Here is a 144,179-nt window from a genome sequence, read left to right on the forward strand (position 1 = left end):
GCGGTCCAGTTAAGTAGGGAGGCCTGCATACTACCCCGATCTCTGGGGAGAACCAATGAAGAGTGGGGAAATGTTCAAGATGAAAATGGAGGGCTGAGACAGATGAAATGCTGGGTAGCCCAGAAGTGGAAGCCGGGCAAACAAGAGAGAGAGAGTCTGGACACTGAGATGAAAAGTGTCTTACACCAGTGGGATAAGCTGGAGGTGCGAGAATTGGTGCTATATCGCAAGAGGCAACAGCTGAAAGATACTGAAGTAAGGTGGCAGGTGATCATCCCAGGAGGAATGGCCCAAGAAGTGGCTAAAGATGCCCACGAATTCGGAGCCCACTTCAGGTCCACAAAGACTTACCAGTGGTTACAGTGGCACGTGTACTGCCCCCGGTTGGAATCCGTGTTAGAAGAGGTTTGCCGGCAATGTCGGTTATGCGACCTCATTAAGAGTACTGAACAAAGGGCACCCATCCAGACCATACATACTAAGTAACTGCTAGAAGTCTTGATGATCGACTACTCCTCGTGGGACACTCAGCCCGGGGTCCACAGTACTGTTTGGTGATGACCGACCATTTCTCCAAGTTCGCGGTAGTCACTCCGACTAGAGATCAGACTGCCGAGTCAGCGGCACGGGCCATCTATTAAGACTTCATCAGAGTGTATGGGTGCCCAAACCGCATCCACTCTGACCAAGGTGCATGTTTCCAAGGCAAGGTGATGAAAGAACTGTATCGTTTGCATGACATTGAGCGGTCCTGGACCACCCTTTACCATCCTCAAGGCAACGGAGCATGTGAACGCTTCAACCGAACCTTACTTCAAATGCTGAGGATGTTGTAGGAGGACATGAAGACATGCTGGCCAGATTTCCTGCCAGAGTTGGTCTGGACCTACAACAATCGGGTCAATTCCACCACGGGTTACACCCCCTATCTGCTGCTGTTTGGAAGAGCTGGAAGAGAGATCATAGAATTGAAGTTGGAACAGCCAGAGGAGCTGATGGAGCAAAGCATCACTTCATGGATGAAAGAACATCGGAAACGACTGCAAACAATTCGGCGGTTGGTGAGTCAGCAGCTACAGGACAAAGAACATACAGGCCGTAAACCGATTCAAGAGATACTGCTCCAGCTCAGGGACCGAGTATTAGTCAGGGAGAAACGCCCCAAGGGTAAACTAAGCGAGAGATGGGAAGTACAGCCTTACAAAGTCATCGAGCGAGTGTATGCTGACGGTCCGGTCTACAAGGTGCAGGTTGAGAGTGGGGCGTCCGTTCCTAGAGTGCTCTGCAGAAGCATGCTGCGGCCATGCCGGTCTGAGGCCCATTCTGTACCATTGCTGCCTGAAGGTGCTGCCCCACTTCCTCAAACTGTCTTGCCTGCTAATGAAATCAATGATGAATGGTGGATTGGCCCTGACACCATGGGGGGTCCTCAGGCGCACAGAGAAGGTAATCTTCTGGATGTACCACTACCGCCATGTGACAAAGAATCCCGAAAAGAACCTACTACAACTCCTGCAGCAAGTGTTCCTCTGGAAGATAGTCAAGAGCTCCGGAGATCCCAGAGATCTACTGCAGGGGTTCCACCAGTCCGATACGTAGAACAGTGTTCTCTGTCTGTTTTACTGATTTTGTTGCCTCCTCTATAGGTGCTGTTCCCGCTTTGCAAGTTTCTTCATTTCACTGCAACCTTGATGCTGTGATGGCCGAGGATGACCATCTTTAAGTAGGGAGGCATGTAAGGGGCTGACATTGCTATGGACAGCAGAGACACGCTGCCCCTTTAAGAGACAACACCCCCTTGGCTGATGCGATGGTACATTCGATTCTACCCTTCAAAAGACTGCTTTGGTTTGCTCTTCCAGCTATGGAGAGGGGAGGGGCTGTTTTCCCAGTGAGTGTTTGGAGCTGGGAGTCTGCAGGAGACTGACGTGAGGAGAAAAATGTGCAGCTTAGAACTGACTGAACTTGTGGGAAAGTGCATACCCTTCTGGGGATAACAAAGGTGGTTTTCCTGTGTTACTGCGAGGAGCCACGAAGATCTACAAGGAAGGAATTCAGAAGAGGGAGTTCACCATTTCTAGGAACAGGCTCTGAATCTTCACACAAGGACAAGACCACATTGCACAGAGCTTCCAGGGAGGACATCGCATCATCTTGCAGAGAACTGCTGGGGCCCCCAGGAAGGCACTGAGACACCAACTTTACTGTGAGTGTTAACCCCGTGTGCGCACATGTTTAGGGCTTAGGATAGGCTGCAATAGACAGAGCATGGTAGCCGTGCGGCCGAAGTAGCAGCAGCCAGATAAGCTATAGTTAGAGTAGCAGCATACTGTGCTTTACTGTATTGTTTTGCCTTTTGAAAGAATACACTGATCTGTAATAGTTGGTGCACCGTGCCATTTGTATGGCCCAGCTAGAGAATATCATTTTTGTAAATTGTTTTATGTCATTGCATACCCCTGTTTACACTTTCCTAACACTGCATTCCTTGCCTGTAAATAAATTAACCCTTTGTTGTTTGCACCTCATCTTGTGTACCGTAGTCTCCCTGCATTGTGGTGGTCCCCCGGCCATCGCTTCAGATAGATAAATAGAGAGATGATAGATAGATAATAGATAGATAGATAATAGATAGATAATAGACAGATAATAAATAAATGATTGAAAGATAAATAGATAGATAGATAAAAGATAGATATATAGATAATATATAATAGATAATAAATATATAATAGATAGATAGATAGATAGATAGATAGTGTAGGGATTCGACTCGCTCAGGTGCAGCGGGAGACAGTCAAGAGGCAGGTTCCTTTAAAGTTCATGCGGCTTATTACATCATAAACCCATCCAGCAGCAAGTAACAAAGAAAATAGCCTTCAGCTCAAAAGGGAAATCACAAAGTTCCGTTTCTTCAGGCTCATTCCTGGAGCCTCGGCACACACTGGAGGCTTGTCCCTCCTTGTATACAGCTGCCAGGTTCAGGAGCAGGCCACATTATAAGGGTGTAGCCACACCCACAAACCCAGCAGCTGACTGGTCACTTGACTGTGACCTCACCGCAGGTCCTTGCAAAACAATAATGATAATAATAATATCTGTTATGCCTTATATTATGGAGACATGCCATCTATGAGACACATATCTCCCATCGATTATACGACCCTAAGCCCTGCCACATACCTCCCCCCTCTGCCTAAAGCCGTGGGGCTTGGCACTTTCACCTACCAGGCAAGGGATTCTGGAGAGTGCATCGGCATTTCCATGTAGCTTCCCGACCCTATGCTCTACATGGAAGTTGAAGTCTTGTAGGGCTAAGAACCAGCGGGTGACCCTAGCATTCTTACCTTTTGTTTCCCTCATCCATCTGAGTGGGGCATGGTCGGATATTAATCTAAACTTCCGTCCCACCAGGTAGTACCGCAATGTATCCACTGCCCATTTTGGGGCCAAACACTCCTCTACAACTGAGTAATTTTTCTCACAAGAAGTCAACTTCCTACTTAAGTAGAGAACAGGATGCTCCTCCCTACGTATCTCTTGGGAAATGACTGCTCCTACCCCGACATCTGAGGCATCTGTCTGGAGGACAAATTCACGTTTAAAGTCTGGGGCCACCAAAACGGGTTGCTTACAAAGAGCTCATTTCATTTCTTGGAAGGCTGACTCTGCCTCTTCAGACCATCTGACCATCACTGACTTTGTCCCCTTAAGCAGATCAGTTAGAGGTGCAGCTATTGTGGCGAAGTTTGGGATGAACCTTCTGTAGTATCCCACAATCCCCAGGAAAGCTTTAACTTGCTTCTTTGACAGAGGTCTCGGCCATGTTTGAATTGCCTCCACTTTATTGATTTGGGGTTTGGTCTCGCCATGCCCCACTACATATCCGAGGTACTTGGCTTCCTCCTTACCCAAGGCACACTTTTTTGGGCTTATTGTAAACCCCGCCTCCCTTAGAGCGTCAAACACTGCTTGGACCTTTTCCAGGTGAGAATCCCAGTCTGGGGTAAAGATGACGATATCATCCAGGTACGTGGCAGCGTATAGCTTATGAGATGCAAGGATTCTATCCATAGCCCTCTGGAAGGTTGCCGGAGCTCCCTGCAGGCCAAACGGCATCGGGACATACTGGAAGCACCCGTCTGGTGTGGAGAATGCTGTCTTCTCCTTGGCTTCCTGAGCCATGGGGATCTGCCAGTATCCCTTTGTCAGATCCAAGGTGGCTATGTACCTGGCAGGTCCAAGTTTCTCAATGAGCTCATCAACGGGTGGCATGGGATAAGCGTCTTACTTGGAGACCTCATTCAGCATCCGGTAATCGTTGCAGAACCTCCATTCACCATCAGGTTTTGGGAAAAGGACAATTGGGCTCTTGGATTCCTCAAAGACCCCGAGCTTCAACATACACTGCACCTCCTTGGAGATTACCTCTCGCCGGGCCTCAGGAATACGATACGGTTTCACATTCACCCGCACATGTGGCTCCGTCAGAACTTCATGCTCCACCACCTTCATGCACTCCGGCAATTCTGAAAACAGGTCCCTGTTTTTCTGGAGTAACTGCCGGCACTGCTGTTTCTGGGCCTTTCTGGGTTGGTGGATCTTGTAGTTTACATCTCCCAGCTTTTCCACCACCTCATACGGCCCTTGCCACTTGGCCAAGAACTTACCCTCCACCGTCGGGATTAGCACAAGAACTCGGTCTCCCGGATTGAACTGCCTCACTCTGGCTGACCGGTTGTAGACCCTGGCCTGAGCCTCTTGTGCCTGGCGGAGATGTTCTTTAACAATGGGCATCACTTTCGCAACCCTCTGTTGCATCAGTGCCACATGCTCAATGGCGCTTCTGTGGGGCGTGACTTCGGCTTCCCAGGTTTCCTTGGCTATATCTAGGAGACCTCGCGGATGTCGGCAGTTCAGAAGCTCGAAGGGCGAGAACCCCGTGGAGGCCTGGGGGACTTCACGGATAGAAAACAGCAAATATGTTAAGAGACAATCCCAGTCTCTATCATCTTTCGCTATGACTTTTCTCAGCATGCTCTTCAGAGTCTTGTTAAACCTCTCAACAAGGCCATCTGCCTGCGGATGGTACACTGAAGTCCTCAACTGGGAGATTTGCAAGACTCTGCACAATTCCCTCATCACCTTGCTCATAAAAGGTGTCCCCTGGTTGGTCAGGATCTCCTTCGGCAAACCCGTCCGGGAAAACACATGGACCAGCTCGCGGACTATACTCTTCGCGGAGGAGTTTCTCGGGGGAATGGCCTCTGGGTAGCGTGTGGCATAGTCCAGGATGACTAATATACTAATATATACTGATGGCCCCAAGCTGATTTAATTAAAGGACCGACCAAGTCCATGGCAATTCTCTCGAATGGCACCTCAATAATGAGCAGAAAATGAGATGTGGGGGGCAGTTAACTGACATGTCGGGCAGGACCTGCAATAGTTTGCTATTTCCCGGTGACACCCAGGCCAATAGAACCTCTGTACAATCCGTTCCTGTGTTTTTTCCACCCCAAGGTGTCCCCCAAGATGTGTGAATGGGCCATGTCCAACACTTTCCGTCTATAGGGGCCTGGTACTATTAACTGCTCTTAAACCTCCTCCCTTATTTCCGTGACCCGGTATAACAATTCCCCACTCAACATAAAATAGGGAAACCTTGTGTCTGCTCCCAGCTCTTGTGCAACCCCATTAATGACTGTGGCATTGTTAAAGGCTTCCCTCAGCGTGGGGTCCCTATGTTGGGCAGTCCCAAAATTCTTCCCGGCCACCCCTAACTCCGGAATGTCAGATACAGGGGAACCTTCCTCCTCATCCCCAACAAGGACACATAAAGGAAACCCGTCTGCCTCTGATGGTGCTGATACCTTAATAGGGTTCCCTGCTCTGGCTAGCAATCTCAGAACCCTTCTCCCATAGATCCCAAAACAGACAGAAATCGCGGGCTATAATTATCGGATGCAACAAGTCCCGAATGACGCCAACTTCATGGGACTCAGTGCCATGCGCCGTTTCAATGTTCACCCTGGCCATAGGGTAGTCTTTTGCATCGCCATGTATGCACCGAACGCCAACCCTTTTACCCGGGAGTAGGTTGAGAGGAAAACTGGCCCTTACAAGGGTCACCAAGCTCCCGGAGTCCAGAAGCGCTATTGCTGCTTGACCGATCACCTTCACGGGACATGCTTGTGTCCCTTCGTTAGGTGGCGAGTTCACACTGCAAGCATAGTATGAACTATGGTATAACCATAGTATGAACTATGGCGTCCCATGCTGCAGTCCATCTGCTTGGTGGTCTGGGGACAACGGGCAGCTATATGTCCTGGCCCGTGGCACTTCCAGCAAATAATATCACCCGTGGGGACCTTGGGCACCGCCTCCCCCGCCCCTTTTGGCCTTGGACACGCCACCCCTTTTTGGGACTCCGCCCCCTGCTGGCACCCACAATACGGAATGGGCTGCTTCCCCAAGGAACATTCCATCCCCTGGTATCTCTCGATCAGCCCAAACAGTTCATCGGCATTTTGGGGATCACCGTGGGCAACCCAAGTCTGTAGGGGTCTCAGCATGGAATGCACAAACCGATCCATCACCACTCACTCTACCATCTGCGCAGATGTAGAAGACTCGGGCTGCAGTCATTTCTGGACCAGGTGCAACAGGTCGAACATTTGGGAGCGAGGTGGTTTGTCCCGGTGATAGGCCCAGCGGTGAACTCGCTGTGCCCTAACAGTCATTGTCACCCCCAAACGTGCGAGAATCTCAGCTTTTAGTTTGGGATACTCCTTGGCATCTTGCAAAGTCAAATCAAAGTACGCCTTCTGGGGCTCCCCCGTCAGGTATGGGCCTAGTACCTCTGCCCACTGCTCTGGCTGAAGTTTTTCCCTCTCAGCCACCCTCTCAAATACTGTCAGGAAGGCCTCAACATCATCCTCAGGGGTCATTTTTTGCAATGTGCGTCTTACCGTCTTCCTGACATGGGTGTCATCAGCCGAACCTGGATTTGGGGCGCTCGTCCTGCCCTCCTGTATGGCGGTTGCCAGAAGCTGCATCTGCTGCCTTTGCTCCTGCTGGCTCTGCTGAAACTGCTGCCGTTGCTCCTGCTGGCTCTGCTGGATCTGTTATAACAACAGCCTGTTGGTCTCCTGTTGTTGTGACTGTGCCTGGACCATGTGTTTCAGCAGGTCCTCCATTTTTCCAGGCAATGCTTGCTGGCTTGTTGCAAACTTGACCCAGGACATGCAGCAACAGTCTCACAGATCTACTGGGACCGCTGCCCGCATTCTCCACCAATTGTAAGGATTCTACTCGCTCAGGTGCAGCGGGAGACAGTCAAGAGGCGGGTTCCTTTAAAGTTCATGCAGTTTATTACATCATAAACCCATCCAGCAGCAAGTAACAAAGAAAATAGCCTTCAGCTCAAAAGGGAAAACACAAAGGTCAGTATCTTCAGGCTCTTTCCTGGAGCCTCGGCACCCACAGGAGGCTTGTCCCTCCTTGTATACAGCTGCCAGGTTCAGGAGCAGGCCACATTAAAAGGGTGTAGCCACACCCACGAACCCAGCAGCTGACTGGTCACGTGACTGTAACCTCACCACAGGTCCTTGCAAAACAATAATAATAATATCTGTTATGCCTTATATTATGGAGACAAGCCATCTATGAGACACATATCTCCCATCGATTATACGACCCTCAGGCCTGCCACAATAGATAATAAATATGTAATAGATACATAGATAGATAGATAGATAGATAATAATTATACAATAGATAGATAGATAATGTATAGATAGATAGATCCATAGATAGATAAAAGATAGATAGACAGACAGACAGACAGACAGACGGATAGATAGATAGATAGATAGATAGATAGATACATAGACAGACTGTTTGATTCATCAAACAGGACAAATAATGGAAATGTATCTACTGGTCCCAGCTGTCATGATCCAGGGTGGATCTGACAGATTAAATGCACAAGTAACCTTTTTTTTCCTGTGAGCTGTTTTGCTCAGGGTTGGTTTTCTCCCCGGTGGACAGTATGGTCATTGCACTTGTGCTTAGAGATAGTTTTACCCCGGTGGCCAGTATGGTCATTGCACTGGTGTTTTTAGAGATAGTTGGCCCCCGGTGGTGGTTAGAGTAATTGCACGGGAATCACTAACAGGTGTGTTTGCTCTATAAAGGTGTGTCAGTAGTGCTCACTCACGTTGGTGATATTATTGTTGGGCTTTCCAACCATCCTGGGTGAAGGAAGGAGCTGGATGGGGAGCTGGAGGAGAGTCCAGGGTGGCTCATTCAGAGTCCTGGAGTGGCAGCCAAGGTGTTAGCAAGGAGTTTGTGTAAAGCATGGTGGAGTGGCAGCTATGGTGTCAGTGAAGAATTCCTGCAAAGCTTGGTGGAGTGGCAGCTATGGTGTAGAGCTGCACTCAGTTTGCTGGACTCTGTTACTGAGAGCTGCACTCAGTTTGCTGGACTCGATTGCTGGACAGCTGCACTCAGGTGCTGGACTCTGTTGCTCCAAGGCGCCACTCAGTGCTGGACACTGTTGCTGTAAAGCTGCACCCAGGTGATGGACACGGTGGAGGAAGATGCACTCAGGTGTTGGTCTCTGTTGCCAGGAGCAAGTGCATCAGAGCAAAGCTAAGTGTTTCCCTGTTTGTCACTTTTCCTCATGTTAGTGTTAGTGCAGCGGTGAGGCCAGTGCCTGCACCACCCAGCTCCCTAGCAAGGGATAGGTGTAGGGTGTGCCAGGGCTACAGGTTCCTGAGCGGCGCCCAGTGCGGAACCGTTATAGGGAACGTTAGGAGTGTTAGTGACACTAACTCAAGGGAGTGCAGGAGGTCTCCACGTTCCCCATTCCCTATCGCAGGGCCCACCATTGTAAATGTTTCCATATCCCCCTTTGTCTTTTTGTATTAGTTACCGGCCTGCGGGCCGCGTCACGCTGGACAATTACATGTGCCTTGCCTTGTTGTATTAGTTACCGGCCTGCTGGCCTTGTCACACAGGACGGGGCACGTGACACCAGCACTGTAAGTCGTCCCCATTTGTTAACATCCTCCCCATGATTTAGCAGTGGATGACAGATCTGCTTTAAAATTCTACTCAATATTAGAGGAAACATTGTTATTAGGGAGAAAGCGTGCAGCTTTGCTCTGAGGACCTTACCCTTGCAATGTATTGTTAACTTTAATTTCATCTCATTTTCCATCTTTCCATTTGTTCCAGTCTCCACTATGGATTTTTTTGTTGAAAATTGAGGCTACAAAGATTAGGTTCTATGTGACTATGATTTATATGGTTTCTCCATTTCACAATCCATGGTTGTTATAAGCTTATTGTTAATAACAATGAGACCTTATTCTGTCTGAGTTAGAGGGTCCGGTGTGGTGTTTGCGCTGACTGTGAAGTATAAAAGGTCCTTTCTTCCACAAAATTACTCTATTACTAATCACGATGTAATAAAAAAAAACTGCCAAAAAGCTATTTTCCAGTGTTGATCAGTGTTATATGATCTGAAGAAAATGAAAAGCTTAAACAACTAGAAAGAGAATGGTTAATAAGTTGGACTTTCTGCAGGAGCTCGAGTAAGAACCTTTGCATCTCCTATAATGAACAACTTACCTAATGTTAACCCTGTATAGATGCTTCTTTTGGTCCCAGTTCTGGGAATTTTGTAGCAGTCTCATTAGTGAACTGGAGAAAATGTCACCCTATTAATATGTACAAGATATTAAAGAAAAGCTCACTTGAGGACTGAGGATTTGACACTGTTTCATGTTCTTGTAGTCCAAGTTCCTTATAGAAGACTTAACACTTTCAAAAAAAGAAGAAAATTTAGCTAAAATCTTTGTAAAAATGCCTGAGCTCCTCTGATTCTGCTGCTTTTTTAATTTTTGCACTGTCGCTCCATTGAAGAGATATTCACATATTTATTTTAAAGCGCAGTATGTGAAATCTCTTCTAGTAGATCATCTTGGAATTTCTTCACAGTCGTCTCTTGGAGCCAAGAGGTAAGGGAGCAGCGAGCTCCTGAAAAATTGAAGATGATACAACCCCTCCAAAGGTTGTCCTTCAATTACAACTTACGGATGGGTGAAAGACTGCTGATTACTGGGGAGTGCACTGTCAGTGCAATAAATGGTCGCAAAAATAGAGGTACTATCTCTACCATTTAAATGGAGCAGTGGTCTAACATTCATTGTCTTTGGGACTGAAGAAGTTAGCGAAGCATTGAACTTCCTTGTTTGAGACTTAGATTTTGAAAAGATTTTCACTGCATATGCTTAACCATCGATCCATTTCAACAGGGGAATCAGGCTTGGTTCCCAATGTGGTAGATATGAGTCCACCACACTCAGCACAGAGCAGTGAGCACACCTATTGAATTAATTACTTTTGAGCTTGTACAAGGCTGTGTGCATGGATCTGATTCACAAGTTGCATGCCTCAGATCAGTGTTTTCAGCAATCAATGGGGTATTAGCAATGATACGCCACAGAACCAAAATTGTTGAACAATATCAACATTCTCAAAGTTACAAGTCCATCTCAAGAGATCTTGATATTATATTCCTTTGTCCATGGTGGGCAACATAATCAAAACGTTTACAACCTATTGTACTGTAGCTAATCACTCTGGACGTGGATGGCATGGCAAAATCAATGAAAGATTGCAAAGCAGGATAATCCGGATGATGGTTAAGCAGCCCCAATCAAGATACAAAGAAATTCAAGGTGTCCTGAAGGTCACTCTGCCAGGAAGAATCCATTGCTCCAAAAGAAACATTAAAAAGTCAGATTAATGTTTGCAAATGCACACAGGAACAAAGACTTTAATTTTTGGAGACATGCCCAGTGGTCTGATGAAATTAAAATTGAATTTTTTGGGCAAAATGACAATTGTTACGTTTGGAGGAAAAAGGGAGTAACTTGGAGCCTAAGAACACCATCCCAACTGTGAAACATGGGGGTGGCAGCACCATGTTGTGGGGTTGTTTTGCTGCAGGAGGGACTGGAGCACTTCACAAAATATGAGAAAAGAAGACTATGTCACAATACTGAAGCAACATCTCAAGACATCAGCCAGGAAGTTAAAGCTTTGGCAGAATTAGGTCTTCCAAATGGACAATGACCTAAAGCATACTGCCAAATTGGTAACAAAATCAATGTTTTGGAGTGGCTATCACTAAGCCCTGATCTCAATCCTATTGAAAATGTATGGGCAAAGTTGAAAAGGCCGGTGCGAGCAAGGCGACCTACAAACCTGGATCAGTTGCACTAGTTTTGTCAGGAGGAAAGGGCCCAAATTCTGACCAACTATTGTGAGAAGCGTCTGGAAGGAGATCCCAAACGTGTGACCCAAGTCATTCAGTTTAAGGGCAATGGTGCCAAACATTAATGAAATGTATGTTAACTTTTGACATTGGAGTAAGTAATTAAAATGCCTTACCACATTCTCTCTCTCTCTTATTATTGTGGCATTTGGCAAATATTAATAATTATGGTAATCCTATTTGACCTAAAACGGGAAGGGATTATTCTGACTTCATGTCAGATATTGAGAAGAACATGCAGATGTGTCTTTGTATATAGTGTATGTGTAGGTACGTGTGCCAACTGAGGGTTGTCCCTTTTTCACTGCAAACAGACTTGAGACAGAAACTGATGTGAGTTCCACAGGTCCTCTTTATTGACCGTCCTCTCGATGACCGCAGCACCACACAGCAACTTCTACACACAGGTCTGGGTACCCTTCACTTTTCCTTTTCTTCTACAGTGACATCCCTTGTATTTCTTTCACTGTGGCTGCCATTAGGCCCACCGCCACAGTGCTTCCCCTGTCCGAGTCTGTCCGTCTGGTACCCCCGGGCTTCCTCTGTCCTGCGGCTCTCCTGTCAGGTCCATCACAGCCTGACCGTCTCTCTCCTCAGTCCTTACCGGAGCTTCTTCTCTGTCCATCTCTTCCTCCTGTCTTCTCTTCTCTTGAGCTCCTCTCCCTGGACTGGCTTCTTCTGGAACTCTCTGCAACTCTTTATTCCCCTCCCCGGGAATTCCCCTCTAGATCTCCTGTAACTCCGCCCCCCATGACTCTGCGGTTTCGTAGCCTTAAGCTGTTGGTAAGCCCTTTCCTCACAGCTCCCTGCCTCCATCTTGTGGCCAAACTACAGTACTACACCGTCTTCTTTTCCTGCTGTCCTTGGTCTCCCCCTAGTGACCGAACCCAGTATCTTACCATCCTCTACTGTCTCCACTGTCTCCCCACACACAGATACAGCAGTCCACGTCAAGCACTTTTATGGCACAGTTTACATTTACCTTCCTGCTGCACACAGGTCCATAGGTCAGTCCACTTCCCCTACATATGGAAACTTCTGGTTTCAACTGTCTAGTGTATGAACCTGCCCTATAACATTCTTGATGTTAGTGAGTCATTCTTCAAATTTGTAATCTCAACTTTATAGGAAAATATCACACTCACAGAATTACAAATGAAGTAGGGTAAGAATATCCGTTATCGCAAGTCTGCTTTTTATAGTTCCATGTACGACCTTCTGCTTGTCATGTGCAGGAAGCCTTTCATTGCTCTTCACATGACTGAGCAATGAGTATTTACACAAGACCCTCGTCTCGATTCTTCCTTGGTTTTATTGCATTACTTGTATCTTCAAGAGAAAATTTTAATTAAAATATGTGAGTAGCATTCCCCAAGGAGGAATAATTATTCGGATTTTCAGCGATTGTAGCCATTTTTTCTGATTTCGTTTAACCTGAAATTAATAGTTTTGTCATGCTCCATCTTTGTGTCATCTCGGTGACTGTGACTCACCTCTAATATCACTGTTTGACATTCGGAGACTTTCTTGAGAGAAAGGAAATCATTCAGAAATGAGGTGCACAAAGGTTATTAAATTGACAGTTAAAAATTCCAGCACTGTCCACGTTCTCTTTACCCCTAATTAAATGTCAAGAGATGTTGTATAGAATTTTTCTAGTAAGGGTATGGTATGTATAATTAACACTTGAGGGTTAATATGACAACCATCACAGAAGACGAGTTCATTGGGTTTTTCAATTCTTTTTCCGATATAAGGTACTTTATCCTGCTTTAGGTTATCGTGTCCACTGTTAAGTTATTACCTTCTTGGCAGCCCTTCTAATTGAGTGAAGTAGGTGAAGTGGTGTTTTAATGGCACTCTTAGGGCACAAAATGGATAACTTGGGTTTTAGAGATTTTTTCAATATTGGAGTGGTCCAAAATACAAAATAATTTTCATTCTAAATGCCTATTTATTTAATGCCATAATCTAAACTATTTATAATATGCTTTAATGAAAAATTCCCTATTCTATCCCAACTACACTGTCTAACTACTTTTCTTCTTTTTTCCTACTTACTTTTTGATAGTGCTTCTTTTGAGTATCCCCAGTGCATGGTGGGATACTCAAATGAAGCATCATCAAGAGACAGAGGCCGTGGTCACTCCTGCAGCCTCTGCACCCTGCCTTAATGAAGCCTCATCGGTGTTCTTCATTTTAGAGACTAGGCTAGTCCCTATTCTATCACTGTGCAATATCAGTGCACATTGTCAGAATACCTAACGTGAAGAGATCAGTGTCGCTTTTGTAAGTGATGTCGCTGGTCTTTGCAAGCTGGATATTTGTCTTTCAATGTGCACTGACAGTGCACTCGTTGCAGGCTCATTACTACTGATCTGAATCAGTGAGAGAGCACACTGTCATTTTGAACATAGTACATTGATAGAGCAAGGGCTGTCCCAGCCTCTCAATGATGATGCTTCTATTCACAGTGGGGGGCAGGGGATGTGTCAGTGACCGCAACTTCTGCCCCATGATGACACTTTGTTTCAGTATCCCAGCATGCACTGGGATTCTCAAGCAAAGCGGTATCAAAAAGTAAGTAGAAATAAAAAAGAAAAGTAGTTAGGTAGTGTAGCTAGGGAAGGATAGAAAATTTTTTATTAAAGTATATTAGAAAATAGATCAGATTATGGCATTAAGTATATATGGATTTAGGATGAAAATTAATTTTTATTTCAGACCACCCTTTAAAGGAGACAGCCCTTTCTCAATCCTTATGTTTCCCACCAGTAAAATAATAACACCTTTACTTACCTCCAGTGCCGATGCCGGTGCCGTTCTAGCGGTTTTGGCATTGGCTCTCAAGACAAAGCAATATTTGCAGCCAATCAGCAGTGGCTACACTCTTCCCACCTTTGGACAAATCACATAGATCTGGAGGAAGTGAAATCTGCTGCTAGAATTGGGTTAGGTGAGCCCGGAAGAGATGAACATTTTTTACTTCTAGTCAATGCTTGTTGAAAGTCTAAATCTTTTGGCTTTAAAGACAACGTAATATCTCTGGCAATTAGTAAAGTAGTTGCAATAAATAATGACTCATTAGCTTATGCAGAAAAAAAAATTCCGGATTACATCACGTTGAATGTAGCAGCCTAATTAAGTAATTGATTAATTCAGCACTCCAGCTACATTTGGCTTTACTTGGATTGCGCTAATACTGGTTACAAAGTGTCATATTGTTCCCTGCTAACGATAAAGTGATTCATTCTATGTCCCTACTGGTAAGTGATAGAAAATATAAATTTAGATTTGTCTATTGATTAGAAGAGATACGAGAGGATTGTCTAACACCTTTTGTGCCTTCAAGCCCAAGCTTCCAATAGATGACATCAGAAAGTCACACTGTGTTGCCATGTTAACAGGCATATGGCAATACTATTACTAGATGGAGTGTCTGGCTGCCATGGCAACCTGGGCGACAATCCTCACGGTCGGTCGGAATAAAGCAGGCAAGGGCTTGCTTACCCTTTCCTGGATGCTGCCACTGTCTCCATGTTTGGTCTTTTGACTTTTCACCTTCTGTTTAACTCTCTTATTTGACCCCAGACTTGAACTTTTGACTCTAGCTTTGCACCTCAACTTAGCCAACATAGAGCCACTTGCAGTCCCAGGGTATCCAGGTCTTAGGATACAATTGTTTAATGCCCATGAGCCATGGTAGCTAATTTCCTACTTTATATAATAATTTTGTCATAGCAAATCAAATTTATCACAATTTTTACTTTCTTCTGCATACTTACAACTTCAATTTTTGGGGAACTGTCTCTCCAGAGATGAGCTTTGTCTGGAGTCATATTGGAAATACTCCATGAGAAAATCTGAAAATGAGTCCTATACTGCAATAAAACTATCACTCTGGTATAACTTATTGAAGGTAGCTGTTAAACACCAGACCCAGGTATCCCGGTCACTGCTTCCTTTCCTTGGGTCTGTTGCCCTCTTTTGTGCTCCACACCGGGCTATGTTTAGGGTGACGGGCTGTGCCTTGGGGGTGATACTCTTCTGGTCTCGGCAGATGTGGAGTCCCTTTATACCAACATCAAACATAGTGATGGCCTAGTCTATGTTCAGGATTAAGGGACCTCCTGCTGAGACTACTTGAGTTCACCCTCACTCACAACTTCTTTGTATTTAAGGGGTCCTTCTACCTGCAGCTCCAGGGGACCGCGATGGGAGCGGCCTATGCGCCCTCCTATGCGGGTCTTTTCCTGGGGCTGTGGGAGAGGGACCTCTTTATGTCAGACGAGGGTCTTTCAATGTGCCGTGTCCCCTTTTGGACACGGTACATTGATGACATTTTCTTCGTCTTGCATGGCACGCCCGTCGACCTTGAACAACTTATTACTCTCTTGAATGGCAACGATCAGAACATCCACTTAACATTCTCCTACAGTGGGGAATCTCTTGATTTTTTAGATGTCACTATTAAGAGGGACCATGCTGGGGTCCTACAGACGGACATTTTCAGGAAAGCTACCGCCACTAACTCTCTGTTACATGCCAGTTCTAGTCACCCTAAACATATCATCCGTGCCGTTCCTGTGGGGCAGTTCCTGCGACTTCGTAGGATCTGCTCCACGGATGATGATTTTTTTCGGCAAGCTGAAATCTTGCGGCAACGATTTCTGGCACGTGGCTACAGCCACAGGTCCATCAAACGGGCCTTTAATAGGGCTAAGTATGCTTCCCGTCATGATCTTTTATATCGTCCAGAGTCCGTCCAGCATCAAAAAACAGACGGAGCTATTAGGTTTGTTACTACGTTTAGTTCTAGGTCTAACCAGGTACGTATGGCACTACAGAGAGCTTGGCCTATTCTTCGGGTTGACCCTGTAATTAACCAGTTTTTATCACAAAGACCATCTATGTCATTCAGGCGCTCTAAGAATCTTAGAGATTATCTGGTTTCTAGTCATTACATTGCTCGTAGACCATTGACCTTTCTTGATAATTTTGTTCCTGGTAGTGGCTGTGTCCCATGTGGTGGCTGTGTGGCATGTCCCAACATTGTACGCAGTAATTCCTTCTGTGACTCTAGTGGGACCAACACTTATGATATTCGTCAAAGAATAACTTGTACCACTAGATATGTCATTTACCATGCCACCTGTCCCTGTGGCCTGATTTATATTGGTCTTACAACACGCCAGCTTAAAGTGAGAGTGAGGGAACATGTATTGGGGATTCAAGCGGCACGTACACATGAGGACCCTGCCACTCTTAGAACTATACCACGTAATTTTTTAGATCATCATGACTGTGATGCTAATTTGTTGAAGGTCAAAGGGATCGATGCACTTAAAATCGATATCCGTGGCGGGGGCCTATCTAAGAGACTTAGCCAACTTGAAACCAGGTGGATCTGGCAACTCAAGACTGTTCATCCACATGGCCTCAATGAAAGTCTTTCATTCGCCCCTTTCCTTTAATCCAGTTATATGACATTGGTTGTGTTTTTAGCACGTCTTTTTAATTTGTTTTTATTCTTTTTATAGTGACCTTGTGTTGTTGCTGTTTTCTGGCTCTTCATGTGAATGAATACTCCGGCTTCCATGATTCGGGGATATGGCGCTTTAGGACTTTTTCGTATACTTCACTTTCCTTTTCTTTACATTGATGTCGGACTACCTCTATCTGTTGGCTCTACACTTGGGCCATCAAATATGTTCCTTAATGTGGTTTTGTTATCTTATATACTCCTTTCTTTATATGTCTATGTGTAGTTTGGATCCAATATTGATATGCTGATAGGTTGACATATTCTTTATACCTATTTGTGTATATTTGCTACCCATTTCTATTGATCATGTATGCACATCTATATTATTTCTCTTTTTTTCCTTTTCTCCTTCCTTTTTCTTTTGTCTTTGTTCTTTTTTCTTGTCCCCGGTACCTTTTGTTGTTTATGTTTATCTCACTTTTTCTTCTCTCTTTTTTTCTTTTCTTTATTCCCTTCCCTCTTTATCTTTGGTTTACATCCCTTCCCTGTTCTGAGATGGCCCCGTGTACTGCTCTCTATGTGTGGGGCAGACACTGATTCTATTCTTGCCCTTCCTGCGCGCCCCTCTCAATGATGGCCGCGGTAACTTCCGCCTGTATTGCGCATGCGCTGATGACGCCACGGATCGCGTGACATCCCCTCCCCTTTCCTTTCCCCTTTCCAAGATGGCCGCGCTTATTTTTGCACACATTGCGCATGTGCCGATGACGTCATGGACCGCGTGACTTCTCCCCTCCTCCCTCCCGCCCACCGTCTGACGTCTGACACCACGGGGCCCCGTGATTTGTCAGCGTCAGCGGTGATGGCCATGCTGGGATGGATGGGCGTTTCTTGTGGCCCTGGGCGCGATTGGCTTCCCCCTTTCTACTTCCCCTATATAATGGGCCATTATCAGTATCAACACATGCCCCCTGAGGAAGGCACAATTGCCGAAACACGCGTTGGGGTACGGCCGTGGTCCCTCTGGTTGCTCCTGCATTGTGTAAGTGTTCCTCTACATTATTGCTCTACTCTATTTTACTTTGCTAGGAACTGTCTCCTTCACTTTATGGTTATGTCTTTGAGAGAGCACCATCTATGTTTAGATATATGAGGTACCTTAAGATAATTATGTACTGTCATGAACACCATGTTTTTCGGAGCAATCATTGTCACCCGGTCTGTTTTTTTCATGCCAATGTCACTTTTTAGTCATGTTTTGCTGTTTTCATCCTCTAATAAAATTTATTTTGCACTTTATCATGTGGCATTTGAACTTTTTCACTGCTTTTTCGAATAGTTGTTGCACCTTATATGCAGTGTGTTCTGCACTGTCCATTCGTGTGCTGGAATCTTGGTTGTGATCACCAGCACATCTAGATTATCATGATTTTGACAAATCACTCCAGCACATTTTGCTGTCTTTTGCTCTTATGTATAGCTAAGCTGTAAGCACACAGTATGGCAAGAGAAATTAGAGGGTGGGATTGATGGTAGTGCTCAACTGGGGTGTTTGTATTTGGACAAAACACCTTAGAATTGAGGACAATTGGTTTTTTTTACCTTGAAAAAGGCACCAATATGGCACCAAAATCCATTGATAAAAACCTTCATTTTATACCATCGAGGTTCCTTCATTTCCGCAAGCGCAGCCAAGGTACCGTGATTTCTCCACTAAAGTGAAAAGACATGTATGACATTCTGACTATCTCGGTCTCTTTCACTATCAGTTAAATCTATTTAATTCTCTTTTCCTTACACACTAATCTTCATTATTAGTTTGTAATAACACACACTTTCAGTAATCTATTCAGTGTTTAATGGTTTTCTAATATTATCTCTAATGCTAAGCTGTGAGTTGTGTCATCTTCTCATTATCCAGATTCGTCATAAAATGGCTTCTGAATTTCCTGCTTTTTGCTTTTATACAGACTATGATAATTCCTCCTGACTGGCTGTGCTTTATTATCTTATGTGATGGCTGCAAGGCATTATCAGGATGCCTGCTGAGCAGCACCGAAGGGCAAGTGATTCTTCTCTGGCTTATGCAATTTTCTATAAAAAGTAAAATGGTGATGGCAGTTTTATGTGATTCGCGTGAAGCAAACTGCATGTCATTAGAATTGGCGAGTTTCAGCAAATTTCTCAAAATTCAATAGGTTCTATTTTGCACAGGTGCAAAACCAGGAATTTAAAGCTGTGGGAGATGATTTGCATATTCCTGGTGCATTCTGGGAAGAGTGAAGAGTCGCCATGAATCTGAGGATCTTTGGGGGTAGCTGGGTCGTCTTTACGGTGGTTCCACAGAAATTTGTTTTGTTCATTGTGGAGAAGGCGATTAATCATATGGTGTGCTGCAATGTATGCTATATGTTTACAGACTTGCCAGAGGAAAAGACAAACTTTATGTGTCAGAAATGCAAGCTTGTGACTCTGTTAGATGAAAAGGTGCAAAGTCTTCACGAGAGAATAGCTACACTGAAGCTTTTCAAAGAAGATGAGGATTTCCTTGACAGAGCAGCTGTTGTGAGCTCATCTGTTCATTCACCTTTTGTGTCCGAGGATCTCCCTCTTCTGGTGAAGGAAGGTAGTGAGGCTGATTTGGATGAAAGAATCCAAACACCTGATCAGGTGGATTGTGACTGGGTAACACGAACTTCAGACTGGATATAAGGCAGCCGACGCCCTTCTGAGTGGCTGGTGATTTCTCTGCTGGATTCTTGGAGACCAGTCGATTCCTGCTTCCCAAAGATAAGTTTTTGCTCTGCTATTGAACTTATTAGTTTTGGTTTTGTTTACCTTGTTTTGGAGTTCAGCCATCCCCGGCTGGGGTGTGCTGGATTCTTATTCCTTGATCAGTGTTCTCTTTTGCTCTGCTTTCAGAATATTCTGAGTGCTGATATAGGGTTTGAAGTCTAGTGACTTCAGGGTCCTTTTTGCTTGTCAGTTGTGTTGGTAATATTTTTAGCAGGGTTTTCTCGGATTGCAGACAGCAGCTTTTCTGTCCTGTCCTTTTTAGTTAGCTTGGGCCCCATCGTTTGCTCATCCTATCTTTCCATCTGTGTTAGTGTTTTCATCTTGCTTCACCGTCATTATATGTTGGGGGCTGCCTATTGCTTTGGGGTCTGCTCTGGGGCAGTCAGCTATTCCCTTTTCTCTCATTAGGCTTATTTAGATCTCTGGCTGTGGCAAGGTGTCTAGGATCACCGTAGGAACACTCCACGGCTACTGCTAGTTGTGTGATAGGATTAGGGGTCTACAATCCGCTTGTCTCCAACCTCTCTGATTTTCTGGGCTGAGCTTGCATCTTTGTTTTTTCCTCCTCGGTGACTCAATCAGAACAGAATCACCAGCCATACCGCAGATTCTAGGGTACTCAACAGCAGGAAAGAATTGTAAAAAAATAAAAAGAAAAGAAAAAAGGGTCGGAATTTTTTTTTTGTGTGTGTATATTTTTTCCTCTTTTTCTCTGAGGCCGTAGGAGGAATATTTTTTTTCTGATGGAGTTTAAGCAATTGTCTGATCGTGTGGAGCAGCTTGCTGCTGAAGTGCGAGGAATTTCCACCTATCTTGCTCATTCACACACTGCTGAATCAAAAATCCCCACTCCTGATGTGTTTTTTGGGGATCGGTCTAAATTTTTGAATTTTAAGAATAATTGTAAATTATTTCTTGCCTCGAAGCCTAATTCATCGGGGAACTCTGCGCAGCAGGTTAAAATTGTCATCTGCTTGCTGCGCGGCGATCTCTAGGATTGGGCGCTTTCTTTAGTACTAGATGATCCTATTCTAACAAATGTGGATGCATTTTTTCAGGCCTTGGGGTTGTTGTATGAGGAACCTAATGCGATTGATCAAGCTGAAAAGACCCTGTTGGCATTGAGCCAGGGTCAAGATTCTTCAGAACTGTAATGTCAAAAATTCTGAAAGTGGGCGGTCCTCACCACTTGGAATGATGGTGCCTTGGCAGCTCTCTTTCGGAAGGGTTTGTCAGAAACCGTAAAAGATACTATGGTGGGATTTCCTGTTCCCTCTGGTCTTGATGATTCTATGTCATTAGCCATTCAGGTTGATCGGCGTTTACGTGAACGTAAAATTACACGGGAAATACTGCCACCTGTTGAACAAATGTCTGAACCTATGCAATAGATAGAGTTTTGTCTAGGGCGCAACGTCAGGAGTTTAGAAGACGTAATAAGCTGTGTTTTTTCTGTGGAGATGCCTCTCATGTTATTTCTGTCTGCGCTAAATGGGAGAAACGTTTTGCACGCACATTTGCTGTAGGTGGTGTACAACCTAAGTTTCTTCTGGCAATTACTCTGATCTGCTCCCTGTCCACATTTTCCGCTAAAGCCTTTATGGATTCAGGAGCGGCCTTGAACCTAATGGATTTGGAGTTTGCTAAACGTTGTAGTTTCCCTATGACACCCCTGCGGACGCCTATTCCTTTTGAGGGGTATTGATGCTACTCCATTGGCGAAGAATAAACCTCAGTTTTGGACCCAGGTGGTAATGCGGGTCGCCCCAGACCATCAAGAAAATTGCAGATTTTTGGTGTTGCATAATTTGCATGATACCATCGTTCTGGGGTTCCCCTGGTTGCAAATCCATAATCCAGTTTTGGATTGGAAATCTGTGTCTGTGGTGAGTTGGGGTTGTCGGTGTGCTCTTAGTAACACTCCTGTTTTCTCCACCTCTCCCCAGTCACATGAGGTTCCTGACTATTTGGCTGATTTTTATGATGTGTGTAGTAAGAGTAAGTCTGCGTCTTTGCCTCCTCATAGGAGTTATGACTGTGCAATTGAGCTGAGTCCGGGGTGTAAATTTCCCAAGGGTCGACTTTTTAATTTATCTGTACCCGAACATGAGGCTATGCATTCTTATATTAAGGAGTCGTTGGAGAAGGGTCATATTAGACCATCCTCTTCACCCTTGGGTGCTGGTTTTTTTTGTGGCCAAGAAGGATGGTTCATTAACCCCTTCACCCCCAAGGGTGGTTTGCACGTTCATGACCGGGCCAATTTTTACAATTCTGACCACTGTACCTTTATGAGGTCATAACTCTGGAACGCTTCTATGGATCCCGGTGATTCTGACATTGTTTTCTCGTGACATATTGTACTTCATGTTAGTGGTAAAATTTCATTCAAATAACTTGCGTTTATTTGTGAAAAAAATGGAAATTTGGCAAAAATTTTGAAAATTTTGCAATTTTCCAACTTTGAATTTTTATGCCCTTAAATCACAGAGATACGGCACACAAAAAACTTGATAGCTAACATTTCCCACATGTTTACTTTACATCAGCACAATTTTGGAACCAAAATTTTTTTTTTGTTAGGAAGTTATAAGGGTTAAAAGTTGACCAGCGATTTCTCATTTTTACAACACCATTTTATTTTTAGGACCACATCACATTTGAAGCCACTTTGAGGGGTCTATATGATAGAAAATACCCAAAAGTGACAACATTCTAAAAACTGCACCCCTTAAGGTGCTCAAAACCACATTCAAGAAGTTTATTAACCCTTTAGGTGCGTCACAGGAATTTTTTTGAATATTTAAAAAAAAATGAACATCCAACTTTTTTTCACAAAAAAAATACTTCAGGTTCAATTTTTTTTATTTTACCAAGGGTAACAGGAGAAATTGGACTGCAAAAGTTATTGTGCAATTTGTCCTGAGTATGCTGATACCTGATTTGTGGGGGGGAACGACTGTTTCGGCGCATGGCAGAGCTCAGAATGGAAGGAGCGCCGTTTGACTTTTTCAATGCAAAATTGGCTGGAATTCAGATCGGACGCCATGTCACGTTTGGAGAGTCCCTGATGTACCTAAACAGTGGAAACCCCCTACAAGTGACCCCATTTTGGAAACTAGACCCCCCAAGGAACTTATCTAGATATGTGGTGAGAACTTTGAACCCACAAGGGCTTTACAGAAGTTTATAACGTACAGCGGTACAATTAAAAAATCATATTTTTTCCACAAAAATTATCTTTTCACCCCAATTTTTATTTTCCCAAGGGTAACAGAACCCTAAAAGTTATTGTGCAATTTGTCCTGAGTATGCTGATACCCCACATGTGGGGGTAAACCACTATTTGGGCGCATGGCAGAGCTCGGAAGGGAAGCAGTGCCATTTGACGTTTTTGGCTGGAATTGAGATCGGACATAATGTCGCGATTGGAAAACCCCTGATGAACCAAAACAGTGGAAACACCCCACAAATGACACCATTTTGTAAACTAGACCCCCCCCAAGGAACTTATCTAGATGTGTGGTGAGCACTTTGAACCCCCCCAGTGCTTCACAGGAGTTTATAACGCCCGGGCGTGAAAATTAAAAATTTGTATTTTTTCCACAAACATGATCTTTTAGTCACCATTTTTTTTATTTTCCCAAGGGTAACAGGAGAAATTGGACCCCAAAAGTTGTTGTCCAATTTGTCCTGAGTATGCTGATACCCGATATGTGGGAGAAAACTACTGTATGGGCACACGTCAGGGATCGGAAGGGAAGTAGTGACGTTTTGGAATACAGACATTGATGGAATGGTCTGCGGGTGTCATGTTGCCTTTGGAGAGCCCCTAATGTACCTAAACAGTGGAAACCCCCCACAAATGACCCCATTTTGAAAACTAGACCCCCTAAGGAACTTATCTAGATGTGAGGTGAGCACTTTGAACCCCCAAGGGCTTCACAGAAGTTTATAATGCCAGGGCATGAAAATAAAAAAATCGTATTTTTTCCACAAACATGATCAATTATTCCCCAATTTTTTCATTTTCCCAAGGGTAACAGGAGAAATTGAACCCCAAAAGTTGTTGTCCAATTTGTCCTGAGTAAGCTGACACCCCATATGTGGGAGAAAACTACTGTATGGACACACGTCAGGGCTCGGAAGGGAAGTAGTGACGTTTTGGAATGCAGAAATTGATGGAATGGTCTGCGGGTGTCATGTTGCCTTTGGAGAGCCCCTAATGTACCTAAACAGTGGAAACCCCCACAAATGACCCCATTTTGAAAACTAGACCCCCTAAGGAACTTATCTAGATGTGAGGTGAGCACTTTGAACCCCCAAGGGCTTCACAGAAGTTTATAATGCCAGGGCATGAAAATAAAAAAATCGTATTTTTTCCACAAACATGATCAATTAGTCCCCAATTTTTTCATTTTCCCAAGGGTAACAGGAGAAATTGGACCGCAAAAGTTGTTGTCCAATTTGTCATGAGTACGCTGACACCCCATATGTGGGAGAAAACTACTGTATGGACACACGTCGGGGCTCGGAAGGGAAGCAGTGCCATTTTGGAATGCAGACTTTGATGGAATGGTCTGCGGGTGTCATGTGCGTTTGGAGAGCCCCTGATGTACCTAAACTATTGAAACTCCCAACAAGTGACCCCATTTTGGACACTAGACCCCCCACGGAACTTATCTAGATGTGTGGTGAGCACTTTGAACCCCCAAGTGCTTCACAGAAGTTTATAACGCTCGGACGTGAAAATAAAAAAATCATTTTTTCCACAAAAATGATATTTTTGCCCCCAATTTTTTATTTTCCTAAGGGTAACAGGAGAAATTGGACCCCAAAAATTGTTTTGCAATTTGTCCTGAGTAGGCTGATACCCTACATGTGGGGGTAAAACACTGTTTGGGCGCATGGCAGAGCTTGGAAGGGAAGGAGCACCATTTGACTTTTTCAACTCAGAATTGGCTGGAATTGAGATCAGACGCAATGTTGCATTTGGAGAGCCCCTGATGTGCCCAAACAGTGGAAACCCCCAATTCTAACTCCAACCCGAACCCCAACACACCCGTTACCCTAATCTCAGCCCTAACCCTAGCCCTAACCCAAGCCCTAACCCTAGCCCTAACCCTAACCCTAGCCCTAACCCTAACCCTAACCATAGCCCTAACCCTAGCCCTAACCCTAGCCCTAACGGAAAAATGGAAATAAATACATTTTTTTAATTTTATTATTTTTCCCTAACTAAGGGGGTGATAACGGGGGTTTGATTTACTATTTATGGCGGTTTTTATTTTTGGCAGCTGTTGCATGCTAAAAGACGCTTTTTATTGTAAAAATAGTTTTTGCATCACCAAATATTGAGAGCTATAATTTTTCCGTATTTTGACCCACCGAGTCATGTGAGATCTTATTTTTTGCGGGACGAGTTGACGTTTTTATTGGTACCATTTTCGGGCACGTGACATTTTTTGATCGCTTTTTCTTTCGATTTTTGGGACACAGAATGAACAAAAACCAGCGTTTCATGAATTTCTTTCGGGGGAGTGTGTTTACACCGTTCCGCGTACGGTAAAATTGATAAAGTGGTTTTATTCTTCGGGTCAGTACGGTTACAGCGATACCTCATTTCGGTCGATTTTTTATGTTTTGTCGGTTTTATGCAATGAAAACTATTTTATATAAAAAATAATTATTTTTGCATCGCTTTATTCTGCGAGCTATAACTTTTTTATTTTTTCGCTGATGATGCTGTGTGGCAGCTCGTTTTTTGCGGGACAAGATGACATTTTCAGCGGTACCATGGATTTTTATATGCGTCTTTTTGATCGCGCTTTATTACACTTTTTGTTTGGCGGTATGATAATAAATCATTATTTTTTGCTTCGTTTTTTATTTTTATTTTTTAAGGGGTTCGCTAAAGGGGTTAACTAATGGGACAGTTTTATAGGGCGGGTCGTTACGGACGCGGCGATACCTAATATGTGTACTTTTATTGTTTTGGTTTTTTTTTTAGTTTCAAAAAATGAATTTATTGGGGAATATTTTTTTTTTTTTACTAATTTATTTGGCGATTTTTTTAAAATTATTTTTACACATTTTTTTATTTTTTTTTTACTTTATTACATAGTCCCAGGTGGGACATCACTGTCCTGTGACAGATCGCTGATCTGTCACATCACAGATCACTGTGACAGATCAGCAATCTGTCACAGGCATTGAGGAAGACTTCCTCTTGCCTGTGCTTTGCAGGCACTGAGGAAGCCAGCTTCCTCCAGGCCCCCGAAGGCCCCCGTCGCCATCTTGGATTCGGGGGCCTGGAGGAAAGGAGTCCCCCGCAGCAGCGCTGCACATTGCGCTGCCGTGGGGGGCTCAGGGAAGCACGGAGGGAGCCCCCTCCCTGCCGATGCTTCCCTTTAACTCCCGGTGTGCAAGGGGTTAACGTGTCGGGGGCGGTCCGTGACCGCCCCTGACACATAGTGCCGGGTGTCAGCTGACACATGGCCGTGATCAGCGGCGCTCACCACTTGGGCGCCGCTGATTGCGGTAGACGTACTATCCCGTCCATGGGCATAGGGGCCCGGGTCCCATGGACGGGATAGTACGTCGGATGTCAGGAAGGGGTTAAGGTCCTGTATTGACTATCGCTCCCTTAACAAAATTACTGTTAAATATCAGTATCTGTTACCCTTGATTTCTGACCTATTTTCTAGAGTTGAAGGTGCTTGCTGGTTTACCAAGCTTGACCTCAGGGGGGCGTATAATCTTATTCGCATTAAGCATGGGGATGAATGGAAGACAGCGTTTAATACTCCGGAGGGACATTTTGAGTACCTGGTGATGCCTTTTGGGCTCACTAACGCCCCTTCTGTCTTCCAGTGCTTCATGAATGATATTTTCCGGCACTTTGTGGATAAGTTTCTGATCATCTATTTGGATGATATTTTGATCTTTTCCAGGGATTGGGACTCTCATGTGGAACATGTTCGGACTGTGTTCCGGATTTTGAGGGAAAACTCCCTGTATGTTAAGGGATCGAAATGTCTTTTTGGTGTACAGAGGATTTCATTTTTGGGATTTATTTTGTCTCCGTCAACTATTGAAATGGACTCGGCCAAGGTACAGGCCATTTATGATTGGGTTCAGCCCACTTCTTTGAAGGCTCTCCAGAAGTTTTTGGGGTTTGCTAATTTTTATCGTAAGTTTATAGCCAATTTTTCTGTTATTGCCAAACCATTGACTGATTTGACTAAGAAGGGCGCTGATTTGCTGAATTGGTCTCCAGAGGCTGTTTCTTCTTTTCAGGAGCTGAAGCGGAGGTTCACTTCTTCTCCAGTTTTGCGACAACCCGATGTCTCACTTCCATTTCAGGTGGAGGTGGATGCTTCAGAGACTGGTGCAGGAGCTGTTTTGTCCCAAAAGGATCCTGTAACATCTAAAATGAACCCCTGTGCCTTCTTTTCCTGAAAGTTCTCTCCTTCGGAATGCAACTATGATGTGGGGAATCGAGAACTGTTGACCATGAAGTGGGCATTTGAGGAGTGGAGACATTGGCTGGAGGGAGCTAGACATCAAGTTGTGGTCCTCACTGACCACAAGAATTTGATCTACCTAGAGTCGGCTAAATGCTTGAATCTGAGACAGGCCAGGTGGGCCTTGTTTTTCACGCGTTTTGATTTTGTGGTCTCCTTTCTTCTGGGCACTAAGAACATTAAGGCTGATGCCCTCTCTAGGAGTTTTTTGGCTGATTCTCCTATTGTGACCAAGCCTGCTACCATCTTAGGTGAGGGGTGGTTCTTTCTGCCATCTCGCCCGATTTGAGACGTGCTCTGGAGAAGTTTCAGGAGGATAAGCCTGAGCGTTGTCCCAGTGGTAGGTTGTATGTTCCTGACCAGTGGAGGAGGAAAGTGATGTCTGAGGTTCATTGCTTCGCGTTGGCTGGTCATCCAGGTATTTTTGGTACTAGAGATTTGGTGAGTCGGTCTTTTTGGTGGCCTGCCTTGTCTCATGATGTCCGAAATTTTGTGCAGTCCTGTGGGACTTGCTCCCGATCTAAGCCTTGTTCTCGTTCTAGTGGGTTGTTGATGCCCTTGCCGATGCCCAGGAGGCCATGGACCCATATTTCAATGGATTTTATTTCTGATCTGCCTGTCTCTCAGAGGATGACTGTTATCTGGGTGATTTGTGATAGATTCTCTAAGATGGTCCATCTTGTACCACTCCCTAAGTTGCCATCTTCCTCAGAGTTGGTGCCCTTGTTTTTGCAACAGGTGGTTCACTTACACGGGATTCCTGAGAACATCGTATCGGACAGAGGAGTTCAGTTTGTCTCTAGATTCTGGAGGACCTTTTGTTCCAAGTTGGGAATTCAGTTGTCCTTCTCCTCTGCATTTCACCCTCAGACCAATGGGCAGACGGAGAGAACAAACCAGACTTTGGAGGCTTATTTGAGATGTTTTATATCTGTTGATCAGGATGATTGGGTCTCATTTTTACCCTTGGCCGAATTTGCTTTAAATAATAGAGCTAGTTCTGCCACTTTGATGTCACCCTTTTTCTGTAACTTTGGGTGTCATCCTCTATTTTCTTCAGGGCAGGTGGAGTCTTTTGCCTGTCCAGGGGTTGACACTGTGGTGGAAAGAATGCAGCAGATTTGGGACCAAGTGGTGGATAAGTTGTCTCTTTCCCAGGAAAAGGCCCAGCGGTTTTCTAACCGGCATAGGACCATTGATCCCCGGTTTAAGGTGGGTGATATGGTCTGGTTGTCATCAAAGAATATCTCTATGAAGGTGGCTTCTCCAAAGTTTAAACCTAGATTTACTGGACCTTACAAGATTTTGGAGATTATTAATCTGGTCTCTTTTCGGTTGGCTCTTCCTGTCACATTTAAGATTCATAATCTGTTTCATAAGTCCTTGTTGAAGAGGTTTGTTGAACCAGTGGTTCCTATGGTGGCACCTCCTGATCCTGTGTTGGTTGAAGGTAACATGGAATATGAGGTAGAGAAGATACTGGATTCCCGTCTGGCTAGACGGAGACTCCAGTATTTGGTTAAGTGGAAGGGTTATGGTCAGGAGGATAATTCCTGGGTCTCTGTTGCTGATATTCATGCTGAAAGATTGGTGTGTGCTTTTCATCGGGCTCATCCTGATCGGCCTGGTGGCTTGGATGAGGGTTCGGTGACCCCTCCTTAAGGGGGAGGTACTGTTGTGAGCTCATCTGTTCATTCACCTTTTGTGTCTGAGCATCTCCCTCTTCTGGTGAAGGAAGGTAGTGAGGCTGTTTTGGATGAAGGAAACCAAACACCTGATCAGGTAGATTGTGACTGGGTAACAGGAACTTCAGACTGGATATAAGGCAGCTGACGCCCTTCTGAGTGGCTGGTAATTTCTCTGCTGGATTCTTGGAGACCAGTCTGATTCCTGCTTCCCAAAGATAAGTTTTTGCTCTGCTATTGAACTTATTAGTTTTGGTTTTGTTTACCTTGTTTTGGAGTTCAGCCATCCCCGGCCGGGAGTGTGCTGGATTCTTATTCCTTGATCAGTGTTCTCTTTTGCTCTGCTTTCAGAATATTCTGAGTGCTGATATAGGGTTTGAAGTCTAGTGACTTCAGGGTCCTTTTTGCTTATCAGTTGTGTTGGTAATATTTTTAGCAGGGTTTTCTCGGATTGCAGACAGCAGCTTTTCTGTCCTGTCCTTTTTAGTTAGCTTGGGCCACATCGTTTGCTCATCCTATCTTTCTATCTGTGTTAGTGTTTTCATCTTGCTTCACCGTCATTATATGTTGGGGGCTGCCTATTGCTTTGGGGTCTGCTCTGGGGCAGTCAGTTTTTCCCTTTTCTCTCTTTAGGCTTATTTAGATCTCCGGCTAGGATCACCGTAGGAACACTCCACAGCTACTGCTATTTGTGTGATAGGATTAGGGGTCTGCAATCCACTTGTTTCCAACCTCTCTGATTTTCTGGGCTGAGCTTGCATTTTTGTTTTTTCCTCCTCGGTGACTCAATCATAACAGCAGCAGAATCTCTTCAGAATGTTCCAAGAGAAGAACTTTCCAGTGTTTCTGAAGAAGATAATGACAGAGTAGAAAAATCTATTCAGAATGTTCGAAGAGAATCGCCTTTCAATGAAGGTGAAGAAAGTTGGAAGCATGTGACCCAAAGAAGCAGGAGAATGAGGAGGCAGTCAGCACCCATACTGCTGAATAACCACTACCAGGCTCTCATTCAGGCAGGACAACTATGAAGATGTACATCAAAAAAGTGCTTTGCCCACAAAGAACACCCCAGTAAGAAATCAGAAGCCTCTTGAAGGGAGAAAAAGAAGAGCTGTGGTGAAGAAGAAAAGGAGAGTGGTGGTCGTGGGGGATTCCCTACTCAGAGGAACGGAAGCCACTATCTGCCGATAGGACATCACTTCACGAAAAGTGTGCTACCTTCCAGGTACCCAAATCAAAGATGTGTCTGATAGGGTATCAAGACTCTTCGGTGCTAAAGATGACTACCCATGCCTATTAATTCACATAGGAACAAATGACATAGCAAGAAAGGACCTGGAAACTATAGGCAGAGACTTTGAAGACCTAGGCTGGAAAGTGAAGGAACTTGGAGCACAGGTTATCTTCTCATCCATCCTTCCAGTGGATGGACATGGACCAAGGAGATTGAACAGGATTCTACAGGTGAACCTTACCTGTCTCTGTCACATCTGACTTCTTAAGGCACCGGTGCCTCTCTGGCACTTCTTTGCTGGTCCTCTCATTTCTTTTCGATGGTGCTTCCAAGCTTTGACTCATGTTCTCACTTCATGTTAGAAGTAGAGTTGAGCGACTTTTGGTTTTTTAGGGTCGCGTTTCGTTTCGTGAAACCCGACTTTTCCAAAATTAGGTCGAGCAAGATCGTCCGATTATAGGGAAAAGTCGGGGTCGTCCCGAAACACGAAACCCAATGTAAGTCAATGGGGAATAAAAGTCGGCAGTGAGAGGAGGACAGGAAACACACCTAGAGTGCCCATTTGAATGCCAAAAGCATCAATTCTTCTTACTTAAGCTTGTCAACCTTAATTAACTTCATAATACAAGTTACGCACTGAAAAATGGGGGTTATTTGGCTAAAGTTGTGGGGGGGGGAGGGCTGGCTGCAGGTTTTCATGTGCCCTGGGCGAAAGAGCGCCCCTTTAACACATACCACAACTCATCATGCTCCGAAACGGCAGATAAATAGCGGTATAGTACAATGAAAAATACCTCACTTTTTACATCTCATGACGAGGCCCATCTATTTCTCCATACAGAATCATTGGTCCCATATAATGTTTGAAACAGTATATGATGAGCTCCACATAATGCTACAGTATATGTTGGTCCCCATGGATGAAGCTCCACTGTCTTATGGGCCCAAATAATGCTCCAAACATAATGGGCCCCATTTCTAATGCTCTAGTGTATAATGGGCCCTGTAAATGCTGCTCCAGTGTCTGATGTCCACCTCTGGAATGTTCCAGTGTATGATGGGCCCCATCTATCATTCTCCAGAGTATAGTGCTCCCCAAAAATTGCTGTCCCAACATTGAAAACAATCAAATAAGTCTCCTCGCTAGGGAATCCCTGTACTTATCTGGACAGGTGCTGTAGCTTGCTTAACAGCTCGCCAGCCGTTCTCACGCCCAGTATGGATTGCACGTGATTGCACAAAGGTTAGAAAGGGTACCGTATCCCTGGATAACATGTATGGATAGCATACACATTCAAAATATATGTCTCAGGAGGCAGGCTCAGACGGTGTTAGGCCCAGTATGGATTGCACGTGATTGCACAAAGGTTAGAAAGGGTACCGTATCCCCGGATAACATGTATGGATAGCGTACACATTCAAAATATATGTCTCAGGAGGCAGGCTCAGATGGTGTTAGGCCCAGTATGGATTGCACGTGATTGCACAAAGGTTAGAAAGGGTACCGTATCCCTGGATAACATGTATGGATAGCGTACACATTCAAAATATATGTCTCAGGAGGCAGGCTCAGACGGTGTCAGGCACAGTATGGATTGCACGTGATTGCACAAAGGTTAGAAAGGGTACCGTATCCCCGGATAACATGTATGGATAGCGTACACATTCAAAATATATGTCTCAGGAGGCAGGCTCAGACGGTGTTAGGCCCAGTATGGATTGCACGTGATTGCACAAAGGTTAGAAAGGGTACCGTATCCCCGGATAACATGTATGGATAGCGTACACATTCAAAATCTATGTCTCAGGAGGCAGGCTCAGACGGTGTTAGGCCCAGTATGGATTGCACGTCATTGCACAAAGGTTAGAAAGGGTACCGTATCCCTGGATAACATGTATGGATAGCGTACACATTCAAAATATATGTCTCAGGAGGCAGGCTCAGACGGTGTCAGGCCCAGTATGGATTGCACGTGATTGCACAAAGGTTAGAAAGGGTACCGTATCCCTGGATAACATGTATGGATAGCGTACACATTCAAAATATATGTCTCAGGAGGCAGGCTCAGACGGTGTCAGGCACAGTATGGATTGCACGTGATTGCACAAAGGTTAGAAAGGGTACCGTATCCCCGGATAACATGTATGGATAGCGTACACATTCAAAATATATGTCTCAGGAGGCAGGCTCAGACGGTGTTAGGCCCAGTATGGATTGCACGTGATTGCACAAAGGTTAGAAAGGGTACCGTATCCCCGGATAACATGTATGGATAGCGTACACATTCAAAATATATGTCTCAGGAGGCAGGCTCAGACGGTGTTAGGCCCAGTATGGATTGCACGTGATTGCACAAAGGTTAGAAAGGGTACCGTATCCCTGGATAACAAGTATGGATAGCGTACACATTCAAAATATATGTCTCAGGAGGCAGGCTCAGACGGTGTCAGGCCCAGTATGGATTGCACGTGATTGCACAAAGGTTAGAAAGGGTACCGTATCCCTGGATAACATGTATGGATAGCGTACACATTCAAAATATATGTCTCAGGAGGCAGGCTCAGACGGTGTCAGGCACAGTATGGATTGCACGTGATTGCACAAAGGTTAGAAAGGGTACCGTATCCCCGGATAACATGTATGGATAGCATACACATTCAAAATATATGTCTCAGGAGGCAGGCTCAGACGGTGTCAGGCACAGTAGGGATTTGACGGCCCAGATTACACAGCGGAGGAGCAGGGAGAGGTAAAGATTGCAAATGCTGGGGCCCTGCCCAAGCAAGGGGGGCCCACTCGTGGGCGTCGGTACTGGCACTGGGCCCCTCATAGTACAGCGGTGTGTCTGACGGCGGGTGTGCACCACCACCGTCAGAGACACTTGATTGCACTATGAGGGACCCTGTGCCAGTGCCCGCGCCCAAGAGTCGGCCTACCCACCTGTCCAGGGCAACGGTACTCGCACGGTGTCGTGCGGTAGGTGGTGATCCCGGCCATGGGGGGGGAGGCAGCACAGTTAGGGAGTTTTAGAAAGTGGCATATGTTGATGTTGGACATTCAGCTGATGCAAAAGGCGAAATAGGTGAAGTACCAGGAAGAGGTGGACCAAAGCAAGCCATTTTTCTGTCACACTATGTGTCATCAGGGGAAGGTGGGACAAAATCCTTGGAAACCCATGCGTGGTTCATTTTAATGAAGGTTAGATCATCCACATTTTGGGTTGACAGACGGGTCCTTTTTTCTGTCAGGATTGATCCAGCTGCACTGAAGACTCTTTCCGATAGCACACTTGCAGCTGGGCAAGCGGGCTCCTGTAAGGCATATTGTGCCAATTCAGGCCAGGTGTCCAGTTTAGCGGCCCAATAGTCAAAGGGGAATGACCTGTGTGGGAGAACATTGATATGGGAGGAAAAGTAGTTTGTAACCATAGTTGACAACTGCTGTCTCCTGTCACTTTCCATCGATGCAGTATTACCAGTTGTGTGAGCGGTATTTGAAAAATCAGTCCACAACATTGTCATGAAACCCCTGTCTCCAACGCCACTTCTGCTGTGTGCACCACAAACACCTCTGCCAAGCTGCCCACGGCCCGTAGGGCTCGTGTGAGAACCATCACCGCTGCTGTGTGCTGGGAATGCCTCAAGCAACCGATTTACCAGAGTTGCTTGTTTATTAGCCAATATTAGGTCAAGGTTCTCCTGTGGCATGATGTTTTGTAATTTGCCTTTATAGCGTGGATCCAGGATGCTGGCCAACCAGTAGTCGTCATCGTTCATCATTTTGGCAATGCGGGGGTCCCTTTTTAGGATCCGCAAGGCATAATCTGACATGTGGGCCAATGTTCCCGGTGTCAATGATGCACTGCGAGTGCTGGGTGGAGGAGCACTTTCTGGCAAATCCACATCCCTCCAGTCACGCACAAACCCTGTACCAGACCTTGCCACGCCAACATTTTCACTTGCCCCACGAGATGCATCCTCCTCCCCTAAGTAATCATCCCCATCATCATCCTCCTCCTCCTCTTCTTCCTCCACCTCGTCCAGGAGAGGTCCCTGAGCAGACAATGGCTGAATGTCATCAAGGATTCCCTCCTCCTCTTCCTCCTCATCAACATTGGCTGCAGACGCCTGTGTCATGTCGGACACTGTTCACACCAGGGTGTCCGGCAGACAGCGGTAATACCCTGTTGGGTATTCTGTTCCAGTCGGGATAGGGTTAACCAGGTTGTCATGCTGGCTGAGGGCTGGGCCACGCCCTTGGTCTTTAAATAGTTCGTCCTGACTATGGGCGTCGCCGACTATAGCTTTAGCCTAGTGCTAACAATACCGGTCAGCAGTGGTGGTGTTGGAGCGTCTGATATCTCGTGCAGTATATCCCTCAGTGGTTCTTTCTCCAATCTGTTATATATATATTTGGTTGCCCTTGCACATTATTGTATTCCCTTGTGTATTAACTGTGTGGTGTTTCTTTTACCCCTGTCCATACGTATTTGTGGGGTCTGGTGTCTGGTCCCCTCACTGGGTGGAGGGTGGTGGGTTCAGCTTAGGGCTGGACAGGAGACAGGGACAGGGTGGAGGCTCAGGCAGGCACACCTTCAGTGTAAACCCTGGGTAGAGGGACAGACAGGGTTCCCCTAGTCTGAGGGACATCGCAGGGGTCCCGGGGTTTTTGCCTAAAGTAACCTAGGCATACCATGACATTATAGTCGGCCCAAATAATAAAGTGAGAGAAAAAAAAAAAAAAAAGGTATAGATAGGGAATATAGGGGTTGCTTACTATGGATCCTATACTTTCCCTAACCAAGCAGCTGGAGGCTCTATCCATACAGGTCACTGAACTCAGGGGGGCGGTCCAGCAACAAGGCCTGTCAGCTCCTGCAGTACCTGCTGAGGCTGCAGCCAGGGCAGCTGAGCCCAAGTTTCCCCTTCCTGAACGATTTGCTGGTGATCGTGGTAAGTTCACGGTGTTTCGTGAATCATGCAAATTATATTTCCATATGCGTCCACATTCCTCAGGTAATGAGGCTCAACGCGTGGGCTTGGTGATTTCTTTGCTGAGTGGTGATCCACAGGCTTGGGCCTTTTCACTCCCTTCAGACTCACAGGCATTTGAATCTGTAGATTTTTTTTTCTCTGCTCTGGGTTTGATCTATGACGATCCGGATAGATTAAACTTAGCAGAGTCTAAGATACGCTCACTGCTACAGGGTGATCGACCAGCTGAGGATTACTGCACGGAATTCCGGCGCTGGGCGATGGACACGCAGTGGAATGACCCTGCGCTTAGAAGTCAATTTTTGCATGGGGTTTCTGGAAGGGTTAAACAGACTCTCCTAATGTACGAGACTCCCGCCTCTCTGGAGGCTGCGATGGCACTTGTAGTACGCATAGACCGACGTCTCCGTCAGGGGGCGCTGGTTTCGTTGCCTCCGGGAGGTGGGGGAGTGGTCGGTGAGGTTGCCGCGGGTGAATCTGTGGAACCCATGCAGATCGCTGGTATAGCACAGTCACCGAGTAACAAGCCTAAACGTCCTTGGCACAGAAGGCAGGGGCTCTGTTTTTTTTGTGGCAAAGGAGGACATTTTATTAACGCTTGCCCCCTGGTACCTAAGAAGGGCGCGCCGGCGGAAAACTGATAGGCTCAGAGGGTTTGGAGGAGTCTAGTCTGAGCCTTTGTGTATCCTCCGTCATGGTTTCCCAGTGTATGCTCCCTGCTAGGGTGGTACTTGGGGGGCAAATGCTCTCTATTACAGTATTTATTGATAGTGGCTCAGCTGCCAATCTCATTGATGAGAGGTTCGCGCATACAGCGGGATTTCCGGTGGAGAAATTGCCGAACCCCATCCGGGTGGTTACCATCAATGCTTCCCCGTTGTCTCAAGGGGAGATCACAGAGTGTGTGTTGGATATACAACTCCACATCGGAGTATTACACTCAGAGCGGGTAACTTGTAAGGTGCTTAGTAACTTACCGGCTCAGATGGTTCTGGGCTTTCCATGGTTGTCAATGCATAATCCTGTTATTGATTGGAAGACCCAGGACATAATTCAGTGGAGCAGGGAGTGTCAGGAGAGGTGCCTGGCTACATGTATTTCCGCTTTGACCCCCAGTATCCCGGAGCCGTTGCTGGATTATGCGGATGTATTTTCTGAGAAGGGTTGTTCGGAACTACCACCGCATCGCCCCTATGACTGTGCTATTAGGTTGAAACCAGGGGCCAAGTTACCTAAAGCTAGAATGTTTAATATCTCAGGTCCCGAGAGGCTAGCTCTCAAGGAATATATTGCGGATAGCCTGAGCAAGGGTCATATTAGACCTTCCTCTTCTCCTCTGGCTGCTGGCTTCTTCTTTGTTAAAAAGAAGGATGGCGGTTTACGCCCGTGTCTGGATTTCAGAGAACTCAACCAGATTACGGTCCGTGACCCTTACCCTATGCCACTTATACCCGATTTATTCAACCAAGTGGTTGGTGCCAGGTGGTTCTCCAAACTGGACCTCAGGGGGGCGTACAATCTTATAAGAGTCCGTCAGGGGGATGAGTGGAAGACAGCCTTCAATACCCCTGAGGGTCACTTTGAGAGTTTGGTAATGCCGTTTGGGTTGACTATGGCACCGGCGGTCTTTCAACACTTCATTAATGATGTCTTCTCTCAGTTGTTGGGGAGGTTTGTTATAATTTATCTTGACGACATCCTCATTTTCTCTCGCGACCATGATACACATATAGAGCATGTTAGACAGGTTCTGCAGTTGCTCAGAGAGAACAGGCTCTATGTCAAGCTTGAAAAATGTGTGTTTTTCGTACAGGAGCTACCGTTCTTGGGTTATATAATCTCCGCCTCAGGTTTTAAGATGGACACCGCAAAGGTGCAGGCAGTACTACATTGGGATCGGCCTGATAATCTTAAGGCGCTTCAGCGATTTCTTGGCTTCTCCAATTACTATAGGAAATTTATTAAGAACTTCTCTATGATTGCCAAACCACTGACTGACATGACTAAGAAGGGTACCGACTTTTCTGACTGGTCTGAGCCTGCGGTACAGGCGTTTGAATTCCTCAAGAATAGTTTTGCCTCAGCGCCCATTCTGGTGCAGCCCGATGTCTCCTTACCGTTTGTCGTGGAGGTGGATGCGTCGGAGGTTGGAGTGGGGGCTGTACTGTCTCAGGGCCCTTCTTGGGCCAAGTTGCATCCGTGTGCCTTCTTCTCCAAGAAGCTGTCGCCTGCGGAGCGTAATTATGATATTGGCAACAGGGAACTATTGGCCATCAAATTGGCATTTGAGGAGTGGCGACACTTCTTGGAGGGTGCTGTTCATCAGATTACTGTGATAACCGACCATAAGAATTTGCTTTATTTAGAATCTGCTAAGCGCCTGTCCTCTAGACAGGCTCGCTGGGCATTATTCTTCACCCGGTTCAACTTCATTGTTACCTATCGACCTGGGTCGAAGAATGTTAAGGCAGACGCTTTATCCAGGTGTTTTCCTGGGGGAGAGTTATGTGAAGAGCCGGTGCCTATTCTCCAAAAGGGTGTGGTGGTATCTGCCATCACGACAGAGATTGAGGCAGAGATTGCCGAGGCTCAGGAGGTGGTACCGCCGGGGTTACCTGCTAATAAATCTTTTGTGCCGCTACATCTACGCTCTAGAGTGTTGGGCGAACATCACGACACGGTACTGGCAGGTCATCCAGGGGTTAAGAGCACTCTGGAATTGGTATCGCGTCGTTTTTGGTGGCCTAAAATCCGGCAGGATGTGGCCTCATATGTGGCTGCCTGTACCACGTGCGCACGGGCCAAGACTCCTCGTTCCCGTCCCGCTGGTAGCTTGCAGCCTCTTGGGGTGCCCAGTAAGCCATGGACTGAGATTTCCATGGATTTTATTACTGACTTGCCCGCCTCGGCAGGGAACTCGGTCATTTTGGTAATTGTTGATAGGTTCTCCAAAATGTCACATTTCGTTGCTTTACCGTCTTTGCCCAATGCTAAGACTCTTGCTCAGATATTTATTTGCGAGGTGGTCAGACTACATGGTGTCCCGTCTGACATTGTGTCTGATCGAGGTACGCAGTTTGTGGCAAAGTTTTGGAGAGCTTTTTGTTCTCGCCTTGGAATCAAATTATCTCATTCATCGGCTTTCCACCCTCAGTCGAATGGACAGACTGAGCGGATGAACCAAAACCTGGAGCAATACTTGCGCTGCTTTATTCCCGACAATCAGGAAGAGTGGTCAGCGTTTCTTCCTCTGGCAGAATTCGCAATAAACAACCATTGCCAGGAATCGTCTGGGGAATCTCCTTTTTTTTGTGTGTATGGTCAACATCCTCAATTTTGCACCTTGCGTCAGGGGTGCTCAGTTGGCGTCCCTGAAGAGGACCAGTTGGGAGCTCAATTGTCGTCTGTTTGGAGGAGAGTCAAGCAGCGCTTGTTGAAGGTGGGTTCCAGGTACAAACGGGTGGCTGACTGCAGACGTGTGCCAGGTCCGGACCTGTGTGTGGGTGATTGGGTGTGGTTATCTACTAGGAACATTAAGCTCAAGATACCGTCACTTAAGTTGGGTCCCAGGTTCATTGGCCCATTTAGAATCTACGCAGTGATCAACCCAGTGGCATTTCGTTTGGAGTTGCCGGCTGTGTATAAGATTCATAATGTATTTCACAAAGCATTGCTAAAGAGGTCGTGGGTTTGGTGGATGGTTCCCCCGGGCCACCACCTCCCGTCTTGGTGGATGGCGCATTGGAATTTGAGGTGTCCAAAGTGGTGGACTCTAGGGTTGTGCGTCGCACTCTACAGTACCTGGTCCACTGGCGTGGCTATGGTCCTGAGGAGAGGACATGGGTGCCGGCCTCTGACATTCATGCTGATCGACTGGTTACTATGTTCCATCGTCGCCATCCGGACAAGCCAGGTCCTCGACATGGTGAGGTTCCGGAGGTCCCTCGTAGAATGCGGGGTACTGTCATGTCGGACACTGTTCACACCAGGGTGTCCGGCAGACAGCGGTAATACCCTGTTGGGTATTCTGTTCCAGTCGGGATAGGGTTAACCAGGTTGTCATGCTGGCTGAGGGCTGGGCCACGCCCTTGGTCTTTAAATAGTTCGTCCTGACTATGGGTGTCGCCGACTATAGCTTTAGCCTAGTGCTAGCAATACCGGTCAGCAGTGGTGGTGTTGGAGCGTCTGATATCTGGTGCAGTATATCCCTCAGTGGTTCTTTCTCCAATCTGTTATATATATATATTTGGTTGCCCTTGCACATTATTGTATTCCCTTGTGTATTAACTGTGTGGTGTTTCTTTTACCCCTGTCCATACGTATTTGTGGGGTCTGGTGTCTGGTCCCCTCACTGGGTGGAGGGTGGTGGGTTCAGCTTAGGGCTGGACAGGAGACAGGGACAGGGTGGAGGCTCAGGCAGGCACACCTTCAGTGTAAACCCTGGGTAGAGGGACAGACAGGGTTCCCCTAGTCTGAGGGACATCGCAGGGGTCCCGGGGTTTTTGCCTAAAGTAACCTAGGCATACCATGACATTCTGCTCCTTAAGGTGCGTCAAAGTTTGCATGAGCAGACGCATAAGTGGGATGCTCATGCTTAGGATGGCGTCGTCTGCGCTTACCAGCCGTGTGCATTCCTCAAAACACTGAAGGACTTTACAAAGGTCTTTCAGCTTCGACCACTGCACGCCTGTCAACTCCATGTCTGCTCTCAAAGTGCCTGGCCGTGTATCCTCCCACAAATGCATTATGGCCTGCCTCTGCTCGCACAGCCGCTCCACCATGTGCAGGGTGGAGTTCCACCTTGTTGCAATGTCGATAATGAGGCGGTGGTTGGGAAGGTGGAGCAATCGCTGCAGCTTCTGCATACGAACGGATTGTACAAGCGACCGGCGGATGTGCGCGCACAGTCTTCGCACCTTCTGGAGCAGGGCTGTTAACTCCGGATAATTTTTGAGGAAGCACTGCACCACCAGGTTCAAGGTGTGAGCCAAGCAAGGTATGTGGCTGAGTTTTGAAAGGGCTATGGCTGCCACAAAATTACGGCCGTTATCACTAACTACCTTGCCTGCCTCAAGATGTACACTGCCCAGCCATGACTCAGTTTGTCGCTTCAAGTACTCGGCCAGCACCTCGGCGGTGTGTCTGTCGCCCAAACACATCATCTGCAACACAGCCTGCTGACGCTTTCCACTAGCTGCTCGATAGGGGGACACATCGTGTGCAACAGTGGCAGCTGCAGATGGAGTGCTCGTACGACTGCGCACTGTGGACGAGCTTTCGCTTCTGGAGGAGGAGGAGGAGGAGGAGGAGGAGGAGGGTCGAACGCCTACAGCCAACTGTTTCCTATACCGTGGGCTAGGCAGCACTGTCCCACCACCGCTGTCCCCTGTGGACCCTGCATCCACCACATTAACCCAGTGCGCAGTGATGGACACGTAACGGCCCTGGCCATGCCGATTGGACCATGCATCAGTTGTGAGGTGCACCTTTCCGCTCACTGACTGCTTGAGTGCATGGACAATGCGGTCTTTCACATGATGGTGGAGGGCTGGGATGGCTTTGCGAGAGAAGAATTGGCGACTGAGTAGGTCATAGCGTGGTACTGCATAGGCCATGAGTTCGCGGAAAGCTGTGCTTTCCACCAACCGAAAGGGCATCATCTCAAACGAGATTAGTTTGGCAATGTGGGCGTTCAAACCCAGTGTACGCGGACGAGAGACTGAGTACTTTCTTGACCTACTCATAGTGTCTGGGAGGGTGAGCTGGACTTGAGAGCTGCATATGGTGGAAGTAGCGGTGGACAGGGCGGACTGAGAGAGGGTTGATGATGGTGATGGAGTTGGTGTTCTTTCTGATGGCCTAGAATCAGTCTTTCGGTGATATAACAGTGGGATTCCCTGACTGCTGTGGTCTTGCAACGACACCTCAACATTTGCTGCTGTGCTAACCGGTGGGCTTACAGTGGGGGAAACAATGTAGCGTTGCTGACTACCTTCGTTGTGATCAGTTGCACATGTGGCACTTGAGGTTTGGTGTTGTGTCCACGCTTGCAAGTGCATGCTGGTTAAATATCTAAGCATGCAACTGGTATTCAAATTTTTCAGATTTTTCCCTCGGCTAAAGGTCTTTGCGCACTTCTTACAGATAACCTTGGCCTGATCATGAGGATTTTGTTCAAAAAAGTGCCACACTGCACTCTTCCTACTTTGGCAGACATTTTGCGGCCTAGCACGCTGTGATCTTTTGACCCTCTGGACAAGCTGTCCAGCAACTCTTTTGATGTTTGGAACCTGTCTTTGGAGTGCTCCGGGCCTGCCAGATAACAGCTGTTGCGATGTCGATGTCTGCTGTGGATGCTCCTCATCTGAGCTATTGGAAGCAGCACCCTCTTCCCCCAATGGATGCCAATCTGGGTCAACAACTGGGTCATCCATCACCTCCTCTTCTATGTCATGTGCACCTTTCTCTGTGTCACCATGTATGGTGGTATAGTGTGCGGGAAGGGGCACCTGAGTCTCATCAGGGTCAAAATCTGGCTCTGTACACTGCGAGGACAATGTAGTGCTCTGAGTGAATGTACCAGCAGAATCATCCATCAGCGGCTGTGCATCAGTGCACTCCATGTCAGATTCATCTTGGCCTGGGTAATTCACCATTTCACTTGATAATCCAGGCATGGTATGTGAAAACAGCTCCATGGAGTAATCAGTAGTATGGCCTGCGTCATCCTTCAATCTTGGTTGGGGTGAAGGACACAAGGAAAGGTGTGGTTCATGAACATGAGCCTCCAATGATGACTCAGTGCTTTTACTTTTTACAACTGAAGAAGAGGAGGCGACAGAGCTGGAGGCTGAGTCAGCAATGTAAGACAAAACTTTTTCCTGATGCTCTGCCTTTAAAAGCGGTTTGCCAACTCCTAGAAAACTAAGCGTTCGAGGCCTTATGTAGCCAGACGATGACGCAGGGTCAGCACCTCCTGCATTCGGTCCTATTTTGCTCTTGCCACTACCATCAGATCCACCACCAACACCATCATTACCAGCTGCCAACCCCCACCCAATTCCACGGCCTCTTCCACCAGCCTTCCTCATTTTTGGTAGAAATGTAGACAAAATCCAACAAACTATATAGTAATGTAAAACAAGGTACAAGGTGTCTATAGGACAGGGGAGATTTAGAATTTCTGCAAACACTTGTGGACAGTGGACACTTTTGGATTGTGTGAGGCCCACTGATATCTGAGCGCTATGTGACAGGCTCGATGGCACAGCTGCCTGTGACCAAAGTGACGAGAGGATAATGGAGATTTTGAATCTCTGCGCACACTTTTGGACACTGGACACTTGTGGATTGTGTGAGGCCCACTGATATCTGAGCGCTATGTGACACGCTCGATGGCACAGCTGCCTGTGACCAAAGTGACGAGAGGATAATGGAGATTTTGAATCTCTGCGCACACTTTTGGACACTGGACACTTGTGGATTGTGTGAGGCCCACTGATATCTGAGCGCTATGTGACACGCTCGATGGCACAGCTGCCTGTGACCAAAGTGACGAGAGGATAATGGAGATTTTGAATCTCTGCGCACACTTTTGGACACTGGACACTTGTGGATTGTGTGAGGCCCACTGATATCTGAGCGCTATGTGACACGCTCGATGGCACAGCTGCCTGTGACCAAAGTGACGAGAGGATAATGGAGATTTTGAATCTCTGCGCACACTTTTGGACACTGGACACTTGTGGATTGTGTGAGGCCCACTGATATCTGAGCGCTATGTGACACGCTCGATGGCACAGCTGCCTGTGACCAAAGTGACGAGAGGATAATGGAGATTTTGAATCTCTGCGCACACTTTTGGACACTGGACACTTGTGGATTGTGTGAGGCCCACTGATATCTGAGCGCTATGTGACACGCTCGATGGCACAGCTGCCTGTGACCAAAGTGACGAGAGGATAATGGAGATTTTGAATCTCTGCGCACACTTTTGGACACTGGACACTTGTGGATTGTGTGAGGCCCACTGATATCTGAGCGCTATGTGACACGCTCGATGGCACAGCTGCCTGTGACCAAAGTGACGAGAGGATAATGGAGATTTTGAATCTCTGCGCACACTTTTGGACACTGGACACTTGTGGATTGTGTGAGGCCCACTGATATCTGAGCGCTATGTGACACGCTCGATGACACAGCTGCCTGTGACCAAAGTGACGAGAGGATAATGGAGATTTTGAATCTCTGCGCACACTTTTGGACACTGGACACTTGTGGATTGTGTGAGGCCCACTGATATCTGAGCGCTATGTGACACGCTCGATGGCACAGCTGCCTGTGACCGAAGTGAGGAGAGGATAATGGAGATTTTGAATCTCTGCGCACACTTTTGGACACTGGACACTTGTGGATTGTGTGAGGCCCACTGATATCTGAGCGCTATGTGACAGGCTCGATGGCACAGCTGCCTGTGACCAAAGTGACGAGAGGATAATGGAGATTTTGAATCTCTGCGCACACTTTTGGACACTGGACACTTGTGGATTGTGTGAGGCCCACTGATATCTGAGCGCTATGTGACACGCTCGATGGCACAGCTGCCTGTGACCAAAGTGACGAGAGGATAATGGAGATTTTGAATCTCTGCGCACACTTTTGGACACTGGACACTTGTGGATTGTGTGAGGCCCACTGATATCTGAGCGCTATGTGACACGCTCGATGGCACAGCTGCCTGTGACCAAAGTGACGAGAGGATAATGGAGATTTTGAATCTCTGCGCACACTTTTGGACACTGGACACTTGTGGATTGTGTGAGGCCCACTGATATCTGAGCGCTATGTGACACGCTCGATGGCACAGCTGCCTGTGACCGAAGTGAGGAGAGGATAATGGAGATTTTGAATCTCTGCGCACACTTTTGGACACTGGACACTTGTGGATTGTGTGAGGCCCACTGATATCTGAGCGCTATGTGACAGGCTCGATGGCACAGCTGCCTGTGACCAAAGTGACGAGAGGATAATGGAGATTTTGAATCTCTGCGCACACTTTTGGACACTGGACACTTGTGGATTGTGTGAGGCCCACTGATATCTGAGCGCTATGTGACACGCTCGATGGCACAGCTGCCTGTGACCAAAGTGACGAGAGGATAATGGAGATTTTGAATCTCTGCGCACACTTTTGGACACTGGACACTTGTGGATTGTGTGAGGCCCACTGATATCTGAGCGCTATGTGACACGCTCGATGGCACAGCTGCCTGTGACCAAAGTGACGAGAGGATAATGGAGATTTTGAATCTCTGCGCACACTTTTGGACACTGGACACTTGTGGATTGTGTGAGGCCCACTGATATCTGAGCGCTATGTGACACGCTCGATGGCACAGCTGCCTGTGACCAAAGTGACGAGAGGATAATGGAGATTTTGAATCTCTGCGCACACTTTTGGACACTGGACACTTGTGGATTGTGTGAGGCCCACTGATATCTGAACGCTATGTGACACGCTCGATGGCACAGCTGCCTGTGACCAAAGTGACGAGAGGATAATGGAGATTTTGAATCTCTGCGCACACTTTTGGACACTGGACACTTGTGGATTGTGTGAGGCCCACTGATATCTGAGCGCTATGTGACACGCTCGATGGCACAGCTGTGACCAAAGTGACGAGAGGATAATGGAGATTTTGAATCTCTGCGCACACTTTTGGACACTGGACACTTGTGGATTGTGTGAGGCCCACTGATATCTGAGCGCTATGTGACAGGCTCGATGGCACAGCTGCCTGTGACAAAAGTGACGAGAGGATAATGGAGATTTTGAATCTCTGCGCACACTTTTGGACACTGGACACTTGTGGATTGTGTGAGGCCCACTGATATCTGAGCGCTATGTGACAGGCTCGATGGCACAGCTGTGACCAAAGTGATGAGAGGATAATGGAGATTTTGAATCTCTGCGCACACTTTTGGACACTGGACACTTGTGGATTGTGTGAGGCCCACTGATATCTGAGCGCTATGTGACACGCTCGATGGCACAGCTGCCTGTGACCAAAGTGACGAGAGGATAATGGAGATTTTGAATCTCTGCGCACACTTTTGGATACTGGACACTTGTGGATTGTGTGAGGCCCACTGATATCTGAGCGCTATGTGACACGCTTGATGGCACAGCTGCCTGTGACCAAAGTGACGAGAGGATAATGGAGATTTTGAATCTCTGCGCACACTTTTGGACACTGGACACTTGTGGATTGTGTGAGGCCCACTGATATCTGAGCGCTATGTGACAGGCTCGATGGCACAGCTGTGACAAAAGTGACTAGAGGATAGGGGAGATTGAATTGCTTTTAAAAAAGCCTTAAAAGGCAGCCCAACAACCAACACCACTGATACACCACAATATAGCCTCCCCTTGCACTGCACACAGTGACTTGTGTGTTGTGCAGGCCAAATCGCTAGCAGCAGAAGCAGTTTTTTTGTCTTCTTCCCTGCCTAACGCTCTCCCTACAGAATCAGCAGCAACCTCTCCCTATACTAAGATCGACAGAAGTAAGATGGCGGTCGGCGTGCACGCCCTTTTATACCCCCTGTGACGCCCACCAAAGCAAGCCAATCACTTGCATGCCCTTCTGAAAGATGGTGGTGACCCGTGCCTAGGTCATCACGTTTCCCACAGTGTCCGTGGATCCTGATTGGCTGAAAAAAAGCGCAAAACAAACTTTTGAAACGAGACTTTGGCGCGTAAGTCGCCGACCTCGTGGCCGACCTCATCCTAGGGTCGGGTTTCGTTTCATGAAACCCGACTTTGCCAAAAGTCGGCGACTTTTGAATTTTTTCGACCCATTTCGCTCAACTCTAGTTAGAAGGTATGTCATGTCCTAGCTGGTGCCAGAAATGCCAACAAAAAGTAAAGAGGATTGGTGCCGGAGTCATGCCTTTGAAAATCACCAGAGGACCAGTGGACAGCTACAGCCTTAGAAAAAAGTGAGTTGCCATGTAAGAATGATAATTTAGTGCTTTTTAACTCATTTACAGCTGTTTTGAATCCAAAACAAACCATGGTTCACTGCCATTTAATTGGATTGACAAAAAAAATCCCCAAACTTTGGTTTGAAATCTGTGAATATTAGGAAATTAATTTAGAATAGTTTAGAATTTATTGATAATAAATAATAAAAGTCCACAGAAAACCTCCACTCAAGGATCTCCAGGTTTTAGTTTTTGCTTATAAATTATAAATTAGAGGGTAGGGGAATACAATGTTGCTCCTATGCTTCAAATACCTTTGACTGAGTAAGACAGGACTCAAAGGTCCATTGCACATAATACAATAAAGCTGAAAATGTGCAAAAATAACGTAATCACTCCTATTGTGTCCATTTCTTCAAACAGTCGGCTGACCATTCCTCTACAATATCCCACTTAGTCACTAAAAATACTGTTCTTAAAAAGAATTCGGTAACAACATGATATATTGACATTCTTCAACTCTACATAAAGAAGTGACCTTTATTTGCGTTATTGAATTCTTGCGACTTGCCGGGGCGACCTGTGAGCTTCTTTCAAATAAAATGACTATGCACAATATGGTGTACGAATAAGACTGACCAAGGTACAACAGCAGTAGTAAAGGTAATCATGGAACAAGTATAGAAAACCTGATCAAATTCATGATACGAAAAAAAACATATTAACCCCTTAACGACATACGGCATACAAGGTTCGTCAGATTCCGTTTCCCTGCTTTTGATGCAGACTTGCAAATCAAGCCTGCATCTTTGCAGGCAGATGATTGCTGAAATAACTAGCCATCATCTGCTTGCAATAGCAGCGAGTGGATTGGAGCTCTGCCCACAGCTATTAACCTTTTAAATGGTGCCGTCAATCTGTGACAGTAGCACTTACAGCTTAGCAGCATGGCGGCACGCTTTTCTATGCACCCATCGGCATGCTTGTGAATTGACCACGGAGCACCATGATGGCAAGTGATCTGTCTGTTCAAGGCCCCTGTGTCTGTAAAAGCTCATAGGAGACCATGATTTTTGCTATATATAGCGATACTATGGCACTATTTATAGTGCAAGCGATCAGATGTTAGAAGAACAAATACAGTAAAAAAATTAAAATAAAAAAAATATAACAATTTTAAAATACACATTTTTAATATCACTGCATTCATAAAAGTCCATTCTATCAAAATATAAAATACATTAATCCAATCAGTAAACGGAAAAATATCGGTCGAATTGCTTTTTGTTCGGCAGGCACAAAAGTTTAATAAAACATTGTATCTACCCCAAAATGATGTCAATAAAACATTGGCTCTGTGCACAAGAAACAAGTCCTCACAAGGCTATATCGAAGGAAAAATAAAAAAAAATGTAATGGCTCTTGAAATAAGGGGAGAAACAAAACGAAAAATCACCTGGTCCTTAAAGGGTTAATAACTGATACTTTTCCATATGAAATCGAATTTTTGTTGAATTTTTGGAAATTCACTGAACCCAGTGATTTCAAACGACTTGTTATTCACTTTCAGCAAATCGATATGGTCAGCACAGGACCAAATGATGTCCCAAGAATTTTTCAAAATAGATTGACGATTAACAGCCCATAAAAAATAACATTTCACTACCATGACAATTATTGGATTAATGAAGAGTTAATACCCTCCAAAAAACAAGTTATTGATAGAGAATAATTTGCTGATTGCTGGAGGTTTAGCTGAAGATATCACCAGTGATCCCTAGATTGGGGCTCAGGATCCTCGAGAACTGGGCTCTGCAGCGCCGTCTTAGAAGAAGAGGAGGTGCGCATGCTTGAGTGGAGTGAGCTCGAGCATGCACACCTCTGCTACCAATCAGGAGTCTTTTTCTTGGGATCCAAAGCCCTAATCTTGGGATTGTTGGTAGTTCCAGTGGTAGGACCACTAGAGATCAGCAAGTCCTATGGATAGGGGATATCTTGTTTTATTGGTTTAGCCCTTTAATAGAGTGATATAGTGTATAAAAAGTAACAAATTCAGTGAAATAGCTCTTTACACCTTAGATGCTTGATATATCACAGCTTTCATTTCAATAGTCGGACCGGTCAGTCAGAAGAAAAACTGATTATTTTTTTAGAGGTAAAACCTTATAATCTGACAAATTGTCTTAGAAAGCTCATTACAAGGCAGATTGGTCGATGCTCAGACTTGCCACCTTCTTCCAATAATGGCTGTTATCTACATCCATTAAACAGTTAGCAATACATGAAGACACACACATATTGTCAGCCAAGGGTATTTTCAAATGTCTCCAGTAGATTTTATAATGTAAAAATACAAATATTCAGTTATTGATCTTTTCACACTCAATCAACACATTTTTTTTATTAGAAAGCGGTGGAAAAAAGGATAAATAATTTTTAAACTTTTTTATACCAAATTACAGAATAGTTAAATAATGAACAGAATATTTTTTAATAGTACATGATTAAAGTAAAATTAAAATATTAGTCAAAACAATTTTTGATCGCTATATTTAAATTATCTTATTTATTCAGCTATTTTATTGTCTCAGCGTCGTCACTGCGTTCACTGCTCTGCTCCTCCCAGTCTCAGGCCATCTCACTGAACTGTCTCTAGCCGCACTCCCAGAACTTCTTCTTCCTCATGTGGCTGACGAGTTTTCACATGGCTATAGGAAAGTGTGGCCAGTCGCTGCAGGAATTTAACAGGCTGTGTTCTGCAGAGTTTTCGTTCCCTGGCCTATCCCCTGCCAGCAGGGGATGTTTTAGGCAACTCCTACCTCCACACCTTGCCTGAGCATACTGTTGGATCCTAGTTTCAGTACAACTCTAGTGATCTGTCTAGGTGCCTGCTTGCTTTGATTCTCCTGATACTGACCACTTGTTTACTTGTTTTGTCTGACCTCTCCGTATTTTATCCCGGTTTGGTATTTTGAACCTGTTTTACCTGCCCTGAACTCAGACTGTCTGACCATGTCTCTGTCTTTGCCTTCTGTACCTCTTGTTGTGTCTCTGACCCTTCGGTCAGCTGTTGCATGTCCAGTGACTGCCCTGGAGTGGCACCTGGTGGCTACTCTAATTACCCAAACCTGTCTTCACCATCAGAGGCTGTAGTAAAGACCTTGTAGTCTCTTAGTTACGCCCATCTACAGGGTGGGCCATGTATATGGAAACACCTAAATAAATTTGGAATGGTTGGTGATATCAACTTCCTATTTGTGGCACATTAGTATATGGAAGGGGGAAAATTTTTCAAGATGGGTGGTGACCATGGCGGCCATTTTGAAATCTGCCATTATGGATCCAACTTTATTTTTTCGAAAGGGAAGAGGGTCATATGACACATCAAACTTATCGAGAATTTCACAAGAAAAACAATGGAGTGCATGGTTTTAATGTAAATTTATTTTTTCATGAGTTATTTACAAGTTTATCTTGGTTTACAGCTGTTCTGCCCCCTGAATAGGGCTGATGTGTTTATACTATGTGTTTGCGTTATGTGCTGGGTTTAGTTAGCACCATCTAGTGGTGGCTGAATTTATAGCAGTGTCTTTGATAGCATTTACAGTCTGTGACTTTAACATAGAATCATAGAATCGTAGAGTTGGAAGGGACCTCCTGGGCCATCTGGTACAACCCCCTGCTCGAAGCAGGAATCGCTAAATCATCCCAGTCAGATGTCTGTCCAGCCTCTGTTTGAAGACTTCCATTGAAGGAGAACTCACCACTTCTCGTGGCAGCCTGTTCCACTCATTGATCACTGTCAAAAAGTTTTTTCTAATATCTAATCTGTGTCAACTCCCATTCAGTTTCATCCCATTGCTTCTAGTCTTTCCTTGTGCAAATGAGAATAAAGTTGATCCTTCTACAATGTGACAGCCCTTTAGATATTTGTAGACAGCTATTAAGTCTCCTCTCAGTCTTCTCTTTTGCAAACTAAACATTCCCAAATCCTGCAACCTTTCCTCATAAGACAGGGTTTGCAGACCGGTCACCATTCTGGTCGCTCTTTTCTGAACTTGCTCCAGTTTGTTGATGTCTTTTTTAAAATGTGGTGCCCAAAACTGGACACAATATTCCAGATGAGGTCTGACCAAAGAGGAGTAGAGGGAAATAATGACTTCACGTGATCTAGACTGTATGCTTCTGTTAATACAGCCTAGAATTGCATTTGCCTTTTTTGCTGCTGCATCACACTGTTGACTCATATTCAGTCTGTGATCTATTAGTATACCCAAGTCTTTCACACGTGCTGTCACTTAGCCCTATTCCTCCCATTCTGTATATGTTTTTTTCATTTTTATTGCCTAGATGTAGTACTTTGCATTTCTCCCTGTTAAAAACCATTCTGTTAGTTGCTGCCCACTTCTCCAGTTTATTTATATCTTTTTGAATCCTCTCTCTCTCTCTCTTCTCTAGTATTAGCTATCCCTCCTAGCTTTGTGTCATCAGCAAATTTAATCAGTTTACCCTCAATTCCTTCATCTATATCGTTGATAAAGATGTTGAACAATACAGGGCCCAGGACAGAGCCCTGTGGTACCCCACTTGAGACATTCTTCCAACTGGATGTGCAGCCATTTACGACCACTCTTTGGGTCCGATCACTAAGCCAGTTATGAATCCACCTAACAGTTGCCTTGTCCATTCCATACTTAGTCATTTTTTCAATAAGGATTGTATGAGAGACTTTGTCAAATGCTTTGCTGAAGTCAAGATATACTATATCTACAGCATTTCCTTGATCCACCCAATCAGTGATTCCATCATAGAAGGAAATTAAGTTAGTCTGACATGACTTATTAGTTACAAACCCATGCTGACTCTGTTTAATCACTTCATTCTTATCCAGGTATTGACATACATGTTGTTTAATAATTTGTTCAAAGATCTTTCCTGGTATAGAAGTCAGACTCACCGGCCTATAGTTGCCTGGGTCCACCTTCTTCCCCTTTTTGAAGATAGGAACAACATTTGCTCTTCTCCAGTCTTCTGGCACTTCTCCTGTTCTCCAAGAATTTTCAAAGATTATGGAGAGGGGTTCAAAAATTTCTTCTGCTATCTCCTTCAGTACTCTGGGGTGTAATTCATCTGGACCTGGAGACTTGAATTCATTTAGGTTAGCTAAGTGTTTCCTCACTATCTTTCTGTTTATAGATATCATGGATTCTTCTATTCCCTTAATAAGACAGTGAAGAACAGTTGATGTTACATTTCCTTTCTGAGAGAAAACAGATGCAAAATAGGAATTTAAAAGTTCAGCCTTCTCAACATCCTGTCTTACCATTTCATCATTTTCATCCTGTAAAAATCCTATAGCATCTTTGACTTTTCTTTTACTTTTGACATATCAGAAGCAATGCACATGGGATTGAAGCAATGCTTTGTGGGAAGGAAGCAATTTATTCTGGGACAAAGAAGGTGCCATTTTCTGAATGGGATGATCCACTTCCCTTGGAGAAAAGAGATTTGTGGGTAAGATGGAAGAAATCTTTGGAAGCATTGTCAAATCTTTACGTGGCACGACCATACGCTTCAGTGCCATCAGCAGAAGTCAAGAATCAAATGCTCTGTATCTTCTGCGATGCCTCAACCAAAGTGATTGCAGTAGTAGCATATCTGAAAACTACTGACATCAAGGAACAATGCCATGTAAGGTTTATTATGAGCCGGGCAAAACTAGCGCCAGTCCAGGAGCACACAATAAGTAGACTGGAACTCTGTGTGGCAGTGCAAGCAGAAGAGTTAGCTGAACTTATCTCGACAGAAATTGACCTGGAAATCAAGGACTTTGAGTTCTACTCAGACAGCAAGGTAGTGCTTGGGTACATTTGCAACGAAACTCGACGCTTTTATGCTTACGTCAGCATCGAGTGCTAAGGATTAGGAGATCCACTTGCCATAAACAGTGGCACTATGTGTCCACACACCACAATCCTGCAAACCACGCAACTAGATCTGTTGAATCTAGACACCTTAAGGACACGACCTGGTTTGCAGGCCCTGCATTCTTATACCGTTCTACGCCTTACAGTGATGAATCAGACACCTTTGAACTGGTAGATACAGATGAAGAAATCCGCCCTCAGGTATCCGCTCTAAGTACGGTGGCTTCAGACAATCACATCAAGTCCCACCATTTCAGCAGGTTTTCAACCTGGAACTCGCTTGTTCGTGCCATTGCTTGTTTAATTCATGTGGCTCAGTCTTACAAGTCAACATCACCCACCATTCAGAAGTCTTGTAAAGGTTGGCACCACTGCAAGTACACCTTTACCGCTCCAAACCTGGAAAATGAAGCGGCATTAGCATTATGTGCTGGGTTTAATTAGCACCATCTAGTGGTGGCTGAATTTATAGCAGTGTCTTTGATAACATTTACAGTCTGTGACTAACAGAAGCAATGCACTATGGGATTGAAGCAATGCTTGTAGGAAGGAAGTAATGTATTCTGGGACAAAGAAGGTGCCATTTGCTTCTTGTACTTCATAAGGACACACATATTTATCTGTCCTCCTGTTAACTCTCCAACTTGAGTTCGTTATCTGGGTAAAGCATATCTGGTAAGCTTAATATCTTTCTTACAATGCAGTGTGTACAGAGATGTTATTAGCTGTATAGCAGTCAGTGCTCAGTAGATGTAATTAGACACCTGTGTTTTTTCTATGTAAGTTGCATCACACTGAATACTTCCTGTAATTGTGTTAGCTGTGTGAACATCTGCCCAATACTTACGCATGCCATTTGTATTCTTTTAAGCTTTACCGCTCACTCGCATGTTCTATACTCTTCACAAATAAACAAGTTAGACTACAGAGAACAGTCTGCTTATTTTGGAAGACAGAGCCATGGTTTTTGCTGTATGCTACAGTGCACACCGTGTCAACGTGTATGAAGGCAGAACAATAGCCATTGACATGTCGCAGAGGTTAACACGTGAGGAGTGGATAGAAATTGTGTTGATGTCTGGTGAGCGCAGTACCCGGGTCATTGCAGCAGATTTCAATGCAAGACACCCTACGCAAGAAAACTGTCACCATTCCCATTATATTCTGGAGTATCCATATAAATGTCCCACCCAAAAAAGTTTGCCTCATCACTGAATATAATGTTCTGTGTAAACTGTGGGTCCTGTTCCAATTTTTATTTTGCCCATTCTGCAAATTCAGCGCGCCGATCTGGGTTATCCTCATTGAGATGCTGCAGCAGCTGTATTTTGTAAGGGTGTCAGTAGCTAATAACCGCCGAAGGGATGTTCGACTGATGCCAGATCGGCGCGCTGAATATGCTTAACCAGTGGCGTAAAGAGTCCACACCAATCACATTTATTTTATGAAAGTGTTTGTCTACTGCTTTTATTTTGAACTTCATATATATCTTCAGCATCCCACGATCAGCTGTTATAACCTGTACTGTAAACAATGTATGGCATTGCACATCACAGCTCGATTCACTGCTTAGTGGCCATAGTTGGGAACTGCAAATCAGCTCTTACAGAAGAGCTGAGAACATCTAATCGGTGAGGCTGCTGGCTGTCAGACTGATTAATTTTATATTTATGACCTATTACAAGAAAAAGGTCATTAATAAACTAATGGACAAACCTGTTAATCTTTTTTAGTTCCAAGTTAAAAATCGAATTTCGATAAATAAAAGACCTATGGTGTCCATATACATAAGGAGAATTATGTGAAATGATTTGTTGGGATCAGACAACTATTCAGTACATACTGGAGTCATGAATCTCTGTTTCACCAGCAGATTTCAGGAAAAGAAGTATAAGGCAATGGGCATGTTTTTGAGCCTCATACTTGCCCGAGATGCATTCATAACGCAGGGTCCTTAGCGAGTTACTTAAAAAAGGACTAACAGCTGTCAGCTGCCATCACATATCATTCACACCTTTACACTCACGCTAAATGGCAGTCATCAGACATTGGTATTGCTGATAAATCCCATACATTGCCATCCTACACAGCTGATAGACCAGAAATGTGTTGGGTTATCCATGAAAATCCCTACAAATGTCCATGCAAAAAGTTAGGGTAAAAAAGTTTTTATCCAGCAGCCACTCTATCAAAGTAAAAGAAAAAAAAGACTACATTTATTTGGATTAACATTAACTCCTTCACCCACAGATCAGTTTCCATTTTTTCATGGAAGCGTGATTAAGGCTAGTTTCATACTAGAGTATGGCCGAGGTGCTGAGGGCTGCGGGCTTCATCTGTGAAGCTCTGCCCCCAGCCGCGCCTCCTCTGTTCTGCCCCGCCTCTGCTGGCATGCGGCCTGCGTACCCTATCTTTAACATTAGGTACGCAGGCCGTGCCGATGAATACAGATGCCTCCGCATGCGTCTTTTTGAGGGTGCAGCGACCTGCGCCAAACGCAGCATTTTGGTGCGCTCGCCCCACTGTCAAAAAGACGCAAGCGGAGGCATCTGCATTCATCAGCACGGCCTGCGTACCTAATGATAAAAAGATGTGCACCACTTAATGATTTAGGAGCGTCTGACTCTGAGAAAATCGCTGGTAATGAAGAATCGGGGCCTAAACGTTCATAATACCAGATGGAGAATACAAAATATGACATATGGCCTAAGGGGCCATGACCCTACTACTTCTATAGGGCCCATCGACTAATTTTAAGTGATGCCCCTTGAGTTCTTATGGCAAACATTACTGTCACCTAATCTAGCGCTCCCTGTTAAATATTCTTATTAATCCAGAAATAGCAAAATAATCTTTGAAAACCTTTATCAATCTCACAGTCATAACTGTAAAAATCTCACAACATCTATAAATTAGATAGAGCGATATAAACGCTTCGTGCCTAAAAGTAATATAAAAATAATTGTGTCTCCTGTTTACTTGGGATCTCCGAAACGAAATAATAATGAAGAGTTCATAAATATTTCAGGTTCTTTTTATTGTTATTTCCAAATGTATTCTCAAAAATGCCCTCGGGTCCCCAAAAAAAAAATGCTCTGGAGCCGATCGCCGCGATTTTGCCCCACCTTCTCGCAGACGGTTTTGGAATAGTAAGTGTAAACACCGGTGTCTGCGCACAAATAATTCTAGCTTCATGTTATCTATGTGTTAATAGTCTAATGATTCAGCTTCTACTGGAGTAACATTCAAACCTGGAATTACTCTGTCAGATAAAGGCTCACAGATCTGTCTGGTTTGCCCAATTAATGCATCTGTGGTGGGAACACAGTGTTCTTGCTTGCTGCTCGCTATGGCATCATGCTGATCTCGAGAATTATTGTATTTGTTTGCAGTATTAGAATTTAACATTTTGATGTAAACTTCTGGTGTCTATTATGCGATCGGCAAACTGTGGCTCTTCAGCTGCTCCAGAGGTAGCCGGGAAAGATGAAATTCCTATATATTAAGCCTATTGTGCTGCGCTCTGTACTATTGAAATACTAATTTGGTTTAATGCTACATTCTCTGTGGGATTTTCCACATTCTTATTCCTCAACAAATAACCATCTTCACATGTAGAAATGAAAATAATTGCCTCCCCCCAAAAAAATATTAATATACCGTATATATCCATATACATATATATATATGCACATGCCTATTGAAGACCCTTAGTGTTAGAGTATGATGCTCCCAAAAAGGCCACCCCACAACCCACACACACAACACACTGAGAATGGTATCCCCAAAATGAATCCCCCATACAGTTTTGCTCCACACATACAGTGACCTAGGGCCGGACTGGCCATCTGGCAATTCTGGCAAATGCCAGAAGGGCCTGTCTGGTCGTGGGCCTCCTTGTCTGCTATGTTGTGACATCCATACTGTTAAGAGCTGTGATGAAGCACAAAGTCGCTGACTGTGACCTGTCAGAATGATACCACCACTCAGTATGAGGAGCCCCAACACATATAACTGGGGCCATCACAGCCCTCTATACAAAATGAGGGTCCCCATATCCCCCACACAAAATGAAGACCACACACAGAATGAGGACCCCATAGCACACGACTTAATATAAGAACCCTCACACTCCCCATCTCAATATAGGGGCCTTTGCAGTCCCCTATATCCCGCACTAACTATAATGGCCCCCACCAGCCTCTCACTCATTATAATGGCACCCACTACTCAGATAATGAACCCTACAACTCCTTACTCAGTATAATGGCCCCCACAGCTGCTCACACAGTATAGGAGCCACCACAGCCCCATACACATAATGAGGAACCTCATAGCAAACCACTCAGTATGAGGGCCCCCACTAACCCCTCAATCAGTATTATTGGCCCTCTTTAGCCCTCCATTCAACATGATGTCCCTCATACTTACTGACATTAAAAAAAACAGTACTCACCTCGCCCCACTCTCCAGGGGTGCTGTTCCGCTTTGTGCAGTACACAGATAGAGTTAAAAAAATATATACCTAAAGGGAACCTGTCAACAAGTTTTTAGACCGTAAAGTAAAGTTATTGTCGTAAATTACCTATAATGAGGATTATTTCCATACATTTATATGACAAATTAGTGTTTCCATTGTCTCATAAGCCATTGGTAAATAGTTATGCATGTGAGCGCTCAAGGGCAGGGGTTTAGCCTACACTTACGGTTCTTCGGCATCGCTCCCTCTTTCTCCTCCCGATGGAGTACTCATTCCGGTGACTCACTAAGTAAACTCTTTGGTACCTTCTTATCTCCTATATGGTGATTTGTGTAAATAGTGTCAACCTCCATTTTTTGGGGTGGTGCATGCAAACGAACTTCCTGATGATGTTGCGAGAACTAGACTATCCATCTGCGCATGCACCGCCTCTGGGAATAATGACATCTGAGTGAGGTCTCAGGTGGGGGAGCAGGTCACAAACACTGGTCATGATGGTTGATCTGTCCAGAAGGAGTGATATTAACCGTCAGGTAGGAGGAATGACCAAGCCAAGATAAGTGATGAGTTTTTAGTCGTTAATATTTGGCAAATACTCCTTTAAGTCATTGAAACAAAGACAATCACAGCCTGTAACATTCATAGCCCCTCATCTGCTGCAACGTTAATCTAAGCTGTCATGAAATATACCCTGGCACCGGTTTTTGCAAAATGCAATATTCCCTAGCATATTGCTTCTTGCAGATATTTGCAAAATGAGCGTAATCAGTATTCCGAATCGGTTTCCAAATTAAAGATCTACTTGACCAGATAGAATTATAGAGCTGTTAGGACAGGGTGACACAGTAAAGTAATGGAATGGCCTTTAATCTCTCGCTGTGTGAATTATAATCTGTCAAAGGTTGCAAGTAGAATTTGGTTATTGGTTTAGCTCTGCAATTTTTAGTAGAAAGGCTTTGGAGGATGGAAAAAAAAAGTCAATTTGGATAATATTATGGACAGTCATTATCCCCAAATAACCATCGTACAAAATAGATGTACGTGCCGGGCACATTATTTATTTATTTTTTCTAAAATCTCATTTACATCAATTTGTGCCTTTAATGGGCACTGACTATGAAATTGCATGCATTGAAATCTGGTTGATTGATGGGTATGTGTGTTCATTTAGAAAATTGTGAAGACGCTTCTTAACGTCTGTGCTGCAAAATGTCAACTAGTAGACTTAAAAGATCAACAGTAGGGATGAGCAGACGAGTTGAAGTTTGGGTTCTGGTACACAACCCGAAATTTAGTCGAAAGTTTGGTTCAGTTACCAGAACTTTAGCCGAAATTGAACCAGGACCCGAACCCTAGAACGTCGAAAAAGGAAAATTCTCTCTCTAAGGCCGGAATCACACATGTGAGGAATACGGCCTAGTCTCGTATCTTAATTCCCGGCACTGCTGCTGGCACTCGGATCGGAGTATGCAGCCACAAAGAAATACATGGAGCCGCACACTCTTCTCCCGAGTGCCGGCGGCGGTGCCGGGTATTAACATGTGAGACTCGGCCATATTCCTCGCATGTGTGATCCCGGCCTAACACTGTTTCCTCTCTATCCTCCCCGAACTCTGAACATTAAAAGAGAGTTCCAGGAGAAGTACGTGTACCGAGTATAGATCCGGACAATACCTTTCTGGTACGAACCCCGAACTTTTAAGTTTCGGTTCACTCATCTCTATTCAACAGTAGAGTTGAGTGACTTTCGTCGGATCAGGTTTCATGAAACAAAATTTGTTTCAGATGAAACTGGTCCGACTAGGGCAAAAAAGTCGGAGTTTCGTCCGAAACCCGACCCCAATGCAAGTCAATGGGAAATAAAAGTTGGCATTGAGCGGATGACATTCAATCCACTCAATGCCGACTTTTATTCCCCATTGACTTGCATTGGGGTTGGGTTTTGGAAGAAACTCCAACTTTTTTTGCCCTAGTCGGACCAGTTTCATCTGAAACAAATTTTGTTTCATGAAACCCGATCAGACCAAAGTCGCACAACTCTATTCAACAGGTCTTACAAAAATTGTCAGAAAAGTGTAGGAGACAAAGCACTTTTTCAATGCTACACAGATTGTTTTCCCACTTTCATTCCACCCATAAAAACATCTAATGGCATTCATAAATAGCTGTAAAAGAAAAGTCCAAAATAAAGCATTTTCCCCAAAATCCTAGTGGAATATTCAGTGCACAATAAACTAGGACTTGGACCCCCAATTCATCATTTATGGCTCTTTGGAAGTCACTTTCCTTATTTATCTTTTCACGTTTTTCATTTTTTGCTCCAAATTCTTCAAAATGGCGCCCATGATTCATGAATTTTGTGCAACGTAAGAAAAAATCCAATTTTTCTATCTTTAACTATTTTTGACACTTCTTAGAGAAAATAAATGGCATGTTTCACAAAATAGCACAAAAATAATTATTCCAGGAGGATGGACATTTTCCTTACATTTAATAGACTTTTCAAAAGGTGCAAATTACAAGAAGAATTAGGTGAAAGTGAAAAACAGGTGAAAAATACCAAAAACTAGAAAAAAAAGGCGCTAATTAATGAATCAGGGCTTTAGTGTTTAGAATAAGTCTCTGGAGGTCTGCACCCCTAGGAAGAACCCACCTAAAAAAAGGGCCATATATGAGAATGACTCCATCTTTAATTGCAATCAGTGACCAACCTGCCTTCTTAAATACCACAGAATTTAGCTGAAAGGGCATATGCATGGGTGACCATTACTACTATATATTTGTCCTCCCTTCATTTGGTTTTGACTCAAGCATAGATATCTGAAGATAAGTGTTTAGAGATGACCGGCTTTGATAAAAAAATGAATTTTGTGATACTCTGTCGGGAGAAGTTTATGCTATATGTGTGGTCACCCAGTGGTTGGAATGTGAATTGCAGCCTGCCTAGACAGCGTACTGAATTTGTATCATGTAAAATTCTTGAATGAAATTCACAAAAAGGAAAAGAATGGACACATCTGTATCTGTAGCTTGGTTTCTCTAGGTTTGACTGTCATTAGCTTTACTTGCCCTCTATTTCCCAAGACTCCCAGATAATCCAATGGTGTAAGCATGATTATGTTTTATGGGATTTAGGAGTCTTCACCAACAAACGTCTTGTAGTGTCAAGTAGTTTCTTAGTTTTTCTTTTCATATACATTGAAATTCTGGATGGGTTTGAATTGACCAGAGTTATAACTTGTCTGATTTTATTTAAAATTCTTTTCATTTTAACCCCTTTCTGACTTTCGAACTCCCCCTATTTGGTGCGGACCCCGACACTGGTCCCTCACCTTTCCGGGCACATGACAGCTGATCTATACAGCTGATATGTGCTCACAATGACTGTGGGTGGAATCGTGATCCACCCATTGCTGTTAACTAGTTAAATATCGCTGTCAATCTCTAACAGCGGCATTTAACTTGTCCTGACATTTAATCCTGCCCATCGGTGACCCTGCAGCAGACCTCTATGGTTGTCATTACCAGATTGCTTTGAGCGACGCCCAGTGGCTGGAGCTCTTAGCAAGTGACCGTTTCTGCTACACACAGGCGATCTGATCATCGCCTGTGTGAAGCAGAGGCAATTGAAGTACTGCAGCTTCTAGTCTCCCATGTAGATGTGGCGCCACAAAAGGGTTAAATATGTACTGTTTTGTATGTGTTTTGTGAGCAATGGGAGCTATGCTTTCTCACACAATTCACCTCACTCCCTCACTTGTCTGAAGCTTAGAGCTTTGCAGACATACCCTAACTGGGAGGGGGATGAGTTGTGAGTTGTTGTTTCAGTGAAGAAGAAAGGAGGAGAAGGCTCTTGGAAGCCATGATTAGTCATGTGCTCGATCCAGGAGTGAGAGCTAAGAAGCATCAGGGTGTCAGCCCGTAGACCATCCATGCTTTCAGAGTAGGGTGGTAAGCTGAGAGACTGTGTGGGATTATACAACCAGCAGTAAAGTGATTTTCCCTTGGAAATACTGCAACAACCTAGGATCAGTGAAGGATAGTGCAAGTGGGAACTTGAGCTGCTTCACAAAGGATTCGAGCTGCAAGTTGCTGAAGGAGAAATACACAGTGAGTAGAGGCTATACTAGAAGTTCCAAACTCTGGGAAGCCTTGGTCCCGGAAGGGATTAGAATAGCAGGAAGTTACACTGAGTCACAGCAGGGAAAGATAACTCCCATTCTCCAGAGCAGACTGTAACCTGGTGAGAGTTGTAATATCTCCTCTGAGCGTTACCTGAACTACAGTAAATGATAAAGTGACTTTTCTTGTCTCCTGCCTTATTACTCCGTGCCTTCTACTTGCATCACAATCTCTGGGGGTCAGCCCTGGTTGGAGAGGGTTTAACATCTGCACTGCCATCACCATCTACTCCCCCAGGGATCATCTGCAGTCCCGGCTATACTACAGTCGAACACTCCAACTGGCGTCACAAATCACTACATAAACTTTATCCCCATCCAATTCTACCCCTTTTACATGAGCACCTGAGGTCACTGCCACTGTGACATTTCACATTGAAGTTAATAGGCTCGGTACCGAGTATCCCACAGCCTCTGGGGTGCGTCATTTTTGGCATCATGAACAGGATTCGAACAGGATACAGACAGGATTCTGTGCGTGCCTAAAGTCCTAAAGGAGCAACGATCTGCAGCAACTGAAGTGATGAGTCGCACCACTGCAAGGGTTAAGTAGGGGGGGAAGATGTCTAATCCCAGCGACGCTCAGGGTGCAGCAGCTGCAGCTCCCATATTGCCTCTCACCATGCCTTATTTACCGGGTGCGACATGGCTGCCACAGTACAATGGCGAATCGCACACCTTAAGTGACTTCAAAGGGAAGCTGTGCAGCATGTTTGTTATTTACCCTATGTCAGAGGAGCAGAAAGTCAGTATACTTACAAGTCGGCTCAGTAGCACTGCCCAGAGAGAAGTTAAATCTTGGCCAGCGACTTATAAAAAGACTGTAAAAGACATTTTTGCTAAACTAAAGGATACTTTTGACACCCATACTTATTCATAAATAAAGATGCGATTTTTCAGCTGCAGACAGAAATCACAGGACACTATTAGAGAATATGCCCTTAACCTGCAGGAGGCGCTGTGGGCCATTAAACAAATTGATCCAGACAATGTAAGAGATGAGAGCAAAATGCTGAAAGAGCAGTTTATAGAAGGTCTTCTGTCTGATACCAGTAAGGCACAACTGCGCATGATGTCATTGCAGAACCCTGACATGGACTTGGTTCAGTTTAAGGACAGATCCATCCATATCTTAAGAGAATCTATCTATGTCTGAAATGAGCCAGTTAAACATCCAGCAGTTACATACCACCAGGGGGCAGTATTCTCACGCCAGGTGCCTGCAGTACAGCATGTGCAGATTCCAATTGATGATTCTGCTGCAGATTTACGGCTGCAAGTACAGGAACTGACTAAAAATATGGCTGCTCTATGTAAAACTGTTCAGACTCTCCAGGCTTATTCCCCCACAGAGAGGATCCAACTAGCATCAAGCCCAGATGATCTCCCATAGCGACAGTCAAAGAGGATGCCACAACATCAGTGACGACTGACTCGCATCGGCAGGAGTACAATGGACCAATTTGACTCTTCTGGAAGACCCATCTGCAGATGGTGCAACAAGGTTGATCATATTGGAAGGGAATGTCCTTTAAATGGGCGACCCCTGGGGCCGAGGACCAACCCCCAGGAGTAAGACAATCTGGTCCAACTAACTGGAGAAACAGGTATGTTGGAGGATGTCCACTTATACCCATGGTAGTGGATGGTATAACCTTCACCGCCCTCATGGACACTGGATCACAGGTAACCACAATGCCTCACATACTGTACCAGAAATATTGGACTGATGCTGATTTCACCCAACTTCCTGATGGTAACTTGTCATTAATAGCAAGTAATGGTCAACCTCTGACACAGGTGGGGTACAAAGAGGTTGTCATTAAAGTGGGGAAGGTGGAGCTCAAAGCTCAAGGCCTCGTGGTGGTAGAGGTGGAAAGAGCTGAGTGTCAACCTATCATAACATTAGGCACAAAGGTGATTGAAAATTGTTTAAGTGAGGTCATAACCATTTTGAAAGACATAGCCGAGTCTGCCCTGTACAAAGAACAGCATGCCCTCAATAAAGATATCAAGGCCCTTGTGCAGCAACAGCAGGTGGTGTTAACTGGTGGAGAGATTGGTAGTTTAAGGGTGAGTGATCCCTACTCCATTATGCTTCCCCCTAGGAGTGAGACTCTCATCTGGGGCAGAGCAGCCATAGGCATCAGAGGACGGGACTACCAATCTCTCCTTGAACCAGTCTATTCAGATAGCAAACCTACTGTGCTGACAGCCAGGGGAATTGTTGATGTTAAAAGGGGCAGGGTCCTGGTACGTGTTCTGAACTGTGGAGAGGAGGAAGCTTGCTTGCCCCGTTATGCAACCGTAGCCAAACTATTCACAATCAGTAACAATGATATTCAGGCTGTAGAACCCTTGACTCCGTCAGAAGCGACGGTTGGCAATGACTCTTCTGTTCAGATGGAGGAATGGTTCCAAAAGATACATGTTGGCACCAACTCCACTCCTGTACATCAGAACAATGGAGTGCAGCGAGTGGTACAAGAATACGAGAGGGTTTTCAGTAAGCATCCCTTGTATTTTGGCCAGGTAAAAGGGTTTCAACATAACATCCCAACAGGAGATCACCCACCTATCAAAGAAAGGTATCGTCCCGTACTTCCAGCTCATTATCAGTGTGCAAAAGGTATGCTAAGAGAAATGAAACAAGCAGGGGTAATCAGGGATAGCTACAGTCCTTGAGCAGCTCCCCTGGTGTTAGTCAAAAAAAAAGATGGTACCATGCGCGTGTGTGTAGATTACAGACAACTTAACAAAATTACTCACAAAGATGAAATTCCTAGGCCTACTAGGATACTACAGACACTTTATCAAAGACTTTACTAAATTGGCAGCCCCTCTTCAAGATCTCCTAGTTGGCCAACACAAAAAGGCCAGAGGCAAGAGTCCCCTGATTGAGTGGAATGCTAGGTTGGAAGAGTCATTCAACAGCCTTAAGCAAGCACTTACTGGAGAAGAGATCTTAGCGTATCCAGACTATGATCAGTCATTTATCCTGCACACCGATGCCAGCAATGTTCGGTTAGGAGCTGTCCTATCTCAAGTGCAGCAGGGTAAGGAGAAAGTCACTGCTTATGCCAGTCAGAAGCTTCATCCTACTGAGAGGAACCCTACCAACTATAGCTCCTTCAAGCTAGAATTCTTGGCTATCATTTGGGCAGTGACTGAGAGGTTCAATCACTATTTGGCCTCATCCAAATTTACCATCTACACGGACAACAATCCGTTAACCCATCTGCAGACCGCCAGGCTTGGTGCCTTGGAACAAAGATGGATTGCTCGGTTGTCCAATTATGAGTTCGTCATTAAATACCAAGCTGGCACTAAAAACGCCAATGCTGATGCCTTGTCCTGTATGCCAAATGCTCCTGATCCAGCAGAAGATCTAGAAGACCTGGAAGAAATAGAGATGCCAGCATTCCACGGCCACAGTGTCTCCCAAGACTCTAACCACGTGGCAGGGAGAAGTCTTGCCGTTCATGAAGCTTCCCTTAATCCACTACCTCACCATGGTTGGACAGAGACGCAGAGCAGTGACCCGGCTATATGTAAGGTCAAAGAACTCCTTGGAGAAGCAGATTAATCTCCAGCTCCTGATGCACCTGAAGATGTCCAACAGTTGTGGAAAGAGAGAAAGAAGCTCTTCCTTTATGAAGGCAAGTTGATCCAAAGAGCTATTAACCCACGCACGCATGAACTGGTCTGACAGATCATGGTCCCCAGAAAAGACATGCCCATGGTCTTGGAAGCTTACCACAATCATGCGGGACACTTTGGTTGGAAAAAGCTGGAAGTAGTCATCCGCGACCGCTTCTTCTGGACGGTCTACTGAACAGTGGTGTAGGGAATGCGGCCCATGTAATCTCAGAAGAAAGAATTCTGCCAATCAAAGGGCCCCTTTGAAACCCATCATCACTAAGCAACCTTTGGAACTGGTGGCCTTAGACCATGTGCAACTAACCCCAAGTCGATCAGGGTATACCTATGCCTTAACAATAGTGGATCACTATTCAAGTTTCATAGTGGTCGTTCCGGTGAAAGACCAAACAACAAGAACTGCTGCAAAGGCGTTCCAGGAATTTTTCTGAAGTCCCCATGGCTACCCAGATCAAGTGCTGACAGACAGATGTCCAGCCTTCGAATCAGAAGTCTTCCAAGAATTTTGCTCCCTCTATGGATGTAAAAAGATCAGAACTACACCATACCATCCACAAGGCAATGGTCTTTGTGAAAAACTAAATCATCTGGTGATCAATTTATTGCAGATCCTACCACTGGAAGAAAGGAACCAATGGCCTGAAAAATTACCTGATTTGATTGAAATGTACAACCATATCCCAACCAGTGCAAAAGGATATGCCCCAGCTTACTTGGTGCGTGCACGTCCAGGTAAACTCCCCATCGACCTGGAAATGGGAGTACTAACTCCTGAAACCATATCCAGCCAATTGGACACGGATTAGAATACAGAAAGACAACTGCAGTATCAAAAAGTTCAACAATGTGTAGAGGAAAGTCTTGCTCAAGCTAGATAAAAACAGGAAAGGAACATTAATAGACATGCTGTGGCAACCCGCTTACCAACAGGTGAACCAGTGCTGAAGAAAAAGAGGAGAAAACACAAGTTAGATGACCAACGGGAGGCTCAGCCTTACACTATTCAACCATCTAGCTATGACATCAGCAAAGTGTGTACTATCTCCAAAGACGGTGGAAAAACGTGTACTACCGTATCCAGAGACAATCTGAAAGTATGTCCAGCACAATTGAGTGAAAGAGTTGATAATAAGCAAGACTCTAAGCTAAAAGAAAAGACTGATACAAAGATTTGCACTGTTGTAGGTGAATTCCCTAGTTCTTGGCTACAAGTTACCAATGCAGTGGTAGTTCCAGTGATGGTGTTCCCACAAAGGTCTTTAGCAGAGACACCAAATTGTTCTGGAAGCGATGAATCGCTAATGCCAACCACTAACACTGTACATGAGGAAGAATCAAAAAACTTGCCTACAGACAGCAGTGAACCTGTTGTACCCATGGTAGGTTCAAAGATTCGTGGGAAGCTGCCTAGTATTCCTATCTTGCGCAGATCACAGAGTAGCACACAGGGCCAAACCCCATCTCGCTATAGAAATGATTTGTAAAAATATTCTAAGCTTAATAAGTTAGTTTTCAGTTGTACTTACATTGAACTTTGCCTAATGTAACGTTATTAAAAATGTTAAAGAAATTGTGCCCACATGAACTAATGTGAGATTTCAGTAGTTACTATGCCTTGTTCTACTACCAGAACTCTTGTAAAGACTCTTAAACTTGAGAAGAAAAACTGCTCATCATGCCTTGGCAGGAAGCCATCTAAAACACTGAATTTTCTAATATGGTCTGTGTGCCCTGCAGCTGCACTCAGGGACGATCCAAACAATCAGAAGTGGTTTGGGGCTGTAATCCAGGACTCAACTCAGTTAATGGGACTGTTTACTTATACTCAGGTTAACTGTTATGTCATTTGTTATATGCTTATGTTCCTTGTGTAGCCCGAGAACGTGCTACCTGTAACTAGGGGGGAATGTGGCACCCTGCATCTTTACCGCCACAAAAGGGTTAAATATGTACTGTTTTATATGTGTTTTGTGAGCAATGGGAGTTATGCTTTCTCTGATAGAGACCACAACACACACAATTCACCTCACTCCCTTACTTGTCTGAAGCTTAGAGCTTTGCAGACATACCCTAACTGGGAGGGGGAGGAGTCATGAGTTGTTTCAGTGAAGAAAAAAGGAGGAGAAGACTCTTGGAAGCCATGATTAGACATGTGCTGGATCCAGGAGTGAGAGCTAAGAAGCATCAGGGTGTCAGCCCCTACACCATCCATGCTATCAGAGCAGGGTGGTAAGCTGAGAGACTGCGTAGGATTATACAACCAGCAGTAAAGTGATTTTCCCTTGGAAATACTGCAACAACCTAGGATCAGTGAAGGATAGTGCAAGTGGGAACTTGAGCTGCTTCACAAAGTATTCGAGCTGCAAGTTGCTGAAGGAGAAATACACAGTGAGTAGAGGCAATACTGGGAAGTTCTAAACTCTGGGAAGCCTTGGTCCCAGAAGGGATTAGAATAGCAGGATGTTACACTGAGTCACAGCAGGGAAAAATAACTCCCATTCTCATGAGCAGACTGTAACCTGGTGAGAGTTGTAATATCTCCTCTGAACTGCACCTGAACTACAGTAAATGATAAAGTGACTTTTCTTGTCTCCTGCCTTATTACTCCGTGCCTTCTACTTGCATCACAATCTCTGGGGGTCAGCCCTGGTTGGAGAGGGTTTAACATCTGCACTGCCATCACCATCTCCTCCCCCAGGGATCATCTGCAGTGCCGGCTATACTACAGTCGAACACTTCAACTGGCGTCATGAATCACTACATAAACTTTATCCCCATCCAATTCTACCCCTTTTACTTGAGCGCCAGAGGCCACGGACCGGGTCACTGCCACTGTGACATTTCCCATTGAAGTTAGTAGGCTCGGTACCGAGTATCCCACGGCCTCTGGGGCGCATCATAGACTGTTGAATGAAGCATGTAAAAAAAATGTTTTTAAAAATATTAAAAAGATTAAAAATATGTAAAAGTTCATATCACCCCCTTTGGCCTTTTTAAAAATAAAACAATAAAAAAATCAAATATACACATAATTGGTATTGTCATGTTCAGAATCACCCAATCTATCAATATAAAGGAAGAATGAACCCAATCGCCAGACGGCGTAACGAGAACAAAATAAAAATTAATTATGTTTTTTGATTGCATCTACATTGCAATAAAATGCAATAACAGGCGATCAAAAGATCTTATCTGCACCAAAATAGTATCAATAAAAAAGTCAGCTTGGTGCGCAAAAAATAAGCCCTCACCCAGCTCCAGATCACGAAAAATGGAGACGCTCCAGGTCTCGAAATATGGCGCCTTTTTTTACAATTTTTTTTTTTTCACAACGTAAATAAAAAAGAACCTAGACTTTTTCGGTGTCTGTGAATTTGTAATGACCTAGAGGATTTTAATGGCAGGTCAGTTTTAGCATTTAGTGAACCTAGTAAAAAAAACAACTATGGAATTGCACTTTTTTTTTCAAATTGAATTTTTTTTCCCGTTTTCAAGTACATGTTAAAACCAACTCGTCCCGCAAAAAAACTAGCCCTCACACGGCCATATTGAAGGAAAAATAAAGTTATGACTCTGGGAAGAAGGGGTGCGAAAAAACGAAAATGCAAAAACGGAAAACAGCTTGGGGTTAAGGTGATAATATGAGAAATTATGAAAAGTAAAAAAAAGGACCAAAAATAATTTTTAATTAAACCATTAGAGATGAGGTTCAATATAATAGATCAATGTATGAAGTAAGCTCCCTCTAGTGGTGGAACCAGGTAGCCAGGATTTTAGCAATTTCCTCTATGTCTACACAAAGGCGTATTTGACCTCTGTATATGCAAAAAAAAGTATAGAAAATATTTCTAAAAATACTAAACATTCATTTTTTTCAATTTAGTAATACGTACGGACTTAAATTTATATTAACTGTATGTGCATATAAAACAATATCCATTCAATGGTTGTCATTTATTAGATTAATATTTTATAGTTTTGCAGCGGAAATGATCTGTATGAACATGTATAATCCTCAAAACTCAACAGTATTGTCACAATCCACAAATCAGAAACGTTTTAGACCGGCTCTGTGCAAAACAGCTCAGATTTTCAAGGAGATCATTCCTACTTGGCACCAAGAATGTCAAATCATGTCACATTATATATTTGTAAGAAAAGTGCAGGTTGTGGATAATTATGCACGCTCACACTGAGACATTGTCAGGAATAACCATCTCAAATCCCCTTGCTGTGGTGTAGCTAATCCGTGTAACGCCGGTGCTTAACGCAGAGTGTATGTCCTATAAATAGGAGAATAGTGGGGGAGAAGAAGGCTTAAGCATTTACACTAGGCATTGTGCGCAAGCTTTGAGCTTCTACGCCTACAACTGCAAATAGCCTCAGTTTCATAAAGATAAGCTTCAAACCAGCTTGTTCTGGAGAATTAGCTAATAAAACCAACATTTTAGCCATCGTGTATTAGATTATGTTTTATGTTGCACTATAAGATCATCACGCATGACAAACCTGGGTCAGTATCAAGCAGAGCAAAGCATTGGAATCATGGGGAAGTAATTGGGATAGCTAGTAATAGTAGTATAGGAAATGTGGATGGATGGATGGATGGGTAGATAGATGGATGGATGGATGATGGATGGATGGATGGATGGACGGACAGACGGATGGATAGACGGACTGACGGATGGACAGATGGACAGATGGATGGATAGAACCATCCATAGGGGTGCACGCATGTGGGGGTGCACGCATCACAGAAGCAAAGCGTCACGAAGATAAGCGTCGGGATACAGCAGTTATTACATGGCACAGAACTAAAATCCATCTTCTCTCTTCATACAGGTAAAAATTCCCTCTGCTTGCTGTCTTCTGCAACATATTCAAATGGTACAACTTCCCACCTCTGATTGCTGTCTCATCTGCTGCAATAGACTCTAATGGTAAAAATTCCCTCTGCTTGCTGTCTTCTGCAACATATTCAAATGGTACAACTTCCCACCTCTGATTGCTGTCTCATCTGCTGCAATAGACTCTAATGGTAAAAATTCCCTCTGCTTGCTGTCTTCTGCAACATATTCAAATGGTACAACTTCCCACCTCTGATTGCTGTCTCATCTGCTGCAATAGACTCTAATGGTAAAAATTCCCTCTGCTTGCTGTCTTCTGCAACATATTCAAATGGTACAACTTCCCACCTCTGATTGCTGTCTCATCTGCTGCAATAGACTCTAATGGTAAAAATTCCCTCTGCTTGCTGTCTTCTGCAACATATTCAAATGGTACAACTTCCCACCTCTGATTGCTGTCTCATCTGCTGCAATAGACTCTAATGGTAAAAATTCCCTCTGCTTGCTGTCTTCTGCAACATATTCAAATGGTACAACTTCCCACCTCTGATTGCTGTCTCATCTGCTGCAATAGACTCTAATGGTAAAAATTCCCTCTGCTTGCTGTCTTCTGCAACATATTCAAATGGTACAACTTCCCACCTCTGATTGCTGTCTCATCTGCTGCAATAGACTCTAATGGTAAAAATTCCCTCTGCTTGCTGTCTTCTGCAACATATTCAAATGGTACAACTTCCCACCTCTGATTGCTGTCTCATCTGCTGCAATAGACTCTAATGGTAAAAATTCCCTCTGCTTGCTGTCTGCTGTGTCATCTGCTGCTTTACCATCTAGAAACATAGTTTAATGTGTCTGCTAATTCTTTGTTATAAATCATTTGGTGCATTGTACTTAAAACTCACTGTTGCATTTCCATGACTGGGATCAGTGTAGATCTTATCTGGTGGAGGTGTTAAAATAGATGTTGCCAGGCTGAATGTCTTTGATCATCCCAAAAAAAAAAAAAAAACCCTGGTGTGCTGACCCCAGCTGCCAAATTATCCTCAACCAGTTCCCACAATCCATCTCTTCAGACCCTGCAGTCTGGACTATAAATTTAGAACCATCCTTAGGGGTGCACGCATGTGGGGGTGCATGCATCACAGAAGCAAAGCGTCACGAAGATAAGCGTCGGGATACAGCAGTTATTACATGGCAGTTAGTCAGGGCAGGAGTCAGGTAACCCACACTCTGCTGTCCCTTTTAACCATGTGCTTTATTCCTATCCTCCTATGTTCTCTTGCAATCCACTTTCACCGACCAATCCCCCCTCCATCACGACTCATATACATCAGCTCCTCTCTCTTTGCTTCTCCCATGTACAGCTCCCATGCACTTCTCACCTTCTTAAAAAGCCTCAGCCCATCTTGCCCAAACACACTGCACATAAAATCTTCATACAATTCCAAAAACTACTTGCTCTTTATCTTCCTGCTCCTACTGATTTCAGGGGACATCTCCCCCAACCCCGGTCCACCATCCCCCAACCTCAACCCCTACCCTACCTCACATCGAAACCTTAATAATCTTACTAATATCACTTGCACTCCTTCATCTCCTTCTTTCAATTGTGCCCTTTGGAATCCACGGTCTGTATGCAACAAGCTTCCTTTCCTACACAATTACTTTCTGAAAAACTCTCTGAATTTGTTGGCCCTCACGGAAACCTGGATTCAGGATTCTGACACTGTCTCTCCTGCTGCCATTTCCCATGGTGGCTTACAATTCTCCCATTCCCCGAGACCGACAAATAGACCTGGTGGTGGAGTCGGCATACTCCTGTCCCCACAATGCACTTTCCAGGTCATCCCCTCAGTTCCATCACTCTCATTCCCTTCTTTTGAAGTCCACACCATCAGGCTCTTTCGTCCCCTCTCCCTCAGAGTAGCGGTCATATACCGGCCCCCAGGCTCACCCACCCACTTCCTGGACCATTTCTCTGCCTGGCTGCCGCACTTCATGTCCTCAGAACTATCAACCCTTATCCTGGGAGACTTCAACATCCCCATTAACAGCCCCACTTCCACATCTGCATCCCAGCTTCTATCACTAACCACTTCTCTAGGCTTCTCTCAGCTCTCAACCTCTGAAACACACAAAGACGGTAACACCCTGGACCTGGTTTTCGCCCGGCTCTGCTCAATCTCCTACCTAGATAACTCACCGCTTCCCCTCTCTGACCACAACATTCTCTCCTTTACACTCACAAATCCTCGCTCACCCCAGCACCCTCCTACCTACCATTCAGTCAGAAATCTACAAGCCATTAACCCTCATACACTTTCAGACTCCCTACACTCATCATTGTCCCCAATCTCTTCTTTGTCCTGTCCTGATCTGGCTGTACATCACTTCAATGACACTCTTAGAAGCACCCTTGACCAAGTAGCTCCCCTCACCCTCAGAACCTCCAAACACAGAGTGAAACAGCCCTGGCTCACATCGCAAACCCGATTTCTCCAGCGATGCTCTAGGTGTGCTGAACGCTTATGGAGGAAAACACACACACCAGAAGACTTCATACACTTCAAATTTATGTTAAGGACATATAACTCTGCCCTTCACCTCGCCAAACAGACCTACTTCACCACCCTGATCTCCTCACTATCCAACAACCCCAAGAAACTTTTTGACACCTTTCACTCCCTCCTCAGGCCAAAAGCACAAGCCCCTATCACAGACATTTGCGCTGATGACCTGGCCTCCCACTTTATAGAGAAAATAGACAATATCCGTCAGGAAATCCGCTCCCAATCACCAAGTTCAGTGACTCCCATCCCTCCCTGCATTTCCCCTGGCTCACTCTCCACATTTGCTCCCATCACAGAAGAAGAAGTCTCCAGGCTCCTCTCCTCTTCTCATCCAACTACATGCACAACCGACCCCATTCCCTCACATCTCCTCCAGTCTCTCTCCCCAGTCGTCACAACTCACCTAACTACAATCTTTAATCTCTCCCTCTCCTCTGGCATTTTCCCCTCCTCCTTCAAACACTCTATCATTACTCCATTACTAAAGAAACCCACCCTTGACCCATCCTGCACAAACAACTACAGACCAGTCTCCAATCTCCCCTTCATCTCTAAACTCTTGGAGCGCCTGATATACTCACGCCTTACCCGTTACCTCTCCACTCACTCCCTCCTAGACCCTTCACAGTCCGGTTTCCGCCCCCTACATTCGACAGAAACTGCACTCATCAAAGTGACCAATGACCTTCTGACAGCAAAACGTAATGGTGACCATTCTCTGCTCATTCTTCTCGACCTTTCTGCAGCTTTCGACACTGTTGACCATCCTCTCCTACTCTCTAGGCTCCAGTCACTAGGCATTAAGGACACTGCTCTTTCCTGGTTCTCCTCCTATCTTTCCGACCGCTCCTTCAGTGTTCTGTTTTCTGGCTCCACTTCATCTCCTCTTCCTCTCACTGTTGGGGTACCTCAGGGCTCAGTCCTTGGCCCCCTTCTCTTCTCTCTCTATACAGCCCCAATTGGACAGACCATCAGCAGATTTGGCTTTCAGTACCATCTTTATGCTGATGACACACAACTGTACACATCATCCCCTGACCTTACCTCCGCTGTACTACAGAACGCCACTGACTGTCTGTCTGCAGTCTCCAACATCATGTCTGCTCTCTATCTGAAACTCAACCTCTCCAAAACTGAACTTCTTCTGCTCCCACCATCTACTAACCTCCCTAAATCTGACATTTCCCTCTCTGTGGGTGGCACCATAATAACACCCCGACAGCAGGTGCGCTGTCTGGGTGTTATGTTCGACTCCGATCTCTCCTTCACCTCCCATATACAATCTCTTGCCCGCTCATGCCGCTTACACCTAAAGAACATCTCTAGAATCCGCCCTTTTCTCACCATGGAAACAACAAAAACTCTCACTGTCGCCCTGATCCACTCCCGCCTAGACTACTGTAATGCTCTATTAATTGGCCTCCCTCTCACTCGACTCTCCCCTCTCCAGTCTATCCTTAATGCAGCAGCCAGGGTTGTCCATCTGGCTAATCGTTTCTCAGACGCGTCCGCTCTTCGCCAGTCGTTACACTGGCTGCCAATTCATTACAGGGTACAATTCAAAGTACTTGTTCTCACCCACAAAGCTCTCCACAGTGCGGCACCCCCTTACATCTCCTCCCTCATTTCTGTCTATCGGCCTAACCGACCGCTGCGCTCTGCAAATGACTTTCGACTAACCTCTGCCCTAATCCGTACCTCCCACTCCCGACTCCAAGACTTCTCCCGTGCTGCGCCAATCCTCTGGAATGCTCTACCCCAAAATATTAGGACCATCCACAATTTGCATAGTTTTAGGCGCTCGCTCAAAACACATTTGTTCAGAGCGGCCTATCACATTCAGTAATCAAAGTCATGTTTGTGTGTGTGTAGCCCATTCACTATCTCCATCTAACCCCCACCCCCTGAAGATGGCTGGACCGTCATTGTAAATACATCATTGTAAATACAAACCTGTGCTTTGTATCCCCCCCACCTCATTGTAGATTGTAAGCTCCACGAGCAGGGTCGTCTTATTTCGCTTTAATTATTGTATTGTTAACGTTGTTACTTATGACTGTTGTGTTTGAAACTGTTCAACTGTAAAGCGCTGCGGAATATGTTGGCGCTATATAAATAAAGATTATTATTATTATTATTATTATAGATGGATGGATGATGGATGGATGGATGGATGGATGGATGATGGATGGATGGATGGACAGATGGATGGATGGACGGATAGATAGATGGATGGATGGATGATAGATGGATGATGGATGGATGGATGGAAGGATGGATAGACGGACGGACGGATGGATGGATGGACGGATGGATGGATAGATGGATGAATGGATGGATAGATGAATGAATAGATAGATACAGTCATGGCCAAAAGTGTTGGCACCCTGAAATTGTTCCAGAAAAAAGAAGTATTTCTTCCAGGCATTTATTGAAATTACACGTGTTTTATTATACATATGCTTATTTCCTTTGCGTGTATTTGAACAAAGCAAAAATTAAAACAGAGGGAAAAAAAGGCAAATTGGACAAAATTTCACACAAAACCCCAAAAATGGGTCGTGCAAAATTGTTGTCATCTTTACAAAATTGGGCGGAAAACAACTTTGTCTCAAGCATATGACGCTCATTCAAATTCAGCTGTGGCAAGTAACATGTGTTGGCAATATTAACCCCTTCACAACCGGAGCTTTTTTTTCAGTTTTGCGTTTTCGTTTTTCACGCCCCCTTCTTCCCAGAGCCATAACTTTTTTATTTTTCCATCAATATGGCCATGTGAGCACTTATTTTTTGGGTGGACGAGATGTAATTTTGAACGACATCATTGGTTTTACAATATTGTGTACTAGAAAACGGGAAAAAAATTCCAAGTGTGGTGAAATTTCAAAAATTGTGCAATTCCTCACTTGTTTTTTGTTTGGCTTTTTTGCTAGGTTCACTAAATGCTAAAACTGACCTACCATTATGATTCTCCAGGTCATTACGAGTTCAGAAAATAGTAACTTGGCACTCAACTTGAATGATCCTTTTTGAAAGAAAATTTTATTATGTGCAGTCTCAGAAACGTTTCGGCCCACAACAGGCCTTCGTCGGTCTGCCGACTGATGTCACAGTATGGTGGCTGATTCCTAATTTGAATCCAAGGAGTTAGATACCGCACCAAAATCAATATATATTAAGTCTGGCTAGTTTACCAGTCCATACGCAAACAGTATCAAGTGAGTGCACAGTGCACACCTGCACCAACCTTGATAGCAGGAATCAATATATACGAAATTTTGGACCTGCATTTAGTCACCATACTGTGACATCAGTCGGCAGACCGATGAAGGCCTGTTGTGGGCCGAAACGTTTCTGAGACTGCACATAATAAAATTTTCTTTCAAAAAGGATCATTCAAGTTGAGTGCCAAGTTACTATTTGCCATTCATTTGGGTCTGGGTAACCTACTTTGGCACCCTGCGGTAGTGCCATGCTATACTTATTGCGAGTTCAGAGACACCAAACATGTCTAGGTTCTTTTTTATTTAAGTGGTGAAAGAAAATTCCAAACTTTGCTTAAAAAAATATTGCACCATTTTCCGATACCCGTAGCGGCTCTATTTTTCATGATCTCAGGTTGGCTGAGGGCTTATTTTTTTTGTGCACCGAGCTGACGTTTTTAATGATACCATATTGGTACAGATACATTCCTTTGATCGCCCGTTATTGCGTTTTAATGCTATGTCATGGCGACCAAAAAAATGTAATTCTGGCGTTTTGTGTTTTTTTTTCTGCTACACCATTTAGTGATCGGGTTAATCCTTTTTTTATTGATAGATCGGGAGATTCTGAACTCGGCGATACCAAATATGTGTATGTTTGATTTTTTTATTATTGTTTCATTTTGAATGGGGCGAAAGGGGGGCGATTTCAACTTTTATTTTTTTTATTTTTTTATATTTTTAAAACTATTTTTCTTTAACTTTTGGCATGCTTCAATAGCCTCCATGGGAGGCTAGAAGTTGACACAACTTGATCGGCTCTGCTACATAGAGGCGATGCTCAGATCGCCTCTATGTAGCAGAATTACAGACTTGCTATGAGCGCCGACCACCAGGTGGTCATAGCAATCTGGCATCAACAACCATAGGGGAGCCCTCTGGTTGTCATGCCGACACACCGGTGACGCGGGTCACTGGTGAGTATATTTCTGTCCGGATGGCTGGAAGCGCTTGTTAAATGCCGCTGTCAACTTTTGACAGCAGCATTTAACTATTTAATAGCCGTGGGCGGATCACGATTCCACCCGCAGCTATTGCGGGCACATGTCAGCTGTTCAGAACAGCTGATGTCCGCCTTTGAAGAGGGGTTAACTGCTGGAGCCCACATCAAAGCGGGAGATTCTGCCATCGGATGTACTATACCGTGCAATGGCAGTAACGGGTTAAAATCACTCCTGAAACAAGATAAAAGGGGAGAAGTTGACTCAATCTTTGCATCGTGTGTCCGTGTGTGCCACACTAAGCATGGGGAACAGAAAGAGGAGAAGAGAACTGTCTGAAGGCTTGAGAACCAAAATTGTTGAACAATATCAACAATCTTAAGGTTATAAGTCCATCTCCAGAGATCATGATATTCCTTTGACCACGGTACGCGACATAATCAAAAGGTTTACAACCCATTGCACTGTAGATAATCAACATGGACATGGACAGCAGAGAAAATTTGATGAAAGGTTGCAACGCAGGATAATCCGGACAGTGGATAAGCCCCAAGTTCCAAAGAAATTCAAGCTGTGCTGCAGGCTCAGGGGGCATCAGTGTCTAGCCAAGCAATAACTATGGATATTAAAGATGAGCAAATTGATTCAATGCAAATCAAATTTGTGTCAAATTCAATTAAATTGACTGAACCCGACAAAGTCAAACAATATGTAATTTGATTACTGAAAATCTAAAAAATAATATGCCCACCTCCATTTTTCATAAAGCAGATGATTACATTAGACATAGAAGGCTTATATAACCTCAGGTGCACCTCATCCACAAAGGCTTCCTTGCAGTGCCTTGCAGCTATCACATCACATGGAACAACACAGCAAATAAATATATGAATAAATAATCTTTATTTTTATATAGTGCTAACATATTCCGCAGCGCTTTACAGTTTGCACACATTATCATCACTGTCCCCATTGGGGCTCACAATCTAAATTCTCTGACTGTATGTCTTTTGGATTGTGGGAGGAAACCGGAATACCCGGAGGAAACCCAAGCAAACACGGGGAGAACATACAAACTCCTTGCAGATGTTGTCATGGGTGGGATTGGAACCCACGACTCCAACGCTGCAAGGCTGCAGTGCTATCCACTGAGCCAGAAAAGACTATCATCATAGCCTGTAAAAAAGCCAAGGCAGGGAATGCAGCAGATATTTTGTGGTATCAGCCTGCATTTCTCAGCATTAAGGGCACTGTTATTCTTGACCCAATCCCCTTCTCCATATGCAACCCCAAACTTGCAGAAAACCTTCGCCATTCTTCACTTTTGCCTACAGACACTCATTATTCATCTGCTCTCCAACTCTTCATTAAAAAGGGAGCTAGAGGAAAAAGAAGGCGCAATAGGGTCTTATCCGGGTAGTACTGGGAGTAGAGGATAAGAAATTCACTCACCTTTTCCAGGGGAAATAAAGGCACATAATCGACTGTCAGCTGCTGAACGCCCGAAGGTCCACTCCGTGAACGCCAATGTAGATCCTTATGGATAAAAAGTTTTTTCGGACTCACTGTGCGCTGCTGGACATAATTCAGTCTTACAACATAAAGGGTATTAGCAATTTAATTCCCAACGCGTTTCGAAGTTTCTAATACTTCTTCCTCAGGGGATGACAAAGGGATGTCATCCCCTGAGGAAGAAGTATTAGAAACTTCGAAACGCGTTGGGAATTAAATTGCTAATACCCTTTATGTTGTAAGTATCACGGTCACGCGTGTCAGGACGCAGATGATACCGCAAGGCGAACCCATAACACACGTGACCCTGGATACAGCGCCTCCAGTGGGGCGAATTTAAATAATAAAACGTGCAGATGGATACACCGCCTCCACCTGGCGAATTTAGGTATTACACGTTAATATAAATTCTGGAAACCCCGCCTCCAGTACGGCGAATTTAAATAATAAGGGGGACCTGGGAAACATTAACAATGGTGGGCCCTGCGATAGGGAATAGGGATGTGGAGACCTCCTGAGCTCCCCTGAGCCAGTGTCCCTGCACTCCTAACGTTCCCTATGCCGGTTCCGCACCGGGCGCCGCACGCGTACCTCAAAGCCCTTGCTCGCCCTGACCCTAAACCCTCACTAGGGAATTGGTCGGTGCGGAGACTAAGCCCACCACTGCACTAATAACACACATGAGGGAAAGAGACAATACAGGGGGACACCACTTAGCTTTATGCTCTGTGCTTATGCTCCTGCAACAGAGCCCTCCACCTGCGTGCGTCTTCTCCTCCACCCGGATCCATCACCATAACAGGATCCTTCACCATAGTGCAGCCTTGGAGCAGAGTCCACCACCAGTTGCTGCTGCTTAGTAACAGAGTCCCAAAGATGAGTTCAGCTTCTGCCACGAAGTCAAGCATGCTTGAGTCCAGCTCAGCAGCCAAGTCCCACATGGTGAGTGCCACTCTCCATAGTAGCCACTCCACCAGTCCATGCAGACACTTCCTGCTGACACCATCACTGCGACCCCACCACGCCATGCCAGCCCTTCGTCCAGACACCATAGCTGACACACGTCCCCCCTGGCAAAGCTGCACAGGACTCCTCCTCAGCTCCATCCTTCCACCAGGCTCTCACCAACTCAAAATGAATGAATGAATGAATATCACCAGCAGTGATTGCACACCCTGAGACTCTTTTATAGAGCCCCACACCTGAATCATAATTACAGAGAACTTTAAACTGAAAACCTAAGATGCGATACCACTAATCACCACCGGGGACAGTCAAGTCACCTTGGCAACTTGCCAAAAGGAAAAAAAGTTCACTCTGTGCTTTTAAAACTGTCAGATCACTTCAGATCATGACAGTAAGACTGAATTATGTCCAGCAGCGCACAGTGAGTCCGAAAAAACTTTTTATCCATAAGGATCTCCAACTCTTCATGAACAATCTTTGAACATTAATTATTACTTCCCATTGGTGCATATTTTATAAAAGAAAGTTAGAAAACTTTTTTTTTTCTTATGCAAATTCAGTATTAAGGGTTTACTTGACTTTACCAGACCAAGGAGAGAACAGAGAAAAAGATGTCTACAAGCCAACAAATTGAAACCAATTTGGGTAGTTCTGAAGTCCATATGGGGCAGTGAATGGATAGATTCCTGGGTAAGCATATGTGCAAGATGTAGCAGGGCATTCCACAATTTACATAGGAATAATTTTGACAACACTTCACATTTATTAGAACTTTAAAAAATAAATAAATTGAAAGCGAAATAAAGAAGGTCAACGCATTTCGAACTTGGTAGACGCTCTTAATCTCGATCGGCCAAGTGTCTGGTTAAACCAGTCTTCGGAAATCATTCATAGTCAGCCTCAAAGTCTTACATTGCACAGTGCAGAGGAAAACTGGGGTATGAGCAGAGTGTCTTTCATTGGGTTGGCAGAAAATACATCTTCATTCTTCATTCTAATTTCCAGGAAATGCACAAAAAAGAAATTAACTTTCTGCCGAAAGAGTGGAAAACACATGGAAGACTTTACATTGGACTCACAATGTTGTGTCAAGCTTCTTCTACGTCAATCAACAAACCAGGAGCCGGCCCAAGAAGGTACTTGGATGGTTGGTTAACGCCCGGCAGACATTTGGGAACCAATTTGAACATGGAGACAGATTTTTTCAAACAAATCTTTATTTTTGAAGCCCACTAGAGAGTATTTATATATACTAGCTTAGGAAGGAATTTTTGGAACTTAGATTGGTTTAAAGCCTGGTTCTCTTTAGCTATATACTTTATACTTTTACTGTTTCTTATCTTCTTAAAAGGGTTGTTGTAGATGGAAAAATACTTTATACATATATACTTATACATGGTTACTCTCATTAAAAACAGCGCCACACCGGTCCTCAAGTTATGATTGGTATTGCAATTTGGCCCCATTCATTTAAATGCTATAAAGGATCCAGATGATATTTTTATACCTGTGAACAATTAATTGAGTTGTTTTCTTATTTCACACAATATATCAGAGTAAATCAGGCCCATTTTTCATTTCTGCATTATGTGCCAAAACATCTTCAATAGACGCTTGACAAAGCCAGTAAAATCGCATTTTTGACATGAAAGATAGTTAAAAATTTTTTTCTAATTTTCACTAAGTTATCCAATTTACACATTTTATCAGATATCTCCTTTTAACGAATAATTGCATTTCTAGTTTAATTTTTTTTTTTTTCGGCAGACTAATACGGTTTTATAGTCACAATCACAGACTTCGCGCTGTTACTTTTTAACAGAATTTCTCTTGATGAAGTGCAAAATTAAACCTATTTCTAGAGATTGGGCTATTTGCCTTATGTCACTCCTGTACTCTTCCATGTATTACTGTATGCAAGAAATGCAATTGCAAAAGGAAATTTAGATGAGGTGTAAAGATACACGATTCGTGCTAGGGTATAATGGAGTTTGAAGAAGTTGTTTTCTGAGGTTTTTGTTTTACTAATTAGGGATTTCAGTCTGACTAAAGTCCTGAACTTTTGTATGGATAGCTCATCAATATCAGAACAGTAGGGTCCAATACCCGACACCCCCATGGATCAGCTGTTTACAGCTCCAGCTGGAGCCGGATTAAGACAGTGTATGGAACTGGACCAGCAACGCCCCCCATACTGCATTGTGGCCAATTAACTTAATTGAAGCAGAACTGCCTTACCCGACAATGGCCACTACACGGTATATGGAGCCGTGCTGGTCTGGTTCTGTATACTATGTATATCTAGCCACAAGTGACTTATGAGGGTGCCAGTTGTCAGACACTGATCGAACTGATATTGTTGACCTACCCGGGAAACAGGTCATCAAGGTTATGGACAACCCATTTAAGTTATAATTTTGTTGAATTCCTAAGGTATTGCCTTCTATAGTTTATTGTATAGGTTGTTTTTTTTCCCAGCTATCCTGAGATTTTGTTTCAATAAATGCTTATTTGCCCAAAGATTACATCTCTGAAACATCTCTCTTAGGCATCGAGTTCCCGCCACTGCACAAGGGGAATCTCAAGCCATGTCCTCTGCGGTCTCACAATCTTCGGCATCCGCAGAGGTTCCTGGTCAGCAGAGACATTGTCCCAGAGTCTCGCTCAGGCTAATACTATGCGTCTGGTTGCTGCTGCCGCCCCAGGTTCAGCTATAGCATCCAGCATTAGTCAGCGGCGAGCAGACGCTCCTGGGAATAAGTCCTGCTTTTCCTCATCTGAGCATGCCCGGGAGACGACCGCTCATTGGTGGTGCAGCCAGAGGCAGAGTCAGGGCCTAGCTTCAGCGCCAAGTAGTGGCTTTGCTTGTACGCCACTGAGTACTTGGGCTACACTTCACCGTAGCCAGCATCTATTAGTGGCGTTCACAGTTGCGATGCCGTGCGCCTAGTGGGTCAAGAGAGGCTCTTACCCTGCATCTCTGGGGCAGAGTCTTGTGACCGTACACTAGTACAGACTCAGCTGTGGCTCTGTGAAGCAACAGAACCCGTCGCTACTACATACGGGGTGGCGTTTAACCCACGTGTGTCCAGTGCGATACCACCATTTAGTGTCCGCCATTACCGAGTAGCAGTTAACATCTCTGCACAGTGGACCTTGTGCTGCAAACTCACCTTATTACCATCTCTTTATTATTTGGTGTGTTCCGCCAGCCCTAACAATCTCACATTGTGTCTTTCCCCTGTTATTTCCAATGGAAATACTAAAATAAATCGACAATTGGGTGTTGCCAGTTGAAGCCTGTGCCTATCCAATTAGCATTACCAGTGTTAGACTAGGAACACGCCCTTAGACAAGCTATGTGACAATATCTTATTGGGAATTTATTAATATACTTCTAGGACTAAGAGGAACGCCAGCAGAACAGCACAACATAGAAATGTAAGAAAACATCTCCAGAATTATAAGGGATGGTTAGCATATAATTGGCTGTAGGGTCACCTGAAGCTCCACCCCTCCCACCAAAAGGGGAAGCCAAGAGACCGGTTGGGGGACACGGTGCAGAGTAGAGAGAATTTGCCTACTGTAGTCCCTTCTGGTGTGCAGGACTTGCTCATATACGCGGACGCACCCAGGCAGATGGGAGGAGTTGGTGTCCCCGAGGTGCTGCCTGATGTTCCCTGTGGTGAGGGGGCACATCCCTGCGGTGAGCAGACTGATAATTCTGTCCGTGGGGCTCATGCCGAAACTTCTATACCATCGAAGAAGCCGCCCCCTCCTGGTCGTGTGGAGGAAGACTACCAGAAGGAGTATATTTCCTTCTTATTTCCCTTCCCAATTGCAGCTCTGGCAGCTATGCCCCCTGTAGTCCCTGCTAGGGAGCAGGACTTGCTTGTACACGCGGACGCACCCAGGCAGGTGGGAGGAGTTGGTGTCCCCGTGGTGCTGCCTGATGTTCCCCGAGGTGAGGGGGCACTTCCTTGTAGTGAGCAGACTAATGATTTGGTCCATGGGGCTGACGCCGAAACTTCTATACCACCTAAGAAGCTGCCCCCTCCTGGTCATGTGGAGGAAGACGACCATGGAGTGTATATTTCCTCCATATCCCCATCCCCTTCTCCTCTAGTAGAGGCAGCAGGGGTGCTGCCAGGGAGTAGGAGAAAGTCGCAAACCCTCACCACAAGCTGCCCCTGAAAGTTAATTCGGTGATGAACTCTGCTGCCTGTTGACTGCAGCAGAGAAAAGATAAGTGTTTTGGTGTTTTCCCCCGTTTGGTGTATTTTCCTTGGTGTATATTAGTGCAGCGGTGGGTGTTACGATGAGTCACCGAAGGAGGAAAAAACAAAATACCAGCTAAGGACAGAAAAACCAGAGAGGTTGGCAGCTATCGGATTGCAGACCCCTGAACCTATCCACAACAACTAGCAGTAGCCGTGGGGGGTTCCTACGGTGCCCTAGACCCCTCGATCATAGCCGGAGAACTACATAGCCTAAAGACAGAAAGGGGAAAAACTAAACTGCCCCAGAGCAGACCCCAAAGCAAAAGGCAGCCCCCAACATATAATGACAGTGAAGCAAGATGAAAACACTAACACAGATAGAAAGATAGGTTGAGCAAATGATGGGGCCCAAGCTAACTACATAGGACAGGATAGGAAAGCTGCTGTCTGCCATCCGCAAAAACCCTATCAAAATGAGCCAACCGACTGATAGGAAAAACAGGCCCTGAAGTCGCTAGGCTTCAAAAGACTATATCAGCACTCAGGTATATTCTGAAGACAGAGCAAAAGATCAACAGATCAAAGACAAAAATGGAATGCAGCTCACCCCCTTCCGGGGATGGCAGAACTCCCAAAAACAAGGCAAAACAAAAACAAGAATCCAGCAGGAAAATCACCAGCCAGGAAGAAGGGCGTCGGCAGCCTTATATCCAGTCCTCAATTCCAGCCACCCAGTCATTATCTAGCTGCCCAGGTGTTTGGTAATCAGCCTCACTACCTTCCTTCACCAGAGGAGGGAGTTCATCAGACCTCAATGGTGAAGGGAAAAATGAACTCACAACAGGTGGGACCAGTGTCCGCACTACCCAGTTCCCTAGTAAGGGATAGGTGCAGGGTAAGTGAGGAATTCAGGTATCCTGGTCGGCGACAAGTGAAGAGCCTGTATAGGGAATGTTAGGAGTGTTTAGGGACACTGCCTCAGGGGAGTGCAGGAGGTCTCCACGTCCCCGTTCCCTATCGCAGGGCCCACCGTTGTAACTGTTTCCCCGGTGTCTCCCTTTGTCTTGTTGTTTTAGCTACCGACCTGCGGGTCGTGTCACACAGGACAGGTACATGTGACACTTATGACGTACATGCCAATATAGACAGCTTAGGAGTGTTGATTTTACTGACAGATTCTTTTTAATAAATTGCAGTATAATTAGTAATTAAAAAAGGAAACATTTGTCCAATGTTTTCCCTATCTTTTTTTGTGAGTTGTTTGAATATTTTCTGTAGTTGGGTAGAGACATTTTTACATGTTCCAAGAACATTGATTTGTTTTATTGTGCTATCCTGTAGACTCGATCTTCAGACAGACATCAATTTCGTCTTCCACAGAAAACTTGCTTCCGTTTTCCACTCATTGGTACATGTGATTTATACTGAAAGTTACATTCTATAACACACTATTAAATCCCTGTGGTGTGTGCCATATGTATCAAGAAACTGGAAGATTTCCTCTGAAAAAAAAAGACCTAAATTGTATCATGCTGACACCTTGCATTGATATTTCTGGTTGTTTTTGTTCTGGCTTACTCCAATGTCACCAGCCGATGACTTTCAGAAACTTCAGTGTGAGTAATAGGTGAATACATTTTTAGAAGACTGAAAAGTTGAACTTTCCAAAACTTGCTATGCTGGTAATGAGTACAAGGTTTCGACAAGAAGTGCCTGAGCTGAAAAACAATGAAGACATACAACACTGGAAAATAGTGAAAGAAAAATATAAAAAACAGTAGAATGGACATACAAGTATCAGATCGAGCAAAAGAAAAAGAAAAAAACAAGAAATAAAAGAAAAACTTTTAAAGAACATGTCAATTATTATAGATGAGCAAACTGGTTTCAGGGGAAATTAATTTCCTTAAACTTTCACCCCCAAAATTAAATTTTTTGTGTGAATTCAGTAAAATAATGGCCGGCCTATATTTTCTGGATTTGTAGAGGGTTGGGAAAAGGGGAAAAAAACAGTCAACTCACCTTGCCCTACTCTTCAGCTCACCATCCAGTTCTTTGCATAGGTTTCTTCAACCTCTTCTTTACTTCAGCACTGCACATTAAGTCTTTTCCATCATCTTTACTCTACTACAGGGTTTCCAAAAAAGCATTTGACTAGAAATGAGCGGACCACTTGGCACAAACCTGGTTCATGGTATATGTGAGTTCTCTCTGGCTATGGACAGAAGCTGTGTAATTTTCTTACCCTTACTGGCTTATGAGTAGCCCGGCTGGCAAGACGTCACTTGTGCAGTGCACACTGCATAGATGACCATGCCAGAACAGCAAATCAAAACCTCTGAATAAATTAATGTAGTTTCTGTCAACAGTGAGAGAGAGCTGACCTGAACCATGGACCAAGGTTGGGCGAAGCGAACTGCTCATCTTTACTTTTGATGTTGCGATGTGTATCATTCAAGGTTTAGGTCTTCACCAAGGTTTAGATCTTCATCCAAGGTCTTCACATTGGGCTACACATGTCTTGATATAATAATGCGTGTCATCCATTAGAAGTCTACTTAGCAGAGGAAAAGGATGTCTGGTGCAGTTTACAAAGAAGAAAACAAGAGCAAGCCACAAAGTAAACCAAATGGGGGGCTGCGGTGATGAGACTGGTGAGAGGTGAGGTATTATTTATACATTTTTTACACTCTCATTTTATTATGTTCAGGGGTCTGGAGAGACTTTAGTGCATAACAAGTAACATTCCATTTGAATAAAAAAATTTGATGCAAATCACATTTCCTGACTAAATTCATTGCCAAATTCGATTTTCAGCAGATTTGCTCACCTTTATTCATTATAAAAGGTTTATGCTGAACGCTGCAGACTTCCAACCTTCTAAAGATATTTCCCCAGTAGAGTGTATTAGTGCTAACTCAAAGTACACCACGCAATTTTTTTCCTCCAAAACCACTCCCCATTTTATAGGTCGTACTACATCTATGTATTCTTCCATCCCCCTCGGGCCACATTAACATGATCAGTGTTTGTCAGGCAAAACCAGGAGTAGGTGAAAAATGTAGAAGTGGTGACTTGTTTCTTTTATACTGTTCCTCTGATTGTTCCACTCCTGATTTTGGCTTACAAATACTGATGTAAAACACTGACCAAATACTGAACGTGTGAACGTTGCATGATGATGTAGGGAATTCATGGTCTCATGTAGGCTTTTAGGCAGTGTTCACACATTCAATGCAGTTTGGTCCAAAAAGGTGCAGTTTTATTTTGTTCATAAAACTTCAAGGGATTCAAAACCCAAAACAGCCTCTTTTGGGCACAAAAGGTATCACAGCAAATATATAGTAAATTTAGCAGGGCACATATTTTTCAGTGCGGGCTCACCCGAACGGATTACAGTACTTTCTCCCATAGCAAACTTCTTCCACAGAAGAGGTCCGATCCCACCAGTCTTTGTATCACCTTCAACCCGAATTCCAGCAACTTACAGCGCTAAACTGAACTGTTCAACTATGGAAATAGTTCACAATGAACAGAATGCAGTTTCCACACATTCTCTGCAGCTCCTACAAACAGATTGCTAAGCTGTCCTAGCTGATCCATGCAGCCTCCATTTAGACAGAGACCCTGACATATATCTTTCCCAGCTACAGCTCACATTTTGGTTGGTCACTCACCAGCAGCACACACAAATCTTCTTCATTCAGCAGACTGACACACCTAGTGAACACAGGCCTTGGTTCTAGTAAAAACCTAGGTCTAAGAGGTAACCTTTCATCTTATGAAAAGTGACATACCAGCTCTGGCATTTCAAGGTAAGGAGGAATATTTGCCATGCAATGCTCCTCTGGGACTCCTAACCAGTCTTGCAATATGACTTAGGATAAAAGCCAAATCAGGATCTCAATTTGCAGACACTGTGTTTCTGGCTATTGGCCCTCGCCAGTGCAAAGTATGAGAACTGATTTGGCTGGGTCAAAGGCTCTGGACTGAGGTCTAAGGGATAATGTTTCTCCTTCAGGTGAGTGACACACCAGCTCTGGCATTTCAAGGTAAGGAGGCTTATTTGCCATGCAATGCTCCTCTGGCAAATTTAATATCCAAATTGCCTCTTCAGAGAGAAAGAGGACTTGAACTCTATAGCACCACCTGTTGGAAGCAGCAATCCTACAAGTCACAATCAACCCTTATGAGTCTTGCAATATGACTTTTTTTACACAGGACCCTGAAGGTTTGGATTTCTTTTTCCCTTAATAATAAAACCTTCATTTTAAACTGCATTTTAGGCTTACTTGTGCTATCTTTATCTAATATTTAACTTTGGTTGGTGATTTGAAACATATCACAGTGTGCTTTTTGATTATCTTCCAGCATCTTTACCTCTTATGAACAAATTTTTGCCTCCTGATGAACCATCTAAGGTGAAACGCATTGAGGCAGAGACATAGAAGCAATCTTTATCGACAAGCATCAAAATGATAAGTAACTTATGCCCTATAAGATATCATGTATTGTCCTGTTGTTGTTGTTCACCCCTCTGAGATACTTGATGGCTGTCTAGTCTAGGTTCCCTGTATATTATCTTCTACATTAGGGCATAAAGGGAAAGTGAGGGGCAGTCGCCAAAAATATTGTATCTAGGGTGCCAACCTTTGCTGTCAGGCACGGATTATTTAGTGGACACCTTAGGGCTTGCTAGACCATATGTGGTAGTACCTGGAATTTTCTACGTAAAACTAATTTAGTCCACCTGTCCTTCTTGATGTTATGATTAATTGACCACTATCATATATATCATAGATCATATAGTGGAGAAATATCAAGTGGTGTTTTATTGGATTCTGATTGTTAAGAAGTGAACTGTTCATACCTGTGATATAATGGTCTCTTTCCCAAACATTTTTTGTGTTTTTAGTATTGTTGTGTGTGGCACCCCTGAGGGTCCGGTCGCCACAGAGGTACTGCACCTCATCCAGAGGTGTGGTATCCCACACTCAGGTAAGGAGGGAACACCACACAGGACTCCTATCACTTGCACCCAATACACACCAGACTGGCCAGGAAAGGGTGTTGGGAGGCAGGTGAGAATGGTAGGTAGAGTGGGAGGAGCTTAGAAGTGGAGTAATAGCTAGGCATCCAATCAGATTGAGGAAGGTGACAGTTGGTGGGAGGAGTTAGCTCTGAGGTAAATAGATCTTTCCAGAGAGTAGTCAGTCGGTGACAGGATAGCGTAGGAGCAGGACTGACGCAGTGAGAGTCTCAGTCAGTGAGAGAAACATCCAGAGGAAAGCTCCTGAGAGAAGAGAAGGGGTCCTTGGGGCACGGATCGTGCGTTAAGCCAACTGTGGGACCCACATCCTGAAAGGGAGGACCAGGTCGCAAACTAGTGGAGTACTACAAGGCTCAGCTAGAAAGCTGGAGGCTGAGGTGACTTTAAGTGCCTCGGCCACAACCATACACATTACTAGCAAAGGTGGCTGTAGAGGATCCTGACCCCTGTCGCCCGGTGAGATCCGTGGCTGCCGGCTTGGGGACACTGTGTGCGAAGGCGCAGGGCAGGAGAGAGGGGAGTCAACAGCGCAGAGAGACGGCCTAGAAAGGTTAACACAAAGAGGAGTCCTGAAAAGGTGAACCCAATCTACCTGGGAGTTGGCTGGACCCCTCACCCGGAGGACACAGTACCAAGCGGGTCATAAAGTAACAAGAAACTCGTGAGTAAAGACCTTGAAACTGCACCCAACTGTGTCCTTTGTCTTATTACATCTCTCCTGCCATACACCGCACTCAACATCACCATCACCGGCTCAACTGCCCTGGGACACAGCTCTACCTGTGGAGAGCTTTACCATCCCCACTGCCCTAACACCGTCCCAAAGGATCTGCAGAGCAGCATCGGCTTAACACCCGCATTGCCGAATGCCTCAGGTGGCGTCACGAATCCCCTTTTCCTAATTCATTTTTCTACCATCTTCCCCTTACATCTGAACTTCCATCATTGACATTGGACCCCCCAGGGCCACAGACCGGGTCATCATCACCACCGTGACACACTTCCCCTTTGAAAGAGCCTGAAAGGCCCGGTACCGAGTAACCCCCGGCCCTGCTGGGCGCTCCATGTGCACTAAGGATTTTTTCTTTTTAGGTGTATTTTACAATATACTAATAAATATGATTTTTAAGGGTTATTTGCACACACTTGATAGCTCCTTATTGCTATTACACATATATAAACTGTGATCTGAGACATTAAAGTGTGACAAACATGCAAAAGGAAAAGAACATCAGGAAGGGGCAAACAATTTTCACACAATGGTACAACTGAAAATGATGAATAAAGGATCTGTCTCATGATAACTACCCCTGTCCAGAAGTCTTACTGGGGCAAAAGGATGTCACAGAGGAGCCCTCTTGCTCAGCACATCCATTTTTGATCGAGAATAGAGTGCCACTGTGAAAACGCAGTAGACCCGGCCAACCCATGCATTACTTAGTTGGCAATTCATTTGAGGGCAATATACAGCTTATCGGGGCAATTCCAGCTGGATCCAAATTGATCAACTGATCCCTGTATCAGTATTTTTTCCATAAAGTTTGACCTCATGAAAAAATCCTCTTAAGAAACCAAGCTGTATGCTGCATCTGAGCTTCAAGTGATGTCAATGAATTAAATTAATTAGATGTTTTTTCAGAACAATGTAACAAGGTGACAATGTCTATATTACATTTAATAATGGTTTCTTAGCAGAAATGACACAATTTTGCCATAGTGGAACTTACTTTCATATTTATTTAAGGGCGCCAGGGTTTATAGCTCTTTACATTCATGCAAACAGCAATGAACGAGAACTAATTCCTGAAGAATGTGGCACTTTACTTCCTAGATAATTCTTTTTAAGCTGTGCCTACTATCTATAAGCTTCATTACAGGATGCAATGACTTGTTTGAACACCATTAGCAATATGTGTTTCCTTCCAGGATAACCTCAAAGTGATTTGAGATCCTGTTCAGAGTATAAATGGAGGTTGTGCCCTTTTATATATAGACATAAGAGCAGATTCTTGGTGTCTCGTTGTGTTCATTTAATTGTAGGGCAAATGTCATTTCGAATAACCCTGAAGGTGCTCACCTTACACCCTACCCGATGCCTGCTCACTATGACTAGTGTGCCGCCTGCAGCAATGGACTTAGTCCTTATCTCCTTTGCCCTTGCCAAGTTGTCTTTCTCAAATGAAAATACTTCCTTTGGAAATTTCATGACTTCTGCATATGGCATGGACCCTCACTGGAGTAAACAAATGAACTAAATAAAATACTCAAAATATTATTTTCATGTTATATCGCTAAATCTTTGAGATGAAGCTAGACAGGAGGAAACAAAATATTTAGCTTTAACTTTCTTCCTATCTCCCATTGACCAACAGTACGTTATCACTGAAGAAGCCTTTAACACCATCTCTATTGCCACTGACAACATCACTGTTTACAGGGGTGGACACTGACAGCTTGAGGCCCCTGTGCAAGAAATGTGTCTGGGCCCCCTTCCTTTTATGGCAACAAAGCTATATATATATATATATATATATATATACACATACTAGATGGTTGCCCGATTCTAACGCATCGGGTATTCTAGAATATGGCCAATTCGCATGCGTTTTCCACGCGATTTTCGCTTGCGGAATTCAAGCGCATTCCATGCGATTTGAATCATCGCTTGGAATGTGATCGACAGGTTGGTCACACTTGTCAAGCATAGTGTTTGACAATTGTGATCAACTTTTTACTATTGATGCTGCCTATGCAGCATCAATAGTAAAAGATAGAATGTAAAAAAGAATAAAACAAAAATAAAAAAAAGGTTATTCTCACCTTCCGACAGCCTCTGGACTCTTTCCTTCCTCTCCTGGCTCCCGGCATCTTCCGTTCACAGTAATGCTTTGCGCGAAGGACCGAAGATGACGTCACTCTCGCGAGAGCGTGACTTCATCAACGGTCTTTCGTGCAAAGCATTACTGGGACCAGAAGATGCTGGGCACGTGGTGAGAGGAGGAAAAGAGTCTGGGGGCCGTCGGAAGGTGAGTATATCACTATTTTTTATTTTAATTCTATTTTTTACAGGTTTATGGTACCCAGGATCTGGAGGAGTCTCCTCTTCTCCGGACCCTGGGTACCGGCTAGCGTCGGTTATCTCCCGGCTGCGTCGCCACTGACGTCCGTGCGGCCGGAGATGACCCGCGCCAACCGTCGGGAGATCAGCGGCTAGCACCACTGAGCTCCGACGGTAGCGGTGGCGTGCGTCCTTCGAATTCCGGACTGCGCCTACGCATTGCGCCTGACGCTGATTGGTCACGGCCAGCCGGCCGCGACCAGTCAGCGACTCGGGATTTCCATTACAGACAGACAGACAGACAGTCAGAATTAGATGATTATATAGTAGATATATATATATATATATACAGTATATATTTCCACACACACATACATGTATATACAGTATATATTACATAGTCTCCTTTATTATGTATATTGCTGTCCCTTATTATACAATGCCCTCTCTTGTTATGTACAGCACCGTCCCTTACATATTGGATTATATAGAGCCTTGTTTTTTATTACATACTGTCCTGTCTTGTTAGCTGTATAATGCAATGATGACTGATGGAGCATGGGAAAGCTTCTTTTCTAATGGAGGACCTGATGAACTGGTCATCTGATCACCAGCCCCTCCATCAGCAGTCATTTTATATCTAAAAAGAGAGGGGACTATGTAATAAAAGAGGATGCTGTGAATAACAAAATTAACAAGAATACACTATGTAAGAGACAGCACTGTACATAACAGTAGAGGAAGCTATATAATAAGGGATGGCACCATATATAACTAGAGAGGATGGTATTTAATAAGGGACAGTGTTATACATAATAAAAAGAGAAGCTATGTAACTAAGGATGGTGTTATCCAGAATTAGTGAGTACACTATATACTAAGGGACTATGTTATACATAAGTACATACACTATATACTAAAGGACTATGTTAGACATGATAAGCACATGCACTATATACTAAGGGACTGTGTTAGACATAATAAGCGATAATAATATCGTCTTCCTCCACCTCCCCCTGTTCCTAAGTCCATTATAAGTCCCCCTTCCTCCCATCCCAATCCCCCACACCCCTCATTGTCCTCCTCCCCCCGCATCCCATTATTGTCATCTCCCCCACCCCATCATTGCCGATTCCAACACCTCCATCATTTCCTCCTCCCCCACCACCATTATCATTGTCCATTCCACCACCACCATCATTGCATTCTCCCCCACCATCCCACCATTGCCCTTTACACCACATACATCATTGCTTTCTCCCCTACCACCCCATCATTGCCCTCACCATCTCTCCCATCATTGCCCTTTCCACCACCTCCATCATTGCCTTCTCAACCACCTCCATCATTGCCTTCTTCCCCACCACTCCCATCATTGTTTTTTCCACTACCACCATCATTGCCTTTTCCCCCACCTCCATCATTGCCTTCACCCCCACCCCCAACATTGTCCTTTCCACCACCTCATTCTTTTCCTCCTCCCCCACCATCCCCATCATTTCCCTTTCACCACCTCCATCATTTCCTCCTCCCCCACTATCCCCATTATTGCCCTTTCCACCACCATCATTGTCCTTTCCTCCACCACCATCATTGCATTCTCCCCCACCACCCCACCATTGTTCTTTCCACCACCTCCATCATTGCTTTTTCTGCCACCACGCATCATTGCCCTTTCCATCACCTCCATCATTGCTTTCTCCCCTACCATCCCATTATTGCCCTCTCCAACACTCCCATCATTGCCCTTTCCACCACTTCCATCATTGCCTTCTCCTCTACCACCTCCATCATTGCCTTCTTCCCCACCACTCCCATCATTGTCTTTTCCACTACCACCATCATTGCCTACTCTCCCACACCATCCCCATCATTGCCCTCACCATCACATCTTCATTGCCTTCTCCCCATTACCCCCATCATTTCCCTCTCCTCCACCTACACACAGACACACACAGCACCATTCACCTCTGCACATTCCCCGGCAGAGCTACGCATGCACGCAGGCACACACACCACCACTCATCTCTACGCACACACACAACACACATACATACAACAAAACACACACACACCTCTCACTTCTCTGCACGCTCTCCCGCAGCTGAAGCATCACTGTCCCGTCAGCTTCCTCTCTCTGGCACAGCCACGCTGAATGATGACATCATCCAGTCTCACTGTGTCAGAGACAGGAAGCACAGGCAGGAAGCAGGATGTTCCGCTCTGCTGCTATTTTCTCTTGTAGGCAGCGGAGCTGCAAGGATCTCTCCATGCCCGCTGTACATGAGGGCAATCTGGCCAGGGGCCCCCCAGAACCTCGGGGCTGGATAAACAGGCCAGATTGCCCTGATTATTAGCCACCCTGCAGGGGCCCCCCTTCACTTCCGGACCCCGGTGCAGCCACACAGGCTGCACATGCGGTATGTCCGCCCATGGCTGATTAGAAATGTATTATAGGTAAGCTAATATTTATCTTCTCTATCTCTTTCTCTCTTCAGCGTAAAGAAAAACAAGGAGTCCTGGAAGTGATGATGTGGCTCACCAACACTAACATCATAGCCCTTCATAGAGGTTTTCCAAGATTTTATAAATTCGGCCAAAGTGGTCATCTGCAAATGTGACCACCTTAGCAAATCACTGGTCTTTGCAGATTACAGTATGGAATGAGACCATTTAGGCCAAAGATAGCAGACAATTAGCAACTCTGTATACAGCACTTGACCTCGAAAATATGACACTTGTCACTTTTCAAGGCCAAGCCGTGAGTTAGGATAGTCAAGAAGTCCAAGGTCAGAAGCCAGGAGGGTACATCATAACCAGAAGGAAGAGACAAAAGTGTTGTCAATTAACGTTCCAAGGTTGGAATACCAGGAGGATAGCGGATCAGAGCAGAAGACGGATGGTAAGAACGAGGTCTAAGGTCAGGCAACAAAACATCAACATACAGAACTCGAGGCACAGAGGAAACAAACCACACAAGCTGAATGTACGTCTGGCAGAGGTCTGTAAGAAACATCTCATTTAAGTAGCATGGTGATGACCTGGGATAGCGAATGCTTGGAGACAGCTGATACCTTCCAGTCTCAGATTGGATAGTCGAGCTGTCAATCAACACACTGACAGCTCAGAACGCCTCTGTACCAGATAGGATGGCTGAGCTGTCAATCAAAGTACTGACAGTTTCTGCACGCCCCTGTACCAGATTGTAGTAACTGCATTCCAAACACACAGAGGGGTGGAACCATGACAGGAAACAAATAAAGACAATCTTTAAAGATAAGATGGACTTTCAACTCACTGAGAGATCAGGTTGCATGTTGTCCATAGAGTTCTAAGAAGAGAAGGGAAGAAGCTTATGAGAAAGAGACATAAAGGCATATGTGACATGACGGATCCAAATGATGGGCACTCCCAAACAAATGAAAAAAATCATCCAAGGGTGACTAAAAGAATAAAATACAAAAATAAAAATGTTTTTTTAATCAAAAACCACAATGCATTTTGGCTGTGAACAGCACAGTAATGAGGTGAAAGAACTGTGCTGACTGCTCCTTATGGTTCCCCTTCTTTTACGGTATAATAGCAGATATGATTAACACCTTAGTGACCATTTAAATCAAGAGGCAGACCATTAACTTTCTGCTGTCTATGCCCGACGTACGTTTTGCCTCTGCTTCCTCAAGCGAGGGCCAAGGCCAAAGATAGTGAAGAATTGACTATATACAGCCCTTGACTCCAAAAACAAGTAAAAATACACAGTCTTTAAAGTCAAGATGGACTTTCACCTCACTGAGAAATCAGGGTACATGTTGTCCAAAGAGTTCTATGAAGAGGAGGAAGGAAGCCGGTAAGAAAGAGACATAACGGAATGTGATGTACACACCCACACACATACTCACAGAGTGCTACTGTTTTCTAGTATTTTATATCAACCAAAGGCAGGGGCAGACACACACAGAAAAGGGCCCATGTGCAAGAACAGTATATGGGCCCTATGCAGACCAATAGCTTAACAAATCCACATTCTTTGGTGTTAGTAGTGGCCTCTTTACCTTTTTGAACCCTGCATGGCTGCACAAGTTGTGCCTTGACCCAAGAATACATTTATAGCTACGTTGTGCTTAGTACTGCTTGTAATGTTTTCCATGCCGTTGCTTCTGAGGTTGGATCAGAGAAATAGGGGGACAGGATCTCCTGTTTTCTGTCTAGACTCATAATCGCAGCTAATCTACAGCAAACGTGTAGCTGGAGATAGAATATACATAGAGGATAATAAAAGAAAAATGCAAGATGCAAATCATATGATGATCAGAAAAACGTGTTATAGTGTACACAGGCAAATTGCCTCTTCAGAGAGGAATAGGACTAGAACTCTAGCACCACTTATTGGAAGTAACAATCCTAAAAGTCAGTACTGACCCTTTTCCAAGGCTTGCCATATGACTTAGGATAAAAGCCAAACCAGAATCTCAATTTGCAGACAGTGTTTCGGGGTTCTGCCGCTCATCAATGCAAAGCGTGAGATCTGGTTTGGGTAAGAGAAAGGCTTCTTAACGGGATTCAAGGAGTAACATTTCTCCTTGTGTAGAGTGACATGCCAAGACTGGCATGCCAATGTGAGGATGCTTTTTAGCCTTGCATTCCCCCTCAGGGAAGTTACAGTAAATATGCAATTGCCTCTTCTGAGAGGAGGACTAAGAGGACATATTCTTAATAGCCTATGTAACGACCAGTAATGACAGGCAAGCTTTATTATTCATCTTTTTTATACTCATGGTGGGTTTCCAATAGACAGCGTTCTCCAACATATCTGAACGGCTATGAAGAAGTCAGTGGGTAACGCTTCCATATAAAAATGCATGTTCTGTTTCTGTGCAGTTCCTCTGTGCAAATTTGTATCATCTTTATTTTAACAACATTATGAGAGCACAGAAAATACTTAAAACTTTGACAAAAATGTGAATAAAAAATTGACAATTGAACAAAATCCGTAACAAAAATGGAAGCAATACGGACACAAAAACAGAATTAATTGTAAAAAAAAATGCAATCTGTATGACAGCGTTCAATTATAACCGTATTATCCGAGGTATATGTCCTTTTTCTTTCCACAAATGACAGTCATTTGAGATAAACAAATAAATTCAAATGGAATTGAATTTTACTTGAATTTTCCAAATATTTGTATTTGCCAAAATGTTAATTTTTTTTGTAATTCGCTTTCATGCAGATTGAGCTACATGGTGGCCACTTTTCGGAACCCTAAGCAGCCATTAAAAGGTTTAAAAAAATCCTTATACTTACCTCGCTGCTCACCTCTCCAACTCCTTTGCTACTCATCACCACCAATCCGGTCCTTGTATTTTTCAAAAATCCCCATTTGCCAAAATGCAGATTTTTTTCGTAATTTGCTTCTGCTCTGATTTAGTAACATGGTTGCCACTGGTCACCATTTTTCTGACAATTAAGGGGCCATAAAAAGGTTAAAAAACTTTTATACTCTCCTCATGGATCACCTCTTGGTTCCTCTGCTATTCCAAACCATCTGCCCAGTCCTTGCCCTTTCTCTTGATCCCCGGCCACTTGAGTTTGGATCCCCACTAAGTTGAGAACTTCTGTGCATGTGTGAGGAAGGTCACGCTGCACATTGTGACATCATGATACCAGACCCCATGAAAGCCGAAAGTCCAGACTAAGGCCAGTGTCACACTTGCGAGAAACTCGCCCGAGTGCTCAGCTGCATAGAAATACATGCAGCCACACACTCCAGTCCTGAGTGCCGGTGGCAGTGCCGGGTATTGAGACGTGAGACTCGTGTGCGTTTCTCGCAAGTGTGACCCCGGCCTAAATGTGAGAAGCTTGGGGATTCCAGAGAGAGCAATAAGAAGATCAAAAGATGCATTGAAGACCAGATGGGTATCATTGAGTAGCGGAGGGGCCTGGATAAGTGAACAGTGATGTGAACCTAAAGATTTTCTTTTTTCTACATATTACGCTTATGATTAAAAACACATGAGACATGCACAAAAGTGAACAAGTCGGTAGGACAGTGTTCACACCACCTAAAGACTGAAACACAGAAAAAACACAGTATGACAAACGTGCAAAAATACTCTGTTGTAAAAAATATATAACAGGAAACAGCAAGTGCTACTAAAAAGATGATAACAAAAACAGGGTATTTAGTTGATACGTTTTTTGCAAAAAATGTATACTAAGCCACTCCACCAACGTCACGGTATACCCATCTCGGAGCAGTCCTATCTAATGCATTTAAATCCTGATCATGTGAACAGTACCTATATGAGCAGGATTCAGAAAGGTGCTGCCCGATGTGGACACACTGTGCAAGACAGCTTTTTATGTGCATGTCTCACAAGAGAGGGGCAGGAATCTCCCAAAACTTGCATAAGCAAGAATCTAATAGATTAAAAACACATGAGACATGCACAAAAGTGAACAAGTTGGTAGGACAGTGTTCATACCATCCAAAGACTGAAATACAGAAAAAACACAGTATGACAAACGTACAACGTCACGGCATACCCATCTCGGAGCAGTCCTATCTAATGTATTAAAAACATTACGCTTATAATCTAGGGTATATAAAGACCTCAGAGCAAAATAAGAGATATTGAAATTAATTTTCCAGGCAAATTCGAGATTTGATCCACTCATCACTAACAACCATTAACCCCTTCACTACCAAGGGTGGTTTGCACGTTAACTCCCGGGCCAATTTTTACAATTCTGACCACTGTCCCTTTATGAGATCATAACTCTGGAACACTTCCATGGATCCCGGTGATTCTGACATTGTTTTCTCGTGACATATTGTACTTCATGTTAGTGGTAAAATTGCATTCAAATAACTTGTATTTATTTGTGAAAAAAACGGAAATTTGGTGAAAATTTTTAAAATTTCGCAATTTTCCAACTCTGAATTTTTATGCCCTTAAATCACAGAGATACAGCACACAAAAAACTTAATACATAACATTTCCCACATGTTTACTTTACATCAGCACAATTTTGGAACCAAAATTTTTTTTTGTTAGGAAGTTATAAGGGTTAAAAATTGACCAGCGATTTCTCATTTTTGCAACACCATTTTATTTTTAGGGACCACATCACATTTGAAGCCACTTTGTGGGGTCTATATGATAGAAAATACCCAAAAGTGACACCATTCTAAAAACTGCACCCCTTAAGGTGCTTAAAACCACATTCAAGAAGTTTATTAACCCTTTAGGTGCGTCACAGGAATTTTTTGAATATTAAAAAAAAAATGAACATTTAACTTTTTTTCACAAAAAAAATACTTCAGGTTCAATTTTCTTTATTTTACCAAGGGTAACAGGAGAAATTGGACTGCAAAAGTTATTGTGCAATTTGTCCTGAGTACGCTGATACCTGATATGTGGGGGGAACCACTGTTTCGGCGCATGGCAGATCTCAGTAGGGAAGGAGCGCCGTTTGACTTTTTCAATGCAAAATTGGCTGGAATTCAGATCGGACGCCATGTCGCGTTAGGAGAGCCTCTGATGTACCTAAACAGTAGAAACCCCCCCCAAGTGACCCCATTTTGGAAACTAGACCCCCGAAGGAACTTATCTAGATATGTGGTGAGAACTTTGAACCCACAAGGGCTTCACAGAAGTTTATAACGTACAGCAGTACAATTAAAAAATCATATTTTTTCCACAAAAATGATCTTTTCACCCCCAATTTTTATTTTTCCAAGGGTAACAGGACCCTAAAAGTTATTGTGCAATTTGTCCTGAGTACGCTGATACCCCATATGTGGGTGTAAATGACTATTTGGGCGCATAGCAGAGCTCGGAAGGGAAGCAGCGCCATTTGACGTTTTTGGCTAGAATTGAGATCGGACACCATGTCACGATTGGAAAACCCCTGATGTACCAAAACAGTGGAAACCCCCAACAAATGACACCATTTTGGAAACTAGACCCCCCAGGGAACTTATCTAGATGTGTGGTGAGCACTTTGAACCCCCCAGTGCTTCACTGAAGTTTATAATGTCCGGGCATGAAAATAAAAAAATCGTATTTTTTCCACAAACATCATCTTTTAGTCCCCATTTTTTTATTTTCCCAAGGGTAACAGGAGAAATTGGACCCCAAAAGTTGTTGTCCAATTTGTCCTGAGTACGCTGATACCCCATATGTGGGAGAAAACTACTGTATGGGGACACGTCGGGGCTCGGAAGGGAAGTAGTGACGTTTTGGAATGCAGACTTTGATGGAATGGTCTGCGGGTGTCATGTTGCCTTTGGAGAGCCCCTAATGTACCTAAACAGTGGAAACCCCCCACAAATGACCCCATTTTGGAAACTAGACCCCCTGAGGAACTTATCTAGATGTGTGGTGAGCACTTTGAACCCCCAAGGGCTTCACAGAAGTTTATAATGCCCAGGCATGAAAATAAAAATATCGTATTTTTTCAACAAACATCATCATTTAGTCCCCTTTTTTTTACTTTCCCAAGGGTAACAGGAGAAATTGGACCCCAAAAGTTGTTGTCCAATTTGTCCTGAGTACGCTGATACCTCATATGTGGGAGAAAACTACTGTATGGGCACACGTCAGGGCTCGGAAGGGAAGTAGTGACGTTTTGGAATGCAGACTTTGATGGCATGGTTTGTGGGTGTCATGTGCGTTTGGAGAGCCCCTGATGTACCTAAACTATTGAAACTCCCCACAAGTGACCCCATTTTGGAAACTAGACCCCCCACGGAACTTTTCTAGATGTGTGGAGAGCACTTTGAACCCCCAAGTGCTTCACAGAAGTTTATAACGCCTGGGCGTGAAAATAAAAAAAACATTTTTTTCCGCAAAATTATATTTTTGCCCCCAATGTTTTATTTTCCTAAGGGTAACAGGAGAAATTGGACCCCAAAAGTTGTTTTGTAATTTGTCCTGAGTAGGCTGATACCCTACATGTGGGGGTAAAACACTGTTTGGGCACATGGCAGAGCTTGGAAGGGCAGGAGCACCATTTGACTTTTTCAACACAGAATTGGCTGGAATTGAGATCAGACGCCATGTTGCCTTTGGAGAGAACCTGATGTGCCCAAACAGTGGAAACCCCCCAATTATAACTCCAACCCTAACCCCAACACACCCCTAACCCTAATCTGAGCCCTAGCCCTAGCCCTAACCCTAACCCTAACCCTAGCCCTAACCCTAGCCCTAACCCTAACCCTAGCCCTAACCGTACCCTAACCCTAACCCTAGCGGGAAAATGGAAATAAATACATTTTCTTTTAGTTTTATTATTTTTCCCTAAGGGGGTGATAACGGGGGGTTTGATTTACTATTTATGGCGGTTTTTATGTTTGGCAGCTGTCAGACGCTAAAAGACGCTTTTTATTGTAAAAATAGTTTTTGCATCACCACATATTGTGAGCTATAATTTTTCCATATTTTGACCCACTGAGTCATGTGAGGTCTTATTTTTTGCGGGACGAGTTGACGTTTTCATTGGCACCATTTTAGGGCACGTGACATGATCGCTTTTTATTCCGATTTTTGGGACGCAGAATGAACAAAAACCAGCGTTTCATGAATTTCTTTTCGGGGGTGCGTTTACACCGTTCCGCGTGCGGTAAAATTGATAAAGCATTTTTATTCTTCGGGTCAGTACGGTTACAGCGATACCTCATTTAGTTCGTTTTTTTATGTTTTGTCGGTTTTTTGCAATGAAAACAATTTTATATAAAAAATAATTATTTTTGTATCACTTTATTCTGCGAGCTATAACTTTTTTATTTTTTGCGGATGACACTGTATGGCAGCTTGTTTTTTGCGGGACAAGATGACGCTTTCAGCGGTACCATGGATATTTATATGCGTCTTTTTGATCACGCGTTATTGCACTTTTTGTTCGGTGGTATGATAATAAATCATTATTTTTTGCTTCGTTTTTTATTTTTATTTTTTAAGGAGTTCGCTAAAGGGGTTAACTAATGGGACAGTTTTATAGGGCAGGTCGCTACGGACGCGGCGATACCAAATATGTGTACTTTTATTGTTTTTGTTTTTTTTTATTTTGAAAAAATGGATTTATTGGGGAATATTTTTTTTTTTCACTAATTTATTTAGCAATTTTTTTAAATTATTTTTAACACCTTTTTTTTTTTTACTTTATTACCTTGTCCCAGGTGGGACATCACTGTCCTGTGACAGATCGCTGATCTGTCACATCACAGATCACTGTGACAGATCAGCGATCTGTCACAGGCACTGCTGCAGACTTCCTCATGCCTGCGCTTTGCAGGCAGTGAGGAAGTCAGCTCCCTGCAGGCCCCCGAAGGCCCCCGTCACCATATTGGATCCGGGGGCCTGTAGGGAAAGAGCCCCCCGCAGCAGCGCTGCACATTGCGCTGCTGTGTGGGGCTCAGGGAAGCACGGAGGGAGCCCCCTCCCTGCCGATGCTTCCTTTTAACCCCCGGTACACCGCGATCGCGTTCGATCGCGGTGTACAAGGGGTTAACGTGTCGGGGCGGTCCGTGACCACCCCTGACACATTGTGCCGGGTGTCAGCTGTGATAATCAGCTGACACCCGGCCGCGATCAGCGGCGCTCACCACGTGGGTGCCGCTGATCGCTATGACGTAATATTCCGTCCTTGGTAGTTAGGTCCAGGGTCACATGGACGGAATATTACGTCCATTGTAGGTAAGGGGTTAAATAGAAGAGCCAAGCTTTCCATAAGTTAAGCTTCACAAAATACAGCAAATCACTTTCGACAATATAATTGAAGACGTACAGTAAATGCTTCAAGATTAAAAGTTGTTCCATGTTGACATCAATGGCTCATTTATTAATCAGTATGTGATGACCACCAAGTAACACCATGCTGAATCACGTAACTTCAGGTACCTCCCGTGTTTCCATGTTTTGCGGGCATAATACCTTTGCAAATTGACTCATGTTGGGTTTATTAAGTAAAGAAGAATCTTAAGGGGATATATTATCCATGTATCGCTCCAGTTCAAGTGAAGTCACGAACATCTGCTCCTCATTTTTCATTCCTCTATTCTCACAGCTCGGAAGATTTAATAAATCACATGGAACGTTTTACTCACTACTGCCTAAGTTCACTTAACTGCAGATAAGTTGCAGCTGCACCTTAGGCCATGGAGAAGAATAATTACAGATAGAAACATATAAAGCAATATCTAAACTGCAAATAAGTTGGAGAACTCACCTGCAGCTGAGTGAGCGTTATGAAATCAGGGAGCCTGGGAATAGCGAGAAGGCTCGGGGCAGCGCTGCGCTTGTCAGATGTTGACCAACTTCTCCGTTTAAGTGCAATTTGATGGTAAATTGTCTTCTAGTAGTTAAGAAATAAATGTTCTTTAGTTAGTCTACAATGCTCGGGGTATTGATTTGTCAACGGTTGTGGAATATATAATAAGACTTGGGAACTATGTTCCGAGTCACTCGTCAAAATTTGAAGTTTGGTACAAATGTAGCAAATGCATGACCTGGGAAATGTCAATTGTGGAGGAGGTATTTTTATTTGTGGATTAGAAATTGGAGCCTTTGTTTTATCTGAGTTATGAAGCAACACACAAAATTAAGGGAAATATGTTAATAAATAATTTTGCTTCACTATCCCCCCTCTCACCACAATATACATCTTTCCTCTTTTCTGTAAGAGGATTATCTTCCGCTAGCACAAAAAGAATCAAGTGTTTGAAGTCAACCCACTCAATCTTTCTTCTTCCGAATATGAGTGAGTTGCTCTCACTTCCTCTTAATGTTCAATTTGTCCAAATTGAAGCCAGAACTGTTTGGGTGCCGGGCTCACATGGCCAGGCAACGTGAGTTGCGACATCGCTGGAATGGCACTGGGGTTAAGTATAAGCTTTTTTATTTTATCTCGGCCAAACGTGGTTTACGTGGGTTGTCCAACTAGTGGACAACCCATTTAAAGGAGTTGTTTCCTACTTTGATACTGATGACCTTTCCTTAGGGTGCAGTCATGTGTCAGTATAAATTGAAACGAGATCCAAACGCAATGCATGGACTAGCACGCAGCTCTCCTGACCCAAGCGAGACAACTTCGGGTATTTCTATGCAGATGTCATGCTTGGGATGGGAGAGCCGCTGGCAAGTCTGTGCACTGCATTCAGATCTCAGTCCAATTTATACTGCCGTTTGACTACGCCCTTAGAAGAAGTTAGCAAGATGAGATAGGTATAGGTCTGGGACCCAACACCCAAAATGATCAGCTATTGCCAGTTCTGGCAGCTGCCTGATGTAAATAATGTATTGAGGTAGGGAAGCACAGCTCCATTCACTGTGTAGTGTCCACTCTCGGGTACTGCAGTTTGGCTCCTCTTCAAGTGAAAAGGAGCAAAGTCATAATATCCTTGGGCAGCTACTAAACAGCATATGGACCATAATAAAAGAAAGGCCCATGTCTCTGGAACTCTATGGCGGATTTAAAAAAACAAAAAAAAACAAACAAAAATGGAATACTTGGGAGCATCGGGAATAAAATAATTACAAAAATTAAATTAAAAAGTCTTGGTATTATTTAGGCAAATCAGAGTCTCTTTAAAGGGTCAGACATTAACTCATTGGGTAGATACTTCCATAAGTTTGCACTAGAGATCCAGGTCTAGTTTTTTTCGGTTGGCAGTGGATATCCTTTAAATTATGTTATTTTTGGGTCTGTCCATTAATTTTAACACTGGGAATATGAATATTTACCGTGATCACATCTTCACCTGTGCTTACTACATCTATGCATGCTGATATGTATATAGGGATTCTGCACACAAGGCTCCATAAGATTTATATTATGGATTTGGGAGAACGTGGCTTTTGTTTCTAATGTACATCACCATTACCATGAGAATGACAGCTTTGTTCGGAAAGGAATATTTATCTTCTTTTTTCCAAGATGCAGCATTTCTTTTGGGAGCCTGGTCTGGTCTCTAGGGTTTTCCATTATCCATATATCTGCTCTGGCAGCATTTGATTCCAGGTTCCCTGAAGAACATATCGGAAGAAGTTCCACTGTAATAAAGAGATAAATTGAATGTGGTTACCTTTCAGGACATTGTAGAGGTGCATATAAATCTCACAAAGGAAAGGCTCATCGTGACCAAGTAAAAGTTGCAATAAAAATTGCTACCTCTATTGCTGCTATTAAAACATCTACTGTAGTCACACCGCTAATCCAACTATTACTTCTTATGACTATATTAATATAAACAATGAACTTTGGCCATAGTGACCCGTAAGAGAATTTGTGTGGCCCTGTAGATATTTTTCTATAAGTTTCTAAAACTTGAGTTTGGGTCAATTTATTGCATCTACTATTGTATATCAATTTATTTATTTCCTAAATTATTTCAATGGGGTCGTACACTCGCTCTGCCGGGTGTATGCATTGAGATCTGCGCACCATAAAAATGGCTTTATATGGATTATTTTTGGTGCGCAGTCTATACTAAAATGTAGAGTGCATCCAGAGAGATCACTAGGTGTGCACTACACATGTATATTCTGCGCAGAATGCGCTATGTAAGAGGGCATTATTTTGTAAAGCTGAGCTCTAAAGGCCTCCAAATGATTTTTTTTTTGCTAAGTAAGTCTGTCTTCCTGGCTTATCTCCTTGTTTTCAGAAGGGTTCTGTCAGGAGTCGGATTTCTGAGTTTACTCAGCAGGGATCCAGATCCTCACATTCTGCACTCTCCTCCTATTTATCCACTGCAGAGGAGATTGCAGAGGAGATTGCCTTGCAGCAAATCTCTCCTGAGGCTAAGTCCTTCTGTCCTCTTACTGGGCATGCTCATGGGATGATCTCCCATTGGAGATTGGGAGTCATGTGCTCAGGTTCCATCCCAGTTCTCATTAGTACATCTCAGAGATCTGTAAGCGTGCATAAGGTCCTGGCTGCTTTAAAAGGCGCGCATGGCTGTTCCGCCATGCGCTAGTTTAGACTTACTTGCTGCTGTGTGTGTTAAGACGGATGCATGATTCTGGTGACTGACTCATTTGAAACCCCTTCCCTCTGATATTACGCATGTGGATAGAGACTGAGTTAGAAGCAGCGCCAATGCTCCTCTGCTTCCACAGCTGCTAGCGTCCGACATTGCGCTTGCGCCTTGCCTTTGTCGTTTAGCGGCAGTGTCCATGCCGTGCTGCAGTAGCAGCCTCCTTTGTGCTCGCAGTTGCAATGCCGTGCACACGGTAGGTCTAGACAGACGTAGTGCCGCCGTCTTGGGCTACTCCTGTGACCTTATACCTTGTGTGCATTTTTTACTGAGTACTGTGACTACAACAGGCTCAGCCATTTGTGTTTGTACTTTTGGCATCTCTGTGAATTTAACTGAGATTGCTCTGCGCACCTGGGTGAAGTTTAACCCTGTGTGCATTTCCGCCATATTGCTCCTGCCACCACTTAGCAGTGGTTATATCACCTACTGCACGGTGGACCCCGAGCAGCGAACGCACTTTATTATTATTTTTATTTAGTGCGTTCTGCCGTTCCTAACATTATACTAGCGCCAGGGTCTGGCTAGTGATGGCAGAACAGCAGCAACTGTTACAGTGTATTCGGCAGCTTGAGGGCCGGCTGGCCACTCTTGAGAGGGCTCTCTCAGCTGCACAATCCACCGAAGCTGCTGTAAAGGCAATCACAGACGCGGTTTCCCGTATCTCCACGTCCTCCCCCGTGCCGACAGTTACCCGCCTCCCGTTGCCCGATAAATTTTCTGGCGATGACGCCTCCTGTAGGGGTTTCATCAGCCAGTGCTCCATTCAGCTGGAGTTACTTGCTGCGCGATTCCCTACGGAACGGGCCAAGGTGGGGTTTATTGTTTCCCTGCTGTCGGGCAAAGCGTTACAGTGGGCTACGCAACTATGGGAGCGTGGTGACCCAGAGGTCCGGACCGCTGCTCACTTTCTAACAGCTATTAAGCAGGTCTTCCTCGGTCCACGGGTCATGCACGATACCTCTCTTCAGCTTCTTGCTTTGACTCAGGGTGCTCTCTCGGTTAGTTAGTATGCCGTCCGTTTTCGGACACTGACTTCCGAGTTGGAGTGGACCGATAAAGCCCTCATCCCTGTGTTTTGGAGAGGTTTGGCAGAGCACGTTAAAGATGCTCTCTCCACTAGAGAGGTTCCTGCCAGTTTGGAAGAGCTGATTGCCATTTCCACCCGCATTGACCTCCATTTTTCGGAGCGCGGTATGGAACGTGCTCAATCCAAACGGAAGGTTACTTCGGCTCCCAATTTTTTTGAGCTTCTGGAACTACCCAAGCCAGAGGTTCCACCCCCAGAGCCCATGGAGGTGTCTCGCGCTGTTCTCCAGGCGTGTCCAGCACAAGACTCCAGTTGCGGTCATATTTGTCAACACGCGGTGTCTCAGAACAACAGTGCCCCACAACGGCCAAATTCTCTACCGCTGGGTAAGAACCTTGTTCCTCCCCACCTTCGGCCGAAGGTTCTTGCCTGGGTACACACGTCCAGGAGGGGTGGTCACTCTGGCTATATGCAGACCACAAAACTCCTGGCAGGGTCTTACTGGTGGCCGCACAGGGCTCGGGATGTTAAAAAATATCTTCGGGCCTGCGCCTTTTGTGCTCGGAATAGCCTCCTTAAGCAAAGAGCGGAGACGCCTGCCGACACACGGTGGCATTGCACTTTAACTTCCGCTCCCGCTGTCTCCCATGGGTCCCTTCTCAAACCTGGCGATCTTGCCATCCCTGAGGCCTTCCACGTGTCCCGGGTCTCTCTGTCACCTACCGGGACATCAGACCTGCCTGCGGATGAGTCTGAGGCCTATACTTCTTACGGGCACAAGTTGGTGGATCGTAAGGCTCAGGGAGGGGGGGCCCTAGGAGGGGGGGTAATACTAGGAGTCGGATTTCTGCGTTTACTCAGCAGGGATCCAGATCCTCACATTCTGCACTCTCCTCCTATTTATCCACTGCAGAGGAGATTGCAGAGGAGATTGCCTTGCAGCAAATCTCTCATGAGGCTGTCCTTCTGTCCTCTTACTGGGCATGCTCATGGGATGATCTCCCATTGGAGATCGGGAGTCATGTGCTCAGGTCCCGCTCCAGTTCTCATTGGTCCATCTCAAAGATCTGGAAGTGTGCAGAAGGTCCCGGCTGCTATAAAAGGCGCGCATGGCTGTTCTGTCATACGCTAGTATAGACTTACTTGCTGCTGTGTGTGTGAAGACGGATGCATGAGACTGGTGACTGACTCATTTGAAACCCCTTCCCTCTAATATTACGCATGTGGATAGGGACTGAGTTAGAAACAGCGCCAGCGCTCCTCTGCTTCCACAGCTGCTAGTGTCCGACATTGCGCTTGCGCCTTGCCTTTGTCGTTTAGCGGCAGTGTCTACACTGTGCTGCAGTAGCAGCCCCCTTTGCGTTCGCAGTTGCAACACCGCGCACACGGTAGGTCTAGACGGACATAGTGCCGCCGTCTTGGGCTACTTCTGTGACCTTATACCGTGTGCGTTTTTTACTGAGTACTGTGACTACAACAGGCTCAGCCATTTGTGTTTGTACTTTTGGCATCTCTGTGAGTTTAACTGAGATTGCTCTGCGCACCTGGGTGAAGTTTAACCCTCTGTGCATTTCCGCCATGTTGCTCCTGCCACCACTAAGCAGCGGTTATATCACCTACTGCACGGTGGACCCCGAGCGGCAAACGCACTTTATTATTATTTTTATTTAGTGCGTTCCGCCATTCCTAACAGGTTCTTATCTTCTCTGATCTTATTAGTACACATATGCTAGCACACTTAGCCATTGGACCTTTCAGTTTCTTTGGACAGCAGCTCTGTACACATCTCTGTTCCAGGCTGTATCTTGGCTTTTTACAGGTATCTAGCTTGTTATGCTTTTCTTATTCAATTCTGTTGGTAGATTGTATATTGTAAAGGAATACTTTTATTTTATTTTTTTACATTTACTTAGTGTTATTACTGTGTGATTCTGTAAGCTATAGGTCACTGCATACTGTCTGCAAAAATGACAAACTTTTTTCAGCTAAGAGCTGTTTTTTTTTCCTTGGCTCCTTCTGTGTTGAAGCAGGGGGTCACTTACATTTGAAAGACTCAATGTTTTTACAAGTGGTGTAGTATTCTCACTGCTCTGACTGAATGATTAGCATGTTAGATGGCTGGACATTGAGCACTGGTATGTTTTGATGGAGTATAGAAGCTCTTATTGTTTTTGAAGCTGGTTGTTTTTTTCTCAGATTTTATTATTATTTGAAAATCACTGGATAGGCCGTATATTGAGGAAAGAAAGGTCACACCCAGAACGGAAGGAGCAGCAGGCCTTGTACAGAGCATCCAGCAACTTGCTCAGGAAAGTGAAACCATGACCTCCACAAGCACTTCTACCCCCATGGCCTCTACCAGCGGTGCTTCAAGAATAAAATGAAAAAGGTGCAGCTATTGCCCTTATTCTTGTGATAATAAAACAAGTATCTCATGTTCTGGATGCAAAAAATTCTTATGCAAAGCCCATGTTTACTGTTCTTCATGCAAGAATACATAAAGTATTATTACCATGTAAATATGTTCAAATTTAAGTGATTATTATCTTTAATTTTTTTTCACAAAATGTTTGATTTGGTTGTTTTGTTTTTTTTTTTTTACCACATATGTGTAGTTTGCTATTTTTCGTTTTGCTTATTACTAAGTTTTTTCTGAATAAAAAAAAAAATAAAGATTTCAATTTCATTTTTCTTTTTTTTCTTTATTTCCAAACATGTTCCCATACAGTCTAGTAAGCAAAAGGTATAAAAATAATTGAGTTAGAGTATCTAAAATCAAGATTTAATAAACCGGGTCATAGTGACCCGGGAGCAATATACACTCACTGGCCACTTTATTAGGTACACCTGTCCAACTGTGTGTTAAGACTTAATTTCTAATCAGCCAATCACATGGCGGCAACTCAGTGCATTTAGGCATGTAGACATGGTCAAGACAATCTCCTGCAGTTCAAACCGAGCATCAGTATGGGGAAGAAAGGTGATTTGAGTGCCTTTGAACGTGGCATGATTGTTGGTGCCAGAAGGGCTGGTCTGAGTATTTCAGAAACTGCTGATCTACTGGGATTTTCACGCACAACCATCTCTAGGGTTTACAGAGAATGGTCCGAAAAAGAAAAAAAATCCAGTGAGCGGCAGTTCTGTGGCCGGAAATGCCTTGTTGATGCCAGAGGTCAGAGGAGAATGGGCATACTGGTTCGAGCTGATAGAAAGGCAACAGTGACTCAAATTGCCACCCGTTACAACCAAGGTAGGCAGAAGAGCATCTTTGAACGCACAGTGCGTCGAACTTTGAGGCAGATGGGCTACAGCAGCAGAAGACCACACCGGGTACCACTCCTCTCAGCTAAGAACAGGAAACTGAGGCTACAATTTGCACAAGCTCATCGAAATTGGACAGTAGAAGATTGGAAAAACGTTGCCTGGTGTGATGAGTCTCGATTTCTGCTGCGACATTCGGATGGTAGGGTCAGAATTTGGCGTAAACAACATGAAAGCATGGATCCATCCTGCCTTGTATCAACGGTTCAGGCTGGTGGTGGTGGTGTCATGGTGTGGGGAATTTTTTCTTGGCACTCTTTGGGCCCCTTGGTACCAATTGAGCATCGTTGCAACGCCACAGCCTACCTGAGTATTGTTGCTGACCATGTCCATCCCTTTATGACCACAATGTACCCAACATCTGATGGCTACTTTCAGCAGGATAATGCGCCATGTCATAAAGCTCGAATCATCTCAGATTGGTTTCTTGAACATGACAATGAGTTCACTGTACTCAAATGGCCTCCTCAGTCACCAGATCTCAATCCAATAGAGCATCTTTGGGATGTGGTGGAACGGGAGATTCGCATCAGGGATGTGCAGCCGACAAATCTGCGCCAACTGTGTGATGCCATCATGTCAATATGGTCCAAAATCTCTGAGGAATGCTTCCAGCACCTTGTTGAATCTCTGCCACGAAGAATTGAGGCAGTTCTGAAGGCAAAAGGGGGTCCAACCCGTTACTAGCATGGTGTACCTAATAAAGTGGCCAGTGAGTGTAAGTGTATAGTACATGGGAACAGAACAGCAGGGTTAAAAAAACCCCATCTACATCATGGTTTGGCTTCACTGCTATTTCTGAAACATTTTTAATATATTTTTTTAAGATTTAGAGTAATACATTTTTACGGCATGTAAAAAAATTGAAAAATCGCAGTAAGATCTCGAATAGGCTGTCAATGCATTTCTAACGGGTTATTCACAGCGCAATGTTAAAATAAAGGGATGAACAAATGCAGAATCCACATATAAAATAAAAAAAATCTTAAAAAAAAAAAATTGGCCAAGAGGCAAACATTTCAGTACATTCAAAGCTCAATTCAATAAATGGGTATTCCTGTAAAGTAATTATTACCTACCCATGAAGGTCTAACCAATAAGACCCCTCTGACCCCTCTGATTACCAGAATGGGGGAATTCTCTCCGGTTCCAATCATTTTTGTTCACTCTCGATTTAGCTGTTTCAATCATTAGTGGTGATGATTAGTGGTGGTCTTAGTGGTCATATCCCCACCAATCTAAACGTTATCCTGCATTCTACGGAGAGGTCATAACTTCTTCTTAACGGAATGCCCCTTCAAGATTTTTATGTTGAATTCATGTATTTTTCAAAAATATTACCTTCCATCAAATAGGGATATGTGTATTCTCACAATGAATATTGCCACCACGAAGGTCTAGACTTTCTTCTATTCCGTCCAGGAGTGGTTGCACACCATAATATGGACTGGATGCCAATGCTTATTTACATGAATCCAGACAGATAAAACTATTATTTTTCCAGAAAAAAAATCTAATTCATCTTGACATAACAGGTTTTGCACCGGAATTCACAAAAATAACATTTTGGAAATCGATAACGTGAATCATAGACATTTATCAATGTCCATCCAATATATGCCTCAACACCACGACATTGAAAATTTAGTCTTGGAACTGACTTGTTTTGTCAACCAACAGATTGTTACTAGAGTTGAGCGAAACGGGTCGAAAAATTTCAAAAGTCGCCGACTTTTAGCAAAGTCGGGTTTCATGAAACGAAACCCGACCCTAGGATGAGGTCGGCCACGAGGTCGGCGACTTACGCGCCAAAGTCGCGTTTCAAAAGTTTGTTTTGCGCTCTTTTTCAGCCAATCAGGATCCACGGACACTGTGGGCACCGTGATGACATAGGCAGGGGTCATCACCATCTTTCAGAAGGGCATGCAAGTGATTGGCTTGCTTTGGTGGGCGTCACAGGGGGTATAAAAGGGCGTGCACGCCGACCGCCATCTTACTTCTGCCGATCTCAGTATAGGGAGAGGTTGCTGCTGATTCTGTAGGGAGAGCGTTAGGCAGGGAAGAAGACAAAAAAACTGCTTCTGCTGCTAGCGATTTGGCCTGCACAACACACCAGTCACTGTGTGTGCAGTGCAAGGGGAGGCTATATAGTGGTGTATCAGTGGTGTTGGTTGTTGGGCTGCCTTCTAAGGCTTCCTGACAGCTGCATTGCTGTTTACCCACTGCTCTGCAAACTGCTTTTTTAAAAGCAATCCCAATTTTTTTTTTTTGTCCTGCTGAGAAGAAAAAAAAACTGCTTCTGCTGCTAGCAATTTGGCCTGCACAACACACCAGTCACTGTGTGTGCAGTGCAAGGGGAGGCTATATTGTGGTGTATCAATGGTGTTGGTTGTTGGGCTGCCTTTTAAGGCTTCCTGACAGGCTGGCATTGCTGTTTACCCACTGCTCTGCAAACTGCTTTTTTAAAAGCAATCCAATCTCCCTTATCCTCTAGTCACTTTTGTCACAGCTGTGCCATCGAGCCTGTGACATAGCGCTCAGATATCAGTGGGCCTCACACAATCCAAAAGTGTCCAGTGTCCAAAAGTGTGTGCAGAGATTCAAAATCTCCCTTATCCTCTAGTCACTTTGGTCACAGCTGTGCCATCGAGCCTGTCACATAGCGCTCAGATATTCATTGGGCCTCACACAATCCAAAAGTGTCCAGTGTCCAAAAGTGTGTGCAGAGATTCAAAATCTCCCTTATCCTCTAGTCACTTTGGTCACAGCTGTGCCATCGAGCCTGTCACATAGCGCTCAGATATTCATTGGGCCTCACACAATCCAAAAGTGTCCAGTGTCCAAAAGTGTGTGCAGAGATTCAAAATCTCCCTTATCCTCTAGTCACTTTGGTCACAGCTGTGCCATCGAGCCTGTCACATAGCGCTCAGATATTCATTGGGCCTCACACAATCCAAAAGTGTCCAGTGTCCAAAAGTGTGTGTAGAGATTCAAAATCTCCCTTATCCTCTAGTCACTTTGGTCACAGCTGTGCCATCGAGCCTGTCACATAGCGCTCAGATATTCATTGGGCCTCACACAATCCAAAAGTGTCCAGTGTCCAAAAGTGTGTGCAGAGATTCAAAATCTCCCTTATCCTCTAGTCACTTTGGTCACAGCTGTGCCATCGAGCCTGTCACATAGTGCTCAGATATTCATTGGGCCTCACACAATCCAAAAGTGTCCAGTGTCCAAAAGTGTGTGCAGAGATTCAAAATCTCCCTTATCCTCTAGTCACTTTGGTCACAGCTGTGCCATCGAGCCTGTCACATAGCGCTCAGATATTCATTGGGCCTCACACAATCCAAAAGTGTCCAGTGTCCAAAAGTGTGTGCAGAGATTCAAAATCTCCCTTATCCTCTAGTCACTTTGGTCACAGCTGTGCCATCGAGCCTGTCACATAGCGCTCAGATATCAGTGGGCCTCACACAATCCAAAAGTGTCCAGTGTACACAAGTGTCTGCAGAAATTCAAAATCTCCCCTGTCCTATAGACACCTTGTACCTTGTTTTACATTACTATATAGTTTGTTGGATTTTGTCTACATTTCTACCAAAAATGAGGAAGGCTGGTGGAAGAGGCCGTGGAATTGGGCGGGGGTTGGCAGCTGGTAATGATGGTGTTGGTGGTGGATCTGATGGTAGTGGCAAGAGCAAAATAGGACCGAATGCAGGAGGTGTTGAGCCTGCGTCATCGTCTGGCTACATAAGGCCTCGAACGCTTAGTTTTCTAGGAGTTGGCAAACCGCTTTTAAAGCCAGAGCATCAGGAAAAAGTTTTGTCTTACATTGCTGACTCAGCCTCCAGCTCTATCGCCTCCTCTTCTTCAGTTGTAAAAAGTAAAAGCACTGAGTCGTCATTGGAGGCTCATGTTCATGAACCACACCTTTCCTTGTGTCCTTCACCCCAACCAAGATTGAAGGATGACGCAGGCCATACTACTGATTACTCCATGGAGCTGTTTTCACATACCATGCCTGGATTATCAAGTGAAATGGTAAATTACCCAGGCCAAGATGAATCTGACATGGAGTGCACTGATGCACAGCCGCTGATGGATGATTCTGCTGGTACATTCACTCAGAGCACTACATTGTCCTCGCAGTGTACAGAGCCAGATTCTGACCCTGATGAGACTCAGGTGCCCCTTCCCGCACACTATACCACCATACACGGTGACACAGAGGAAGGTGCACATGACATAGAAGAGGAGTAGAGTTGAGCGATACCAGCCGATACTTGAAAATATCGGATCGGAATGGATCGGCCGATCTTAAAAAAAAGTATCGGTATCGCCGATTCCGATACCGGGAACCAATGCAAGTCAATGGGGCCAAAATATCGGAATTAAAAAAAACCCTTTCTTTCCTTGTAGGTTAATTCTACATGAAGAAAAACAACTAAGAATAATGTAGAATGTATTGTGGGAGGTGGAGGAGACATTAAAGCCATAGAGGTTTAGCCCAATCAAATGGAATAGCAGGAATTAAACTTTTTTTTTAAAGATGTTAGGAGTTACAAAGATATTGACTATGTTAGCCTCATTTATATTTTGCCAGACATGTATGTCTTCTTCTTCTTTCTTCTTCTTTCTTATTCTTCTTCCTTTTTTTACCTTCTTCTTCTTCTTCTTATTCCTTTTTTTACATTCTTCTTCTTCTTATTCCTTTTTTTACATTCTTCTTCTTCTTCTTCCTTTTTTTACATTCTTCTACTTCCTTTTTTTACATTCTTCTTCTTCTTCTTCTTCTTCCTTTTCTTACATTCTTCATATTCTTCTTATTCAACAATTATTATTCTACATATTCAGCTTCTTCATCTTCTTCCTATTCTTCTTCATCATATTCTTGTTTGTGTCAGGCATTCCTGTAGTTGTTATCTAGAAAAGTTAGAAGTTTACACCTTCCGTTCTGCCTGTCACAAAAGATTTACAACAGGATTTGTCCGCGTTCAGTTTGGCCTGCAGCAGCAGGCCTTTTCCAGGGGCACCACGAGGAGGAACGGACTCACCCCCATACACTGCTTAGTCTTCTTCTGCTTATAAATAAGATAATATCATTTGCTCAGAGTATTAGTCTTATGCTTAATGTTCTTCTGCTTTGTTTTTTTTATGCTTCTTTGTCTTCTCTCTCTTGTTGTTCTGCATCTTGGTGGTTGTCTTCCTGTTCCTTGTCCTCTTGAACCAGCTGACGGTACTGGCACCCGGAGGGGCAGCAGAAGGAACAAGAGCCAATGGCACTACCGAGGACCAGCTGACGGTGCTGGAACCCGGTTACTAAGCAGGAGGTACCTGTGCTACAAAGCACTACCAAGGACCAGCAGACGTTGCCGGAACTCGGATACCGAGATGGAGGCACCTAGGCCAAAGGCTCTGACGAGAACCAGCTGACGGTGCTGGAACCCGGAGGGGTAGCATAAGCTGCAAGAGCAAATGGAAATAGCGAGGACCAGCTGACAGTGCTGGCACCCGGAGGGGCAGCAGAAGGAATAAGAGCCAATGGCACAACCGAGGACCAGCTGACGGTGCTGGAACCCGGTTACTAAGCAGGAGGTACCTGTGCTACAAAGCACTACCAAGGACCAGCAGACGTTGCCGGAACTCGGATACCGAGATGGAGGCACCTAGGCCAAAGGCTCTGACGAGAACCAGCTGACGGTGCTGGAACCCGGAGGGGTAGCATAAGCTGCAAGAGCAAATGGAAATAGCGAGGACCAGCTGACAGTGCTGGCACCCGGAGGGGCAGCAGAAGGAATAAGAGCCAATGGCACAACCGAGGACCAGCTGACGGTGCTGGAACCCGGTTACTAAGCAGGAGGTACCTGTGCTACAAAGCACTACCAAGGACCAGCAGACGTTGCCGGAACTCGGATACCGAGATGGAGGCACCTAGGCCAAAGGCTCTGACGAGAACCAGCTGACGGTGCTGGAACCCGGAGGGGTATCAGAAGTTACCCCTGAAAAGCAAAGTTGGCATGCCGCAAGCTGGCCGCAGTTACCGAATCACACAGTCCTACAGGGGGTGCTTGTCCTACTGGCACTATGGAACAAGCCTTTCTTACCAGAACCCGCAGTCCACATAGGAAGCACCTAAACTGCTGGCACCCTAGCCTCGGCTAACCCAACCGCAACACGACATGGCAACTTGGGGTGGCAAACTGACATTGACACTTCCCGGAAACAGCAGGCAGGGCTGGAACCAAGCTGGGCAGGAGGGAGTACCCGTGCCAAAGTCAGTTATGAGCAGCAACTGGCGATGTTGGAGCCCAGGACAAGCACTTAGCAGGCTGAGGCCTGATGTGCTGTCAATTGGGAGGCAGCAGGACAGATTGCCATCAAAACAGCAGGGGAACAGCTGACGTTACTGAACCCCACAAACACAGGAGCTAGTGTTTTACTCTGTGAAGACGGCACTTCCGAGCAACAACTGGCTGTGTTGAAGCCCAGGGACAAGCACGGAGCAGGCTGAGGCTGCATTGAAGAAATTTTAAGATCGGTTGTAGACTACTAATTTGAACCAAGCTCCACTTAGGCCTGTGGCTTCACTGATTTTCGTATTTCCCCTGTCCTCCAACCCCGCCAGTTACAGCTCCGAAGTGGCGTCTGCACAATCCACACTTGTTCCTGTGTTACAGGTGTTCAGTCCGGTCAGTTAATCCCCTGATGTGTGTCCGGCAATGTCGCCTGCTCTGTCCACATTCCCATAATGGGAATGTGGACAGAGCAGGCGACATTGCCGGACACACATCAGGGGATTAACTGACCGGACTGAACACCTGTAACACAGGAACAAGTGTGGATTGTGCAGACGCCACTTCGGAGCTGTAACTGGCAGGGTTGGAGGACAGGGGAAATACGAGAGACAGTGGAGCCACAGGCCTAATTGGAGCACGGTTAAAAATCAGTAGTGGTACGACTGTGTAGGCAGCAGGAGACTTTGCCATCCACACAGCAGGGGATCAGCTGACATTACTGAACCCCACTGAGACACGGGAGCAAGTATCTCTTTCCGTGTGGACGGCACTTCCGAACTACAACTGGCTGTGTTGAAGCCCAGGAAATAGGAGGGTGTAGGCAGAGGCCTACTGTATTTTGAATGAGGTGACAGCAGGAGAGACTGCCATCCACACAGCAGGGGATCAGCTGACATTACTGAACCCCACTGAGACACGGGAGCAAGTATCTCTTTCCGTGTGGACGGCACTTCCGAACTACAACTGGCTGTGTTGAAGCCCAGGAAATAGGAGGGTGTAGGCAGAGGCCTACTGTATTTTGAATGAGGTGACAGCAGGAGAGACTGCCATCCACACAGCAGGGGATCAGCTGACATTACTGAACCCCACTGAGACACGGGAGCAAGTATCTCTTTCCGTGTGGACGGCACTTACGAACTACAACTGGCTGTGTTGAAGCCCAGGAAATAGGAGGGTGTAGGCAGAGGCCTACTGTATTTTGAATGAGGTGACAGCAGGAGAGACTGCCATCCACACAGCAGGGGATCAGCTGACATTACTGAACCCCACTGAGACACAGGAGCAAGTATCTCTTTCCGTGTGGACGGCACTTACGAACTACAACTGGCTGTGTTGAAGCCCAGGAAATAGGAGGGTGTAGGCAGAGGCCTACTGTATTTTGAATGAGGTGACAGCAGGAGAGACTGCCATCCACACAGCAGGGGATCAGCTGACATTACTGAACCCCACTGAGACACGGGAGCAAGTATCTCTTTCCGTGTGGACGGCACTTCCGAACTACAACTGGCTGTGTTGAAGCCCAGGAAATAGGAGGGTGTAGGCAGAGGCCTACTGTATTTTGAATGAGGTGACAGCAGGAGAGACTGCCATCCACACAGCAGGGGATCAGCTGACATTACTGAACCCCACTGAGACACGGGAGCAAGTATCTCTTTCCGTGTGGACGGCACTTACGAACTACAACTGGCTGTGTTGAAGCCCAGGAAATAGGAGGGTGTAGGCAGAGGCCTACTGTATTTTGAATGAGGTGACAGCAGGAGAGACTGCCATCCACACAGCAGGGGATCAGCTGACATTACTGAACCCCACTGAGACACGGGAGCAAGTATCTCTTTCCGTGTGGACGGCACTTACGAACTACAACTGGCTGTGTTGAAGCCCAGGAAATAGGAGGGTGTAGGCAGAGGCCTACTGTATTTTGAATGAGGTTACAGCAGGAGAGACTGCCATCCACACAGCAGGGGATCAGCTGACGTTACTGAACCCCACTGAGACACGGGAGCAAGTATCTCTTTCCGTGTGGACGGCACTTCCGAACTACAACTGGCTGTGTTGAAGCCCAGGAAATAGGAGGGTGTAGGCAGAGGCCTACTGTATTTTGAATGAGGTGACAGCAGGAGAGACTGCCATCCACACAGCAGGGGATCAGCTGACATTACTGAACCCCACTGAGACACGGGAGCAAGTATCTCTTTCCGTGTGGACGGCACTTCCGAACTACAACTGGCTGTGTTGAAGCCCAGGAAATAGGAGGGTGTAGGCAGAGGCCTACTGTATTTCGAATGAGGTTACAGCAGGAGAGACTGCCATCCACACAGCAGGGGATCAGCTGACGTTACTGAACCCCACTGAGACACGGGAGCAAGTATCTCTTTCCGTGTGGACGGCACTTCCGAACTACAACTGGCTGTGTTGAAGCCCAGGAAATAGGAGGGTGTAGGCAGAGGCCTACTGTATTTTGAATGAGGTGACAGCAGGAGAGACTGCCATCCACACAGCAGGGGATCAGCTGACGTTACTGAACCCCACTGAGACACGGGAGCAAGTATCTCTTTCCGTGTGGACGGCACTTCCGAACTACAACTGGCTGTGTTGAAGCCCAGGAAATAGGACGGTGTAGGCAGAGGCCTACTGTATTTTGAATGAGGTGACAGCAGAAGAGACTGCCATCCACACAGCAGGGGATCAGCTGACATTACTGAACCCCACTGAGACACGGGAGCAAGTATCTCTTTCCGTGTGGACGGCACTTCCGAACTACAACTGGCTGTGTTGAAGCCCAGGAAATAGGAGGGTGTAGGCAGAGGCCTACTGTCTTTGTAATGCGGAGACAGCAGGAGAGACTGCCATCTCCACAGCAGGGGATCAGCTGGCAATGATGAACCCCACTAACACTTGAACGAATGTGTTTGGCTCTGTGGAGACGACACTTCTGAACACCAACTGACGCTGTTGGAGCCCAGGATTAGGCGAGGAGCAGGCTGTGGCCTACTGGATTTTGGCAGGTGAAGGCAGCAGGAGACTTGCCATCTCCACAGCAGGGGAACAGCTGGCAGTGCTGAACCCCACTAACACTCTAACGAAGGTGTTTGGCTCTGTGGAGACGACACTTCTGAACACCAACTGACGCTGTTGGAGCCCAGGATTAGGCGAGGAGCAGGCTGGGGCCTACTGGATTTTGGCAGGTGAAGGCAGCAGGAGACTTGCCATCTCCACAGCAGGGGAACAGCTGGCAGTGCTGAACCCCACTAACACTCTAACGAATGTGTTTGGCTCTGTGGAGACGACACTTCTGAACACCAACTGACGCTGTTGGAGCCCAGGATTAGGCGAGGAGCAGGCTGGGGCCTACTGGATTTTGGCAGGTGAAGGCAGCAGGAGACTTGCCATCTCCACAGCAGGGGAACAGCTGGCAGTGCTGAACCCCACTAACACTCGAACGAATGTGTTTGGCTCTGTGGAGACGACACTTCTGAACACCAACTGACGCTGTTGGAGCCCAGGATTAGGCGAGGAGCAGGCTGTGGCCTACTGGATTTTGGCAGGTGAAGGCAGCAGGAGACTTGCCATCTCCACAGCAGGGGAACAGCTGGCAGTGCTGAACCCCACTAACACTCTAACGAAGGTGTTTGGCTCTGTGGAGACGACACTTCTGAACACCAACTGACGCTGTTGGAGCCCAGGATTAGGCGAGGAGCAGGCTGTGGCCTACTGGATTTTGGCAGGTGAAGGCAGCAGGAGACTTGCCATCTCCACAGCAGGGGAACAGCTGGCAGTGCTGAACCCCACTAACACTCTAACGAAGGTGTTTGGCTCTGTGGAGACGACACTTCTGAACACCAACTGACGCTGTTGGAGCCCAGGATTAGGCGAGGAGCAGGCTGTGGCCTACTGGATTTTGGCAGGTGAAGGCAGCAGGAGACTTGCCATCTCCACAGCAGGGGAACAGCTGGCAGTGCTGAACCCCACTAACACTCTAACGAAGGTGTTTGGCTCTGTGGAGACGACACTTCTGAACACCAACTGACGCTGTTGGAGCCCAGGATTAGGCGAGGAGCAGGCTGGGGCCTACTGGATTTTGGCAGGTGAAGGCAGCAGGAGACTTGCCATCTCCACAGCAGGGGAACAGCTGGCAGTGCTGAACCCCACTAACACTCTAACGAATGTGTTTGGCTCTGTGGAGACGACACTTCTGAACACCAACTGACGCTGTTGGAGCCCAGGATTAGGCGAGGAGCAGGCTGTGGCCTACTGGATTTTGGCAGGTGAAGGCAGCAGGAGACTTGCCATCTCCACAGCAGGGGAACAGCTGGCAGTGCTGAACCCCACTAACACTCTAACGAATGTGTTTGGCTCTGTGGAGACGACACTTCTGAACACCAACTGACGCTGTTGGAGCCCAGGATTACGCATGCCGCATGCAGAGGCCAATGGGCAGCGGTTTTTATGGAGGTTGTGGACTACTACTGATTCTAACCATGCTCCACTTAGGCCTCTGGCTCCACTGTCTCTACTATTTACCCTGGCCTCCAACCCCGCCAGCTACATCTCTGAAGTGGCGTCAGCACAATCTACACTTGTTCCTGTGTTACTGGTGCTCAGTCCCGTCAGTTGATCCCCTGATGTTTGTCCGGCAAGTTCGCCAGCTCTGTCCTCATTCCCACTACTGGTTATGGGAATGTGGACAGAGCAGGAGACCTTGCCGGACACACATCAGGGGATAAACTGATGGGACTGAGCCACAGGAACACAGGAACAAGTGTAGATTGTGCTGACGCCACTTCAGAGATGTAGATGGCGGGGTTGGAGGTCAGGGGAAATAGTAGAGACAGTGGAGCCAGAGACCTAAGTTGGGCACGGTTAAAAATCATTAGTGGTTTGAATGTTGATGGAGCTGGTGACTTTGCCGTCCACACAGCAGGGGATCAGCTGGCATTACTGAACCCCACTAACACAGGAGCTAGTGTGTTTCTCTGTGCAGACGACACATCTGAGCGACAACTGGCTGTGTTGAAGCAAAGGGATTATAGTTCAGGTGGTAGAAAAATGAACACACCAGCAGACCTGGATACAGTTGCCAACCACTAATTTAGTCTGTAAGAGGAATGGCAAAGTCTTTGGAGATCCAGGCCTTGTTCATTTTCAGAAAAGTCAGCCGGTCAACATTATCGGAAGATAGTCGCGTGCGACGGTCTGTTAGTACACCACCTGCGGCACTAAAGACACGTTCCGATAATACACTGGCAGCAGGGCAAGCCAGCACCTCCAATGCATACTGGCTAAGCTCTGGCCATGTATCCAGCTTAGAGACCCAAAACTTGAAGGGGGAAGAGCCATCTGGGAGTACAGCGACAGGGCAAGACATGTAGTCTGACACCATCTGACGGAAGCGTTGCCTCCTGCTGACTCGAGGCGTCGCTGATGGTGTAGACAATTGTGGTGGACACACAAAACTTTGCCACATTTGGGCCATAGTGGTCTTGCCTTGTGCTGCGGCGCTGCCTCTGCTCCCTCTTTGTGCAGAGTTTCCTCCACTGCCTCGACGCACAGAGCTGCTTTGTAAAGCACTAGCAACAATGCTGTCGGGTGGAATGGAAAACATTATGGACTGCACCAGTGACTCTTCGTACTCCCGCATTTTACGCTCCCGGTTCAACGTTGGTATGAGCCTTTGTACGCTGTCCCGGTAGCGAGGATCTAGGAGGGTGTACACCCAATAATCAGCCGAGACGAGAATGTGGGCGATGCGGCGGTCGTTTCTCAGGCACTGCAGCATGAAATCAACCATGTGCTGCAGACTCCCAACTGCCAAAGAACCGCTGTCCCCTGTTTGAGGCGTGACCTCGGCCTGCTCTGCATCACCCCACCCTCGCTGTACATACTGAGTAGAGGTTTGTGTACCTCCCTCCTCTGGAGAGATGTCTTCCTCCTCCATCGACTCCTCCTCATCCTCCTCACAAAGTGTAACCCTGCCTAGGCCTTTGTGAGGAAACACGTAGCGCAGACTGTCCAGAAGCAGATGGCATTTGGGACTCCTCATCCTCCACCTCTTCTGAAACCTCATCCCTTAGTGCTTGCAGTGTTTGTTGAAGCAGGCAGATAAGGGGGACAGTCATGCTGACTAGTGCATCATCTGCACTCGCCATCCGCGTGGATTCATCGAAGGCACGCAAAACGAGGCAGATGTCCTTCATAGAGGCCCACTCAATGGTGCTGAAGTGTGAACGGCGCACAGTGCGACTTGTTTGCGCCTGATGCAGCTGGTACTCCATGACTGCTGCCTGCTGCTCACACAACCGCTCCAACATATGTAACGTTGAATTCCGCCGGGTGGGTAGGTCACATATGATGCGATGTTCCGGAAGGCCAAATCGTCGCTGCAGAGCAGCGAGGCGCGATCTTGCCGTGCTGGAACGTCGCAAGTGAGCGCACTCTATGCGGACCTTGTGCAACAGTGCAGCAAGATCCGGATAGTCCCTCAGAAAGCTCTGCACGACCAAGTTAAGAACATGTGCCAGACATGGGATGTGTGTGAGGTTGCCTAGGCCAAGAGCTGCCACCAGATTTCGGCCATTGTCACACACTACCAAGCCCGGCTGGAGATTCGCTGGCCCAAACCACACATCGCTCTCCAGCTTGATAGCATTCCAGAGATCCTGCGCTGTGTGGCTTCGATTCCCCAAAGAAATTAATTTGAGTACAGCCTGTTGACGTTTGGCCACGGCTGTGCTCATATCGGTCGTAACAGGCTCCTGCTCTGCTGTTTCTGAGGAACTTGAGTAGGAGGAGGAGTCTATGTGTACAGACTGGAGTCCTGCAATCCGTGGCGTTGGAAGAACACGTACAGCGCCACTCTCCAGATCCGTACCCGGCTCCACAACATTGACCCAGTGGGCAGTGAGGGAAAGGTATCGTCCCTGTCCATGGTTACTGGTCCACGCATCGGTGGTCAGGTGGACCTTGCTACTAACGGCGTTTAGTAGCGCATGTTTTATTTTGCCCTCAACATGTTTCTGCAGGGCAGGGACGGCTCGCCTGCTGAAATAAAAGCGGCTGGGCACGTTGTATTGGGGGACTGCCAATGCCATTAAGTCCCGGAAGGTGTCAGTGTCCACCAGCCTGAATGACAGCATTTCAACTGCCAGAAGTTTGGCAATGCCAGCATTCAGAGACTGTGCTCGGGGATGGTTTGCCGAGTAAGGGCGCCTTTTATCCCATGCCTGTGCTACCGATGGCTGTGATGGATGGGAACGTGCTGCTATGGGTGTAATCTGACAGGGTCTCCGGACAACAGTGGCAGAGGTTCTTCCTTGGCGATCCTGTGAGGAAGCCGAACCAGCAGTGTGTGAGCTGGAGGAAGAGGGCCCAACACGAACTGAAGAGGTGGTAGGTGGTGCTGTACGTTGGCCTACGTCTTCAGGGTGTCTCTGCAACTCCAACTCGTGCTTGGTGCGCACATGTTTCCACATATTTGTGGTATTGAGGTTGCTGACATTTCTCCCTCTTTTGACTCTCTGATGACACAGCTTGCATTTGACAAAGCAAATGTCATCTGCAACTGTGTCAAAAAAGGACCACGCACTGCAACTCTTGTGAGCGCCCGGTTTGCCTTTGGAAGGAGGAATGCTCCTAACGGGTGCCGAAGTGGAGGGTACAGGCAACCAAGTCTTCCCCCTCCCTCTGCCTCCTGTTTTGGCCGGTAGGGGAATCTCTTCCTCCGAGCTGCTCCCACCACCTTCCTGTTGCTCACGCCATGATGGGTCAAGGACCTCATCATCTTCCCTCCCCTCTTCAAACAGCTGCTTCTCCGGGGTTGTCTCGCCAGCACCGTACGCACCAGAAAGTGGCAACTGAGTCTCGTCATCATCTGATGCGTACTGAGGTGTGCTGACCATAGGCACTGGCCCACTCGCCTCTTCAGATTCAGAGGGACAAAGAAGTTGCGCATCACTGCATACTCCCTCTTCTTCACATTCAGGAATGCTGCTTGGCTGGCCCCCTCTTTCCAAGCCAACAGATTCCGAGAACAGAAGTAGAGACTGTGATGGCTCCTGTCCATGTCTCTCTGACTGCCTGGGCACTTTGGCAGGTGGTGAAGAGACAGATGGTTGCTCTTCGGTGCTCTGACCCTGAGAGGATGCGGAAGTAATTGAAGTCGATGCGTTAGCTGCCATCCATCCGACAACGGCTTCAATTTGTTCCTCCCGCAGCAGTGGGGTACGTTGAGGTCCTACAAAGCTGCGCATAAAGGACTGTTGCCTGCTAAAACTGGGGGATGCTGATCCACTGGTGCCCGCAGCAGGCCCAGAATCCCCACGTCCTCTACCTGTAGAATCCCCACGTCCTCTCCCTGCAGAATCCCCACGTCCTCTCCCTGCTGAAACTCCACGCCCACGCCCACGCCCACGCGCCTTACTCCCTGCCTTCTTCATCTTGCAAGACTGCTTAAGATAGGCAAAAAAGTACAAAGGGGGGCCTTAGTGTGCTTATTCCTGAACAGCTGGTTACAGGTACAAGAAACACTAATTTTATGAAGTGTGTGTGTGGACTAGACTTTAATAGGAGCTGATGTGGCCTACACAAGTTCAAAATGTAGTGTTTGGTGAACTTTTTTTGTGGTTTCTTTGTTGGAAACAAACTCAAAGTATGTGAACAAAGAATTGAAACTGATAGTATCACCAACTTTTTGGAGCTATTACAATGCAGGCAGGTAACCTACAATGCAAAAGATGAGGCTCCAAAAAAATTGGGTAATACTAATCTGGCTGCGCCGGCAGGGCACAAGCCAGAAAAAAAGGCTCCTCTATCTACTCCTATATAGTGTTTGCAACCAACCAATGTTGATGGATACGGATGGATGCACACTAATAGGAGAAGAAAAAATGAGCTGCACTCAAAGACAAATATGTGTGAGGCAGTGACGCACGTTGAGCGTCCTACAACCAGACGTAGCTGCAGGACACTCTACTCAGCGTGAGCTGCACTCACACACAGTCAGAGGCCTCTCAGACAGCCGTCAACAGTGCAGCTAAGTGGGCACTGGCACTGACAGGCTGCAGAAAGGCTCCGCTGTGTACTCCTTTATAGTGTTTGCAACCACCGTAGATGGAGACGGATGGATGCACACTAATAGAAGAAAAAATGAGCTGCACTCAAATAAAAATATGTGTGAGGCACTGACGCACGCTGAGCGTCCTACAGCCAGACGTAGCTGCAGGACACACTACTCAGCGTGAGCTGCACTCACACACAGTCAGAGACCTCTCAGACAGCCGTGAACAGTGCAGCAAAGTGGACACTAGCACTGAAAGGCTGCAGAAAGGCTCCGCTGTCTACTACTAGTGTTTGCAACCAACGTATATGGATACGGATGGAAGCACACTAGATTGAAATTATGTAAAAAATGCAGCTCAAAAAATAAAAGATGTATGAGGCAGCAGTGATCACACTGGGTGGCCTACAGCCTGACGTGGCTGCAGGACCCACTCCACAGCGTGAGCTGCACTCACACAGCCCTTGCAGACAGCTGTGAACACTGCTGCTAGGGCAAAGAAGGCTACAGTGGTGGTTTATGTAGCCTGGGTAAAGCACTAGATGTTTGGTGGAATCGCTATTTCTAACTGTCCCTCACAGTCTTCTACAGCAGCCTGTCCCTAACTGAATTCACAGCAGAGTGACCAGAAATGGCGGCTGCGGTGGCTTTTATAGTGCATCATGACATCATTTCGGCAGCCAATCACAGCCATGCCAATAGTTAACATGCCTACATGCCTAACAGGATGTGCCCACACTTCGGAGGATTCCCATTGGCTTAATCAAAGCAAGCAGGCTCATAGCATGATGGGAACTTCCTATTCCGATTCCGATTCTGGAATCCGATATGACAAAAGTATCGGAACTAAGTATCGGAATTCCGATACCGCTAATATCGGCCGATACCCGATACTTGCGGTATCGGAATGCTCAACACTAAAGAGGAGGTGATGGATGACCCAGTTGTTGACCCAGATTGGCATCCATTGGGGGAAGAGGGTGCTGCTTCCAATAGCTCAGATGAGGAGCATCCACAGCAGACATCGACATCGCAACAGCTGTTATCTGGCAGGCCCGGAGCACTCCAAAGACAGGTTCCAAATATCAAAAGAGTTGCTGGACAGCTTGTCCAGAGGGTCAAAAGATCACAGCGTGCTAGGCCGCAAAATGTCTGTCAAAGTAGGAAGAGTGCAGTGTGGCACTTTTTTGAACAAAATCCTCATGATCAGGCCAAGGTTATCTGTAAGAAGTGCGCAAAGACCTTTAGCCAAGGGAAAAATCTGAAAAATTTGAATACCAGTTGCATGCTTAGACATTTAACCAGCTTGCACTTGCAAGCGTGGACACAACACCAAACCTCAAGTGCCACATGTGCAACTGATCACAACGAAGGTAGTCAGCAACGCTACATTGTTTCCCCCACTGTAAGCCCACCGGTTAGCACAGCAGCAAATGTTGAGGTGTCGTTGCAAGGCCACAGCAGTCAGGGAATCCCACTATAATATCAACGAAAGACTGATTCTAAGCCATCAGAAAGAACACCAACTCCATCACCATCATCAACCCTCTCTCAGTCCGCCCTGTCCACCGCTACTTCCACCATATGCAGCTCTCAAGTCCAGCTCACCCTCCCAGACACTATGAGTAGGTCAAGAAAGTACTCAGTCTCTCATCCGCGTACACTGGGTTTGAACGCCCACATTGCCAAACTAATCTCGTTTGAGATGATGCCCTTTCGGTTGGTGGAAAGCACAGCTTTCCGCGAACTCATGGCCTATGCAGTACCACGCTATGACCTACAGAGTCGCCACTTCTTCTCTCGCAAAGCCATCCCAGCCCTCCACCATCATGTGAAAGACCGCATTGTCCATGCACTCAAGCAGTCAGTGAGCGGAAAGGTGCACCTCACCACTGATGCATTGTCCAGTCGGCATGGCCAGGGCCGTTACGTGTCCATCACTGCGCACTGGGTTAATGTGGTGGATGCAGGGTCCACAGGGGACAGCGGTGGTGGGACAGTGCTGCCTAGCCCACGGTATAGGAAACAGTTGGCTGTAGGCGTTCGACCCTCCTCCTCCTCCTCCAGAAGCGAAAGCTCGTCCACAGAGCGCAGTCGTACGAGCACTCCATCTGCAGCTGCCACTGTTGCACACGAGGTGTCCCCCTATCGAGCAGCTAGTGGAAAGTGTCAGCAGGCTGTGTTGCAGATGATGTGTTTGGGCAACAGACATACCGCCGAGGTGCTGGCCGAGTACTTGAAGCGACAAACTGAGTCATGGCTGGGCAGTGTACATCTTGAGGCAGGCAAGGTAGTTAGTGATAACGGCCATAATTTTGTGGCAGCCATAGCCCTATCAAAACTCAGCCACATACCTTGCTTGGCTCACACCTTGAACCTGGTGGTGCAGTGCTTCCTCAAAAATTATCCGGAGTTAACAGCCCTGCTCCAGAAGGTGCGAAGACTGTGCGCGCACATCCGCCGGTCGCCTGTACACTCCGTTCGTATGCAGAAGCTGCAGCGATTGCTCCACCTTCCCAACCACCGCCTCATTATCGACATTGCAACAAGGTGGAACTCCACCCTGCACATGGTGGAGAGGCTGTGCGAGCAGAGGCAGGCCATAATGCATTTGTGGGAGGATACACGGCCAGGCACTTTGAGAGCAGACATGGAGTTGACAGGTGTGCAGTGGTCGAAGCTGAAAGACCTCTGTAAAGTCCTTCAGTGTTTTGAGGAATGCACACGGCTGGTAAGCGCAGACGACGCCATCCTAAGCATGAGCATCCCACTTATGCGTCTGCTCATGCAAACTTTGACGCACCTTAAGGAGCAGGCGTCTGCAGCCAATGTTGATGAGGAGGAAGAGGAGGAGGGAATCCTTGATGACATTCAGCCATTGTCTGCTCAGGGACCTCTCCTGGACGAGGTTGAGGAAGAAGAGGAGGAGGAGGAGGATGATGGGGATGATTACTTAGGGGAGGAGGATGCATCTCGTGGGGCAAGTGAAAATGTTGGCGTGGCAAGGTCTGGTACAGGGTTTATGCGTGACTGGAGGGATGTGGATTTGCCAGAAAGTGCTCCTCCAACCAGCACTCGCAGTGCATCATTGACACCGGGAACATTGGCCCACATGTCAGATTATGCCTTGCGGATCCTAAAAAGGGACCCACGCATTGCCAAAATGATGAACGATGATGACTACTGGTTGGCCAGCATCCTGGATCCACGCTATAAAGGCAAATTACAAAACATCATGCCACAGGAGAACCTTGACCTAATATTGGCTAATAAACAAGCAACTCTGGTAAATCGGTTGCTTGAGGCATTCCCAGCACACAGCAGTGGTGATGGTTCTCACACGAGCCGTACGGGCCGGGGGCAGCTTGGCAGAGGTGTTCGTGGTGCACACAGCAGAAGTGGCGTTGGAGACAGGGGTTTCATGACAATGTTGTGGACTGATTTTTCAAGTACCGCTCACACAACTGGTAATACTGCATCGATGGAAAGTGACAGGAGACAGCAGTTGTCAACTATGGTTACAAACTACTTTTCCTCCCATATCGATGTTCTCCCACACAGGTCATTCCCCTTTGACTATTGGGCCGCTAAACTGGAAACCTGGCCTGAATTGGCACAATATGCCTTACAGGAGCTCGCTTGCCCAGCTGCAAGTGTGCTATCGGAAAGAGTCTTCAGTGCAGCTGGATCAATCCTGACAGAAAAAAGGACCCGTCTGTCAACCCAAAATGTGGATGATCTAACCTTCATTAAAATGAACCACGCATGGGTTTCCAAGGATTTTGTCCCACCTTCCTCTGATGACACATAGGGTGACAGAAAAATGGCTTGCTTTGGTCCACCTCTTCCTGGGACTTGACCTATTTCACGCTATCCATACATGTTATCCGGGGAAACGGTACCCTTTCTAACCTTTGTGCAATCACGTGCAATCCATACTGGGCCTAACACCGTCTGAGCCTGCCTCCTGAGACATATATTTTGAATGTGTACGCTATCCATGCATGTTATCCGGGGATATGGTACCCTTTCTAACCTTTGTGCAATCACGTGCAATCCATACTGGGCCTAACACCGTCTGAGCCTGCCTCCTGAGACATATATTTTGAATGTGTACGCTATCCATACATGTTATCCGGGGATACGGTACCCTTTCTAACCTTTGTGCAATCACATGCAATCCATACTGGGCCTAACACCGTCTGAGCCTGCCTCCTGATGTATAGACATATATTTTGAATGTGTACACTATCCATACATGTTATCCGGGGATACGGTACCCTTTCTAACCTTTGTGCAATCACGTGCAATCCATACTGGGCCTAACACCGTCTGAGCCTGCCTCCTGAGACATATATTTTGAATGTGTACGCTATCCATACATGTTATCCGGGGAAACGGTACCCTTTCTAACCTTTGTGCAATCACGTGCAATCCATACTGGGCCTAACACCGTCTGAGCTTGCCTCCTGAGACATATATTTTGAATGTGTATGCTATCCATACATGTTATCTGGGGATACGGTACCCTTTCTAACCTTTGTGCAATCACATGCAATCCATACTGGGCCTAACACCGTCTGAGCCTGCCTCCTGAGACATATATTTTGAATGTGTACGCTATCCATACATGTTTTCCGGGGATACGGTACCCTTTCTAACCTTTGTGCAATCACGTGCAATCCATACTGGGCCTAACACCGTCTGAGCCTGCCTCCTGAGACATATATTTTGAATGTGTACACTATCCATACATGTTATCTGGGGATACGGTACCCTTTCTAACCTTTGTGCAATCACGTGCAATCCATACTGGGCCTAACACCGTCTGAGCCTGCCTCCTGAGACATATATTTTGAATGTGTACGCTATCCATGCATGTTATCCGGGGATACGGTACCCTTTCTAACCTTTGTGCAATCACGTGCAATCCATACTGGGCCTAACACCGTCTGAGCCTGCCTCCTGAGACATATATTTTGAATGTGTACGCTATCCATACATGTTATCCGGGGAAACGGTACCCTTTCTAACCTTTGTGCAATCACGTGCAATCCACACTGGGCCTAACACCATCTGAACCTGCCTCCTGAGACATATATTTTGAATGTGTACGCTATCCATACATGTTATCCGGGGAAACGGTACCCTTTCTAACCTTTGTGCAATCACGTGCAATCCATACTGGGCCTAACACCGTCTGAGCCTGCCTCCTGAGACATATATTTTGAATGTGTACGCTATCCATACATGTTATCCGGGGAAACGGTACCCTTTCTAACCTTTGTGCAATCACGTGCAATCCATACTGGGCCTAACACCGTCTGAGCCTGCCTCCTGAGACATATATTTTGAATGTGTACGCCATCCATACATGTTATCCGGGGAAACGGTACCCTTTCTAACCTTTGTGCAATCACGTGCAATCCATACTGGGCCTAACACCGTCTGAGCCTGCCTCCTGATGTATAGACATATATTTTGAATGTGTACGCTATCCATACATGTTATCTGGGGATACGGTACCCTTTCTCACCTTTGTGCAATCACGTGTAATCCATACTGGGCGTGAGAACGGCTGGCGAGCTGTTAAGCAAGCTACAGCACCTGTGGTTTGCACACGTAAGTTTTTCATTTTTTCAGGAATGACGGTTAGGCCTAATTCCGGAACTGCGGTTGACTTGCACTTACTGGGAAATCATTGTTCGCGGGTAATAATTGTAATCAGTGATCCCCATCACTAACGTTGTTCAGCGGGTTATCTGCACCTGTAAGCGACAAACGCTGGCCTTTTCAGTGTAGCGCACATGCAGCCACGGACATGTAAGGGCATGACACACCAGTTATTGGCCAATCTCATGTGCCAGAGCCTCACGTGTCCCTCTAGTAAGCCGGACTCGGACCGCGGGGCATGACGGAGTCTCGTTCGTTAACGGAATTAAGCTTGCAATGTGTGCATCTGTTCTGTAGCTGGCATGGTTGAGGTTTCCCAGGTGGAGTCGAATTTAACCGTAGGCTCCACTCCTGGTGGTGCCCTTCTGGACATTCCTTTAAGGTTCAGCTTTGCAACCATACTGCCCACGTAAAACAAACACTTTGCCTTCATGAACGCTGTTTGGAGGGTCATGACTCATGGGAATAACGCCACCCAATCAGTTAACCTGCTAGAGAGATTCTTCGTTGCTCCCAAGCATGACATCACACTCCCTATGAAGAAGGTAATGCCACTGTGGCGACCGTACTCCTGGGGGCGACACAAGTGCACTGATGCCCAGCCACTGCTCGATGAATCTGCTGGTACATTGACCCAGACCACTACATTCCCCTCGCACGCTACACGACCTGAATCTGACCCTGATGAAACTCAGGTTACCCTTCCCATATACAGTTCCATCTTACACGGTGACAAAGAGGAAGCTGCAGATGAAAGTGCAGGTTCGGCCCATCCGCCATCAGACACACCACCGTACTATCAGGGGCCCTGTGCCAGTGCCATCGCCAACGAGTGGGGCCCCCCTGCTTGCCCAGGATCACAGCACTTGCAAAGTTGAAATACTGTGCAGTGAGATGGAAGATGGGGACGACGAGGAATCCAGACAAGTACAGGGATTCCCTAGCGAGGAGACTTATTTGATTGTTTTCAATGTTGGGACAGCAATTTTTGGGGAGCACTACACTCTGGAGAATGATAGATGGGGCCCACCATACACTGGAACATTCCAAAGGTGGACATCAGACACTGGAGCAGCATTTACAGGGCCCATTATACACTAGAGCATTAGAAATGGGGCCCATTATGTTTGGAGCATTATTTGGGCCCATAAGACAGTGGAGCTTCATCCATGGGGACCAACATATACTGTAGCATTATGTGGAGCTCATCATATACTGTTTCAAACATTATATGGGACCAATGATTCTGTATGGAGAAATAGATGGGCCTCGTCATGAGATGTAAAAAGTGAGGTATTTTTCATTGTACTATACCGCTATTTATCTGCCGTATCGGAGCATGATGAGTTGTGGTATGTGTTAAAGGGGCGCTCTTTCGCCCAGGGCACATGAAAACCTGCAGCCAGCCCTCCCCCCCCACAACTTTAGCCAAATAACCCCCATTTTTCAGTGCGTAACTTGTATTATGAAGTTAATTAAGGTTGACAAGCTTAAGTAAGAAGAACTGATGGTTTTGGCATTCAAATGGGCACTGTAGGTGTGTTTCCTGTCCTCCTCTCACTGCCGACTTTTATTCCCCATTGACTTACATTTGGTTTCGTGTTTCGGGACGACCCCGACTTTTCCCTATAATCGGACGATCTTGCTCGACCCGACTTTTGGAAAAGTCGGGTTTCACGAAACGAAACGCGACCCTAAAAAACCAAAAGTCGCTCAACTCTAATTATTACTAGACTAGTTACTTTCTCAGTAAAACTATGAATATTTCTGACTTTCTAGTTCTCTCCCCTATCTTTGGCCATGCAAATTCATTACGTGATCCACAGACCGTAGACGAGACATAGATAAATGGTGTATGTTAATGATGGACCTGTGCTGTCACTAAATTCCTAAGGGACCAGTGAGGGTCACAACTAAATTCACTCAATTTCTATCCCCAGTTCTAAACGCAGTGCTGCATTTGAAGTGAGATTCCATATTTAATTTAGGAAGATCTGAGAAAACCCATCCATATTATGGTGTCACCGGAGTATAATTACAGAAAAGGGAGCCTTACTGAAGTGTGGTGGAATACTTATTTTTGGCTCTCGTCCTTTGGCTTAAAATATAATGACTATTGCAAACTAGAGTACTTTCACTGAAGTGGTAAATTGCATTGAAATGCTTTCTAAGGGTATTTATTGGATTAGCAGAAATCCATACACTTACTAAAGAAACAATCCCATCCAAGACATAAGGAACAGGATTTCGACTTCAGAAATGTCTTTGACTTGTAAATGCTTACTGTCATGTACTCATCTTGCTCCGACCCAGTGACGATCATCTTTGTCAGAAGTCACCATTTCATTTCCAGTGGACAAGCGCCACACAGTTAGGTGCCGCCACACCAGTTTGAAGAATCCAATTGTATAGTATGACTGATAGCCCAACTAATGGAGTTGGGAAGCAGACCAATGAAATGTTGGTGGACAAGAAATGATGGTGGGCAATAGGCACATTGTGACCATAACTAACTCTTCTATGATCGAATTGAATAGTATGGCTGTCCACCCAATTAGTGTAGTTGGGAAGCAGACCAATGAAATGACAGTGGCCAATAGGTGCATGGTGCACATTGATTAACTTTTCTATGATCCCATTGAATAGTATAGCTAACAGCTCAATTAATGGAGTTGGCAAGCAGACCAATGAAATTAGGGTGGCCAATGGTGCCCATTGATTAACTCTTCTACTATCCAATTGAATAGTATGGTTGACCGCCCACTTAATAGAGTTGGGAGGTAGACCAATTAAATGATGGTGATGAATAGGCACACAGTGCCCATTGAGTAGCTCTTATTTGATCCAATTGAATAGTATGGTTGACCTCCCAATCATTGGAGTTGGGACCAATGAAGTGATGGTGGCCAATAAGCACATGGTCACCATTCATTGTTGTGTTAAGTGGGATCCACTTGTTGCAGCGGTGTACCCCTATTGATCAAAAGATGAGCTTTCTAGTGGAGTTAGCTTTACTATGACATGCATGCTCCAATGTGGTACATAAAAAGGTTATCTAGATAGGACAACCACTTCAATGGGGTTTGAATAGGGTTGGATTAAGATGGTATTCCCATCTTAAAAACTTTATGGGACATTTTTACTTTATTCGTAAAAACTTATGAGACATTGTTAAGATAGCCCATCACTTTATGACTAGTAGGGTCCAGTTTCTGGAACCTCAGTTCAATCCCCATAAAAACAGGGTATAGAGCTTGTTTAAGTATATGGATCTGGGGCACTTCTGTGGAGGGCAAAGCACTAAAGGACACAGTGACTCTTCCTTTTTTTTACAGTGGTGGGGTCTGACCTTTCCGATTCACATTTCAAGTTGGCAATACTCCTTAAAGTTTATTGCTATTGTTCAATATAGATCATTTTATTGTGCTGTTGGTGCGGTACTCTTGGATTATGGTAGTTATGAAGCCCATGGTCGTACTTACAGCAGTACTGGATGCCCTAAGGTGCTGTAGAAAAGCACACAAAAATAACATTAGGTAATATATCTACTATTGTTTTTTCCATAAGATGAAATGAAATGTTCCACATGGAGGAGCACACAATAGATTTTTTGAGTCATATTAATGTCTATTCCCTCTCCATTTATATTTTCCATCCACTTACTACTTACAGACACAAAATTCTTCTTCATGACCGTAACTTTCATTCTTCCTATTATTAGCTGTATGTAAAATAATCTTTCATTTCGTACTACGGTTTCTCAATGCCGTAACTTACAGACGGAATATCTTGGAGACTGGCCCAGATTATATTGCTTTCACCATCTGAGTGCTGAATAAAATATTCTTACAATTTTCTCATTCATTTATGCAAACATTTTATAATTTTTATGTACTGGCTTCAATTTAATGGTGGAGGTTTATAATAAAGTTATGTTACTAAATTAGTGTATTTATTTGCTTCGTATTTCACCGAATGTCATCTGTTAATGTAATTGTGCTGTTCAGAGCTCCAATCTAGATAGAACCAAATTATTTGATATTGACTGCATTACAATGAGGTTACATGGAGAACTGTGAATTTTACAGCCTCTGAAAGTCAAGGCACTCTTGCTCGACAGTTCCTTTATCCCCACTGGAAAAGGGTGGGCGTCCGAAGTTGCGATGTGTCAATTAAGGATATCGCTAGTGCACTCAATACCAATCAAGGATGTATTTGAGACACCTTTATGTTCAATCTAATTTACAGTATTAACTAGATGAACTGTAATTGACTTTTGTGTAGATCTTGACTCTACTAAGTTGTGGTGTACACAGCTCACGTGACTACTTCAGATGCAGCCATCCTTACCTTTCCATGGATTTCTTTGAAGGAAATGTAAATAGCAGCATGTTTCAGAAACTGGTTATATGATTTCAACCAGAAATGTTTGATTCTGGAGCGTTGCGTCATTTCAGAGGAAAACATACTTTAAACCCTCCATCAGGCGCAATAGATCTGACAGGCACACAGTAATTAGTTTCACTTCTCTCTCCTTGCCCACTTATCAGAAAACCCCACCCCTCCTAGTTATCTCCTGACTCTACAGGCTCTGTGAAACCTGATATCACAGTGACTCAGCAGACCTTCTAGTGAGCAGATATCAACACTTTGGCTTCTCAGGCACATTGCGCCTGATTTCAACACAAATTGAAAGGTTAGTATTTTCTTTTTTTATTCATCACGATTGTGTATTTAGCTTGTTTTATGAAGGATTAATGCTAAGTTAGTGTACATAAGTACTGTTTTCTTAGACAAAAGGAGGGTGGCTTCTAAGGCACATTGCGCCCTAACACATACTCTTTCTCTCTTGCTTCAGATTTTCAGCTGCAATGGCCAGAAAACAGTATGATTCATCTAAACCCCTTCATTTAGAAGAAATGAAGATTTTTTTGTTAGAAGATGATGAGGAAGAACCAGCAGTAACTGAGGATTTAGAGGAATCTAGTGACATTTCATCTGAAGATGAGGTAGCAGAATGTAACACTGATTCTGGAACAGAGCAGGATGGTGATGACACTGATACAGAGGAAACAGACACAGATCTAGCTTATTATTTGGGCAAAGATAAAAATACAAAGGACGTCCCAAGGACGTTCCAGAACAAACACCGACTCTACCACCTTCTAAAAGACGCAGTTGTACTACCTGCTCATTTGTATCTGGTTTCAGAAGGCTTTCTAAATATGACTGCAAAATATGTAAAGAATCAATCTTCCTTTCCCATGCAACTTTCGTCTGCCAGCCTTGCTTTTCTAAGTGTACCTGTGCTGCTTCTGCTGCAATTGAAACCACTGAAGATGAGTAGAAAATAATTAAGTAACATCTAAGTGCAATATCCTTTAAGTTTTTTCCATAATTTTATATTTAAGCAATAGTTAAGTAAAGATAACTGGAGCCTATTTGGCGGTACTACCGAAAAGTGGTACTTTTAGTTTTAATAAGTTTATGGTTAATAAATGTTTTTTTTTGCATCTGATTTGGTGTAATCTCTTTTAATACATTCCTATGAAGGTCACTGACTACTTCTATAGTCCTGAAATTGAAATATGTAGCTACTATAGGTGGTTTTCTGACCTGTGCTTGTCAGGCACATTACGCATGAACTGAGGAGAATCTATATTGCGCCTGACGGAGGGTTAAAAGCCATCCGGGAACCAAACCACACCGAAGACAAGTTGGAAAGGCTGGTCCTCGGTGGCTGCTCCACGCCCACTGTCAATAACTGACAGGTCTCTCCCTATACAGGAAGAGCTCTTTCCCGGAAATGCTGTAGCGTTCAGAGTTAGTTGATGTCTGAGTGATGTAGCATGTGGATCAGGCATCATTTACCAGCCATCAGGTTCTCTTTTAACCAGTTCAGCGCCGAACCTTTTATTGACCAGGTACACTTTTTTAGTTTTCTTATATACGCAGTTCCGATCGCTGTAAAACATTTTTTTTGCATTATTTTTGTAGTACATGGAGCTAAATCTTTATGTTTTTTTCCATACTTTCTTTTTTTATTTTTTATTACAATATCAGAGGGAAAAAAGGAAATATGTTGTGAGTTCATTTTCCCCTTCGTCACTGAGGTCTGGTGAACTCCCTATTCTGGTAAAGGAAGGTAATGAGCCTGATTATCAGGCACCTGAGTCTAATGATGATGACTGGCTGAGTGGAGTCACGGACTGGATATAAGGCTGCCGACGCCCTTCTGGCCTGTGGGTGATTTCTCTGTGGACTTCTAGGAAACCAGTCTGATTCCTGCTCCTCTAAAGCTAAGTTTTCTGCTTTGCCTTTTAGCATTTGTGTTTTGTTTTTGTTTGCCTTGCTTTTCTGGATTCTGCCATTCCCTGCTGGGGTGAGCTGAATCTCCTTTTGCCGGTTGCTCTGTCTTCAGAATATTCCTGAGTACTGACATAGCTTTTTGAAGCCTAGCGTCTTCAGGGCCTTTTTCACTGTCAGTCTGTTGGCTCTTATTTTCATAGGGTTTTTCATGGATTGCAGACAGCAGCCTTCCTGTCCTTTCCTATCTAGTTAGCTTGGGCCCCGTCTTTGCTCAGTCTATCTTTCTGTCTGTGTTGTGTTCTTTCTTCTTGCTTCACCGTCATTATATGTGGGGGGCTGCCTTTTGCTTTGGGGTCTGCTCTGAGGCAGTTTAGATTTCCTTTTCTGTCTTTAGGCTATTTAATTCTCCGGCTGTGATCGAGGGGTCTAGGGCATCGTAGGAACCACCCACGGCTACTGCTAGTTGTGTTGATAGGTTCAGGGGTCTGCAATCCGATAGCTGCCAACCTCTCTGGTTTTCTGGACTTAGCTAGCATTTCTGTTTTTGCCTCTATTGTGACTCAATCATAGCAGAATCACCCGCCATACCGCAGATCCTAGGGTACTCAATAGCAGGAAAGAATTGTGTTTTTAAAAAAAAAAAAAAGTGTGTATATTCTTTCCTCTATATCTCTGAGGCCGTAGGGGGAATTTTTTTTTTCTCTCAATGGAGATAAAGCAATTGTCTGATCGTGTGGAGCAGCTCGCTGCGGAAGTGCGGGGAATTTCCACCTACCTTGCTCGTTCTCATGCTGTTGAACCAAAGATCCCAACACCTGATGTATTTTTTGGGGATCGATCTAAATTTTTGAGTTTCAAAAATACTTGTAAATTATTTTTTGCCTTGAAGCCTAACTCGTCAGGGAGTTCCGCGCAGCAGGTTAAAATTGTCATCTCTTTGCTGCGTGGCGATCCCCAGGATTGGGCGTTTTCTTTGAAACCAGATGATCCTATTCTGACTAATGTGAACGCATTCTTTCAAGCTTTGGGGTTGTTGTATGACGAACCTAATGCTATTGATCAGGCTGAAAAGACCCTGTTGGCATTGAACCAGGGTCGAGATTCTGCAGAGTTGTACTGTCAAAAGTTCCGAAAGTGGGCGGTCCTTACTACCTGGAATGATAATGCCTTGGCTGCTCTCTTTCGGAAGGCTTTGTCAGAAGCCGTAAAAGATACTATGGTGGGATTTCCTGTTCCCTCTGGTCTGGACGATTCTATGTCATTAGCCATTCAGGTTGATCGGCGTTTACGTGAACGCAGGATTGCACGAGAGGTGTTGCCACCGGTAGAACAGACGTCTGAACCTATGCAATGTGATAGAGTATTGTCTAAGGTGCAACGTCAGGAGTTCAGAAGGCGTAATAAGCTGTGTTTTTTCTGTGGAGATGCCTTGCATATTATTTCTGTTTGTCCTAAACGAGAGAAACGCTTTGCACACACGTTTTCTGTTGGTGGTGCTCAACTTAAGTTTCTTCTCGCAATTACTCTGATCTGCTCCCTGTCCACATTTTCCGCCAAGGCTTTTGTGGATTCGGGAGCAGCGCTAAACCTAATGGACTTGGATTTTGCTAAACGTTGTGGATTTCCGATGACACCTCTGCAGACGCCTATCCCTTTGAGGGGGATTGATGCTACTCCTTTGGCGAAAAATAAACCTCAGTTTTGGACCCAGGTGGTCATGCGGGTCGCCCCAGACCATCAAGAAAATTGCAGATTTTTGGTGTTACATGGTCTGCATGATGCCATTGTTCTGGGGTTTCCCTGGTTGCAAATTCATAATCCAGTCTTGGATTGGAAATCTGTCTGTGGTGAGTTGGGGTTGTCGGTGTGCCTGTAGTGAGGCTCCGGTTTTTTCCACCTCTCCTCAGTCGCATGATGTTCCTGACTATTTGGCGGACTTTTATGATGTATTTAGTGAGAATGATTCTGCGTCCTTGCCTCCTCATAGGAGTTATGACTGTGCAATTGAACTGAGCCCGGGGTGTAAATTTCCCAAGGGTCGGCTCTTCAATTTATCTGTACCTGAGCACGAGGCTATGCGGTCCTATATTAAGGAGGCGTTGGAGAAGGGTCATATTAGACCATCCTCTTCACCCTTAGGTGCCGGTTTTTTTTTGTGGCCAAAAAGGATGGTTCTTTAAGGCCTTGTATTGATTATCGTGCCCTCAACAAAATTACTATTAAATATCAGTATCCGTTACCCCTGATTTCGGATCTATTCTCTAGAGTTAGAGGTGCTTGCTGGTTTACCAAGCTTGACCTCAGGGGGGCGTATAATCTTATCCGCATTAAGCAGGGGGATGAATGGAAGACGGCGTTTAATACTCCGGAGGGACATTTTGAGTACCTGGTGATGCCTTTTGGGCTCACTAATGCCCCTTCTGTCTTTCAGTGCTTCATGAATGATATTTTCCGAGACTTTGTCGATAAATTTTTGATTATCTATCTGGATGATATTTTGATCTTCTCCAAGGATTGGGATTCTCATGTGGAACATATTCGGACTGTGTTCCAGATCTTGAGGGAGAATTCCCTGTATGTCAAAGGATCGAAATGCCTTTTTGGAGTACAGAGGATTTCATTTTTGGGATTTATTTTGTCTCCATTAACTATTGAAATGGACCCGGCCAAGGTACAGGCCATTTACGATTGGGTTCAGCCCACTTCTTTGAAGGCCCTCCAGAAGTTTTTGGGTTTTGCTAATTTTTATCGGAAATTTATAGCAAAATTTTCTAGTATTGCCAAGCCATTGACTGATCTGACTAAGAAGGGTGCTGATGTGTTGAATTGGTCTCCGGAGGCTGTTGCTTCCTTTCAGGAGCTGAAGCGAAGATTTACCTCCGCCCCGGTTTTGCGGCAACCTGATGTCTCACTCCCATTCCAGGTAGAGGTGGATGCTTCTGAGATTGGTGCAGGAGCTGTTTTGTCCCAAAAGGATCCTGTAACATCTAAAATGAATCCCTGTGCTTCCTTTTCCCGAAAGTTCTCTCCATCTGAACGTAACTATGATGTGGGTAATCGGGAACTGTTGGCCATGAAATGCGCATTTCAGGAGTGGAGACATTGGTTGGAGGGAGCTAAACATCAAGTTGTGGTCCTCACTGACCACAAGAATTTGATATACCTAGAGTCGGCTAAACGCTTGAACCCTAGACAGGCTAGGTGGGCCTTGTTTTTTACACGTTTTGATTTTGTGGTTTCTTTTCTTCCTGGAACTAAGAATGTCAAGGCAGACGCCCTCTCTAGGAGCTTCTTTACTGATTCTCCTGTGGTGACCAAGCCTGCTACCATCTTAGGCGATAGGGTAGTTCTTTCTGCCATCTCGCCTGATTTGAGACTTGCTCTGGAAGAGTTCCAGGAGGACAAACCTGAGCGTTGTCCCAGTGGAAAGTTGTATGTTCCTGACCAGTGGAAGAAGAGAGTGATGTCTGAAGTTCATTGCTCTGCATTGGCTGGTCATCCAGGTATTTTTGGTACTAGAGATCTGGTGAGTCGCTCCTTTTGGTGGCCCACCTTGTCTCATGATGTCAGGAATTTTGTGCAGTCCTGTGGGACTTGCTCACGGTCTAAATCTTGTTCTCGCTCTAGTGGGTTGTTGATGCCTTTGCCGGTCCCCAGGAGGCCGTGGACCCATATTTCAATGGATTTCATCTCTGATATGCCGGTCTCTCAAAGAATGACTGTTATTTGGGTGATTTGTGATAGGTTCTCTAAGATGGTTCATCTTGTACCACTCCCTAAGTTGCCATCTTCCTCTGAGTTGGTGCCCCTGTTTTTGCAACAGGTGGTTCGCTTGCACGGGATTCCTGAGAACATTGTATCTGACAGAGGAGTTCAGTTTGCGTCTAGATTTTGGAGGACTTTCTGTTCCAAGCTGGGAATTCAGTTGTCCTTCTCCTCTGCTTTTCACCCTCAGACCAATGGGCAGACAGAGAGAACAAACCAGACCTTGGAGTCGTATTTGAGATGTTTTATTTCCGCTGATCAGGATGATTGGGTTTCATTTTTGCCCTTGGCCGAATTTGCTTTAAATAATAGAGCTAGTTCTGCCACTTTGATGTCAACTTTTTCTTTGTAACTTTGGGTTTCATCCTCGATTTTATTCAGGGCAGGTGGAGCCTTCTGCCTGCCCAGGTGTTGACACTGTGGTGGAGAGAATGCACCAAATCTGGGACCAAGTGGTGGATAAGTTATCTCTCTCCCAGGAAAAGGCCCAGCGGTTTTCCAATCGACATAGGACCATTGGTCCCCAGTTTAAGATTGGTGATATGGTGTGGTTATCATCAAAAAATATTGCTATGAAGGTGGCTTCTCCTAAGTTTAAGCCTAGATTTATTGGACCCTACAAGATTTTGGAGATTATTAATCCGGTCTCTTTTCGTTTGGCTCTCCCTGTCACATTTAAAATCCATAATGTGTTCCATAAGTCCTTGTTGAAGAGGTTTGTTGAACCAGTTGTTCCTGGGGTGGCACCTCCGGACCCTGTATTGGTTGAAGGTAACATGGAATATGAGGTAGAGAAAATACTGGATTCCCGTCTGGCTAGACGGAGACTCCAGTATTTGGTTAAGTGGAAGGGTTATGGTCAGGAGGATAATTCCTGGGTTTCTGCCTCTGATATTCATGCCAAAATATTGGTGCGTGCCTTTCATCGGGCTCACCCTGATCGCCCTGGTGGCGTGGTTGAGGGTTCGGTGACCCTTCCTCAAGGGGGAGGTACTGTTGTGAGTTAATTTTCCCCTTCGTCACTGAGGTCTGGTGAACTCCCTATTCTGGTAAAGGAAGGTAATGAGCCTGATTATCAGGCACCTGAGTCTAATGATGATGACTGGCAGAGTGGAGTCACGGACTGGATATAAGGCTGCCGACGCCCTTCTGCCCTGTGGGTGATTTCTCCGTGGACTTCTAGGAAACCAGTCTGATTCCTGCTCCTCTAAAGCTAAGTTTTCTGCTTTGCCTTTTAGCATTTGTGTTTTGTTTTTGTTTGCCTTGCTTTTCTGGATTCTGCCATTCCCTGCTGGGGTGAGCTGAATCTCCTTTTGCCGGTTGCTCTGTCTTCAGAATATTCCTGAGTACTGACATAGCTTTTTGAAGCCTAGCGTCTTCAGGGCCTTTTTCACTGTCAGTCTGTTGGCTCTTATTTTCATAGGGTTTTTCATGGATTGCAGACAGCAGCCTTCCTGTCCTTTCCTATCTAGTTAGCTTGGGCCCCGTCTTTGCTCAGTCTATCTTTCTGTCTGTGTTGTGTTCTTTCTTCTTGCTTCACCGTCATTATATGTGGGGGGCTGCCTTTTGCTTTGGGGTCTGCTCTGGGGCAGTTTAGATTTCCCTTTCTGTCTTTAGGCTATTTAATTCTCCGGCTGTGATCGAGGGGTCTAGGGCATCGTAGGAACCCCCCACGGCTACTGCTAGTTGTGTTGATAGGTTCAGGGGTCTGCAATCCGATAGCTGCCAACCTCTCTGGTTTTCTGGACTTAGCTAGCATTTCTGGTTTTGCCTCCTACGGTGACTCAATCTTAACAGAAATACTTGTTTGTATTTTTACAATTTTTATTAATGATCGCAAATGCCTACTTAGATATGTTTTAAAATGTGTTCCTCTTTCTGCAAAAATTATTTTTAATTTTTCGATACTTTTGTTTTAAATTGGGAGCAAGGCTTGCAACAACGATTTCGATTGGCAGTGTGGTTGTTTTATTTAGCTATCTACTTTTTATAAATATATATATTAATATATGTTTTTTTCTTCATTTATTTTACATTACATATTGTGCCACCATAAAGTCATTATAGACATCGGGTATTTCAACATTTACATTATTTTTTTAGTCTGATTTGGCCTGTTAATTGGGTTGGGACATTAACCTAAGTAACAGTGGAAATACAGCCTCCTGGCTTCACAGCAGAGGTGACTGGGTCTTCTAGGACCTCTTTACTCTTGCTCTCTTCACATATTGATCACGTATCTCTTACTTTTGTTGGAAGCACCATTAGTGCTCCCTATTACTGTAAACATGGCACTTCCTCTGTACCTCCCCTCACACAAAAAACATGAACTTTTCTTCATCCCAAATAATGCTTATTTGTTATTTATGATGTCCTTGTATAGTATAGTATTCTACTCTGCTAAAGGAGAATACAGCTGCCTCTAAAGGGCTATTCTGCAAGCAGGGGACATAGCTGCTTCTAAATGGTTAGTCTGTAAAAGATGGAAGTAGTTGCCTGTTATAAGTTAGTATAGGGTAGTTCACACATAGCGAGATCGTTAGTGAGATCGCTGAAATGCCACAGGTTATGTGACACATAGCGGCGACCGGCCCCCCGCTGCGATATTGCTGATCGTGCTCGAATGTCCTACTCCATTTTTTGATCATTGGTGTCCCGCTGGCCAGCATGCATCGCTGTTTTTGACGCCATAACAACGACGAGCAACCTCGTTGGCGACTCAGAACTCAGGGACGCAGGCATGATTTTGCTTTGTCTTTTCAATGCCCCCTCAGCTCCAATTGGTGGTCTCAAATTAGGATCTTTGTAGCATTTCCTTCTATAGGTCATCTATCAATTATATGCAATCATAACATTTAATATGTACAGTTATAATAATCGCGTGTCCCTGTGTCAGTGACTGTGGATCCACGAATAAATAGCGCACTAGCGACTCAGACAGGGAGCTGAAGCAAACCGCATAGTGATAGCGCAGTAGTGGCCACCAATCGGAGCAGAGGGGCGTGGAAAAGGCAACTCTGAAGCACGCCTATCTAGGTCTGTGTCGTCAGAATAGTTGCTGTGTGACAAGGTCCCAACGACTGCCGAGGTCGTTATACGGATAGCCGTATCGTTGCTGCGTCGTTGAGTAGAACTGCCTGCTTAACAACTTACTAGCGACCATGTAGCGACGTACCAGCGATCCTTGCCAGGTCATATCGCTGTCGGGATCGCTGGAGCATCGATATGTGTAATGGGACCCTAAGTCTTTCACAACAAAGTGTACACAGAGAAGAAGCTGTGACAGGATTTACCTCACTAGATGGTTCTAGCTTCTTTTTGCTGTTCCATAGTACACAGGAATCTACCCTACACTTCATCTTACATAACAACATCAGTATTAAGAAAGATACAATAATATCTCACTCTCCCTTGGGTTTCCACACTGCCAGTCCTTCCCATACACAGTACACAGGTGAATTTTCCAGCTCATAAGCAGGAAGCCTCACACAACTGACAAATAGTGACACAGCAAAGAGCCAGGGGTAATATCACTAAATTAGACATAACTTTTTGCATTTCTCAAATTGTATATTTTGGAGAAACATTTTATATTTTGGTCTCCTTTTACATAATCAAGTTTTCTGATAGGTGATAGGTCCTTTATAAAAGATATAATTTCTTATGATAAAACAACTAAAAAATTATGATTATTTTCTATTATTATTTAGTGTTCATGTGAAAAATAGCCAAAACTATGAACTTCAGCTCTCATCACCCCCTATAAGATACCAATGTCCTCAAAGACTTCCTATTCTGCTATATATTGGCCAACTCACCTGCACTATCTCTTATTCTCTACGTGAAGACACCATTTTCTTTACTTCATCCTCTTCTCCCTACTTAATCAACATCCCAGTATTATTTTACAATGACTGATCTTCTCAGCTGGCTGCTATTTTTCATTTCATGTGATCTATAGTAAATCTC

Source organism: Dendrobates tinctorius, unplaced genomic scaffold, assembly GCF_039654945.1.
Source record: "Dendrobates tinctorius isolate UK_male_01 unplaced genomic scaffold, ASM3965494v1 ptg000027l, whole genome shotgun sequence".
In the NCBI taxonomy this organism is placed as follows: domain Eukaryota; kingdom Metazoa; phylum Chordata; class Amphibia; order Anura; family Dendrobatidae; genus Dendrobates; species Dendrobates tinctorius.